The sequence below is a fragment of the Schistocerca nitens genome, chromosome 4 (assembly GCF_023898315.1).
Source record: "Schistocerca nitens isolate TAMUIC-IGC-003100 chromosome 4, iqSchNite1.1, whole genome shotgun sequence".
NCBI lineage: Eukaryota > Metazoa > Arthropoda > Insecta > Orthoptera > Acrididae > Schistocerca > Schistocerca nitens.
In genome coordinates, this window is record NC_064617.1 from 549,540,312 (window position 1) to 549,657,496 (window position 117,185).

Here is a 117,185-nt window from a genome sequence, read left to right on the forward strand (position 1 = left end):
TCTTATTTCAATTTCCAGGAGTGTAGCTGTTGATGTAGGTACAGCTTAAAGGGAGCCCTTTTTTTGTTCTTCCTGAATTGTTTGTATCGAAGACTTCGATATCCCCAGTTCCGCTGCAGCTCTTCTTTGTCCTAATTACTGAGAAATAGGTATGTCTGGGGGAGGTCCAGTGACTTTCATTATGTTAATAATAATAACTATAATAGCATTATTATTATTATTATTATTATTATTATTATTATTATAGCTACAAATAACCTAAATGCAACAGCACGATAAGACTTTCGTTTATACTACTTTGTACGAATGCGTTATTTTTATTTAAACCATGCTTGGGATATGCTGCAAAATACTCACTAGCGTTCCGTGCAACATCAGGTGCGTCGCGGACTGGTCTTTCCATGACGCGTTGTTTCAGGAAAGCTCCGCCTCGGTTCTTAAACGCATCTCTGTACGTCTAAAAACATGTGCAGAAGGTAGACGTCGCTTTACATTGTGGATACAGCCTTCGCGCCTCAGGTGCATTTGCGGTGCGTCTCCCCATAGATCGGTACCAAATCAGTCTAATTGGTTTTCATTTCAAATATGTAAGAGGCGATCAAAAAATTTCCGTTTGAGGGCGTTCCTGCAGCGTATATGCAATGTGGCACTACTCTGATGCAAATATAAGCACCGACGTCTGGGCAAGGGGTCAGTGTGGTAGACGTGTCCTTCCGACATGTGTGCGGTAAATGAGGGAACGTTACCTATGGAGATGTAATTACCAAATGCGACCAAACAGGACCAACGTGTCTTTTCTCGATTCCAGAAGAACGAATACTAGTAGAATGAAGATTGTGTATAGGCAGCATGTCTGCCGAAAACTACCATTGTGGAATGGTGCGCCAAGGGGTGCTACTGCTTTTCGATAATGCTATCGCCAATCGCAAATGTCGCAATGTTGAATTACCCCAACTCAAATGAGAGAACTCGAGCACCTACCCCATAGTCCTGATCTCTCTCTATGTGGTTATCACGCCTTCGGTCCCTTCAAAAAGGCCCCGAGGGTCGGGGATTCCTGTCGGACGAGTGTGTGCAGTAGGCTGTCACGTACTTCATCACGCAGCAGGACACAGTGTTTTGCCAAACGGCTGTGCCTCAACCTGGTGTGTTGGTGGGAAGATTCCTCAGTGTACACGGTGATTTTGCCTCATTGGCACACCGATTTTGGACTGTACGACCTTCGAAAAGATACTTTTTTATCACCCCTTATAGCTTTTACTGCTTCCTCCTTCAGCTTATTTATCAGAAAGTTTATCTTTGGATGTTTCTGATTTATTGAGGAGTTTTAGTTTCCTATGCCAGCCTTTGGCAGCATTCGTAGTCCTGTGGTGCTGGTTAAAACATTTCACATTTCAATTCGTATAATACGATTTTCCGTCCACTGACTGACCGTACAGTCTGTGAATTTCATGCTCCACTGGGCATTTCCTCCATTGTTACCATCCACGTCTCATCGGCACTGTTCGGTGAAAGATGCGCCACTGCACCACACATGGCGCAAAACAGTCGGGCTTCTTTCCTATCCCCGTATTCATCAGTTAATCTCAGTTTCATATTTTCTTCCACAGAAGTTGGTTGAAACGAAAATTTGTACCGGAAATGGATGTCTCAGAGAACACTGCTTTTATAGTTTTAATTATAGTCATTTCAAACTCTAGCACTGCAGTTTTCGGTGACCATCCAGACATCTTATTTTTCAATCCAGAAAATAGTGTTTCATGTGTATTTGGACTTTTATCTGGGAGAAGAACAAATAAAACAGGAAATACCTTTGTCTATGCTTCAGATGTCAAGATGTATAGTGTGCAGCTGCTTAAGTTATCTCGAACAACTGTCAAATGCCCTGTCCGTAAGAACAGTTCCATTTTCACACAGGATTTTCTCGGATACTTCAAAACTGGACCCAAGGATTCTTTTGCCAGGAACAGGGACATCGTCAGTTTTCAGAAGGCTATTAGCTTCTGTTACTTTCAAAATGCCTTCGGGGAGCTGAATCTCTGAACCAGTGCTGGGGTTCTGGGTCGTCCCAGTAGCTTCTCTTCTCTCTTTACACAGTGCAGGTTCGATTCCCGGTCGGGTTGGAGATTTTCTCCGCTCGTGGACTGGGTGTTGCGTTGTCCTCATCATCATTTCATCCTCATCACCAGCACGCAAGTCGCCAAATGTGGTGTCGACTGAAATAAGACTTGCACTCGGCGGCCGAACTTGCCCGCATGGGGCCTCCCGGCCAACAATGCCATACGCTCACTTTCAGTCTTGGAGATCTCAAAATTTGGCATATTTGCTAGTAAATCTAAACCTTTATATTTCAAATCTTGGGTTCCTCTTTAAAAATTTGGAAAATAGGCTCTGTCTGTTCTTCGCACACTGTTTTTCCTACAGTACGTACTCCGTTCGGAATTCAAGCACAACCAGTCCGTATGCTCATCACACTTTTTGTGTACCTAGTAGCGATATCCATTCTTGACAAGACACGGTTTTCCTTTCGTTATTGTAATTATTTCCATTACTCACAGCGTATAGATTTCGTGTAGCTTAGGTCCATTTAACTATACATAAACGGAGGCTTTCGGTGAGGACACTACCTGGCCATACGTCTGCTGCTGGGAAACGACTGGCGTAAATTAGCTGTGGGGGAGGTTCTGTTCGGAAAACTGCTTGCACGGAAGTCCCACGGCACCTGTGGCACCTGCAAAAGGACTGGGGACACCACGGGCGGAAGCCTACATTGCCTGTAAATAAATAGAGAAGCAATCCTCTGTGACAGGGAGAACAGCCACCAGAGTATATTAGTGTCCATCATCTTTAGTACTATTACAGGGCCTGGCAGGGTATACAAGGGGCGTGAACAGCACCAGATGTTGAGTGATCACTGAAGACAGCGTTATGAGTGCCTGACGGAGAGCGAAAGGGATCTCATTGTCGGTCTCCATTTGGCTGGCTGATCGAGTCGTTCAGTAACCAGGTTTGTGGGGGCATGCAGGTGCAACAGTGTACTGATATTGGACTGTACAGGAATCTGAGGTCAGCCGTACTCTTTGTCAAGGTTCCAGTCGACTACGTCTGAACACCACAGGTGAGGATTACCATACTGTGTACCGAGCACATAGTAACACATTCACATCTGTGCCTGCCATCCAAAGACACGAAATTGGAATCCGTGCAACATTCTGTGTAATCCCACGCCACTGGTCGGAGACCAACAGCAGTCAGACTAGGGATTTACCATCCCATGCGTAGGCTACAGTCAACACGAGGACACAGGCTGTTTAAAGTGGTGCTGCGACTGAGAAACATGGAGCACTGTGTTGTGTTCAGCGATGAATCGTGGTTCTGCACTACTGCAGATAAGCATCTTCAGTGAGTATGGCAACGATCTGGGGAGAATCCCATTCTCCCAATTTTTTGGAAAGACATAACAGTGTTACTCATGGAGTCGTGGTGAGGTGAGCCATCGGGTGTGACTTCATGTCACAGCTGGTAGTGATTGAGGGAACTCTTTTTTACCAGGACGATGCTCATCAACATGTGTCTGTGTGATGTTGAGGTACTACTGTGGCCAGTAAGAGCCCCAATTCTATCCCTGTTAGACGCATGGGGTTAGTTCAAACGTGGGCCTTCACTGTGGCTACAGGGAACCGTTCCCAACCAACTTAGCACATGTATCCAGGCCAGAAGGGGTGCAATGTCATACTGATAAGTGGGTTCATACCGCCATGTTATTTGTAAAGTTGACTCGATTTTTTAATCACCAAGAAAACATCACGTATCGTCTCAGCCCATGAAGTTCCATTATGTCTCCCCATCCCCCTCAGGGTCAGGCATTGTATTTAGCGAGGGGTAAAAGGAGAGTCAGTGCACTACCTCAGAACCGAGGTTCCTTCTAATCAGTATAAAAGGCATTACATAGGCAATTTACTACAATATTTACAGTGCAGTAAGCGTCAGGGAAAAAAATAAAATAAAGAAATAAAAAACAGCCTCAGACACACACACACACACACACAGAGAGAGAGAGAGAGAGAGAGAGAGAGAGAGAGAGAGAGAGAAAATTAAGCAATGTCTTTGGCGCCAAGTAAAACCATACTGCTTCACAGCTTATATGTTTGTATCACCCACCGAATTAACCGAGTTTCAAACTTTGATTCTTAATCGACTCCTATTTATTTTACTGCAGTAGCTTCTCTGTACCTAAATTCTATTTATGTCTTATGGAGTGAATTTTCTGGTGATTTGCATCTGCAGGTGTGGATTGAGGATCCATGGACTGGCTCCCAAACAGAAAAGCACTTTGATTTTTACGTATGTCGGTTTACACATTTCTTGCCTATCTTTCGGATAATAAACTAGCATGAAACAGGCATATAAGTAAGTCTGAATTTTGAGGCAGGGATCACTCCTCATCACCAGAAACCAGCAGCGCCACCACAATGCCAGAGCTACGCTGAACAGCGAGATGACTAAGCTCAGTCAGCAGCAGCCATGGGTTCGAGACCAGGCTGCATTTACTGCCAGCACTAAGTACTTCACGGGACTAGCTGCCGTAGCCCTGCTAACCTGCCGAACATGCCTGCTGCCACCTCCAATGCTGAGTTTCTAAGCAGGACTTGGCGCCATCTGATCCTGCCAGAGGGCAGCGAGTCGCAACCCGCACACAACCGTCTTTACATGTAGTCATAGTGATGTGATGGGGGCGAAGGGCTATTGTTCCTCCACAATCCCAGTCCAAGTAGCGCGCCACTGAGGTCAATGGCCGTGGCCTCTAAATGTTGCTAGCCTACCACAGCCTGTAGTCAGGCAGGACAGATGCTACCGCCCAGGCACCAGCACTGGCCAAAGACAACAGGGAGAGGCATGGTTGCCTCACTACATCACATGTTGAAGTTAATAAAATCATTTCCACAAAGGACTTCTGCCCCACCACTTATCCTGCACCCTTCACATCATTAGTGAGGTTAAGAACCATATTTCCAGGTAGTTTTCAGAGAAGGCATTCAGTAATGTTTCCAGAATGTCTTGTCATGCCCACCACTAACAAGACTGTAATATCCTATCTGCTTTTTGGATGATTTAAGTCTCCTCCGACGACTGCCGTGTGATTGGAGGGAGCTTACCTATAAGCAAACTAAATTTTTCGGTTACATTACGAGAGAACTGAGGTGATTGATAGAAGTATAAATAATATAGACTTGGAAATACTGGAAGTCGCACCCTATACGTGTTGTTGATAAATAATTCAGATCTTTCAGATACTTTTGAACATGACACAAAATTCAGATCACGGCTGGTAGCACAAGTGGGTTACTGCTGCCATATTGCATTTTTTTGTATATCCCACTAGCACACCTTGACTAGTTGCCTCATCCTGCATTATTTGAATTATACTCAACTGCCATCTTGCCCCTTTTTGGATTTCTTGCCAACGTTATCTCGCATCATTTAGTTTCCTGCCGAATCCATCTTTGTTTTTGAATTTTGCACCATCACCATCTTGTACTTTTAGACTAATGCAGCACCAACTAGTGGCAGTAACTTGAACTGTTCCTCATATTCACCATAGCGATTCTGCTAGTAACCACAAACGCGAGACTTCTCGCAGTTTTGCAGTTACGTATCTACATCTGCATCTACATTCATACTAGGCAAGCCACCCAACGGTGTGTGGCGGAGGGCACTTTACGTGCCACTGTCATTACTTCCCTTTTCTGTTCCAGTCGCGTATGGTTCGCGGAAAGAACGATTGCCGGAAAGCATCCGTGCGCGCTCGAATCTCTCTAATTTTACATTCGTGATCTCCTCGGAAGGTATAAGTAGGGGGAAGCAATATATTCGATACCTCATCCAGAAACGCACCCTCTCGAAACCTGGACAGCAAGCTACACCGCGATGCAGAGCGCCTCTCTTGCAGAGTCTGCCACTTGAGTTTGCTAAACATCTCCGTAACGCTATCACACTTACCAAATAACCCTGTGACAAAACACGCCGCTCTTCTTTGGATCTTCTCTATCTCCTGTGTCAACCCGACCTGGTACGGATCCCACACTGATGAGCAGTACTCAAGTATAGGTCGAACGAGTGTTCTGTAAGCCACCTCCTTTGTTGATGGACTACATTTTCTAAGGATTCTCCGAATGAATCTCAACCTGGCACCCGCCTTACCAGCAATTAATTTTATATGGTCATTCCACTTCAAATCGTTCCGTACGCATGCTCCCAGATATTTTACAGAAGTACCTGCTACCAGTGTTTCTTCCGCTGTCATATAATCATACAATAAAGGATCCTTCTTTCTATGTATTCGCAATACATTACATTTGTCTATGTTAAGGGTCAGTTGCAGCTCGTGCACCAAGTGCCAATCCGCTGCAGATCTCCCTGCACTTCGCTGCAATTTTCTAAAGCTGCAACTTCTCTGTATACTACAGCATCATTCGTGAAAAGCCGCATGGAACTTCCGACACTATCTACTAGGTCATTTATATATATTGTGAAAAGCAATGGTCCCATAACACTCCCCTAACGTACTGTCTGAAAAAGTTGCACAAATATTCAGTCACGTCTCGATATGTTTCCAAAGAAGTGCAAACGAATCGCTCCATGCATGCTTCAGTCACAAAATTGTGAAAATGAGATTATGATGGAACTCGTATCTTTATGGCTGTTCCCATCATTCTGAGCAAAATCGTATTCCGTCCAGTGCTTGGAAATACGCAATACACGCCATGGAAGGCGCCACTGTATCACGAGAAGAAGAAAGTACACAAGGGAAGAAAAGGAAAAGGAATCCTTCAACATGGAAGAAAAATATTTCAAAAACAGCAAAGCTAAAAGGCCAAGAATATATTAACTACACTCCTGGAAATTTAAATAAGAACACCGTGAATTCATTGTCCCAGGAAGGGGAAACTTTATTGACACATTCCTGGGGTCAGATACATCACATGATCACACTGACAGAACCACAGGCACATAGACACAGGCAACAGAGCATGCACAATGTCGGCACTAGTACAGTGTATATCCACCTTTCGCAGCAATGCAGGCTGCTATTCTCCCATGGAGACGATCGTAGAGATGCTGGATGTAGTCCTGTGGAACGGCTTGCCATGCCATTTCCACCTGGCGCCTCAGTTGGACCAGCGTTCGTGCTGGACGTGCAGACCGCGTGAGACGACGCTTCATCCAGTCCCAAACATTCTCAATGGGGGACAGATCCGGAGATCTTGCTGGCCAGGGTAGTTGACTTACACCTTCTAGAGCACGTTGGGTGGCACGGGATACATGCGGACGTGCATTGTCCTGTTGGAACAGCAAGTTCCCTTGCCGGTCTAGGAATGGTAGAACGATGGGTTCGATGACGGTTTGGATGTACCGTGCACTATTCAGTGTCCCCTCGACGATCACCAGTGGTGTACGGCCAGTGTAGGAGATCCCTCCCCACACCATGATGCCGGGTGTTGGCCCTGTGTGCCTCGGTCGTATGCAGTCCTGATTGTGGCGCTCACCTGCACGGCGCCAAACACGCATACGACCATCATTGGCACCAAGGCAGAAGCGACTCTCATCGCTGAAGACGACACGTCTCCATTCGTCCCTCCATTCACGCCTGTCGCGACACCACTGGAGGCGGGCTGCACGATGTTGGGGCGTGAGCGGAAGACGGCCTAACGGTGTGCGGGACCGTAGCCCAGCTTCATGGAGACGGTTGCGAATGGTCCTCGCCGATACCCCAGGAGCAACAGTGTCCCTAATTTGCTGGGAAGTGGCGGTGCGGTCCCCTACGGCACTGCGTAGGATCCTACGGTCTTGGCGTGCATCCGTGCGTCGCTGCGGTCCGGTCCCAGGTCGACGGGCACGTGCACCTTCCGCCGACCACTGGCGACAACATCGATGTACTGTGGAGACCTCACGCCCCACGTGTTGAGCAATTCGGCGGTACGTCCACCCGGCCTCCCGCATGCCCACTATACGCCCTCGCACAAAGTCCGTCAACTGCACATACGGTTCACGTCCACGCTGTCGCGGCATGCTACCAGTGTTAAAGACTGCGATGGAGCTCCGTATGCCACGGCAAACTGGCTGACACTGACGGCGGCGGTGCACAAATGCTGCGCAGCTAGCGCCATTCGACGGCCAACACCGCGGTTCCTGGTGTGTCCGCTGTGCCGTGCGTGTGATCATTGCTTGTACAGCCCTCTCGCTGTGTCCGGAGCAAGTATGGTGGGTCTGACACACCGGTGTCAATGTGTTCTTTTTTCCATTTCCAGGAGTGTATAAAGGACAACGCACATCAGCTAAAATTACAGGATGTGACTGCAGGTAATTTTTAATTATATTGGATGTTACTGACAGTTTTTTTGAACACTGTAACTAGTGTTTTGGCTAAACTTTACAGGGTGATTCAAAAAGAATACCACAACTTTAGGAATTTAAAACTCTGCAACGACAAAAGGCAGAGCTAAGCACTATCTGTCGGAAAATTAAGGGAGCTATAAAGTTTCATTTAGTTGTACATTTGTTCGCTTGAGGCGCTGTTGACTAGGCTCAAATGGAAACAGATGAATCTTTCGTTTCAAAGATTGTGTTTAGTGATGAAGCAACTTTCCACACTAACGGGAAAGTCAACCGTCACATTGTCTGTATATGGGGCACTGAGAATCCGCGGGAAACAACTCAGTATGAACGTGATTCGCCTAAGGTGAACGTTTTCTCTACCATTTCAGCCAATAAAGTTTTTGGTCCCTTTTTCTTCGAAGGTGCTACTGTAACTGGACTACAGTATCTGGAGATGTTAGAGAATTGGCTGTTCCCTCAGCTCGAACAAGAAGCACAACAATTCATATTTCAGCAGGATGGAGCGCCACCACATTGGCACTTATCTGTCCGTAACTACCTGAACGTCAACTACCCGAGGCGATGGATCGGCCGCCAGGCAGCCCGTGACAGAGCACTTCATCACTGGCCTCCAAGAAGTCCTGATCTTACCCCCTGCGATTTTTTCTTATGGGGGTATGTTAAGGATATGGTGTTTCGGCCACCTCTCCCAGCCACCATTGATGATTTGAAACGAGAAATAACAGCAGCTATCCAAACTGTTACGCCTGATATGCTACAGAGAGTGTGGAACGAGTTGGAGTATCGGGTTGATATTGCTCGAGTGTCTGGAGGGGGCCATATTGAACATCTCTGAACTTGTTTTTGAGTGAAAAATAACCTTTTTAAATACTCTTTGTAATGATGTATAACAGAAGGTTATATTATGTTTCTTTCATTAAATACACATTTTTAAAGTTGTGGTATTCTTTTTGATTCACCCGGTATTATGGATCGTCCATGACGCTGCTCTAGTTGACCACGCACATTTTCGCATCGCCTCTGCTAGTATGGCAGTCAATTGAGAATATGTTTCTAAATAGGATCCTTTTATGTTTTCAGGTGCAAGAGGTTCAAGTGCTTTCAAGACATCAGTGCAGATGAAATGGAATCTATTTTAGTACGGCTTCACAACTTGCATTCAGTCTCTTATAGACAACATAACGTCCAGCGATGTCGACCTAGAAAAGACGATTCAATGCGACAAGTCGACAAAGTATTTACTTACCATCTAATTGTGGGTAACACCAAAAGGAATGTATGTTACAAAGCATTTTTGGCTCTTCTAGCTTTAAGTGACAAGAGAGTGAAACGACCGAGAAAGCTGTCTATATCAGATCAGAGTCCACATGATAAAAGAGGGAGACGTCCCAGGATAAACGCTTTGTCAGCCACAGTCAGATAACTCATGAGAGAGCACATTAATAGCTACCCAGTGAGAGAAAGACGCTACAGTGGGAGAACAACTAAGTATTTAGACGCAAGTCTCAATATTAAGTTGATATATCAAATGTTCAAGGAGAAACATACTGACGTTAAATGTAGCTACCAGACATTTGCTTTGGATTTCAATGAAAACTACTCCTTGTCATTTGGTCGACCTCAGGTAGATGCATGCTGCTTGCGTGAAGAATTAAAAGTTAAGACTCGAAATCCCCATTTAATGATGCGGCAAAATAGTGTACAGTAGCTGAGTTGATGGTGCACAAGAGACGGGCTAAAAAATTCTATAATAAACTTGAAGCGGAAACTGAAATGAAAGATAAACACCATCTGTTATCTCTGGCAATAGATTTTATGCAGAACATTCAGTTACCAGTGATCCCTGTCCAGGAAACCTTTTACATGCGCCAGCAGACTACTAATGTGTTTTGCATTCATGATATCGAGAAAAATAAAGCTAAAATATACATTTATCACGAGGGAATTGCCAGGAAAGGATGTAATGAGGTATGTCCTTTCTTCTATAATTACCTGCAGGACATTCCTGCTGAAATTACAGAGCTACATATGTATTCCGATAACTGTGCAGGGCAGAATAAGAACCATACTTTAGTAAGGCAGCTTCTATTTTTAACAAACACTGGCCAATTTAAACAAATCGAGCAATTCTTTCCAGTCAGAGGTCATTCTTTTCTGCCCTGTGACAGGGATTTTACTACAATAAAATGCACCCTTAGAAGACATGATCGATTATGTTGTGTGCATGAAATAACAAAACTGATCATCTGTGAAATTTGAAGTATGTGAATTTAAAACAGAGGATATCTTGGATTTCAAGAACTGGTTGCCAATTCTTTATAAAAGAAACTGCGTATCAGAAGAAACTATACCGAAGTCAATACCACGAGACCAGAAAGTACATTTTGAAATCAGTACAATGATGCCCTTTTCATACAGTAGCCAAATCTATGGATGTATAATAACATCCCACTGTATTGATGGTATTCTGAAACACACATTCAGTCTATCTCAACCTGGCCATATGTCACATTCTACTTTTCTACCCAAATGTGCATATCCCATGGGGAACATTCCAATAAAAGGAGCAAAAATAAAGGACATTACTAGATTACTACCTTACGTACTGAATGAGCGTGAAGAATTCTACCACAAACTGACACATTGGCCCACAAGTGACGTTGTTGACAGTGAAGAGCAAGTTGACTAAAGAAACTTAAAATGATGTATTGAATTGTTTTCTTCTCAGTCATTTTCTTACTAAATATTGATTGAAAACCAGTTGTTTTGCTTTATCTAATGCTTATGATCCTTTCAAATTCCTAAACTATAAGCATATCCTCAAAGTAATATAGGAATCATTATATTTTCCTCAATAAACTACTAAAAGCTTGAAAATCTATTTTGGTCAATGCAGAAAGGACTTCAGTCCATCACCAAAAACATTTTTTCCTAAATTAAAACCCTTTAAATGCCTGTAAACTCTGTAAGGACCTTGATACTCGGTCGATAAATTTTCTTTTTTTTTTAGTTTTCTCGAAACTAGGTGTAATGGACTGAGGCCCCTTCTGCATGGAGCAATTCAAATATTTGCAACTTGTTTCAAGTGTGCATGAATATAAACTTGTATACTGGGCAAAACGAGAAAACATAGTATTCTATGACTAAAATATCAATGAGTCACATTTGCAACTGGTCAAATCGTACAAATACCTGGGTGTGACAACTTGTAAGTTTATAAAATGAAGTTATCACATAGGCACAGTCTTAGGTAAAGCAAGTGGCAGCAGGGGAGAATTTAGCTTTTTGCTGCCCTTAGATAAAGAAAAATACTTCCACCCCCCACCTGACATAACGTACAACTAACTAACTTACATCTGTAGGTAACTGAATACTATGATGGCTGATGATAATAACAATAATAAAATAACAACAATAATAAAATAACAGTACTAAATACACAAATATTGAACTCACCACACTCAAGTCAGGCAAAGATGTTTATGGCATGCTTTCTTTGTGTCAAATTCATCTACCACATCTCCATAGTCTAGTTGCTGTGTCATGTCAGAATTCGTGGAGAAGGTAATAAGACTGTTAACTTGATCCTGCGACATGCATGATCGCAAGTAATTCTTGCATCTTTTGAAGAATGAGGAAGAGCGCTTGACTAAAGACTAATTGAGTTGCAGCAGTTGACAAAGATACTCATAGTGCAATCTCCAAATCACATAATGCTTTAAAATGAATAATCTCATCACTCAAAAATTCGTCCAACTCATCTTTGTAATGCTGTTGCAGTTTTCTAGCACACTACAATTGTTCGGTGTTGTCTCGTCCAGGAAAATTACTTAGGAATTCCAAATTGCTATAAAGCTCTTCCAACAGTTTTTTTTCTCCTATTCAGATATCAACATGTCTGTAATAACGAGAAATGTGTTCGGTCCAAAATCTTCCTTTCCTCAACAGAAATATTATGTTGGGCTGTTTTGTCACTTTCAATTTTCTTGACTTTTTCCTTTTTGTGTCTATTTATCTTCCTCTTTTCGACGCCAAAGTTCTATATGTGTCACACATAGAACGATTCTCTGGAATGTATTCAACTGAAGAATCATACAACTTTACTACAGTCCCAATACCAGCATCAACACTTTGCAGCAATTTATTTTTAGCATTAAAGCTCTTCAATATCGGTGACGAAGATGTTGACATTATTGCAGTTTCCAGACTGTGCAGACTGCTCACCCTTCCAGTTATCTCGCATCCTAGTGAAGGCTTTTGGTTTCAGGATCCCGAATAGCTTCCAGAGTTGATATTATTCCTACCCATTAACACTGAGGCGATAGCAGGCATCATGACTCCCAGACCATCATGTTCCTCTAAGGTCATTATACAGAAACGGAACTATTAAATTTTGACTGCAAATATTTAAATGGCTCGTCGAAGCGAGAAGGAAGTTATAAATTTGTCGCAGTAAATGAAGAAATAAAGCCTGGCAAGAGGATAGATTTTTTTTTAAATTTCTAGCTTGGAGACCAGAGTAAGTCATCATCATCATCATCTTTCTTTCAGGGATTAGGCTGCTGCATATTCTGAACTCACAAACAAAATCATTCCCATCTTTTTTTAGGTCTTTCAATATCTCTTTTCACACTCGAGTTGTAGTTCAGGATGTTCTGGGGAATTCTATGATCTGGCATCCTCATGAGGTGTTCTCTTCAATATTTCACGATATTTTTGTTGTTTTGAATTTTTTCATTGATGTTGAAAATATTTAATTGTGTTATAATATCTTCATTTATAATCATGTCTCTTCTTGTGCAACCCTTCTTCTTTCTTAGGAAGCTCACCTCCACTGTTTGAATTTTATTTCCTTGTTTTCCTGTGGTAACCCAGATTTTGCTTCCGTAGGATAACGTAGGAACTGATAATACTTTATAGAATTTCATGTTGATCTCTTTTTGTACATTATGGCCCTATGTTTAGCAGAACCAGAGTAAATATCAGCTTTATTGCTTGTGCTTCATATGACTGACCCCTGCTTAAGTGAATGTCCAAATCAAATTTACTTAATAAATTTATTAATGAACAGCTAATTCTTCTGATTTGTGCCTTGAATTTGAGGTAAAACACATAAATCTTTGAACAGGAATCTGTCTTTTGATAAATACCCTGGAATAAAAGGGAGCTCATTCATATGTGTAATATCGAGGGTGGAGTCTAATATTGTGGAAAAATATTTAGTTTCTTTCACTTCGTCTACAGCATACTACTTCACCACACTTCTTGCCATAATTGATATAAAGTCCTCATGCATTTAAAAAGAAAGATATGACGTGCTCCCTTTTCCATCGTTTCCATGAAATTCTATATATTTAGCTAGAAAAGAATAGAATTCTTCTGTCAGCTGTAGTTGAATCTAGTAAGTTCTGCAATGTGTTTATCCAAACCCATAGTTGTGGCCCCTAAAAATAGGCCCTGTGTTGAGAAGTTTTTGAGAACGGCAACAATCCATTTTAACAAGACCCTCCAATATTTTTACTTAGTCATAAGCTGTGACATTAATTCCTTATCTATTCTCCCTGTGATTTGTCCTCCATCTTTAAGAGTTCACTCACATTTCCTGTGTTCAGCAGAAGTTTCGTAGGCAGTCCTTTGGGAATGACTATTTTTCTAGTCATTAAATCATCTATAGGTTTTTCAAACTGCGATGTTCCATTAGATAATAAACATGGGATACAAAATTCACCACCCTTGCTTTGAGAATATTCTAAAAATGCTATTTGTTGTTTCTCGCCATTCCTCAAGGTTCTGAAGAAAAAAACTTTGTTTTAGTACTTGGGGAAGTCAGCTTGAATTACTGAAATCACAACCCCTACTCTGTGCCACATGACTTTGTTTAGCAATATGACTGCGAAGGAATTAATTTATTATCCAGTTCGCAGGATCGTCAGAAACAGAATCACTATCATCAATTGCTTTATATGCGTTATTTGAGTCAACTGAATTGATTGTTTCTGCATCACTATTACTGTTTCTAATATCGGATACGTTTGACTGTGATAAACCACATGCTGCACTATTTTCGTTGTTGTTCAGCACATTGTTGCACTGCACACTCCGATGTTGGTAGACTCGAGCTGTAACTAGCTGGCTGTGTATAATGTTTAAATAATGATTTTTGCGCTCTTTCTCGTAATTTCCTCTTTCTTCACTGGCTTATCTTTCGGGGCTTTTCGGTACCAAGAAACAGTTTCTCTTCTCTATATGTCACCTAAAGTAATTAAATAATTTATACTAAAATATAAATCACAAACTAAACACTAAACAACTGCACTCTTTACAGTTTCGAATTAAACTGAACTGCCAACCAAGCGGCCTGCTCGTGCGGTAGCGTTCTCGCTTCCCGCGCCCGAGTTCCCGGGTTCGATTCCCGGCGGGGTCAGGGATTTTCTCTGCCTCGTGATGACTGGGTGTTGTGTGATGTCCTTAGGTTAGATAGGTTTAAGTAGTTCTAAGTTCTGGGGGACTGATGACCATAGATGTTAAGTCCCATAGTGCTCAGAGCCATTTGAACCAAGCGGCCTGCTGTTAGATTTACTGGCGGTATTTTCTTTGAAATCGTAAGTTAGAATGGGCACGACTGAGTGTCGACACCAGCTATTCCTATGACAGTGTTAGCGGCGTCTCCCATCACAAAGCGTAACTGTGAGCAAAGAGAATACCGTTCCAAACATATACTACATGAGAAAGCACAACACTGAATAAAGTGCATAATGGAATTGTTGCCGATGTTATTCATATCCATTCCATTGTGAGTTAAGCTTCCATTCTTTTTTCAAGAGTTGTGAGTAAAATGTTTTGTAGAAACAGTAACAGCTTATGTGACTCCCATTAAAATAGGCCGCCACTTAAAATCCGTCGCCCTAGGCAGCTGCCTAGTCTGTGTAGGCCTAAATACTCCTATGGGTGGCAGACTGCAGTTCGTTAGTACAATACTGGGGAAATGCAATCACTCTGCAAAAGGAGATTGCATGCAAAACATTCGCATGACCCATCCTAGAATAATTCTCAAATGTTTAGGACTTTTACCATACAGGACTAACCGGGGATATGGAGCTTATACAAAGAAGGCCTGCACTAATAGTCACAGATTTGTTTGACCCATGGGAGAGTGTCACAGAGATGATGAAAGAACTAAACTGGCAGACACTTGAAGATAGACATAAACTATCTTGTGAGAGCCTACCTAGAAAATTTGTAGGAGCAGGGGCGGTGGCAATGGGAGGGGAGGGCTATAGCCCCCCCCCAAATGGAGTTTCATATTACACTTGATGAAATGACTTCAGAAATCAGCGAATATACGTATTACTTCAACAGATTCAATCATTTTTTTAATAATTATGTAGCAATATAGGTTGCAATGTATTTCAAATACATGTTAATAAAAGAATAAGAGCGGCATTGGATGTATATTAACGTACGATTGCCACTTACAAAAATCAAGAAAGCTGAATATGCCGGGTATGTCTATCAACACTTAAATTGCCGACCCCAGACAAAAACTTTGCAATCACTGACATCTGGGTCAAATTGTATTATCTTCCAAAGCACACACATTCTGTAGACACGTTTTTACCCTGAACTCCAAAACAGTTACCGAAAACTACTTAAGCAACACCAAATTTTTCCAATTTGTCTGTGGGGGGACCCCAACTCTCCTTTTGTTAAGCGATATTTCATTCCCCTCAACCCTCCCCCTTTGCCATTAGCCTCCCCCCCCATTTGATCAACTTCTAGAATCGTTCCTGTGTAGGACCAATTATTAGGGATGAATTTAGGCATATACTACAACCTGCTATGTATCAATCACATAGTCATCATGAAGATTAGACTAATTACATCAAGCACAGGCGTTTCAGCAATCAATCTTCCCTTGCTTCATTTGTGAACAGAATGGGAAAGAGCCCTAATAACTGATTGAGTGCGAAGTATCCTCTGCTATGCATTACAGAGTGGTTTTGTAGAGTGTAGATGTAGACATAATAATTACGTAAAGCCTGTGGATCCATCCCACCTCAAACCACTTACACAGGTATGGCGAACATAGGCATCCATGAAGGGGATAGATCTGTGCCGGGCAAGAGGTGGCACTTTCCCCCTCCTGGAATCTCCACTTCTCATTCATTTAATATTTCTGATGTATTTCTAGAAACTATTGTGATTCTACATAACCACAGATTTGTCATTAAGATCACACAGGGAAATCTGTAGATTTAGCAGTCACTAAGCAGTTTAAATTTATTTGGTTGTCACTCTGTTCATAGGAAAGTATGCCGTTCCCTTGAAGCAGTTGCACTTCTAGTGTGCCCTACAACCAATGAGATTGTAAATCTTTTCAGAACATCGTTAGCCAGAGCCCCCAACCTTTCATCCCTCTCCTGGTCATACAGCCCTTATCGAAATGTAGAAAAGTATTAGATAGAAAGTTGGTGCAGAGTCCAGTGGAAATTAGCAGGACACCCTACCCTTTCCTCAATAGTGGTATGGTACATACACAAGGCTGTAATATATCTATCGGATATCCATCCTCAAATCCCACAAGAACACCTCCTCTCCAAGTTAATCACCACAGAAGTTTACCTTTTTGTCCATGGACAAACTAGACTCGTGACAGCTTGTTGAGACTATATTCAGGCATTTTTGTGGACGAGAAATTATAGTAGACTCTGAAAAAATTGTCATGTCGTTCTGTAGTCCTACTAAAACTAAAAAACAAACTAAAATTTCAAGGTAGAAAAGATGTCCTCTCCAGATGTTGAATACTTTTTCATCTCGAAAGGTTGCAACAAAGCTCAACATGCAATGATAGAGTTATGAAGATAGAGTTATGCCTGGAAAGTCAAAGAGAGTCTTGATCCAGTTAGTTCAATCCTATGCAGTGGATAATACAACAGCTGAGATAGGTATGTGAAAAAACATCTTGTGTGTCATATCTCTTTGAAAGTGTAGTGAGCTTGGATTACCTTAGCGTGACATGCTCTGGACTGTTCAGTCACACACATCATATTGTCTGATTGTATGGGGACACTCCCCTCACATCAAAAATATTTTAAAAATAGAGAAAGGAGGCTTACACATAATGTGTAAAACAGTTCTTATGGAGCACTTTCCTCCTCTGTCCGCCCCCGGTAGCTGAGTGGCATGTTCCGTTTCAGCCGCGCTCGTGAGTGGCCGCTGTTAACTGTTGCGCTGCACTTCGATGTTTACATTGCTGTACTTGTGCTTCGCCGAGTGACGTCCGTCCGTTAATCTCCGTGTTCGTTCCTGTTCCTTGTGATCTGATCGCTCTTTCTGGTCTTGCTGATGCTACATGGAGTTTCAGTTGTTTAACCGAAATTGCTTCGCTGGATTAACCATGGCTACAAACCTCAGGAAGAATACTCTGGTATTTACTTTTGACAAGGAATCCCGTCCTGTTCAGCCGACATCCCTGGAAATAGATGACTGGATTACACAGGTAATTGGTCTAAATTCTGAAACCGTTCATACCTGGCAACTGGATCAGGAAAAATACTGTGTTTTTGTGAAGTTAATCAATGCTTCGACTGTTGATGAAGTGTTACGAAAGTGGAGCTATGAAGTAGAGTTTGTGCATAGAAATGGTTATAAAAGAAAGGTTTCCATCTGTAGAGCGGACATTCATTACAAAACCGTTCGTGTCTTGAATCTTCTCATTGAAATTGAAAATGATAAGATTAGGGAAGCTCTTTCAAACTACGGAGACGTTAAATCAATTGCAAATGAAAGATGGTCACCTCACTTTAAACTGCAGTGTTTTAACGGGGTCCGCTGTGTAGAGATGGACGTTAAGACGAATATTCCGTCTCACATAACTAAATGGTTCAAATGGCTCTGAGCACTATGGGACTCAACATCTTAGGTCATAAGTCCCCTAGAACTTAGAACTACTTAAACCTAACTAACCTAAGGACATCACACACACCCATGCCCGAGGCAGGATTCGAACCTGCGACCGCAGCAGTCCCGCGGTTCCGGACTGCAGCGCCAGAACCGCTAGACCACCGCGGCCGGCTCTCACATAACTGTTTGTGGGTATAAGGCGCAAATTGTTTATACAGGTCAGGAAGCTACATGTCATATATGTAACGAAACCGGTCACTTCAGACAGGAATGTCCGCGGCGAACTGTTGTTCTTAAAAGTAATTTGATACAGCGTCAGAAGCTTACCTTAAATGATCTGTTACCAAAGAATAGCCCGGAACAACTGGTTGAGGATGTTAACGCAGCGGGCCAAGCTGATGTCTCCCTTCACGATAACAGTCAATTTCCCCCGTTAACAACAAAAGGAAACCCTGTTGCCACTACTCGTGAAACTGAAACGCAACTGAAAAAACGACCTCTGGAGATAACTGATAGTTGTTCAGAGGACGAGCTGTCTCGTCCCTCACTTCGCAAGCAAAAACAGTGCGATGAGGAGGCAGAAGAACATGAAGGCAAAATGCGAATGGAAAATAATGAACAGAAAGATAATACACATACGGTACCAGAAAATGAAGGGGGTGTAAGCACCATTAATTTGCAAGAAACAACAGGTGCAGTAGCCGATTGCAAAGATCAGAATCTATCTATTAATAAACAAATTCAGGGAGAGGTTGCAAAACTGCAGTCTCCATTTGTTTCCCTCGATCAGAAAGTGAGTGAAATTAATAAAGAACGAGGAAGTGGTGGCCAAACTGAAATCACGGTCAACATCTAGGGGCAGGCACCGGCAACCGAAATTGCGAAAGCCCTTGCTGCTGCTCCAGATAAGCCACGAAGTAAAATACCGACGCAACCAAATGAGAATGTAGCTCGTCACCAAGGGAAGGGAAAATCCGGTAGGGGCGACCCAAGCCCAAAGAATGTTCAGTCCGAAACGGTCGTACACGAATCAGTAACTAATAAACTGATTGAAGTGTTATTCCATGTTCAACCTTCCGAGAAAACTGTTACAGCTTAACTGAACCCTGAACCACAGGAAACTAAATTAGTTCATCACAACAACTACATCGTGACAGCACAATGACGCAATCTTATTCTGTCACCACTATAAACATAAATAAAATCACGACTGGTTTGAAATTGTCGGCCCTTAAGGAATTTTTGTACGACTGATATTGCCCTGTTACAAGAAGTTATAATTTCGGATTTGGTAATTCCTGGTTTTGTCAGTTACATAAATGTGTCTCCCGAAACAAGTGTTGGAACAGCTATTTTGGTGAGGGAAGGGATTACAGTAAGCGAGGTGAAACAACTGGAATCCGGAAGGGGAATAGGACTAAATATCTATGATGTGACTATCATCAACTTGTACGCTCCTTCAGGAAGTTCTCATCGAGCTGACAGGGCACATTTCTTCAAAGATGACCTGATATACTTGTTAAGGAAATCGCCAAGACAATTATTACTTGGAGGTGATTTTAATTGTGTTTTAAATCGAAAAGATCAGTTACCTAATTTTAATTTCTCAAGTGAACTAAAACAACTAGTTACTGGTTTAGAATTAAAGGATATATGGGAAATCAAATACCCCTCCACTGTTGAGTTCACTTATGTCATGGCAACATCACGTAGCAGGATTGGTAGACTATATATTTCTAAAAATCTTGAACCTTCCGTGATCAAAGTAGAAACCATTCCTACGTACTTTTCAGACCATTCAAGTGTCTTAGCTTGCATAAATCTAACAAGATGGTTCGCCGATTCAAGAATCAGTGGAATTCGAACACTTACTTGTTATTAAATCATGATTTAGAAGATCTGATTAAAGAAACATGGGGAATATGCCTGCGAGCCCGTAGTAGACATGCCACTGCTATTGACTGGTGGGTTAAAATGGCAAAGCCAAAGTTGAGGAAAGTTCTTATTCAATACAGTGCCCAGAGCGCGAGGGAAATGAAATGCACTATAGAGTATTACTATTCCGTTTTGAGAGATCTATATGATCAAGTCTCAGCAGGTTCCTCACTTTGGATAGCAGACATCAAAAAAGTCAAAGCCAAGTTACTTAACATCAAGAGAAGTCAAATGGAAGGGTTGAAAATAAAATCGAAGGCAAATTCGGTGTCAGAAGATGAAACTACTTCCCTATATCATTTAGTGAAGCATACGAAAAACGTGAGAAGGACTTTTATTGATGAAATTCGAACAAAACACGGTACGATTCTCAGAACCCAGCAGGATATCATGGACGAGATTTATCGCTATTATTGAGAGCTATATTCTGTACATCAAAGTAGAGATGCTTCCTTGGAAGAATTCCTTGACATCCTAGCCCCACAGCTGACAGAAGATGACAACTAAAATTTGAAGTGAAGAAGACGTGTATGAGACTCTGTGCGCCTCACCACCAAAAAAATCCCCAGGACCGGATGGTCTGCCAGCAGAGTTTTACATCCGTTACTGGCCAATAGTAGGTGCGAAAATCACGGACATTGTAAATGAGGTTATTCAGGGTAAAATCATTCCGGCTGAGTTTAAGGAGAGTAAAATTGTTCTGGTGCCAAAAAATAATGAAACAAAGATTTAAATAATTTTCGTCCAATTTCACTGCTGAATTCTGATTATAAATTAATAGCTAGAATAATAAACAAGAGAATTTCATGCCTTACAGATAAAATTATTAGTCACCATCAGAACTGCACGCAAGGCAGAAACATTTTTCAAAATCTAGCAGAATTCAGGGATATCATTGCAATACTTCTGTAACAAACATAAAGTGTGCTTTATTGTTTTTAGATTTTTATAAAGCGTTCGATGTAGTAAATCATGAATATCTTCTACAGACATTGAAGAAAATAGGTTTCAACGATAGGGTCATAAAGTTGATTAAGAACATAGCAACTGGAATAAATCCTAAAATAGCGGTGAATTGTCAACAATCCAGGCCGATGCAAATACAATGAGGTGTTCCTCAAGGAAGTCCTCTGTCCACGTCGCTCTTCGCCATTTCGCTGGAACCTTTCCTCCGACATGTCCATGCTAGATTAAAAGGCTTAACATTATCAGGATATAAAACAGTTATAAGAGCCTACGCTGACGATATAGGGATCATTATAAGGAATAATGACAAGGTAACCACGCTAGCAACTCTGATTGATTCGTAATGTAGAGCATCTGGAGCCAATGCAAACGAAAAAAAAGTAAGATGTTAAATCTCAGAGGTTTTGATAATATCAACGTCGAGTGGGCAAAATTAGTCCGACAACATAAAACACTTGGGATCACCCTGACAGCATGCCCTATGAGAATGACGGCTTTAAATTGGAAACTTGCACCAGATAAAGTGCAAGGAGCCGTTGTAGAGAATTTTACTCGATATATGAACCAAGTTCAAAGAACACAGTATATCAACTTATGCATCCTTGCTAAGGCTTATTATACTGCCCAGCTGTTTCCAATACCGAGATGACAGCGAGGAGAATAATGTCCAAAATCACCAACTTTTTGTGGAGAGGTGAAGTGTTCAGAGTACCTGCTAAAGTAGCCACTTTAGATCCTAAAAATGGTGGACTAGGATTAACTGATATAACAGATAAAGCCTCTGCTCTTTTTATCAAAAGGCAAGTTAATTTAATAAGAGACTTGCAAGAAAGTGTAACCAGCAAACTTTTCGAGATCATTAAACCTCCAAGACTGCTTCCCCAGATTGACGCGCAGAATATCAACAGTCACTTACAGCACGTGAGGATTTTCTATGTTGAGTTTAGTTATGTCAGTGTTGAACTCAGACAGTCCCGACACTTAACATCGAGAGCCATAATGCGGGAACGAAGAAAAGCGAAGGAAGAAACAAAATAGAACGACAGTTTCCAAACATTGAGTGGACTGAGATTTGGAAAAACATTAGTTCTAATGTGCTCACGTCTAGTATAAAAACGTCATGGTACAAGACAGTTAACAACATAGTTAGCACCAATGAAAGACTGCACGCAATCGGACTCTGTGAAACAAATTTATGTCAACAATGCCATCTAGTTGACACAGTAATTCATAGATATACTTGCAGTGGTCACATGAATAGTTGGAAGTGGATCCGGGAGCAAATAGCTCTGATTACAGGAACATCCCCTGAGTATATATCGCTGTCATTGATACACAGGCCTGAAGCACGCTATTTCCCAGAAGTAAAAAATAACGCTGCGTAGTGGTTGCTGGGAAATTTTGTTAACTAAGTCCTTAACAAATTAGGATCCAATAGCATCATAGAGTTCAAGGTACACATGCTGTGTGAGTTCCACAAAATTAGAAGCTATTCGAATCACAAGAAATAGTTCGGTAATATGTTAAAAATTGTATTTGAAAGAATGGGCATTGGTTAATATAAAAAAGAAGACTGTGTTGACAGTGATGTATTGTAGTTATCTTAAGGATACTATTTAAGATTTTATAGTATATTTATGATGTGTGCTTTTTCTACTTCAGAGAGTAGTTTGAAATTTATAAGCTAATGTACAGAACTTATGTGACATTGAGATTGTGTGTCTAATAGTGTCAAAACACAAAACATTAAAGGTGCATTATTGGCTTATACTAGAAATTTGGAAATAGACAGTTTTTATAGAAATGTCCTTATCGTTTGGTTAAAACCATAAGATTCTATCTGATAAATGTAATATTCAATGGCTGGCACATTGCCCTGTTCATTTTTGCACTGTGATGCGTAAGTCAGTTTCGCAGTGAAAAACTGATTATATAGATCTGATCACTTCAGATACTTAAGATTCAATTAATGTCCAGAAAGTGTAGTTGGAAGGCTAGTCAACTTTATTATATATCTCCTTTCCGCCATTCTCAAGTATTTCAGAAATTGTCTAATATGATTATGAAATTGTTTTATATTTAAAATTATCTCACCAACTTGCTGATATCCATCATAAGGAAATTATACTTCTTTGAAGATTGCAGCTCATGTAATTCAAAGTGCAGATTTTACTTCTTCAGGTTGAAGTTTGAATGTCTTAAATTTTTTTTTCTTGATTTTTGACTTAATTCTTTCTGGTAATTAGTCAGTAACACAATCTTCTGCTGTCTTTCCTTAACGTCAGCGTAATTGAAATGATCAAATCGTTTTGTTTAAATAACTTCATGTATGTATAACTTAGTATGTATTTGGAATGTGTAACATTGTTTTATTTTAATAAATGTTTTTATAAAAAAAAATGTGGTCAGCGTGACGGAATGTCAATCCAAAGGGCCCGGGTTCGATTTCCAGCTGGGTTGGAGATTTTCTCCACTCAGGGACTGGGTGTTGTGTTGTCCTAATCATCATCATTTCATCCCCATGGACGCCCAAGTCTCCGAAGTGGCGTCAAATCGAAAGACTTGCACCAGGCGAACGGTCTACCTGACGGGAGGCCGTCGTCACACGCCATTTCATTTCATTTCACTGTTGTCCTCTTTTTTTCAAGCTCAGAATACTCAAAATTATAAATTTATATAAAATAATTTTCCAAAATTCGGTGCTGGTTGGGGGGGGGGGGATGGGAGAATTTGTGAATACAACACCAGAGCTATGGCTGATTTGGATATACCAAGGCACCAATTAGCAAGAACTGGAAATTCTCGCTAAGTGAACCCACACAAAATTTTCAACAAATTACCAATCTCTGTTAGATCTATGGATCTAAATTTTCTTAAAAATTATGTGGCACAGCTGGCTATCAGATCACTTATTTTACCATATTAAAGATTTCTTTGAGATGCCTGAGGAGGATATTAGCATTTAACAAATTTTCCTATAGTTTCTTGTATTATTATGTGCTATGGTTGTTTATATAGTTATGTTATGTTTTGTATAATTACGTCATGTATATGTACTGTACCCCTTTATTATGCAAAGGGCTTATACCATACTATTTTATAGCATAACTTATTGACGCAAATTCTTAAATATTATCCTGTAGTGTGTTTTATTACTGCTGTGCTTAATATGTATAGGCTACTAAAGTTAACTGGCATTATTTTATTATGTTCTTGTATGCGTTACTAAAGCCTGTATTGTACTGAAACGCCGAAGCCAATTTCATGGTAAAATGATTAATGGTGAATAAAAATTCTTGATTCTGTCCAAAGTATACAGCTTGGCAGTCTGTGTGTTTTAGAAACAGATTGTCTGACCGTCTTCACAATAAACTCTTCCATGATCGTTCTGTTGTGTGACTATTTAAATGGATTGTTGCGTTGTCCCTATTCCTTGATCCGCGACAGTTGGGATCAGACCGATAACTCTTAAATCACTGTTTCCTCTCACAAGCAATGTGAAAATACTAGCACTGTACAATGAATAGAATAGAATATTTATTCTGTGAAAAATATTCACATTATTGGAAACCGAAAGGAGCACTGTTAAGTTGCGGGTTCCTATGTTCTGACGACGATTCGCTGCAAGTCTGTAGAAATGATTGTTTTGACAGGAATCTTGTTTACATAGTCGCGACAGAACATATTTTCTTCGTCTCAAATGCTTTGGTTGGAGGTCGTTGTAAGGTCAGTCAAGCAAGAAGTGTGGGAGGTGTGGTACAGTGGTATATCGGCTGGCAGCAGTAGAATGTCATCCAGATTTTCTGGCGTAAAGCTTGGGCCTCCCATTGAAGTTTTTGCATTAAATAAAGCATATTTAGATGATTCTCATCCTAATAAAGCTAATTTAACTATAGGAGGTAAGTGTCGTTGTGTATTTCCTTGTGGCATGAAAAATGTCAGATACACCAGTCTGTGCGTGTCTATCTTTCTAGACGAACGTGTGTGACAGAAATATTTTTCAGCAGTGAGGCGTAATAAACTTGTGAGCCAGTTATAGAAATGATTGAGATCGTAACCTGCACTTTTGTTAAATATGAAAAAAATTAATTCGTTGAAGTTTCGAAGGTAGCAGTAATGAATTTATGTTAGTTGCTATTACTAGTCTGATACGGGCTTTTCCTACTGAGAACAACCGTATGCACAACATGAGTTTACTGTTGCAGTTGTTATAATTGTGCCTACTCGAGGTAAGGGTGCCTGTATCGTCAGGGAATACCGTGCAAATAAACTGACGGAAAACTACATTTCGTGAGCACTACAGCATAGGGGAAAGATTTCCAATGACATAATGCTTGTTAAAGTACATATCACAGAGATAATAACACTTCTAAAATTTCCAGAGTTCATCATAATAAAGGAAACACATTACTGTGAAGTATTACTGCAATAACTAGAGGCAATGTATGATCTTACAAGAACCATTTTCGGCATAGGTAGCTTTATGATCTTCCTTTCTGCAGTATGTTAACAGAGATGCACGTAATGTTTCTGACTGCGTATGTTATTTCCCCTTCATGGCTCATATGTGAATTCAAAATATTCTGTATGTGATTGGTGCTGGTAAGGTGACCCTTTCACATTACTGTTATCTGAGAACTATTATGAAACTGGCTGACATTGAAACTGTGGTTGCGATTTTTATTGGTCCCATAAATTACCTTTTGTACAGCTATGTACTTGTAACATAGCACCCATCGTTATGCTTACAATCAGACAATTTGTAGGTTCTACACATACTAGCTTACATAGTATATAGGCCTACATAATGCTTAATGATTTACAGTAGGCTTTCATATGTCTTCGACTACCCAGAGTTGGAAAAAATGCTATTTTGTGTTGCATTATCATCATATATTGTACATGAGTGGTTATAATTCTAGTTTACTCTGTAAGACTAGTTTCTGTTTCTGGGGTCGCTTAATGTGATGAATAAAACTTGCCACTTACAGGGTGAACTTCTGCCCACTGTCAACACATGTACTCAGCCTAACTATAGAATTCTTCTTTGATTAGAAATTTTATTTTTTTTAGGGGTCTCAGTTTTGAGATTTTGTAATTCTCTTTATAGAGGGTGTGTTAACTTGATACCAGAGTATTTACATGTTTGTGTGAAATGCACTGCAGTTGTTTGCCGTTTCTTGGGTTAATGGGGAGGAACAGTACCCTGTTCTCTAGTTTTTCGTAGGATTTCATTATGCAGTCACAATGGTCTTATCTATATGCAGTGGTGGAAGTGTCTAAATATTAAGGTCTTGATACAATTTCTTCAAAGTTATTCTTGCTTCTTTTTCAATATAATTTGAATGGCTTTCTTCTGTAATTTGAATATTTTGGGTTTCTAACAGAGGATGGCAGGTAATTTCATTTCCTTTATTTATTCATGCAGTAATCATTTTACAATGTTTTTGGGTTTGTCCTGATAAAAATGAAATAACTGGCTCAATTATACATACAGATAAAATATAGATGTCAGTGTTATGAGGATAGTCAGGTGGTCAGCCATGGCCTTGATGAAGGCCCCATCCCAGCAGTGGCCTGAAATAAAAGGAAAACCATAAAAAAACTGAATCACGGTAGCCAAACAGTTAAAAACCTCCATCCTCGTTAACAACTGCACTCCCTCATTCAGTTGGTCCCATATGTATGATGTTCTTGTATGAAAACAGTTCTACACTGTTCCTTTGCATCTCTCTACACTGACTGCCCACACCACGACACCTTCTGGTGTCTGAAGGACCATGAACATGCTGCTATGCCACTTGGGTTCTCTTTCAGTCTATCCGGAAAACTGACTCTGGGCTCAAAATGTACTGCCGCATGTTATGCACATATCCATATGCTCTCTCCAGTCTACCTGGATGTACAGAACTATTAATGAAATACTTAGTAATGTTTTCCCTGAAATGTACAAAAGATTGGAACATTAAGGATGCAGATTTTTTTTGAACAGTTCTTCACGATGGGCCTGACCACTGCTTGCAGTTTTATTCGTATGGCCCTTTCCTCCTTTTAAAAGTTATTTCTTTGTTTTGTGCCTTCAATCCCCAGAAAAGACTCCGATAGCTAAGAAATAAGTGCAGGTAGGAACAGTACAGCATCATTATAAATGATTGAAATTACTTCACAGATTTACTGTAGCTATATTAGCCCTGACATATTGTCACAGGGGTTTGCACGCACACACGTAGAAAAACCCAATAAACCCCCTGCGTCCCCCTTACCTTGTCTGCATGTCCCCATTTAGCACGGCATGCCCCTTTCAATCTGTTCAAAAGCACTGTTGACGTGAGTGCGCATTTCTGGTAGGTAAACATTGAATCTTTTATATAATCACACACAAGACATTGGATTAGATCAGGAGCATTTCAAGCACAACATACACTTTCTTGGTGCCCCTGCCGCCATCTTGCCTAACTGTTCACTGCTAAGCTCTTGTGGCAGAAATCTGAAGTGTGGCTACAACATTACAAAACTTTCAGAGTTGTTCTATATGATTGGTGAGTTTTATGACAATATGTCAATGTAGCTGCAGTGAATTTATGAAATCACTGCAATCATTTATAATAACATTGTATCTCACAACAAGACATTGGCTGTTACAAACCGATGCCAGAACCTTAAGACCAAAATGTACTGGTGAGATGTTTTACCAGTGACTATGATGTTGCTGTCATCAGCAAAGACAACTTCTTTCCATGTCTTCTACTGTCTGGGAAGTTTAAGAAAGGCATTGTCACATAAGTGGTATCACCGGTCATCAGACCTAATCATGCTGGATGCCTCTGTGTGTGTGTGTGTTATGTGATTAAAGCTTGATCCCATATTAGAGTGCTGATAGTTTTAACCTGTCCTTTTTAGCCTGGTATGTAGGGTATAGGCCACTGCACAATGAAAAACCACGAGGTCTTTGAACTGTTCATCCTCGCTAGTTGCGATTCTAATGACGACAGCACTGTGCCTGTGAAAGGTTTCGTGGCTGTAATGCTCTTTGAGAGTTTATCTTTATTGGAAGATAGTAAAAGTTTCATCTTGTGTTGTAGCTTATTCTTATGTAAAACTAAAAATTGTCTTAACTGTACTGTGTTGCAGTAACTGAGTGTACTGTGTGTGGTACTAGAGGAGCATTGTTCCAAGGAACCTTAGATTTTGTATTACATCCCCAAGCTGCAATATTGCAGTCTGTCTGAAAGGATGAAAAAAGTGGGGCATATAATTAATCAGCAGTCTATCCATCCTGATATTTGGTATAAAGACTGCTTCTGTGTTCAAGGGAATTTTTGTTTAGGGTGTTTTCCTGTTGGAATGGGAAGAAAAAAAATTGATTAGACATCTTATCACTGGTGGGGTCATGAGAGACAGGGTGTAAGCTTATATGGAGGAGAAACGAGGGTAAACAGTTAGGCATAGCGTCACTGAAGAAATCATCTTATCATTAGCATCAGGTTATTTGCCTAAGGTGAGTTTGCAAGAGACACATTTGAATTGTGAGCCTTCTCACATTATTTTAAGTAAATATGACTTTCTAACTCGATATGCATATGTTATTCCTGTAAAAGTTTGTTCTTAGTAATGGCCTAAATTGGTAATATTCAGATGTGCTCAGTTTTCTCGGGAAGTGCACTGTTAATAACTGATTGAATAACATGGCTGAGGGCAACATGTAAATCACTGCAGCCTTCGTAAAATGGTGGTGATAATCATCAGTGTTACATGTTGCCACAAAATAGAAGATTTGAACTCGAAAGTGTACTTCTTGGAAAAAGTAAACAGTGAATACAGCGTCCAAAGCTGTCAATGTTACCAGCCTATTGGAGATAGGAGCCTCAAAAAATGAGCGGTGCATGGTATCACAAAATGAAAACATTGTCAGAATAAAGATCGGCAAATTGCTAGGAGATCCACAGGAATAGGTTTCAGGTGGCAAAACAAAATAAAGTTGCATATACATCCACTGACAATCAAATGAACAATGAGAATAAATAAAAATGAATAAAATTAATTAAAAAAAATAAATAAAATATGATGAATATACGTAGGTAACTGTAAAAGGGAGGCAGATTTCTAAATTGTAAGAGTGGCCAACAGATGGACAACATACATTCCAAAAGTTTGCTAAGAAGTCCCTGTCATCCTCCTCTAGCTTTGAATAATCAGTAGAACAGTAGAAAATCTGATCAATGATCTATATTTTGGTACACAAATTGCTTTCTTGTGATTGTTAGGTTTCTAATATTGTTGCAAAAATTGTGACTAACTCGCGTAAGGGGTGAATGTGTTCCTAAGAAATCCATAGACATAACTGGAAATCATGCATAGTGATTAGTGTGTGACAGTCATTCAGACCTTCAGATTCACATGGGCTTCCTAAACTTATGTAAATTAATTGAAGATGAGTTAAAATACCCTGTTTTTGTTGATGTTGTCTTGGGGGTGGTTGTTGTTTCAATATTGAGCTGTGTATAATTGTTTGGAGAGGATTGTTCTTTTGATGTTTGCTTTATTTGCCATTGTCAAAGAATACAGCTCCATGCATAAGAGAGTGTAGTACATAACACTCCTTCAGAAACATCCGAGAAAAATTAATAAAACTCTAATGTAGCACAAAATACTCAAGCTCAGTTCACATTGTACCATAAACACTTTCCAAGGCTTATCCAGGTTGGTTATTTGTTTTGATGCAAGGAACAATTTGTCGTGAGTGACATGTTGAGTAATTCATTTGGTTTCTTAACTCATACTTGAGTACTAAAAATATATGTACATCAATGTAAACATAGTGATCCTGAATGTATGCTATTTTTATACAGAAAAGTTTTTGTTTCATGGTAGCAATTTGTTTACTCTTTCTAAATCTAGTAATGTTCCCATTTATGTTATGATAATGCACCACTGAATGTCAAATAGGTATCACAAAAACCTTTTAAAAAGTATGTGTTATTACTAGTGTATTTATGGATTATATTTTCTCCACTGATGAATATTTGCTTTTATCAGCATACCGCACAAATGAAGGGAAGCCATGGGTGCTGCCAGTTGTCAGAAAAACAGAGAAACGTATGGCAGAGGATGACACAAGCAACCATGAGTACTTGCCAGTGCTGGGAATGGAATCTTTCACATCTGCGGCAACAAAGATGTTACTTGGGCATGACTCGAGTGCTGTAGTTCAAGGACGGGTAAGTAAAGCTCGTACCAGATGTTGTTCCTGATGATAACTTTCAAATTTTTAACTTATTCAGAGTCCTGTATCTTAGTTTTGTGTGCTCTCAGGCTTTTGGCGTCCAGACATTGAGTGGTACAGGCGCATTGAGAGTCGGTGCTGAGTTCCTAAACAGGCACCTACACTACACCACATTCTATTACTCAAAACCAACATGGGGTAATGTAAATTTAGAAAAATTCTATGCTTTATAGAGAGACTTAGTACTACATTTGAAATATAAATTGTGCTCTTACTGACTGAATCCTGCTGTGGTTTTCCATTTAAAAGAACATTGATTGAAATTAATATAATGTAACTTTCTCTATAATGTGAAGAAATGTTGTTGGTCCTCAATAGAAATAACTCATAATGGTAACTCATGATCACAACAGCCAGCCACAACAATACAGTGTTCTCCCCTCCTGAATTATCTATATTATCCAAGGGTTTCACTTTCACCTCTAGACCTGCATTTAATCATGCTGCTTTGGTGAAGGACCTACTTTCCTTCACGTGTAATGTCAACTGGAAATATCACTTTGCAACCCCAAAACCTTTCAAACAGGAAACCAGATATTGATGTCTGCCTTGAACATTTCCAGTCACGATCCCAACTTGATCCACCACCACTATTACTACTTCAGGATCACCCCTTGCAAGCCTTCTGAGAATTCATAACTTCCAGCATTGCTTCACAACCCTTTCTCAAGTCCTTACAAGATAACCCTAACCAGTCCTCATAAGAACTCCAGTCTCTTCGTTCTGTAAAAAAACTTATGACTCCATCATTATCTTCCAGTGGACGAGGGATCTATCATTTTGGTACTTGACCAAAGGGAGTATGTAAGTGAGGGTCTATGCCAGCTTTCTGCATACAGCATCTGCCATCAAGATACCACCCCTGTGATACAAACTGATCCACAGATCCTCCTTAAAATCTCATTCCCCTCATATGGACTAACACCTCAGTCCATAGAACATCTTATTCCCCTCTCCCCCTTTTTTCCTTCTTTTTACCTTCTTCCAAAGACTGACAAATCCAGTTGCCCTGAGTGTCCCATCCCATAGTTGCTGGCTTCAAAGCACCTACTGAATGTATATCTGCCTTAGTTTGTAACATCTGCAGTCGATAGTACAGAGCCTCTCAGGGGCTCATCATTCATTTTCTGAGTATGGCTTGGTGATCCAGGGGTTCCTGAGTTGGGGACTGGTAAGTGCCATCAGTCTTCTGTCACCATAAGCTCTGGGCATGCTTCATTGACCACTGTGTGGCACAGTGGTGGAATATTGTGTCAGAGGGAACAGGGATCTTGGCTTGCCGCCCAGATCGCGGGGACGGTAAGAACCTCAACTTAAAAACCCTCATTCACAAGGAGTGCCACATGTTGATGAGATGTGTGGCTGTAGAGGTTTAATAGTTGTCAGAAGGCAACCTCTGGGGAACCTGCTGCACCTCAGTTGTATGAGGTTTACCTAGGCAAGCAGGGCTATGTCTAGGTAGACTTCTATTTTCCTAGCTGCTCAGGGGCCAGTGTGAATCCTTCAAAATCTTCTCTTCCTCCTCTCAGTGGAAAGGGTGGTTGCTGGTATGTTACAAAACACAGTCAAACAAGAGGGCTTGTGTAGGCAGGCCTTTAGACCTGCTGATTACACAGACGTTTCCAGTATCGAGTAACAGAACACATGCTGGTGGCCAAAATGTGTTTCTTATAATTAAATGGAAAGAGGGAACTCTGAGACAGTTTCACCTGTCTATGTACAAAGAGGTTTAGAGGAAATCACTGGAAGTTTAAAATCTATCAAGTGCTTGTGAAACAGGATCCTGTTGCTAGAAACATCAGATTCCCAACAAGTGAAAAACATCCAGAAAACTCAGTGGCTCAGGGAGTATGCAGTAGAAAGTGAACTGCACAACACCTTGAACTATAGCAAAGATATTGACTTGCTGGGATCTGTTTGACATTACTGAAAACTGAGTGTTTTCAGGAAGGTGTCATGATGCACAGAACCTAATGAAATGGGTGGATGGTGACCTTGTGAAATTGGACTCTCTTGTACTAACTTTCAGAGCACATTAAGTCCTGTTGCCTCTGCCTCAGCATGTGGCCTTATTTTCCTAACCCAATGTGTGAGTTTTCAGTTTTCTGCAATGTGTGTGTTGATGGCTCTCGATCTTCCACCACAATTGAGTCCATCAACATGAGGTGGCAAATATGAGGTAGCCAAGGAGGTGGAAACGTGGTTTCTACTATGCCAAGACTGCTTGGTAGCTACAACAGGAAAACACAGTTAATTAGCAGTAGTACAAAATAAGAAAGTATTTATTACTTTGCTATAATCCATGATCAGTTGGTTGACAATTATAGAAGATGCGACTAGACTAAGTGTCTGTAGAATGACATAATTTACAAGTCACAAATCTTGCAGTGACGAATTAATCTCTCGTAATCTTGAATGTCGAATCCGGTGAATTTGAAGACTAACTTGGAACGGAGCTACAAAGACTTGATGGCAGCAGTGACTTAGCTGCAGACGATGCCTAACATCGGCGCTGGCTGACCACTGAGCGCGGCTACGAACTGTAGACTGGCACAACTGCACTACTCTCCTGCTGCACGTGAAGTGGCCTAGTGGCGCCTCACAGTGAGTGTAAGTACTGCAACTGGCTGTGTACTCTTTGGCTAACACAGCTGTTCTTCCGTTCCATTTATCGAGAGAATCACATCCGGTGGATCGATCTCTCAGGCGGCGGTGTGGTCGTATGACTTTTTTGACGACATCACGTGTGTGTGTGTGTGTGTGTGTGTGTGTGTGTGTGTGTGTATGTGTGTGTGTGTGTGTGTGTGTGCGCGCACGCTTTCTCCTCATATTTTTAATTTACCTGACTTGAATATGAGGGACATGATCCTATAATTGAGAGGCTCAGTGAAGTTTCTGGGCCTCATTTCTGACTCCAAATTGTCATGGTTGACATGAAAGCCAGAACTCTTTGGTGCATCAGGTGTGTAAGTTCCTTGCAGCTATGACTTCACCTGGATATTGTACTGTTGCTCTTTCACCTCTGGAACACCTTTCTCAAACCGTCCACAAGCCACAATGCCATTTGGGATCCATGTGCAGCTTGTGCTGCATTCATTTGGTGTGGACCATGTACAACCCCAGATGCTTGGTTTTAGCTGTCTGTCGTCCCAGTGACTACAGAGGCCTAGCATAATTTTAGATTTTGTGCAGAATAGGAAAGACTGCACTTCTGCTTCCATTTTTCATGCGACATTCTCTGTCATTTTATATGAGCCACTAATATGTAGCTGTCTTTGTGGATGGGTCTAGTGAGGGGCCGTCAGTTGGTTGCTCTGTTACCCAGAATTGTCCTTAAGGTCTGACTGCCTCAAGACTATACTGTCTTAGACGCAGAATTACACTATATGATCAAAAGTATCCGGGCTCCCGAAAAACATGTTTCTTATATTCGGTGCATTGTGCTGCCACCTTTCAGTAGTCATTAGGAACAGTGGGAGAGCAGAGTGGGGCACTCCGCAGAACTCGTGGACTTTGAACGTGGTTCTGTGATTGGGTGTCACTTGGGTCATATATCTGTAAGCGAGATTTCCATACTCCTAAATATCCCTAGATCCACTGTTTCTGTTGTGATAGTGAAGTGGAAACGTGAAGTGATACATACAGAATGAAAGCGTACAGGCCAACATCATCTGTTGACTGACAGAGATTGCTGACAGTTGAATAGGGTCATAATGTGTAATAGGCAGACATCTATCCAGACCATCACACAGGAATTCCAAATTGCATCAGGATCCACTGCAAGTACTGTGACAGTTAGGCGGGAGGTGAGAAAACTTGGATCACATGGTTGAGTGGCTGCTCATAAGCCACACATCATGCTGGTAAATGCCAAACGACGCTTCACTTGGTGTAAGGAATGTAAACATTGGACGATTGAATAGTAGAAAAACATTGTGTGGAGTGATGAATCACGGTATACAAAGTGGTGATCCAATGGCAGGGTGTGCGTATGGCGAATGTTATCTGCCAGCGTGTGTAGTGCCAGCAGCAAAATTCGGAGGCAGTGGTGTTATAGTGTGATCGTGTTTTTTATGGAGGGGCTTGCACCCCCTTGTTTTGCGTGGCATTATCACAGCACAGACCTACATTGATGTTTTAAGCACATTCTTGATTCCCACTGTTGAAGAGCAGTTCGGGGATGGCGATTCCCAACATGATCGAGTGCCTGTTCATAATGCACGGTCTGTGGCGGAGTGGTTACACGACAATAACATACCTGTAATGGACTGGCCTGCATAGTCTTGACCTGAATCCTATAGAACATCTTTGGAATGTTTTGGAATGGCAACTTTGTGCCAGGCCTCACCGACGGACATAGATACCTCTGCTCAGTGCAGCACTCCGTGAAGAAATAGCTGCCATTCCCCAAATAACTTTCCAGCACCTGATTGAACTTATGCGTGCAAGAGTGGAAGCTGTCATCGAGGCTAAGCCCCCGAGGAGGCTCGCCACTCTTTGGCCGGTTTGTGCATGTTTACCACGGGGTGCCAGCCTTTGCAGCATTTTTTCCCTTCTGTGCTGCATGTCTATCCTCTTGCTATTCTCTTTCCCCTCCCTTGGGGTTGCCTGAGCTGTAACTTTCCCAAATTGCCGATTGTTCCACCTGTCAGGTTGTTCGGGAGGCGTGACCTGACGTGCGAACAATCACCTAAGGTGGGTGCGCCCGTGTGAAGGGGTCCCACAGTTGGAAGGAGCGCGCCATTGGTTGATGCTGGCAATCGTGGGGGATTTCCTCGCGATGAGTCAATCCGCTTCACCCTCAATATCTACAAAACATAAACGTAATGAGGCTAATGATTCAAAGATCCTTCCTGCTGCACCACAATTCCGTGTGGTCTCACGTACTGCAGACGGTCAGCCCTTTGCCACGGTAAATGCGTTTATTATTCAGAAAGGTGTAGATGCAGTTGTGGGCATTGAAAACCTGCTCTCGTTTACAGAATGGCATTTTACTTTTGGAGACCACTTCTGATTCTCAAGCACAACTGCTTGCTGCCTTGATTCTCAGTCGTTACCCTGTTCGTGTTGAGGCGCATATAACTTTGAATTCTTCCCGTGGTGTAATTTACACCATGCTGCTCAAGTCTGACCGAGGCCGAAATCCAATCATATCGCTCTGATCAGGGCATCACTGCTGTCCATCGTCTAATGAAAAAGGTAGATTCCTCCTTAGTGCATACACACACTCTTTTTCACCTGTTATAGAGTAGTGCTTCTGTCCAAGTTCAAAGCAGGCTATGAAATTATCACCGTCCAGCTGAACATTCCAAACCCGATGCGCAGCTACCGGTGTCATTGTCTTGTCGACACCCAGGTATCCTCTGTACTCTTTACACATGGGGCTTCCGTGAGCACCTGCCCTGTTTTCTTCGGGCATTTTTACAAGACCGAGTTTTCAAGGTGCGTGTGGGTTCTGCCTTGTTGTTTATCCAGGAAAATATTGTGCCTCAGGGTTCTGTCCGGAGCATTGTCCTCTTCGCTATTGCCTTTAACCCTATAATGGCCTGTTTCCCATCTGGCATCTCCGGCTGCATTTTTGTAGATGATTTTGCTATCAATTGCAGTTCTCCATGGACATGTCTCACTGAATGGCGTCTACAGTGCTGTCGTGATCGTCTTCGCTCCTGGAGCATCAACAATGGCTTTCGCTTTTCCTCTGACAAAACCGTCTGTGTGAATTTCTGGTGGCGCAAATGGTTTCTCCCACCATCTTTACATTTTGGGCCTGTTACCCTTCCTTTCATTGAAACTACGAAATTTCTGGGGCTCATGCTCGATAGGAAGCACTCCTGGTCCTCGCATGTATCTTACCTGTCAGCCTGCTGTACAGTTCTCCAATGTCCTGTGTGCTCGATGGTACTTCCTTGGGTGCTGATTGAAATACCCTCCTCCATTTGTACCAATCCCTTGTCCGTTCGAAACTCGACTATGGGTGCTTTGTTTATGCATCCGCACACCCATCCCTCTTACGCCGCCTCAACACTATCCACCATTGTGGCATCCGTTTGGCCACGGGTGCCTTTTACACTAGCCTGGTAGAGTGTCTGTATGCTGAAGCTGCTGAGATACCATTGTCCTACTGCCCTGACTTTCTACTCAGCAGCTACGCATGCTGTTTGCCTGCGATGCGTGGCCACTCCTCGTATGCTGCCTTCTTTGATGATTCCTTTGATCGTCAGTATGGGTCTCGTCCCTCTTCTCTGGTACCTCCTGGAGTCCACTTTAGGCACTTGCTAAGGTGGCTTAACTTCACACTACCTGAAACTTCCCAGTGGTTGTGAACCCTTCACCACATTGGCTTCGTGAAGCAGCCCATGTTAACCTTGGCCTTAGTTTGCTTCCTAAGGACGCTACTCTAGCCTTGGTATATCGCCTTCAGTTTCACAACCTTTGCATGGAACTTTGCAATAGTACCTTTGTATACCCTGGTGGCTCTCGAACTGACCGTGGGGTTGGGTGTGCCTTCATCATTGGCACCCGTGTCTTTTGATGTCGGCTTCCAGCACACTCCTCCGTATTTACAACTGAGCTCTTTGCCCTGTATCAGGCTACGGAGTACATCTGGTGACACAGGCTTTTCAATTGTGTCCTCTGCTCAGACTCACTCAGTGCCCTTCAAAGTCTACACATGCTGTACACTGCTCATCCATTAGTGCAGCAGGTGCAGGAAGACTGTCACTTGCTCACTCTTGGTGGAGCTAGTGTGATGTTTCTGTGGGTTTCTGGGCATGTCGGTCTGCCAGGAAACAAGGCTGCTGATGCTGCTGCCAAGGCTGCAGTCCTCGTACCTCAGCCCGCAAGTACCTATATTCCCTCTGACGATTTCGCGTTGCTGCCTGTCAGGAGATGGTGTCCCCTTGGCATCGCCAATGGTCCTACCTTCACGGGAATAGGCTTTGGCTTAATAGGCCTCTCCCAGTGCCTTGGACGACCTCCTTGTTGCATATTGGGCATTGCCTTTTTAGCCATCGTCATTTGCTAAGTGGTGCTACCCCACCACTTTGTACACATTGTGCCTAAATTTTAACTGTCTGGCACCTCCTGATGAAATGCCCTTCTTCGTACCATTTACGTTCCAGCTTGAGTTTGCTGTCTGATTTATCAGCTGTTTTAGCAAATGACGTGCAGACTGTCGACTGCATTTTACTTTTTATCTGACAAAGCAAGATGGCGAAGGCCATTTAATTTTTAGTTTTGGCCCTCTGTTTCCGTATGGTGTCCTTTTTAGTTCTTTTTCCACATGCCTATTTTTAGTTATCTTCTCTTCTGTCAATTGGGACTGACATATAGTAGTTGAACTCCTTTCAGTGTTTGTGTTAAATAGTTTTAACTTGGACATGTATGACCTGATTTATTTTTTGCGCCCTAAAGAAAAACAAAACAATCAAGGCTAAAGGTGGGCCAACACCATATTGAATTCCAACATTACTGATGGAGGGCACCATGAACTTGTAATTTATTTTCAGCCAGGTATCCGGATACTTCTGATGACACAGTGTATATGCGATCTTGCGGGCACTGGAGCATATTAGATATTCATTCGGTGGTGATTTTCTAGTCTGTTCTGTTTCTCAGAGTGTCCTTCACTCTCTCCATCACTTGTACCTAGCAGATGTAGTCCAAAATATCCAGAATGCCCTCTTCCAACTAAAATGACTGGGGAAGGAGTTGTCTTTTTGTTGGGTTCCAAAGCTCACAGGTATTGCAGGGAACAAAATGGTGGATTTAGCAGCCAAGGAGGCATTTCGTGATCCTCAGCTGTTTCAGTAAGCCATCCCCCTACATGCTACAGCCTCGCTGTTGAGCTCAAGAGTCTTGCCTCAGGGGGAGGATGAATGGCTGGAAGTGACAGACAATAATCTCCATCTAGTAAACCCCACAACGCAACCATGGCATACCTCCTTCCAGCTGTGCTGATGGGACGAGGTCCTCCTCACTCATCTTCACATAGGCTACAGCACTATGATGCATGGTTTCTTGTTCAAGAGAGAGGACCCTCCAATGTGTCGTGCTTCTGGCATACAGATAACTGTGTGCCATGTTTTATTGGACTGTGTTTTATTTTGTGACCGGCGGGCTGCGGCAGGTTTGCTGACAGATGTGCCCTGTATTGTAGGTAATGTTCAAATGAATGTGGTTAGTTTTTAGTTTACTCACACTGAGTATGAGGGGCAATCTGTATTTATTTTCTCAATAGAAGACAAACTTCTTAGCCAATATCGCAATATAACACTGTATTTGGGATAGCTGGTTTTGGTAAACTATGTTACCACCATCAGATCTGTAATAACATTACAAAAGGTGCTACAAACTGTTTAACAAATAATGCCAGACTAACCCATAGAGGAATCAGTAACAACATACCTTCATACAGGTTGTTATAAAAATCTTGTGCCAGACACACAATCTTTCCATTAAATCCCCAGATCCACAGCATATGAATGAATGATGTACAAAATTGTTAAGGCTTTCGTGGCCACTTGTTGACAAACTGCCTATTGGCTTCTGTCTCTTTCGCCAGCACGAGTGGCTGGCATTGTCAAAGCTTCACCCTCCATTGCCGGTGGTGAACTGGAGCCGAGCTCGCGGGCGCAGACTATATGTACCTGGCGCGCCAACGTCCGAGGGCTTCTCCGCGGTCATTTCCGGTGCGGTTCTCCTCTTGCTACCTGCGACGGTCGTTCACTGCAGTACGGGAAGCCAGGATCCGTTGACCTTAAGGCTTTCCTCTTTCTTGTTCAAACTGTTCGCGTGTCGTTGTATTTCTGCAGCTTCTCTGAACAAGCGCGTGTGGTAGTGCTTCTCTACAGCCAGAACTTCCGTGTTGGCGAATTTTATTACGTGGTCGGTCTTATTGAGTGCATGCTCTGCCACGGCCGATTTCTCCACCTGCCCCAACCTACAATGTCGCTTATGCTAGTTGATCCTGGTGTTGATGGATCGTCCAGTCATTCCGACATAAACTTTTCCGCATGTGCATGGTATACGGTATATTCCCGACATTGCAAGTGGTTCTCTTTTCTCCTTCGCCGATCTAAGACACTCTTTGAGCTTCCTTGTCTGTTTGAAAATCGTCTTTACGCCATGTTTGCGCAATATACGGCCGATTCCTTCCGTCACTCTGGGAATGTATGGCAGAATGGCCGTACCAGACATTTCTTTTTCTGGTTCCTTACTTCGCCAAGTGTTTGGCTCTGTTACACTTCTAATATAATTTTTGGAATACCCATTGCTCCTCAGGACAGTTTCCAGGTGTTGCATTTCTCGTTTGAGGTGTTGCGGCTCACATATTCGTCCTGCTCTCGTTACGAGCGTACTAATCATGCCTCTTTTCTGGCTCGGGTGGTGGTTTGACAGTTTGTGCAGGTATCGGTCCGTGTGTGTCAGTTTTCGATACACGCTGTGTCCCAGGTTTTCGCCGTCCCTTGTGACCAGCACATCTAGAAATGGCAGTTTCTTGTCCTTTTCTACTTCTATGGTAAATGTTATGTTGGCATGGAGGCTGTTCAAGTGTCTTAGGAAGTCACTGAGCTGTTCTTAACCATGGCTTCACACCACGAAAGTATCATCGACGTACCTGTACCACACCTTAGGTTTGCAAGTCGCCGAGTCCAGTGCCTGTGCTTCGAATTGTTCCATGAAGAAGTTGGCCACCACTGGTATACCATGCACATGCGGAAAAGTTTATGTCGGAATGACTGGACGATCCATCAACACCAGGATCAACGAGCATAAGCGACATTGTAGGTTGGGGCAGGTGGAGAAATCGGCCGTGGCAGAGCACGCTCTCAATGAGACCGACCACGTAATAAAATTCGCCGACACGGAAGTTCTGGCTGTAGAGAAGCACTATCACACGCGCTTGTTCAGAGAAGCTGTAGAAATACAAAAACACGCGAACAGTTCGAACAAGAAAGAGAAAAGCCTTAAGGTCAACGGATCCTGGCTTCCTGTACTGCAGTGAACGACCGTCGCAGGTAGCAAGAGGAGAACCGCACCGGAAATGACCGCGGAGAAGCCCTCGGACATTGGCGTGCCAGGTACATATAGTCTGCGCCCGTGAGCTCGGCTCCAGTTCACCACCGGCAATGGAGGGTGAAGCTTTGACAATGCCAGCCACTCGTGCTGGCGAAACATCAGAAAAATCATTAGATGAACGTCGGCCAAAGAACCCGAGACAGAAGCCAATAGGCAGTTCGTCAACAAGTGGCCACGAAAGCTTTAACAATTTTGTATTATGCCTCTACGGGGAGGAGATTTGCAGATTGTACCGACGCCTTGACCAACGACGGAAGAAGAAAGCGCGACTGATGTCCTCTCTCGCCTTTCTGTCACAGTGCCGAGATGAATGTGCTACACCGAAGTTCTTGAGGTGTAAGCGCCTATTCACTACCGCCCAAGCACATCATATCTACGACAGAATGGAACGAGCTTTTCTTTGTGAGCGAATACATACAACACAGAGAGACTTGGCAAGAACGGATCAGGAACTTCTGGACATTTTCTATCAACTAAGTAGCAGAATGCATCGAGACGACTGGGACGAGATCGACAGCATCACTCACAGAAGCATGCAGAACGAAGTCGAGCGCTGCACCGAGCGACTTGCAGTTGTGGTGCTCACTAACACATGCGATTAACCACTTTTAAATTAGCACAGTTTTTTAATAGCACTTGCAGTCAACATTTAAAAAATGTTACAGGCAAAATAGTAAGCTATTCATTAAATAAAACCACAAGATATAAAAGATGTAATAAATCAAGAAATAAAATAGATACAGGTAAGTAGCTTTCACAGATAACAATACTGCAATATTATCATCTGAGATATTGTATGTTGAAATCACATGAAGCATTTAAAAGTTGTTAATTCGGAGGTTCATTATGAAAATGTTTGTTTGCTGTAAAATATTAACTTCTGTAGTTTTACCGATAGTAAAATATTGTTGTCATGGGATGCACATTGTTTTTCTGGGATCACTGAAGCATTCAGATTTGCATTAATATTAGATTGTAAATTATTGTAGACCCTCAAAGAGCTGTAAGAAGCCGTCTTTCAGCTTGCCAGATACTCCGTTATTTCATGCAGCGTTGTTAGACCTCTTTAAGTGTCAAAATTCCCTGTACCTGAATTTTCCCATTACCGGCCACATGCTGCTTGTCTCTGCATCTGCACCTAGCCAGACCTGCCGAATTGTGCCCTGAGGCCCGCTTGAGCTCTTGGACCTACTAGCATTCAGCTGTACAACAGTTTCATCTTATCTTGTACCACTACTTTGCCACCGATTAACTCGCCTAAATACACATAATGTTACAGTATCTATGAACTTCGATGTGCATGTTGTGAAATCTTAGTTGGTGAAACCGGGAGACCCATTAGCATTAGCATTCACATTTTAGTGTGTGAACATTATGTACTGGGATGAAAAAAGTTAGACATAGCAGAATACCACCAGAAATGTGGCCATCCTATGAGTTTTCAAAAACCTTGTGTACTTGCTTGGTTGCCATGGAATGCAGCAACAGAAAATGAGATAGGCTATTGAAGTAATTAGATGCCCAACAGTATGAACAGGAAGTATGACAACATGTTACCTATGACCTGGACTCCAGCTATTCCAGCCCGGTGGACCGTGTGTGTTTGCCAGCCAGCAGCACCACCTGATCAAGGTTTGACAGTACAAACAAGGCTATGAGTGAACTCCTATGCATCCTTACTGTTTTGCTGTAGGAAAACAATACCCCCTGGATACAAGCTGCTGATTTGCTATTGTCGTCCAGTTCCTGTGAGATTGGCTACTAATCACTCATCAGAATGGCACAGGCAGCAGACAGCTGATACAACACCTCCTACCAAACACCTACCTGAGTTGCCTTTCAATCAGCCACCAGGGTAGCACGGGTAGTAGCATACCGTAGAGCCACCTTCTCCATAACAACCTCTTCAGATTGTCTGACGACATCTCAGATATGTGATGTTGGTAATCAAAGATAACTGAAAATGACAGTACATAAAGGAAGACATTCACCACTGTACAGCAGTGAACTGTCCTGAAGAGGAATGCAGCAATTCGGTTGAAATGTTGGCAGTTTAGTTATTTTAACTGTTTACAATGATGCGACCCAAAACCCAAAATTATTTGATCCAAAATGATGTCATGATGCTCTTTAACAATACATATTTTGCTGCATTACAACTACTGGATGTGAATTCTGAAGCCAACCCAGTTTTTCACCTCATTTTATTTTGTGGTTTAAGTGGAGCTTGTCAAATTTCTATATTGTTAAGCTATGCTTCTTTACAAGCATAACAAACTAGCGGTCTTATCTCTTTAACAAAATTACCATAGTTTTGCACATGAAAAAGTCACTTGTACAGTCTTTTGCCACCTTTTTATTCTCTCATTTCACACTGCCACATTACTTCGTTTTAGTGTTTACGGTGTGTAAAGCCATCAGTGAAACAACCACTTCTTGTTCATATGTAATAGTCAGTGCTTACCTGTGACATGCAAGTGGCCAGTACGTAAAGTTTGCAGTATAGCTGATGTCATATGCACGATTTCTTCTGGTCCGTTAAATGACATTTAAGTCATCTTCCACCAGGTTTTTAATTTGAGGAATCTTTTACCCATTGTTGTGGAGTGAAGGTACTTAGATGTGGTTTTCTTCAAACTTCATGCCGAATAATATAATCTTTTATTTCATATAAGCAGTTGTACACTCAGTGAAAATGGTATCACAATGATGATGATTTTCTTTCAGATTAAATCATGTTTAAAGTATTTGTGTAGTAACTTGAAGTTCATGAGATACGTTGCTGCTTGCTGATAGACCTACATAATGAATTTTTCTGCTTTTATCTCTCGTAAACAGGAGACTTTGAGTCTTCAATAATTTTTGTACTCTTAAGTTACCCTCAGAGCAACATGCGAGCTGTAACTACTGGCATAAAAATAAATGACTAACATAATAATGTCACAATAATTATGATGGAATTATTGGTTCCAATCCTATAACTTACATCAGTAATTTCTCGACTCATCAGTTTCTCAGTGTGCAGCTGCAAAGAATGTCTCTTGAGATAAGTTTTATTTGTAATTCCCTCAACCAAGGACACTTTTTCCAGTGTTAGTAAGCTGATTTACCTTTTGTTACTTGTTATAGTCTTTGAGTTGCAGAATGGATTGTTATTTTTCTTGTTGTTGATTAGTCCATAAACTGTTGACTTCATAATGGATTTTATTCAAACTGTAATATTTTTACAGAAAATCATCGCTTGGTTTTTACAAATGCTGGCTTCACTGATCCAAGGGAATATCGGTACTGGGATCCACATAAGAGGGCAATAGACTTCGATGGATTGATTGCTGACCTGCGGGATGCACCTGAAAATTCTGTTATTATATTACATGCATGTGCCCATAATCCTACAGGGAGTGACCCAACACAAGAGCAATGGATAAAAATTGCAGATGTAATGAAGGTATGCTAACACATATGCCGTAATCTAGCATCAGAATTTATTGTGGTAGACCGATTGATTAAATTACCCTCTTCCGCTGGTCCCATTTGAAGGTATGCTAATATACATACTGGGATTTAAAGGTAACTGAAAATTAGTGTATGATGATTTCATAATTAATGTTTATTGGCAAACATTTTGTTTATCATTGTGTGGCGTAACACTGAATTGATGGTTGGCATACAAGCACTCTTGAAAAGAACTTCCAATGAAACTGTAATTATTTTCTTCCTCTTCAGTGTCTGTAGTTTTCCCTTCCTCCTACTGAATTTTTAAAACTTCTAAAGTTGCAGATGGAACTACACGTATAAAATCATTTGTCTGTGAGTCTTCAGATTTTTATTCCAACAACTGGCCAGTTCCTAGAACTAGATTTTCATTCCACAGCAGTGTGTGCACTGATATTAGGCTTCTTGACAGATAAAACTATGTGCTAGACCGTCACTCGAACTTGCAATCTTTGCCTTCCGTGGACAAGTGCCCTACCAACTGAGTTACCCAAGCACGACTCATGACCTGTTCTCACCACTTTATTTCTGCCAGTACCTCATCTCCTACCTTCCAAACTTCACAGAAGTTCTCCAGTGAACCTTGCAATACTAGCACACTTCTTCCTTCCAGATTTGTATTTGCAGGGTTGAGCTCTTGTGCACCTTCATAATGAGGTGTTGCAAGCACGGTAGTGCACAGAGCACACAAAATCTCAAACTGTAAAAGCCTAGCAGGCGAATTGCAGCTCTTACAGGCCATGTTCCAGACGAACAGTTACAACAAATGCTAGAATGAAATAAATAGTAAGTGCAGGAAAGTTAAAGGTGAAATGGCTACAGGGAAAAAAAGAAAGATTGCCAGAAGGATTGACTCAGCAAAATTAAAAGTAAGGGTGGTAGCATTAAGAGTGTCATGGGAATTCCACTGTTAAGTGCACAGGATAGAGCAGATAGTTGGAAAGAGTACATTGAAGTCCTCTGTTATGGAGAAGACTGGTCTGATGGCGTGATGGAAGATGAAACAGAAGTTGATAGGGAAAAACTAAGGAATACAGTATTGCAATCTGAATTTAAAAGACCTTTGGAAGACTTAGATAAAATAAGGCAGAAGGGATAGGTACAATGCCATCAGAATATCTGAAATAATTGGGGGAAATAGCAACAAAACAGCTATTCACATTGATGTATGGCATGTGTGAGACTGGTGATGCACTATTAGATTTTTAGAGAAACATCATCCACAGTATTCCAAAGAGATCAAGAGCCAACAAGTGCAAAAATTATTGTACAATCAACTTAGCATCTTATGCGTCCAAGTTGTTGACAAGAAAAATATGCAGAAAAATGGAAAAGAAAATTGAGGCTCTGGTGTATGATGATCAGTTTGGCTTTAGGAAAGGTAGAGGCACCAGAGACACTGTTCTGATGTTGCGGTTGATAATGAAAGCAAGACTGTTGGAAAGCAAGACATGTTCATAGGATTTGTCAACCTGAAAAAAGGTGTTTGACAATAAAGTGGTGCAAAATGTTAGAAATTGTATATTTGTGAGAACCAAGAAGGAACAATAAGAGTGGAAATAAGTGCTTGGATTAAAAATGATTGTAAGACAGGGACGTAGTCTTTCACCCCTACTGTTCAATCTGTACATTGAAGAAGCAGTGGCGGAAATAAAAGAAAGATGAAAGGATGTAAATAAGAATCGCTGATGACATTGCTAGCCTCAGTGAAAGTGAAGGCGAATTAGAAGATATGTTAAACTGAATGAACAGTCTACTGAGGAGTACAGAATATGGATTGAGAGTAAATTGAAGAAAAATGAAATTTATGAGAAGAGCAAAAAACATAACATCAGAATTGAAGATCATGAAGTATATGAGGTTAAGGAGTTCTGCTATGAGGGCTATCGACAAAGTACATTACGTTTTGGAATTAAAAATAAATAAAGTATTGGAAATTTTTTTATTATATACAGATGAAAGCCACACTTAAATACTACTTTTCTACATAGTTTCCATTTAAATTAAGGCACTTATCGTAGCGATGGACGAGCTTGGAAATTCCTTAGTCATAAAATTCGGCCGCCTGCGCCTTCAACCACGTGGTTACCTCTTCTTGGAGCTGTGCGTCGTCATCAAAACGCTGCATAACCAACCACTTCTTCATTGCTGGGAATAAGTGGAAGTCGCTCGGTGCCAGGTCGGGACTGTACGGCAGATGAGTAAACAACTCCCACTTAAAAGATTCGAGAACTTCACGAGTGGCATTTGCCATGTGGGCCCGGGCGTTGTCGTGAATCAGCAAGATCTTTGAGCCCAACTTTCCCCTGCGCTTGTTTTGTATTGCTCTTCTGAGGTTGTGCAGAGTTTGGCAATACCTTTGAGAGTTTAATGTAGTTCCTCTTTCCAGGAAATCCACAAAAATCACACCTTTTCTGTCCCAAAAGAAGAGGTAACCACGTGGTTGAAGGCGCAGGCGGCCGAATTTTACGACGAAGGAATTTCGAAGCTTGTCCATCGCTACGAAAACTGCCATTAATTTAAATGGCAACTATGTAGAAAAGTAGTATTTAAGTGTGGCTTTCATCTGTATATAATAAAAAAAATTTCCAATACTTTATTTTTAATTCCAAAACATAATGTACTTTGTGGATAGCCCTCGTATCTAGGCAGCAAAATAACTCGTGATGGACAGACCAAGGAAGACATGAAAAGCAGATGAGCACTGGCAAAAAGGACATTCCTGGCCAAGAGAAGTCTATTAGTATCGAACATAGGCCTTAATTTGAGGAAGAAATGTCTGAGAACGTATGTTTGGATTGCAGCATTGTATGGTAGTGAGACAGACTGTGAGAAAACTGGAACAGGAGAGAATAAAAACATTTTAGATGTGGTGCTACAGATGAATGTTGAAAATTAAGTGGACTTACAAGCAAGCAGTGAGATGGTTCTCTCCAAAATCATTGAGGAAAGGAATATATGAAAAAGCTGACTAGAAGAAAGGACATCTGTTAATACATCAGAGAATAACTTCCTTGGTACTAGTGGGAGCTGTAGAGTGTAAAAACTCTAGATGAAGACAGAGATTAGAATACATTGAGCAAATAATGGAAGATGTTGATTGCAGTAGCTACTCTGAGACGAAGAGGTTGGCACATGAGATGAATTCGTGGCAGCCCACATAAAACAGTCAGAAGACTGATGACTTAAAATCATATCAAGGCTCAAGCTTGCAGCAAACAGAAAATGGTTAATGACCAGAATTTCACAATGAGAAATGAAGCTACTCACAGGAGAGTAAATGAAGTTGACAACAAATTACTCAACTTATGTAGATGGTGTCGTATTCAGCCATTAATAGTGCGAAAGTCACCCTCTGTTAGAGTGGACACTTTCATTCGAGTCTGCCATTTCCTGCATCTTGGGCAGAATTTGCAGGATTTTGAACGGAGCAAAAAAAGTATACAATATAAAGCGTTTACTACAAGCAACTAAAAAATGACTAGATTAGATTTTGCTAATTCACATGGATTGTATTTTACAGCAATGATCTCATTCACAAAATATTTAGAGGTTTAAGAAAATACGAAAAATCAAGGAACCAGGTTATGTATCTACTTTGGGAATAACTCATTTACAAGAACAGATGCCTTATTTAGATTTATAAGTATTTATACAAATTTTAGCCAATTCTTAATTAATGGCCTAATTACTTAGTGAAGCATGTCATTTGGTTGGGGAAATCTAGAGCAACAAAAGTATTTTGGCAAAAGATGGAATCTAACAAGCAGTCTGGCTAAATTTACGATCGAAAATCTAGGGATGTTCGAACTGTAACCTTAACTCTTAAGTTAATTAGTTTCTTCAGAATCGGAATGTTAATCTAAAGACTAGATACCAGCCTTTCAATTGAGTAGTGTCATTGTTGTCAGGTGTGATAGCTAAAAATGTTTTCCCATTATGTACTGTAATAGAATTTTTTTTAATCCCATCAAATATTTATGGGACGTAATTGAGAGGTCAGTTCATGCACAAAATCCTGCATTGCCAACACATAAGCAATTATGGATGGCTTTAAAGGCAGCATGACTCAATATTTCTGCAGGGGACTTCCAATGACATGTTAAATCTTGCCACATCGAGTTGCTGCACTCCACAGGCCAAAAGGATTTTTGACACGATATTAGGAGGTAGCTCATGATAAAGGGCAATGTACTGACAGAGTCAGTCATAGCTGCCCAGCCGAAGCTGCTAAGGATAGAAACTTGAAATTTGAAGAGGGTGTTGACCTTATCCTACCGGCATCAGTGTTTCAAAATTCCACCCCTAAGGGGGTGAAATAAGGGATGAACGGCTTTTTGAAAATATGTCATTATTAAGGCAATTTTGAAGCTAGACCTACAAAAATTGTTTTTAGGTCAGAAATAAAGAAATATGTGACTCAGCAGTTTTGGAAATTTAATCCCTTTAGGGGTGAAATTGTGGATAAAAAAATATTTTGAGAATAATTATTTATTTAAGAACCATCAAAGTATTTTTAAAGTTACACATATGAAAATTGGTATTTGCTTTCTTGGTTGGAAATAAAAAAGTGTGTTTCTTTGTTTTTGGAAATTCTATACCAAAAGTTCTGTGAAGTTATTTAATTATGAAAGCATTTCCAAAGCTAAATATATGAAAATTTTATTTGGCTTCTGTGTTAGAAATAAAAAAAATGTGTTTCGCTGTTTTTGGAATTCATCCAGAAAGGATGTGAAATAGGGGATGAAAATTTTGAAGAAAATATTCCATTATATTCTGTGAAAATTGGTATTCCAGTGCTCAGTTACATATAATGCAATATGTGTCAGTGGATGAAAGTTTGTATAGAAATATCACCACAAGAACACAGAAGGCATGGTGACCAAAAACCTTAGACTCTGTGACAAGAATCACTTTTTTGTCAGAAGTAAATTTGGAAAAGACCATGCTGCAATTGGTGAAAAACATCAAAATTCAATTAAAGGAAAACAAATAATAATAATAATAATAGTAATAATAGTAGTAATAGTAGTAATAATAATAATAATAATAATAATAATAATAATAAGCCCCGTGGAGGCCCGGGAAAAGAATAGGCCTCCGGTATGTTCTGCCAGTCGTAAAAGGCGACGAAAAGAACAAACCACTAATAGGGCTAACCCCCCTTTTAGTGTGATTACTTGGTTCAGGACAGAACTAAAGAAGCCTCGGACAAGTGCCGTCATGGTCAGGGACGACGCTTGAACCCTATGCCCGCCCACAATGGTAACGACACTGCTAGCCAACTGGAAAATGATTTAAATCCAAATAGAGGTGTTTTGCAGGATATGCTTCCTGCAACCACCCTAGAAGGAAAACAAAGACAGAGGATGAGATGGTCAGATGAAGTTAATCGACACCTCATGTTCTGTTATTACCAAGCAACAAACCTAGGAACCAACACAACTGGATACAGATCACAAGTACACACAACATTTATTACCAGATACCCAGAATTAAAATTTTTAACAGAACAACGACTAGCTGATCAGATCCGTGTAATAATAAAAAATAACAGGATACCCCAGTCAGAATTAGAAAACATCAAACAACAAGTACAACAAATACTAGAACAAAATAATGTGCAATCAGAAGAAGAAGAAGAAGAAAATACAGTAATGGACTCAAACATCCCAGAGCAAACAAACAAAGAACAACACACATCAATTAAACAATCAGAGGAAAACGACATCTTAAGACAGCCACCAGAACAAGCACAAATAGAACACGAAGTGACACACATGTTAGATATAGAAGAGAAATTTCAGCTGACATATATAGAATACAAAGACACAAATACAGACATTAGACCATTCTTGCATAGACCACCAAATAACCCACAAGTCGAAACAACAATAACAACTATCAACACAATCATACACAACAAAATAAATGAAAATACAACAATGGAAGAGTTACAACTACTGGTTTATGTAGGAGCACTCACTACACTAAATATACACACTAGGCAGAGATCAGAACCAACCAACACACAGAAGAAACCCACAAAACCAGCATGGCAACACAGGCTACAGATCAGAATAGAAAAACTGAGAAAAGACATCGGACAGCTAACACAATTTATAAGAAATGAAATATCAGACAAAAAACGAAAAAGGTTAGGTAAAATCTCACAACAAGAAGCAATGGAGCAATTAGATGAAAAGAAGCAGAAGTTACAAGCATTGGCCAAACGACTTAGAAGATACAAAAAAAGTGAAAATAGAAGGAAACAAAACCAAACATTCAACACAAACCAAAAGAAATTTTACCAAACAATAGATAACACACACATAAAAATAGACAATCCACCAAACATAAGAGACATAGAACACTTCTGGAGCAACATATGGTCAAACCCGGTACAACATAACAGGCATGCACGGTGGATACAAGCAGAAACAGACTCATACAAGATGATACCACAAATGCCTGAAGTGATAATTTTGCAACATGAAGTCACCCGAGCAATTAATTCTACGCACAATTGGAAAGCCCCTGGAAATGATAAAATAGCAAATTTCTGGCTAAAGAAGTTCACCTCAACACATTCACATCTAACTAAATTATTTAACAGTTACATTGCAGACCCATACACATTCCCTGATACACTTACACATGGAATAACCTATCTGAAACCTAAAGATCAAGCAGACACAGCAAACCCAGCTAAATATCGCCCCATAACATGCCTACCAACAATCTACAAAATATTAACTTCAGTCATTACACAGAAATTAATGACACATACAACACAGAACAAAATTATAAATGAAGAACAAAAAGGCTGTTGCAAAGGAGCACGAGGATGTAAAGGGCAACTGATAATAGATGCAGAGGTGACATATCAAGCTAAAACTAAACAAAGGTCACTACACTACGCATACATTGATTACCAAAAAGCTTTTGATAGTGTACCCCACTCATGGTTACTACAGATATTGGAAATATACAAAGTAGATCCTAAATTGATGCAGTTCCTAAACATAGTTATGAAAAACTGGAAAACCACACTTAATATCCAAACAAACTCTAATAATATCACATCACAGCCAATACAGATTAAGCGTGGAATATACCAAGGAGACTCATTAAGTCCTTTCTGGTTCTGCCTTGCTCTGAACCCACTATCCAACATGCTAAATAATACAAATTATGGATACAATATTACTGGAACATACCCACACAAAATCACACATTTGCTATACATGGATGATCTAAAACTACTGGCAGCAACCAATCAACAACTCAACCAATTACTAAAGATAACAGAAGGATTCAGCAATGATATAAGTATGGCTTTTGGAACAGACAAATGTAAGAAAAATAGCATAGTCAAGGGAAAACACACTAAACAAGAAGATTACATATTGGATAACCACAGCGACTGCATAGAAGCGATGGAAAAAACGGATGCCTATAAATATCTAGGATACAGACAAAAAATAGGAATAGATAATACAAATATTAAAGAAGAACTAAAAGAAAAATATAGACAAAGACTAACAAAAATACTGAAAACAGAATTGACAGCAAGAAACAAGACCAAAGCTATAAATACTTATGCCGTACCAATATTGACTTACTCATTTGGAGTAGTGAAATGGAGTAACACAGACCTAGAAGCACTCAATACACTTACACGATCACAATGCCATAAATATAGAATACATCACATACATTCAGCAACAGAAAGATTCACATTAAGCAGAAAGGAAGGAGGAAGGGGATTTATCGATATAAAAAACCTACATTATGGACAGGTAGACAATTTAAGAAAATTCTTTCTAGAACGAGCAGAAACTAGCAAAATACACAAAGCAATCACTCATATAAATACATCGGCTACACCACTACAATTTCATAACCACCTCTACAACCCTTTAGACCACATAACATCAACAGATACGAAGAAAGTAAATTGGAAAAAGAAAACACTTCATGGCAAGCACCCGTATCATCTAACACAGCCACACATCGATCAAGACGCATCCAACACATGGCTAAGAAAAGGCAATATATACAGTGAGACAGAAGGATTCATGATTGCAATACAGGATCAAACAATAAACACCAGGTATTACAGCAAGCATATTATTAAAGATCCCAATACCACAAAAGATAAATGCAGACTTTGTAAACAACAAATAGAAACAGTAGATCACATCACAAGCGGATGTACAATACTAGCAAATACAGAATACCCCAGAAGACATGACAATGTCGCAAAAATAATACATCAACAGCTTGCCTTACAACATAAACTTTTAAAACAACAAGTTCCTACATACAAGTATGCGCCACAAAATGTACTGGAGAATGATGAATACAAATTATACTGGAACAGAACCATTATAACAGATAAAACAACACCACATAACAAACCTGACATCATACTCACCAATAAAAAGAAGAAATTAACACAACTAATCGAAATATCCATACCCAATACAACAAATATACAAAAGAAAACAGGAGAAAAAATTGAAAAATACATCCAACTGGCTGAGGAAGTCAAGGACATGTGGCATCAGGATAAAGTTGACATCATACCAATTATAGTATCAACTACAGGAGTCATACCACACAATATCCACCAGTACATCAATGCAATACAGCTACATCCAAACACATATATACAACTACAGAAATCCGTAATTATTGATACATGTTCAATTACCCGAAAGTTCCTAAATGCATTATAACACATACCGTACAGTTAATAGGAAGTGACGCTTGATCAAGGTCCGCGTCACTTTCCATTCTCAACCAGACTTAACGTCTGAGAAAGTAAAGAAATAATAATAATAATATGCCTATAAATACCTAGGATACAGACAAAAAATAGGAATAGATAATACAAATATTAAAGAAGAACTAAAAGAAAAATATAGACAAAGACTAACAAAAATACTGAAAACAGAATTGACAGCAAGAAACGAGACAAAAGCTATAAATACTTATGCTATACCAATATTGACCTACTCATTTGGAGTAGTGAAATGGAGTAACACAGACCTAGAAGCACTCAATACACTTACACGATCACAATGCCACAAATATAGAATACATCACATGCATTCAGCAACAGAAAGATTCACATTAAGCAGAAAGGAAGGAGGAAGGGGATTTATCGATATAAAAAACCTACATTGTGGACAGGTAGACAATTTAAGAAAATTCTTTCTAGAACGAGCAGAAACTAGCAAAATACACAAAGCAATCACTCATATAAATACATCGGCTACACCACTGCAATTTCATAACCACTTCTACAACCCTTTAGATCACATAACATCAACAGATACGAAGAAAGTAAATTGGAAAAAGAAAACACTACATGGCAAGCACCCGTATCATCTAACACAGCCACACATCGATCAAGACGCATCCAACACATGGCTAAGGAAAGTCAATATATACAGTGAGACGGAAGGATTCATGATTGCAATACAGGATCAAACAATAAACACCAGATATTACAGCAAGCATATTATTAAAGATCCCAATACCACAACAGATAAATGCAGACTTTGCAAACAACAAATAGAAACAGTAGATCACATCGCAAGCAGATGTACAATACCAGCAAATACAGAATATCCATGAAGACATGACAATGTAGCAAAAATAATACAACAACTACTTGCCATACAACATAAACTAATAAAACAACACGTTCCCACATACAAGTATGCACCACAAAATGTACTGGAGAATGATGAATACAAATTATACTGGAACAGAACCATTACAACAGATAAAACAACACCACATAACAAACCTAACATCATACTCACCAATAAAAAGAAGAAATTAACACAACTAATCAAAATATCCATACCCATTACAACAAATATACAGAAGAAAACAGGAGAAAAAATTGAAAAATACATCCAACTGGCTGAGGAAGTCAAGGACATGTGGCATCAGGATAAAGTTGACATTATACCAATTATACTATCAACTACAGGAGTCATACAACACAATATCCACCAGTACATCAATGCAATACAGCTACATCCAAACTTATCTATACAATTACAGAAATCTGTAATTATTGATACATGTTCAATTACCCGAAAGTTCCTAAATGCAATGTAACATATACCGTACAGTTAAAAGGAACTCGTGCATGATCAAGGTCCGCGTCACTTTTCATTTTTAACCAGACATAACGTCTGAGACAGGAAAGAGAAATGATGATGATGATGATAATGATAATCTGTGGAGACCGTGCAAGCAGGACAGTGGGTGCTAAGCTAGTACTACATATACTTATGGAAAATCAGAATTGAATAGCAAATCAGCAGAGCTAAAAGTGCGTGTTCTATGTATATTAATGCAAAAACAGTAATCGGCCAGTTACAGAATAAAAGGCAGTTGCAGCATATAAATTGGATTTAACATAAACTTAGAATTAGCCAATTGAAGAAGGCTGAAAATCCATAACACAACCAATAAAACACAACTACTATTATTATGAGGACAGAATAAAATTCATCATCACCACCATCATCATAATCATCATCATCATGAACTATGCAGCATCTTAGATGAGCATTTGTGTGATTAACTTACCTTTGAGGAGGATGAAGTACTTGATTTATTCATTTGTAAGTGGGGTATGCACTTTGCTTTGATTAAAATTTCGTTTTAGTTAACACAGCATACTCAGTTCCTCCAATCAGAGCTCTGTCACCCACCACTGTTGCTAACTTGCCTTAACAGAGCACCAGCTGACTTGAAGTATTAAAGCTGTGCGATTTACATGTGTATTCATTGTTGGACAGTGTCAGGTGTCTATTTAACTGTAACTACATGCAGTAAGCAAGAACGAACTCTGCTCACATTGGCAGTCCACTCTCCGTTTTACGAGCTTTAACCAGTATACTATGAGAAATGCATGGTAAACACTGTGCTGTCTTACAGTATATTTACTCATAACCAATTTCGATCATTGATCATCTCCACAGTGCTGGCACAAAAATGGGCACAAAGTGAAAATTGTGAATATCAACAAAAATTACATTTTCATGAGAATTATTAGTCAGAAAAATTACGTGTACTTACGAAATATATTGTGGCAACTTCACATGTCATATGTGCTATTTAACCAGGAAAGATGCCTTAGCTGACTTGCAAACATCAGAAAACATTACTTCATGCCATAATATTGTCTCAAGCAAACAGAAAACATTGAAAAATGAAACCATGTCTCAGCAGTAAGCGCAAAGCACCAGTGCTCAGGCACAACAATATCCAAGAGGTTAACACACAAGTGTCGATCAAAGAAGCTACAAGCCAGAGTCAGAGAAAAAGGTCAAAGAACAAGTACCAAAACATGGGTATGCTATAGTACAGTCACAGAAAAATACACATGCACTACAGTTACAACAAAGGAATACAATAAAAACAGATATAAATGTATTTGTATTCCTATTTTTCTTTTTCACTTCATTTCAGTAAAGTACATTAAGTATTACAATAGCCACATGATGCTAACCATTTGGTGAAAACCATCACAGCAAAAATATACTTAGTCATCTACAATAATATGCAATAAAACACACATGTGGTGCTATTGCAATGTCTCGTGATAAAAGCTAACTCACCATTAAGTAAGACCTACATCATATGAAACTGTACATAGGTATGCAATGCTGAAAAAAATATATTAGGCAATCCAGCTACCATAAATCATTAAAACTGGCAGCAGCCAGAGGTTTGAGGATACAAATAGTATAACAAAATGAGGAGCTGCAGACAGTATTATGTCGTATAATAATCACATGATACTGTTAAAAAATTGAAGCCAAAGATTTGGTGAGAACAACACCATAATAAAAAATGTGCATAGATAAGTAATGTTAAAACACTGAGAAACAATAACCACTAAAATCAGAGAGCATGAAAACCAAACAGTAACCAAAATAATTCCAATGTCAAGTCCATATCAGAAGTTCAGGATTAAAAGTAGTGTAACCAATTGAGATATCAAGACTAAAATCAGTTACAATAGTGTCATACAGAAACTGTAATTATTCATGTATTACATGTGTGCAGTTCAGAAACCATTAAGTAAAAGTGTGAGGTCGCTCAACCAGGTATCTATAGAGCTTTTCAGAGAAAGCTTAAGAAATGTTAATTGGGGAGCTGTATATAATGAGCCAAATGCTAATGATAAATGCAACATATTTCTTGATAAATTTATATCCCTTTTTGAACATTGTTTCCCAAAGAAAATTACTAAATGCAGCACCACACACTTTTCAAAGAAACCTTGGATTACTGCAGGCATTAAAGTGTCTTTAGAAAGGAAAAGAAAACTCTAAGACAGCAAGAACTAGTAAAGAGCCAGTAGTAGTTTTACACTATAAAAATTATTGTAACATACTGAGAAAAGTTGTAAGGAAATCAATAAAGACGTATGTTAGAGAAGAAATAAACAACGCCAGCAATAAAATAAAATCAGTATGAAATGTTGTTAGGAGGGATACAGGAAAAGTAACCATTGGGGTAGGTAGTATTACTATAAAAGAGAACAAGACCATTCTAACGAACAGTACACAAGTAGCTAATGTATTCAACAACCATTTTTTAATTGTAGGAGAAGAAATTGGTGAGAACAGTTCAAAAGAAAAAGCCAGGCAGTACATGGAAGAGTCTGTTTTGAAAAAATTTAGTCAGATTAACTTTCACCTAACAACCTCCTGTGAAATAACTAAAATTATTACATCTTTGAAAAATAAATGTTCTGTTGGAGTAGATGACATCTCTAATAAGTTATTAAAACAATGTGGAGCAATTACAGCTGATGTTCTGAGTCACATATGTAATGCATCACTAACTCAAGGTATTTTCCCAGACAGGTTAAAATATGCCATTGTTGGGCCTCTCTACAAAATGGGGGACACCACAGTTGTCGATAATTATCGGCCAGTATGCTTGCTTACAGCATTTTCAAATATCTTCGAGAGAGTAATGTACTCAAGAATGGTTAACCATCTCAACAGTAATGGGATACTTAGTAAATCACAGTTCGGATTTCAAAAACGCTGTTCCACAGAGAGAGCAATATACAATTTCACTGTCCACATAATACTCTTTAAATAGTAAAATGTTACCAATAGGAATTTTCTGTGACTTGTCCAAAGCATTTGTTTGTGTGAACCATGACATTGTTACAGAAATTACAATAGCATATGAATGGTTTGTCATACCTACAGAACAGGAAGCAAAAAGTTTCCTTATATGGGTCAAGTGATTTAAATAAGTTTGCCACTTCATCTTACTTGGGTGAAATGACATTAGGTGTTCCACAGGTTTCAATCATGTGTCCCCTTCTGTTCTTGATATATGTGAACGGCCTCCCTTCCTATCTGAAACAGGAAGCTGAAATGACACTGTTTGCTGATGATACAAGCATCATTATTAATCCAGTAAAAGAAACTCTAATTGAAAATGATACAAATAAGGTCTTTGGATAAGTCATTAATTGGTTTTGTGCAAATGGGCTTGCTCTAAACTCTGAAAAACCACAGTACATCCAATTTTCTGCTGTAAAAAGTACAGTTCCTTCAATAAATATAACACATAAACAGAAGTCAGTAGACGGGGTAGAGCATATTAAGTTTTTGGGTGTACATATAGATGAGAATCTTAATTGGAAAATTCATATTTTGGATCTTCTAAAGCGACTAGGTTCAGCAACTTTTGCAATCAGAATTATTGCCAATTTTGAGGATATAGAAATTAGTATGCTAACATACTTTGCATACTTGCACTCTCTGGTGTCAAACAGAACAATATATTGGGGTAACTTGACATTTAAACAAAAAGTATTCACTGCCCAAAAGAATGTCGTTAGAATAATGTTTGGGGTTCATAGTTGCACATCTTGTAGGCGCACGCACACGCACACGCACGCACGTGCGCGCACGCGCATGCGTGCGCCTTATGATAGGTCATGGAGACATAGAGCAAATTTTACTCAGATTGCTCTACACTCCCCCCTCCCTGTTATCTCTTTTTAAACTCTTTTACTTCACAGCTGGCTTATTGGTATATGATAAGAGATGGATGTGTTTTGTGATAGTTAGTCATTGTCAGATTCCATGTTCAGATGACTGGTAAGTTAGTTTAATAAAGTTGTTTAGCGATGGACAGTAGTGTCACACATGTTGTAATACATGAATAATTACAGTTTCTGTAGGACACTCCGAGAAGCGATTTTAGCCTTGGTGTTTCAGTTGGTTACACTATGTTTAATCCTCGACTTCTGATATGTACTTGACACTGGAATTGTTTTAGTTGCTGTTTGGTTTTTATGCTCTCTGCTTTTAGTGGTTACTGATTCTCATTGTGTTTTAACATTATATATCTATGCAAATTTTGTGCAGTATGCAGCTTCTCATTTTGTTAACACTATTTGTATCCTCAGACCTCTGGCTGCTGCCAGTTTGAATGATTTGTGGTAGCTGTATTGCCTAATATAATTTTTTGCAACATTGTATACATATGTAGAATTTTACATGATATAGGTCATACTTAATGGTCAGTTAGTTTTTAACCATGTGTGGCATTGCAATAGCATCACGTGTCTGTTTTATTGCATATTATTGTATGCGACAATGTATAATTACCTGCTATTGTTTTGAAATAAAGTGAAAAAAGAAAAATAGGATTAAAAAGTACATTTATATCTGTTTTTATTGTTTTCCTTTTATTATAATTGTAGTGCATGTATATTTTTCTGTGACTATAGTATAGTGTACATGTTTTGGTACTTGCTCTTCGACTCTGGCTTGTAGCTTCTTTGATCAACACTTGTGTGTTGACCTACTGCATATTGTGCCCGAGCACTGGTGCTTTGCACTTACTGCTGCCACATGGTTTCATTTTTCAATGTTTTCTGTTTGCTTGAGCCGGTATTATGGCATGAAGTGTCGTTTTCTGATGTTTTCAAGTCAGCTATGGCACCTTACCTGGATAAATAGCATGTGTGACATGGAAGTTGTCACATTATTTTTTATTAGTGCACATCATGTTCATAAGTAATTTTTCTGACTAATAATTCTCATGAAAATGTAATTTGTGTTGATATTCACAGTTCTCACTTTGTTCCCATTTTCGTGCCAGCACTGTGAAGATCAACGATTGAAACTGGTTGTGAATAAATGTATTGTAAGGCAACACAGTGTTTACCATGCGTTTCTCGGAGTATATCAATGCTGATGACAGTTGCCGGAAAAAAAAAATTTAACCGATACACAGCTAACAACCAGTGGAGCAGCACTGTAGCAGTACATGACAAATGTCAAATAAGTTGTTTTAATGAGCGTGTTGCAGATAAATGGCAGCAGAACTATGTGATTGGCTAACGGCCCTCCCCCCCCCCTAACTCCACCCCCTCCCCCCAAAATAAATTCATTGTCTCTAACATGTAAATAATGTTTTAATTTAGTTTATAATGTGGCATGTAAAAGTAGTTTCTAAAACCTGTTTCTTTGTTTCATGTTCTTTGGTTCATACCTTGAAGGTTTTGTCACACAATAGTGTAGGGAAAGTGATGAGATGCAAGAATGTTGTGGCATATCCAGTTGCACTCTACTATCAAGGTTCTTTGCATGCAACAGGTACATGTAACGTTCAGTGCTAGAAAGATTTGTGCAAGAGGTTAATAGCCAAGGAGCACTTAAATCATACACATCACAAAAAACATGAAAAACTTGACAGCAATGTGCAGTTACGCATCTTACTGTTAATCCACCCCCTACTGGCCACTATCGCCATCCTTTTCTCTCTCCCAGCCACCCAAAGAGCAACCATGCAATGTCCTTGAAGTAGGCTTCTTAGACAATTTTTTATTTAATTCCCAAATTGTTCTCTTTCTTAAAACCATTTGTTATCTTTCCAGATTAAGTAAGTATCCACTAGTTATGAAAACTGGCAATTGTGCCTCCTTACGTTCTGTGTCTGTTGGTTAATGCCCACAAGTATCTGTTCTATCTTCATTTGGTTTTAATTGCATTTAGTGTGCCTATATATCAAATAGCTTCTGTTTTAAATTCTTACCCACTGTTTTGAATTGTATTTTAGAAATCTATGCTCTTCCCTTCACTTACTTTCCTTTACTACTGTACTAGTTCTGCCATAGATAATTTCACATTCTCCATTGCATATCACTAGTAATATAGTTTTCATGGCTTTTTCTGAAATGACAGATAAATCTTAATCCTACTGCCTTTTCTGCCAGTCTTTCATTTATATTTCATTTTTATTTGTTTGTGTAGTTCCGTGTTCACTATTCAGATGTTCAAAATGCAGTCTTTCAAAAAATTAGTTGCATTATTACTTCTGTACAGTTTTTGTCAGCTGTAATTTTGTATCAAACAACTTAAAAACTCTTCCTCTCTAAGTAATTTATAAAGATGATGATCTTTTTTGTTATTGCAGGAAAAGAAACTTTTTCCATTTTTTGACTCTGCGTACCAAGGCTTTGCTTCTGGAGATCCTGATAAAGATGCTTGGGCTGTTCGTTACTTTGCTCAACAAGGCTTTGAACTTGTGTGTGCCCAATCATTTGCCAAAAATTTTGGCCTGTATAGTGAGTATAAAGTATACGTTTGTTTTTAATTCACATTGAATGGTATTGCTTGTATTTAAAATTTTGAACTTTTAAATTAAAAATCAGTTTTTGTCATGTACTACTTCTTGATTATTGAGTTTCTTTTAGTTCATTTGTTTGCCATGCATCTACTTATTTTTTCATTTTGTCTGTTGATCTGTGGTTATTTGTCACATCAGTGTGTGCACACATTATTTGCTAAGTATGGTGGATTTTGTTTTTTGTTTGAAGTGTTGCATGTGTATGTATCTTTGAAGTATGTGTTGCTTATTGATTGAGCTACCATCATTGAGAACAAGAGAAGCATTTAACCTAAATGTCAATAGCAAGACATTTGTTGTTGTTGTTGTTCATCACACATTTTTGGCATTTTCTGTATTTGTCGTCAGTTTTGAACTATGAGTTGCCCTTTGTTTCTCAACACGCAGTTTTCCCTAGTCTATATCTTTTTGCCTAGTTCTCCTTTTGTACATTACTTATCTTAAATATTCCAGTCATGATTTTGTTACTAAGTCCTGCATCTTGTGTTGGTGTGTTGTTTGCGAGATGCATTGCCGTTTGTCCACATGAAACCACTTCATTGTACTGTTGTTTTCCCTTCAAATTGTGTGTTGTCGTGGATTATTTATTGATTCTTCACTGATTTTGTTCACAACCTTTCCAGCAAACCTCAACCTCCTCTCATTGCACACAGACCCAGTCTCTCCCATCTACTCAATCTCCCACTTCCAGCTCCACTCCCCCAAAAACCTCAAAATTCCAATCAACACAATCTGGAACCACAACACCCTAATTCGGTAGTTAACCTTTCCTCCAAACCTCTCTCCCAATCTGAAACCTCTGCCCTATCCAAAGGCCTCACCTTCAGCCCCACTCCCAGATTCAGCCAAACAGCCCTTGTCAAAGATTTACTGTTCTACACCCGTACTCTCTGCTGGAAATATCACTTTGCCACGAAGAAAAAGGATCCTAATCCTACTCCTAATGGTCCAACTCCCCAAGACACTATCCAAATTGAACCCTGCCTGGAACAGTTCCGTCCTCCGTCACGATGGGACCCACCTCCTCTTCCTCAAAATCACCCTCTCCAAACTTTCCAGGAATTTCTGACCCCCAGCCTTGCCTCTCAATCCTTCTCAAAAAATCTTAATCCTACTCCCAACATCACCACTGCTGAAGCCCAGGCTATCCGTGATCTGAAGGCTGACCAATCCATCGTCATTCTTCCGGCGGACAAGGGTTCCACGAGCGTGGTACTTGATCGTCGGGAGTATGTGGCTGAGGGACTGTGTCAGCTATCAGACAACACTACCTACAAAGTTTGCCAAGGTAATCCCATTCCTGATGTCCAGGCGGAGCTTCAAGGAATCCTCAGAACCTTAGGCCCCCTACAAAACCTTTCACCTGACTCCATCAACCTCCTGACCCCACCAACACCCCGCACCCCTACCTTCTACCTTCTTCCTAAAATTCACAAACCCAATCATCCCGGCCGTCCCATTGTAGCTGGCTACCAAGCCCCCACAGAACGTATCTCTGCCTACGTAGATCAACACCTTCAACCCATAACATGCAGTCTCCCATCCTTCATCAAAGACACCAAACACTTTCTCGAACGCCTGGAATCCCTACCCAGCCTGTTACCCCCGGAAACCATCCTTGTAACCATTGATGCCACTTCCTTATACACAAATATTCCACATGTCCAGGGCCTTGCTGCGATGGAGCACTTCCTTTCACGCCGATCACCTGCCACCCTACTGAAAACCTCTTTCCTCATTACCTTAGCCAGCTTCATCCTGACCCACAACTTCTTCACTTTCGAAGGCCAGACATACCATCAATTAAAGGGAACAGCCATGGGTACCAGGATGGCCCCCTCGTACGCCAACCTATTCATGGGTCGCTTAGAGGAAGCCTTCTTGGTTACCCAGGCCTGCCAACCCAAAGTTTGGTACAATTTATTGATGACATCTTCATGATCTGGACTGACAGTGAAGAACTCCAGAATTTCCTCTCCAACCTCAACTCCTTTGGTTCCATCAGATTCACCTGGTCCTACTCCAAATCCCATGCCACTTTCCTTGGCGTTGACCTCCACCTGTCCAATGGCCAGCTTCACACGTCCGTCCACATCAAACCCACCAACAAGCAACAGTACCTCCATTATGACAGCTGCCACCCATTCCACATCAAACGGTCCCTTCCCTACAGCCTAGGTCTTCGTGGCAAACGAATCTGCTCCAGTCCGGAATCCCTGAACAATTACACCAACAACCTGAAAACAGCTTTCGCATCCCGCAACTACCCTCCTGACCTGGTAGAGAAACAAATAACCAGAGCCACTTCCTCATCTCCTCAAACCCAGAACCTCCCACAGAAGAACCCCAAAAGTGCCCCACTTGTGACAGGATACTTTCCGGGACTGGATCAGATTCTGAATGTGGCTCTCCAGCAGGGATACGACTTCCTCAAATCCTGCCCTGAAATGAGATCCACCCTTCATGAAATCCTCCCCACTCCACCAAGAGTGTCTTTCCGCCGTCCACCTAACCTTCGTAACCTCTTAGTTTATCCCTATGAAATCCCCAAACCACCTTCCCTACCCTCTGGCTCTTACCCTTGTAACCGCCCCTGGTGTAAAACCTGTCCCATGCATCCTCCCACCACTCCAGTCCTGTAACCCGGAAGGTGTACACGATCAAAGGCAGAGCCACGTGTGAAAGCACCCACTTGATTTACCAACTGACCTGCCTACACTGTGAAGCTTTCTACGTGGGAATGACCAGCAACAAACTGTCCATTCGCATGAATGGACACAGGCAGACAGTGTTTGTTGGTAATGAGGATCACCCTGTGGCTAAACATGCCTTGGTGCACGGCCAGCACATCTTGGCACAGTGTTACACCGACCGGGTTATCTGGATGCTTCCCACTAACACCAACCTATCCGAACTCCTGAGATGGGAACTTGCTCTTCAATATATCCTCTCTTCCCGTTACCCACCAGGCCTCAATCTCCGCTAATTTCAAGTTGCCGCCACTCACACCACCTGTGATTCAACAACATCTTTGCCTCTGCACTTCTGCCTCGACTGACATCTCTGCCCAAACTCTTTGTCTTTAAACATGTCTGCTTGTATATGTGTGGATGGATATGTGTGTGTGTGCGAGTGTATACCTCTCCTTTTTCCCCCCTAAGGTAAGTCTTTCCGCTCCCGGGATTGGAATGACTCCTTACCCTCTCCCTTAAAACCCACAGCCTTTCGTCTTTCCCTCTCCTTCCCCTCTTTCCTGATGAGGCAACAGTTTGTTGCGAAAGCTTGAATTTTGTGTGTTTGTTTTGTGTTAGTTTGTGTGTCTATCGACCTGCCAGCGCTTCATTTGGTAAGTCACATCATCTTTGTTTTTATATATATATATATATATATATATATATATATATATATATATATATATATATATATATATATATATATATATATATATATATATATATATAAATAGAGGGAAACATTCCACGTAGGAAAAATATATCCAAAAACAAAGATGATGTGACTTACCAAATGAAAGTGCTGGCAGGTCGACAGACACACAAACAAACACAAACATACACACAAAATTCAAGCTTTCTCAACAAACTGTTGCCTCATCAGGAAAGAGGGAAGGAGAGGGAAAGACGAAAGGATGTGGGTTTTAAGAGAGAGGGTAAGGAGTCATTCCAATCCCGGGAGCGGAAAGACTTACCTTAGGGGGAAAAAAGGACGCGTATACACTCGCGCGCGCGCACACACACACATATCCATCCACACATATACAGACACAAGCAAACATATTTAGAGACAAAGAGTTTGGGCAGAGATGTCAGTCGAGGCAGAAGTGCAGAGGCAAAGATGTTGTTGAATGACAGGTGAGGTGTGAGTGGCGGCAACTTGAAATTAGCGGAGGTTGAGGCCTGGTGGGTAATGGGAAGAGAGGATATACTGAAGGGCAAGTTCCCATCTCCGGAGTTCTGACAGGTTGGTGGTAGTGGGAAGTATCCAGATAACCCGGACGGTGTAACACTGTGCCAAGATGTGTTGGCCGTGCACCAAGGCATGTTTAGCCACAGGGTGATCCTCATTACCAACAAACACTGTCTGCCTGTGTCCATTCATGCGAATGGACAGTTTGTTGCTGGTCATTCCCACATAGAATGCGTCACAGTGTAGGCAGGTCAGTTGGTAATTCATGTGGGTGCTTTCACACGTGGTTCTGCCTTTGATCGTGTACACCTTCCGGGTTACAGGACTGGAGTAGGTGGTGGTGGGAGGGTGCATGGGACAGGTTTTACACCAGGGGCGGTTACAAGGGTAAGAGCCAGAGGGTAGGGAAGGTGGTTTGGGGATTTCATAGGGATGAACTAAGAGGTTACGAAGGTTAGGTGGACGGCGGAAAGACACTCTTGGTGGAGTGGGGAGGATTTCATGAAGGATGGATCTCATTTCAGGGCAGGATTTGAGGAAGTCGTATCCCTGCTGGAGAGCCACATTCAGAATCTGATCCAGTCCCGGAAAGTATCCTGTCACAAGTGGGGCACTTTTGGGGTTCTTCTGTGGGAGGTTCTGGGTTTGAGGAGATGAGGAAGTGGCTCTGGTTATTTGTTTCTCTACCAGGTCGGGAGGGTAGTTGCAGGATGCGAAAGCTGTTTTCAGGTTGTTGGTGTAATTGTTCAGGGATTCCGGACTGGAGCAGATTCGTTTGCCACGAAGACCTAGGCTGTAGGGAAGGGACCGTTTGATGTGGAATGGGTGGCAGCTGTCATAATGGAGGTACTGTTGCTTGTTGGTGGGTTTGATGTGGACGGACGTGTGAAGCTGGCCATTGGACAGGTGGAGGTCAACGCCAAGGAAAGTGGCATGGGATTTGGAGTAGGACCAGGTGAATCTGATGGAACCAAAGGAGTTGAGGTTGGAGAGGAAATTCTGGAGTTCTTCACTGTCAGTCCAGATCATGAAGATGTCATCAATAAATTGTACCAAACTTTGGGTTGGCAGGCCTGGGTAACCAAGAAGGCTTCCTCTAAGCAACCCATGAATAGGTTGGCGTACGAAGGGGCCATCCTGGTACCCATGGCTGTTCCCTTTAATTGTTGGTATGTCTGGCCTTCAAAAGTGAAGAAGTTGTGGGTCAGGATGAAGCTGGCTAAGGTAATGAGGAAAGAGGTTTTAGGTAGGGTGGCAGGTGATCGGCGTGAAAGGAAGTGCTCCATCGCAGTGAGGCCCTGGACGTGCGGGATATTTGTGTATAAGGAAGTGGCATCAATGGTTACAAGGATGGTTTCCGGGGGTAACGGATTGGGTAAGGATTCCAGGCGTTCGAGAAAGTGGTTGGTGTCTTTGATGAAGGTTGGGAGACTGCATGTTATGGGTTGAAGGTGTTGATCTACGTAGGCAGAGATACGTTCTGTGGGGGCTTGGTAACCAGCTACAATGGGGCGGCCGGGATGATTGGGTTTGTGAATTTTAGGAAGAAGGTAGAAGGTAGGGGTGCGGGGTGTTGGTGGGGTCAGGAGGTTGATGGAGTCAGGTGAAAGGTTTTGTAGGGGGCCTAAGGTTCTGAGGATTCCTTGAAGCTCCGCCTGGACATCAGGAATGGGATTACCTTGGCAAACTTTGTATGTGGTGTTGTCTGAAAGCTGACGCAGTCCCTCAGCCACACACTCACGATCACGGTCGTGGAACCCTTTTCCGCCGGAAGAATGACGATGGACCGGTCAGCCTTCAGATCACGGATAGCCTGGGCTTCAGCAGTGGTGATGTTGGGAGTAGGATTAAGGTTTTTTAAGAAGGATTGAGAGGCAAGGCTGGAAGTCAGAAATTCCTGGAAGGTTTGGAGAGGGTGATTTTGAGGAAGAGGAGGTGGGTCCCATCGTGACGGAGGACGGAACTGTTCCAGGCAGGGTTCAATTTGGATAGTGTCTTGGGGAGTTGGATCATTAGGGGTAGGATTAGGATCATTTTTCTTCGTGGCAAAGTGATACTTCCAGCAGAGAGTACGAGTGTAGGACAGTAAATCTTTGACGAGGGCTGTTGGTTGAATCTGGGAGTGGGGCTGAAGGTGAGGCATTTCGATAGGACAGACGTTTCGGATTGGGAGAGAGGTTTGGAGGAAAGGTTAACTACTGAATTAGGGTGTTGTGGTGCCAGATTGTGTTGATTGGAATTTTGAGGTTTTGGAGGGAGTGGAGCTGGAAGTGGGAGACTGAGTAGATGGGAGAGACTGGGTTTGTGTGCAATGAGAGGAGGTTGAGGTTTGCTGGAAAGGTTGTGAAGGGTGAGTGAATTGCTTTTCCGGAGGTGGGAAACCAGGAGATTGGATAGTTTTTTGAGGTGAAGGGTGGCATGCTGTTCTAATTTGCGGTTGGCCTGTAGGAGGATGCTCTGAATAGCCGGTGTGGATGTGGGAGAGGAAAGATTGAGGACTCTTATTAAGGATAGGAGTTGACGGGTGTGTTCATTGGCTGAGTTGATGTGTAGGTGAAGGATTAGGTGGGTGAGGGCAATGGATTGTTCAGTTTGGAACTGGTATAGGGACTGGTGGAAAGAAGGATTACAGCCAGAGATGGGAACTTTAAGTGTGAGGCCTTTGGGGGTTATGCCAAATGTCAGACAAGCCTGAGAAAATAGAATATGGGAGTGTAATCTGGCTAGGGTGAAGGCATGTTTGTGGAGGGAATGTAAATAAAACTTAATGGGGTCGTTGTGGGGGTGTTGTGAGGGTGACATGGTATTAGAAGGTGGAAAGTGTAACATGAGGTTGAAATGAAAATGAAAGATAAAAATATATGGGGAGAGATAAGGGTGAACTAGAAAGTAACTGGAGATCTGGCATGAAAAAAGGTGAAAAAGTGTTGGTTAAGTTGATCCTGTGGTGAACTTGGGTTGGTGGACAGTGATGTGCATGAAGGTTAGGTGGTTGTGTTGCCGCTAAAACACGTTAAAGGACGGAGAAATTCGGGAAAATTTCGAAAAAACGTGTAAATGTATTAAAGGAGTGGTGTTGTGGTGAAAGATTACGAAAATGGGGCTAACAATTGTAATAATGACGTTAAAACCTGTGGGGAGCGGCTAAAAATGATCAGTGATGTGCGAAAAACGGAAGTGGAAATAAAATGAAAGTTATTAGAACTAGTCGAAATGGTTGTTTAATACGTGAAAGCAGCTGTTATTGAACTAGAAACGGTGGATTTTATAGCAGCGGTAGTGTTGAAAGCGGAAAATAAAAAATTTTTTGGTTATGGTTTGGAAGTGGGTTACGTATATATAGAGGGAAACATTCCACGTGGGATATATATATATATATATATATATATATATATATATATATATATATATATATATATATATATATATATATATATATATATATATATATAATTTTTTTTTTTTTTTTGCAGTTTGATGACTACTCCGTAGATGACACGCCCTGTCTGTAAATGTTACTACTAAGTGGCAGAAACTCAAAATGAGGGCTCTGTGCATTGATATTTGAGCTTAAATAGACCTTCCACTGGAGCTCCGGATAGAGGATGCTTACAATCTTTGTTAGTAGCTCAGTCGTTTCCGGTAGGTAGTGCCCTCATACCGCCATGGCTGCTGCAGAAATTGCAGCGGCATGACTTGCGGTGTGCATGTTTTAAAGTGTGAACCTCCGAATGGCGGATGATACTGCACCCTCCCTGCCTAACTTTGTGGGTATGGTATGGGGGGAGGCTAGTGCCATGGAAAATTATGAGGCTGGTTGCTTGGCTGGCTGCAGAGAGATCAACCTGCGTCCCAGTATCGTGCCTTGTGAGTGCCAGGGAAACTGCCCCAGAAAACCAGGCACAAGATACATCTGAAGGCATTGGTGAGATGGTTCGGTAAGCTGTCTAGGAAGCTGTGTTGTGACAACCAAACATGGCTGCATTGTGACGGCCAGACATGGCTGTGTCACAGCAGCCGAACATTGTGCAATGAAGAAATCTGAAACAGTTTGACCTATGGCAGGATCACTGAATTCATGGAGCCATAGCTGATTTTAGTGGTGTTGGTGCATGCCTGCACTGTTTTGAATAGTATACTGTGCTCTACCAGCTCATCTAAGAACAGCACCTGATTCCCATAAATGTGGGTTCTTGTCGCATGATATTGAACTCCGACGTTTGGGTGAAACTTCATAGTGAGGCTGGAAGCTGGACGAGAGTGGTAAGGATGAAGCAAATGCAGCAAAACCAATGGCATCTCCCATGCAAACGTACTGCCAGCGAAATGTCAGGAGTAGGCAAAGTTTGATATGAACTCAAAAACATCAGTGAGCCATTTTAAAGTGAATGTGAAGCTTGAAGTTTCAACATTTGTGGCTTGAATGTTCCACAAAAACTTTCCATTAGACTGTGGTGAGAATGGTGTTGTGCAGACATGCTGTATTCCATTTTGTTTGAAAAATTGTGCGAATTCCTTTGAAGAAAATTGAGGTCCATTGTCAGAAACAATTCTTTGTGTCAAGCCTTGGAGAGAAAAATACAGAAGCGATTACCTTCATGGTGCTGGCAGCATTCATCGAATATATTGGAATAACAAAAGGATATTTGCTATAGGCATCAGCAACCAAAGAGGCAGCAAAGTCTATATTCCATGACAGCCACCGAAATCTAAGAACTAGTAATAGGAAAACTATTCATGTTGTTTTGGGCTTCGATCTCTAAATGGAAACACAACAGTTCATCCTGATCAAATACTGGATTGGGGCCATTCGAGAATTGAGAAAGAGCATCCACATTAGTGTATTGTGCTTTGGTTTGGAATGTATCTCACAGTTATAACATCACAAAAACAGAGTCCAGCATTGCAGGCGATGTTTCGCATTATCCACTAAAGATGCTGAAGAACTGAGATGAGAAACCAGAAGTTTGATAAGCAATCAAATAAAACTTGGAACCATATAAAACATGAAATTTTTGAGTGTGTTCCCAATAGCAAAGGCTTCTTTTTCTATCTGCGGGTACCGCTGTTACATTTGATCAGAGTTTTGGAAGCACAAGCAATAGTGTGTTCAGAACCATCTGCACATTTATGCATGAGAACAGTCTGTTTGGAAGGCAACCAAGCAAGGTGCTGAGTATAATTTTGATCTTAAGAGGGGAAAGGCTTACTTGCAGGTGGGCGACCTGTGAAAACAAACATATTTATGTAAGACTGTATGAAGTGGCTGGGCCATTGCGGCTGTACCAGTAAGAAATTTATTGTAGTTCATAGTCTTTCTGAGAAATGGTCACAAATCTTTGATGTTGTTGGACACTACAAAGCTGTAATGGTCTCGACGTGCTGGCATAAAGGCTTGAGCCCAGCACATGATACTTCAAAACCGAAATAGATGATAAAGGGCTAAAAAAATTGTGATTTGTGCAAGTTACATTTCAAACTGGTGACCTGTAGCACTGTGAACAAGGTGCAAAGGTTTTGCAAATGTTCATCTGTTGGAGAACATGAGACAACAGAATCATCCAGGTAGTTGACACACCCTGACATGGACGCCCTCAGTTGCTCCAAAAATCTTTGTAAAATGGTAGGATTGCTAGCCACATCAAATGGCAGCTGCTGGTATTGATATAACATGATGGGGGTATTCACGTTTGAGATCATCACCCAGAGGCAGTTGTAAGCAGGCTTCTGACAAGTCTATTTTGGAAAATATTAGCCCCAGAAAGCTGTGCTAAGAGTTCTTTTATATTGGGTAAAGGATAGGTATCAATAATAGGCTATGACACTTCAAAATCACCACAGAGCCAAAGACTGCCATTAGGTTTTTTGACACTTACCCATGGAGTAGGTGATCCACTACAGGAGACAGTCATGATAATGCCCAAAGATGTAAGTCGATCTAGTTCGAATTTGACTTGGTTCCTGTAAATCTACTGGGACTGGGCGAGGATGAAAGAAACGGGACTTGCTGTCAGTTTCAGTGTGATGTGAGTGTTGAAATTGGCAGCACACTGAAAACTTTTCGAAAACAGGGAGGAATATTCCAAGCAGAGCACGTCCAGTTATTGGTATGAAGCTTGATCTGACACATGATGCACTTTGTCAAAAATACAGAAGCCAAAATTTTTGAAGGTATCTAATCCAAATATGTCTTCAGTGTTGACATCATCCACGAATAGAAAGGTCAAAGGCTGAAGAACTGTTTTTTACACTAAGGAAGTCTAAAACTACCCCAGTATAGATATTTGTAGTTTGTTGTAACTCCCCAACCGATAAGAACAGTGACAATGTGTGTGATCCATATTCACGTAGCTTTGAGAATTTAACAAAGTCACTGCTGCACCCGTGTGCACTTGAATTTTTAACATCTTGTCCATCACATGTACTTTAATGTAGAGTTTGTTAGGGGCTACCTTTACTTGGGAAACATGATTCACAGCCATGTTCATGTCTGGTGAAGGACTTTGAATGTTGCACACAGACTGTGTCTCCCCCCTCCCCACCCCCCACACACTTTTACAATAGCAGTATGTTGCCTAATGTTTTGGGCACATGACCACTGTTGTGATGTTGTCTGCTGCTGCTTAGCATGGTGCTGCCCCATGTGCTGCGGAGGCCACTGTTGCATGACCGCAACGTCTTCTTCCCCCATGAGCTAAATGATGGCGGCTGAGTAAGAGAAGCAGCTACTTCACACCATGCTTCTATCTGATTTCCTGCTGCCCTAGATACTTCAAAATACTGAGCACTGTTCAGAACATCTGCAAGGGAGGGATTTTCACATTGTAAAGCACATTCACCAAAACTTCCCTATCAGGCCAGGTATATTACAGCATCATGAAGCTGTGAGCCTCAGTAATGAACTGGCAACGATGCAGAAGTTCAAGAAATTCTGCTACCTAAGCTCTGTAAGACTGTTGCGGCTGCTTGTGACAACAGTAGAATTCAGTGCAAGCAGCAATGACATAACTACATTTGCAGTGATAATAATAGAGCAACTGACACACTTCATCAAAAAAGAGACTGGCACATTGCTGAAGAAGAGATAGCTGACTCAAAAGGTGATAAACATGAGGAGAAATCTGTGAAAGAAATAAAGCCCTATACGAGTTGGGGTCTGCAGCACAAAGAGCTTGAAAATGTTGCTGAAGGAATTTTTCATGTATGTCCCAATCTTCTGCAGAATCATGATATGGAGGAGACAGTGTGTGTCGCGTCAATGGTGGTGGGACATGGTACGTCAGCAAGGCTGCTAAATTGTTTAGTGCCATAGTGAGAGCCTGCTGCTGGTCGGTGAGGGTTCACTGTTGTTCAACAAGAGAATGAAGAACTACTTCCACTGACATGTTCGCTGTATATCGAACCAAGGAAACGAAACACGCAGAGTGGAATATCGCACTCATTGCCAAGTATGTTGTACAGACACAATACCAGAAGTAACACCAATCAAGTTCTAATCTGCTTTCACATGAAGAGATCCACAATAACACTGAATGAAGTATAGAATAGTTCGAAGTATCCTAGCTGTAGAACACATCAGTATATAGTCTTGTAGGTAGCATATGATAAGCAAGTAAGAGATGCCGAAGACTCGGCGCACTGGGCTTACATTGGTCTGTTGAGCACACGGCACATAGCTTGCTGCGTCGTGTGTCCAGGTAGTGAGGTGACCTCTCTAGGCTGGCCTTGGAGGCATTTGTTTCATGCACTGTTTGATTGTGTGCGCTCACACTATAGCGATACAACAGGAAGAACTTCTAATTTGACTTGATGGGTAAGTTTTAAAGGGATATTTTTATTTTTTCTGCCTGTCTAATGATACTAAATAAACATACTCTTGCTGCCTTAACTATCTTAGGTATTTTGCACTGCGTCTGTAATTCTGATTACTTTCTAATTTAAAATGCACCATGTTATTTCAGAAAATTGGTTGTGCAATGTTATTTCCCATTCCACATGTCGTGCAAAGTTTCCACTTTTTTGAGAAATACACTAAAAAACAGAAAGAGAAAAAACTTGAATTCACATTGTGGAGCTATACAGTAGTTTTTTCAACAATTAGTTGTTACATGCTGGTTCACATTCAACATGGAAGCATTCATTTGAGAATATCAGTCCAATGCTTCACATTATTTCCATTGCAACTTTAAGCACTGCTGTGGATTTTGAAAAATGCAAAAGAATTGTTGTTAAGGCATGAAATCTAAATCTGCAGCTACGTCAATACTCTGCAAACCACTGTGGTGCATAGCAGAGTCCCATTGTACCAGTTTTTGAAGTGTCTTTCTGTTCCATTCACATATAAAGTGTGAGAAGAATGATTGTTAGAATGCCTCTGTGCATGCAGTAATTATTGTAATCCTAATGATCCCTATGTGAGTGATAAAGGGTTGTAGAATATTCCTAGAATCATAGTTTAAAGGAAATTCTTAAAACTTTGTTAATGGACTTTCTTGGGATGGCTTAAGTCTGTCTTAGAATCTTCCTGTTCATTTTCTTGAGTATCTCTGTGACACTTTCCCATGGATCAAACAAACATGTGACCATTTGTGCTGCTGTTCTCTGTATATGTTCAATATCCCCTGTTAGTTCTATTTGATATGAGTTCCACACACTTCAGCAATATTCTAGACCCAGTCCCATGAGTAATTTGTAAGCAATGTTCTTTGCAGACTAACTGCACTTTCCCAGTATTCTATCAATATACTGAAGTCTTCCACCTGCTTCAGCCATAATTGAGTATGTATGATCATACCATTCCCACAGGTATTTGTGAGAGATGGATGATTCCAACAGTAACTCATTCCTATTATAATCATGGGGTACTATGCTTTTTTGTTTTGAGAAATGCACAGTTTTACGTTTTTGGACATTTAAAGCAAGTTGCCAATCTTTGCACCACTTTGAAATCTTATCAAGATCTGACTGAATATTTATGCAGCTTCTTTCAGACAGTCTTTCATCATAGATAACTGCATCACCTGCAGAAACTCTGACGTTACTGCTAATATTGTCTGCAAGGTCATTGATACACAGCATGAACAGCAAGGGTCCCAGCAAATGTCCCTGGGGCACCCCTGAAGTTACTTCTGTTCCATCCAGGATAAAATGCTGTGTCCTCCCTTCCAAAAAGTCCTCAGTTCAGTCACAAATTTCCCTTGATAGCCAATATGATCGTACTTTTGACAATAAGTTTATGGAACGTTAAATATTGCTGCTTCAGTAACACAGAAGATATTGAAAATTCCAGTAATACACTTCTCGCAGTGCTCATTTCCTTTGGATTTCGTATTTGCAGTAATCGAACCTACATAAAAACATTAAGACAACAGAATTGCTTCAGTTCCTCTACGAATGCAGAGGATCTCTTCAAAAAGTTGTTCTTTGTGAAAATATTCCCCCAGTATCCACATATCTAAGTTGACAATAGCTGTAAGTACTCTTTAGCCAGCTGAGATTGAAGCTGAAATGGATAAATTTCTTTAAACATTTCTGGAGAACAGTTGACTTGGAAAGAAATAGCTGACAGTTATTAGACAAACTTGTACAAAGTGTCCAAGAAGAAGTGATGCAGTTGCATAGAAAAACTGTTCAGTCATTTGTGGAGAGACTTTATGGCGAAAACAGTTGTAAGATACATATTTATATGGATGTACACCTTCTCCTACAGTAGTGTGAATGTGGTTCAAGTGTGTGCTTGAGGATTTGAAAGAGAAATTGGTCATTGCATATCACCAAGTTCTTCTAATTTCAAAGTAGTAAGAGTCTGATAGCTTCATATACAATGTCATCCTCATGTTACTATTCGTCATTGAATATTTCATTTAAAAGTGGAAATGGTTCTAAAATAGAGTTGATTTATGCCAAAGCCAGGCTGCTGATACATCTCACTATATCCTTCTTTCTGTATTGCACATACTGATTCTTATGTATAACCCAAAAACTGGTGGTGAGAGCTGGGATGGTAAGCAGAGAGCTGCTAAATATCCCATCAGGAGATTATAACGTATTGTTAGTGTGCATCAAGTACATTTCAACTGGCCTGTCATAATGCCATGTGTCGTACAGACTGCTTTAAAGAATAAAATACAAAATTGTAAAATTGAGTGTGTAGTTCACTTAACCTCATTAAAACCACATGTTTGGGGGCATTTTGTTGACCATAATGTGTGCTTTACATTTATTACTTCGCTACCATTTGTTTTGTATTTTGTGCTGTCCACGGAAGATTTCTAAAAGATAATATTTCTTCCCATTGCTGCATTGTAACATCTTTTGAAAGATGTGAGATAAAGGATGCAATATCCTAGTCAGTAGTTACGTACTATTGGCACTTATGTTACAGATATATATATTTTATTCTTTTTCAGATGAACGAGTAGGAAATCTGACAGTGGTAATCAACAGCAACGATGAGATTATAAATGTTAAATCACAGCTTACTCTTACTGTGAGAGGAATGTACTCTAATCCACCTAATCATGGAGCAAAGATTGTTAGCACTGTTCTCAATAATGAACATTTGTGCCAAGAATGGTAGGTTTGCACTGTTAAAAAATTCTGATTTAAGTTTTCTCTTAAACCAATGAAGATTTATCTAAAACTTTTTTATGCTTGAAAGCCTGAGCACATTGTGGGCGAATGATCATTTGCCATTAATTTATAGTACTAAGCACACCCCCACATACGTTACATTTAAAATAAATGTTGTCAAGTTGTAAATGAAGTTAGATTCAATACTGAAACTTCAAACTCAAAGAAACTTGTTAGCTGTAATTGACATCATTTTATCCTGTGCTTTCCCCATGTATATGTATAAGGGTCATCTAGGAAGTAACGACATTTTGCATATTCACTCTGCGCAGATTAATTAAAGGCTTCTATGCAAGGTTTGAGGTGTTTCATCATCTTGTCTGTGTTCTGAGTACCATTTGAAATTAGCTGCCATTGTTCTCCATTTTGTGATTCATTAAAATGAACTGAATGACAAAGCCCTGTGAAGTGTGAGCCCAGCAAATTTGTTAAATTTTTTGAATGCTTGGAAACTGAAACTTGCAGAACGTGTCAAGTGGTACCAGTGAACAAATGACATGTGGGAGTGTTGTATGAAATGTTCAGCAATGAGGGAATAACTGTGCATGACTAAACTTGACCTGAACAACTGTTACTCATTAGACATTTTGTAGAATGAAATGAGGAATGAAATCATGTAGCACAGACATGGAACACAAGACGAGTTACATATGCCTTTTTCAAATATTTCTCATTCTTTTTGTGGTGAAATTGTGTTCAAACATGTTAGGTATAGCAAAATTTGTCTCTAATGGGTTCCCTGCCAACTGAGTGGCCAACAAAAACACAGTGAATTGCCACAGTACTGCCATTACCGACACAGTACAATGAAGATGTAATTCCTTTCTGGATTAAGATGTTTACTGGCAGTGAGACAAGTATTTTACTTCTCCCACATGCCAGTCACTTAAATGATGTCATCCCTTTTTACCCAAAGATCCATGAAAATTCAGACTAACTCTGTCTGTGTGGAAGTTTAGTGATTTTTATTTTTAATTCTTTTTTTTGTTGTAAAGGTGTTTTTTGTTGCAAAATATTTGATCAGGTGAACATCCGTGACAGCAGATGTTGTCCAGGCACAGACACACTGCGATTGCTGCACCTGCGCTCCAATGCATTTGTTTGACACGGGTGGGATCACCAATGGCTGACTGACCCGACTGCCACACATTCTTGTTTTCATAATTATTTTGTTGCACCTGAAGATGGACTTTAAGCTTCAAAACCAGTTGTAGAATAAATTAAGAAAATTAATAGCAGCTGAAGAGGATTTTTATTTATATCTGTTGGTAGTCCATATTGACAGTGTGACATCACCTGAAAACTATAATAAGCAATCCAAAATGCTTCAACATGGTATTCTGCTCGTTCATGAAAGTGTATGCTCTTACAATGCTGCTGCAACCAGAGGCTTATTTGGATGAGAAAATTTTAAACATCTACATTACATTTCATATCTTTCTCTTAAGTTTTCAGTTTCACAAAGCTCTGACAGTTGATAAGTGGGAAATATTTCAAAAATGATGATGAGGCTAAGAATGCAGTGAATAATTGGCAGTGGCCATGTACTACATGGAAATTATTAAGCTTGTAGACAAGTATGAAAATACTTAAACAACAGGCTTGATTATGAGCAGAACTGAAGTAGGATTAAATTTCAGTAAATAAGCTTTTTGTCAATAAAACATGTTGCTAGGAGTAAAGGAGGCCACTTGCCGAATAATAGAAGTTTGGAATTATCGATAGGAACACAAAAAAAGAGTGAAAACTTCGTAGTTTGTGGAATATCCTAGAGTATCCTTTAATGAGCTTGAGTGTGTGCATGTGTGTGTGCCGCCCCCCCCCCCCCAACACACACACACACACACACACACACACACACACACACACACACACACACACACATTGTGAATTAGTTGGGAATGTGCCTGGTGTTTCTCCCTAAGAACTGAATGGGAAAATGAGTTTACAGAATAGACTAGTAATGCAGTGACGTACTATAGATGACCTAATCAATAATTGATATCATTCTCTCTCTCTCTCTCTCTCTCTCTCTCTCTCAGCTATTGTTATGAGTACAAACGTTTTGTTTTGATTTCACTTCACTCTTCCCACAGAGGTGTTATGTACTTTTGGCATTGTGTTTGAATTCTAGGAAAGATTGCATTGTTACCATGTCATCTCGTATCAAGGAAATGAGGCAAGGTTTAAAGGAGCGACTTCAACGACTGGGTACTCCTGGTACATGGGACCACATAACACAACAGATTGGAATGTTCTCTTACACGGGGCTATCACGTGAGTATCCTCTTGAAACTTTTTTCTTGTCAAAGCATGAAAACACATTTTACAGCCTCTGACAATAAAGTTTGGTGAACGAAGTCAGAACAGTCGATCGGGCAACACTGGTGTCCCACAATGCTGCACCTGTGTACCTGCTGGTGTTGACAATCTGTCCCCACCGTAGTTCAGTTGAGTGTTGTGTGTGTTACACCTGTTGGACAAAGTGCTTATGTAGTGTGTTGGTTCTGAACTGAGAACAGGACAATGAATGAGCAAAGGGTCAATTTAAAGTTTTGTTTTAAGCTTGGCAAGTCACTGAAAGAAACACATGCAAAGCTGGTAAGTGTTTGAGAGGTTCAAGCACTGTCCATGAAGTGTGTGTACAAGTGGTACACCTGTTTCTGAGGGGGCAGGGAAAGTGTTTCTGACAATCTCCGTAGTGGATGACTGGTGACTGCCATCAGTGACGAAAACATTGAGAAAGTGAGGACATTAATCATTAGCAACCGTCGATTAATTGTGTGCATGATAGTGGATGAACTGCAGATTAACCGTGATTCTGTGCGACAAATCCTTATCCAGGAGTTATGGAAGAGGAAAAGTTGTCGTCGTCTTGTGCCATATCGCTTGATTGATGATCAGAAGCAGGCACATTTTGAGGCTCCACAGGATTTTGTGAAAACAGTGGATGTGACACCCAATTTCTTGAACCATATTGTCACAGAGGATGAAAACTGATGTCTGTGGTATGACCCTGAAACGAAATGGCAAAGCATGGAATGGTGATCTGACATCATTGGGAAAAGGTCAGAGCTGAAAAGTTACGCATCAAAATGATGTTTCACCTTTTGCGATAGTCAAGGCATTATCCACAAGGCATTTCTACCTGAGGAAACGACGTTGAAGGCTGCACGGTATGTTGAAATTTTGACCTGTTTGATGTAATGTCTATGCAGGGTATGACCCCAGTACGCACAACGAGGTTTCTGGTTTTTTCTTCGCGACAACTCTCAACCGCACACAGCCAATATCGTCAAACGTTTCCTGACAAATAAAGGGTGGTGAAACTTGAACATCCACCATACTCGCCGGAACTCAAACCTCAAGACTACTACTTATTCCCTTGACTCAAACGCACTTTGACAGAAAAGAGATTTGACGATATTCCTGACATCCAATGAAATGTGATGTGGCTTTTGAACACCATCCCGAAGGAAGACTTCGCGCAAAGTTTCCAGGACATGTATCACGGAGCTCAGTGGTGCTTCGTTATGGGAGGTGACAGTTTCGAAGGACAGCAAGGTAACTGTAGTTCGCAGTTCATCTACATTAATGTTACAGTGTTATTCACAGGAATTTATTGTCAGAGGTTGTATATGGGTATTTGACTTGGTTTTGCTTGCATGTTGCCAGTATGTAGTAGGAAGGAGATCCTAAACATAGTGCAATCACATGCTTGTGTTTAATCTCAGTATTCAACCATTGGAATTAACCACGAGTCCTTTTTCATACATGAGCATGTGAAATCTCTCATTTCTGCATTTTGAGAGAAATAACTGTTTTGTAAGCCATGTACCAGAGACCAACGCTATAAAACAGGTATCTTTCATCTCATGCAAAAGTTATCACTTAGTTGTACTACCAAGAAAAAAGTTGGGATTTCGGTGAAAATTAGAAACTAGCTTCAAGTTGAACTTAATCCACCCTATATGCTTAAAAGGGTACATTCCTTACTATCTATAACAAGTTTTTGTGTGTACTACACTTAAGTGAAATATATATACCTTCTAAAGAATAAAATGAGCTTAAAAATTAGCTTCAAAGTAACATTAATAGTCTAACCAAAATTTCTTGGTAGTTGACACTCCCCACCTTGAAACTTTTCCTACAATCAGTGCTTTGAGTGTCATACATTCTGGTATTGCAATGCACCACAGCAAAACATAAGTTCACAGGCAATTTTCAGGGCATGCACCATATGTCATAACTATTGGGCACTGCTGGTAGTTCATTTAACTGCAACACTTTCTACTGATTTCAGCAGCCTGATTCCTGTTAAGCCTTAACAATATAGTGGACAGCCAGTGTGACAGCTTTGTATTAGGGGCCTAACAATTTTGAATGTAAGCATTCGTGACTACTTGGGCTGTTACATGCAACAGGGTGTATACGACCCAGGACAACTGGGAAATCTGGGAGAAACCTGGGAATTTTTTTGTCTGGTAGAAAACAGGGAAAAACCCAGGAATTTTTCGCAATTCTGGGAATTTTTCATTGTTATAGCATTCAGTTAAATTTTTGTAATTTTGACTGGTAAGAATTGATTTTCTAGCAAAGAATGTTACTGTATCCTGCTACTGGAGAATGACACTGCAGCAATAAAATATAAACGAGACAAAAAAATAAAAATAAAACTTGAGTGGCAAAGGAAATGCGCCATTTACAACAACAAAGCACCATGCATGCATAAGCGCCTGCAAACAGCAAAAATATGTCAAAAGCGTTAGGGTGAAGACTGTGCAATACTTTGTAACAATAAACTGCTTTCTATGAGCGTGACGTCACGAATGTTTACATTAGGTTCGTTTGACCAGTTGCCAGCGGGCTCGTGCACAGTTGATTCGCGTATGAACAGTACCCTCTCCCACTTCCCGCTACTTGAAGTGTGGGTGTTCGCTGTATAGGCAGTAGCAGCAAGCAGCCAGATGCTAACAAGAGAAATTTTTCTTGCATACCCTAGCTGCCAGATTCGCACATGTGCAGAGTTGACTGAGTTGTAGTGGGGAGGGGGTTAGTCTCCATGTGACCTGTGTTTGCGTTAAGTGATTTCACTGTTTCGTTTACAGCTCCCATGTCAAATGAAAACAAAACGGATGTCTGTGCCCGGGACTACTATCAAGTGAATTAAAGTAGTCACATAATTACAGAGGACAGAAATGTATTATTAGTTCCAGTTTTCTGATTTTATTTTATTTCTAAGTTATAAGCAGTCAAGCATTAATCGCCTTGCAGAACAATGAAGTTACTTTTGTCAGTTTGCTAAAGAAATTTGGCTTTATTAATCTTTCCGCTGAGGCAGTCCATTTATTTGAAACGAAGTGTTTCATTCCACAGTATTGGCTAGTTCCAACTGTTGTATGGCATTATGCCATAATAAAGAACCAAATATGAAATAGTGCAGTACTGATATTCCAAGAAAATTTACATCCTAAGAACCACACTGAAAAGCTTAATATCAGATGTGACCTACTTCATTGTGAATCTGGATAAAGCCGATGTGTACTTCAAGCCAAATTATGCATTTTAGTATGGTTTACAAAATTTCGATGCTCTTGGAGTATCCTCTGATGTCCTGTTTCTTTTATGGTGTAATGTAAGCTCTCTATGTGCTTTATACATATGAACATGAGAGCTTCCTACACCACTACAGCTGCACACGCACAATAATGCCTGTTTTCTGGCGCTCTCTGGCAAATGCTAAATGGAACCTATTTATAATAGTCTCGGAATAGTATTGTGAATGGTGGTTCAAAAAGTGTTATTCACAAAGTAAATTTCTTTTCACACAAGATGAACTATGTTACATGTGAGAAAGTGGGATGAATTTCTTAAATCACAGAGCATTTAAAACTGAGCACTGTGAGGACCAGCCATGTACAAGAATTTCAAGCCTAGAAGACCAGACATTTGTCATTATTTTAAATTTACTGTCCCATTCGTGTGGTGTATCTTAAAGTATAACACACGCAAAAAAGGATCAATATTACATGTGAAAACTTAGCTTCTCTTATCTTCTCTATATTATGTATATTAATGTAAACCAATAACTTCTCCTCTTTGTGTGATTGCACTATGTAACAGTGATCTTGCTATTGGCTGACTGTAACATGTGTCCTGTGCTCTGAATATCTGCTGTCCTCGGGTGGCGAGATCATGTGGCATGAGATATGACTGGCTTACAAAAGGACATCACAATCTCGAGTTCAAAGCTCTGGAAACTTACGTGCTGTGCTTGGTGCAATTCGAATTTATACTTTTGTAGTATGAAAATATGCAGCATATATGTTGCTGCACATCAAAGGTCTTTCCAAAACTTCTATCCTTTTTTTATCATCAAAAGTCTTTCCAAAACTTCTCTCCCACATTTTTTTTCCGGGAAGTTTTACGCCAGTGTATAAAAATTAACCATTCAAAAGGATTTATAAGTTTCACAGTTCTGAGGGAAAAATCTACAGAAAACCTACTGTCACTTAGTATGGAAAAGTGTATTTTCGCCCAGGAAAAAGTATATTTTTTAAACGGAATATCCGGGAATATTTTTTCCTTGTCCGCATATACACGCTGTACAAACATAGTGTGGCTGCGGGGTGGGGACACAAGTGTGCACGTGCGCACACAATGGAAGCACCAGCTGTGAAATGGGGGAGGGTCAGTTTTGACAGTGAGCAGTGCCAGATAACAGCAGTAGTTGAGTCAGCATTGTGTAACACTGACAATTTTTTTTGCATTTCAGTCCGCAGTATGAGGAATTGTAGCTTGTCACTTGGAAAGATTGGCTCTCAAAAAATGTTCAGTGTTTCTTAAGAAATTGAATATGTTCAGGAATTAAAGTTACCAAGACTCTCTACTTACCTTATAGTGATAAAGAATACAAAAATGGAAAATGTGGATGACCTGAGCACGTAGCAGAGGTTTTTAAACTTAAAAGGAAGCTCTCTGAAGAGGGAGTGAGCCTGCTGTTTGGGTGAGCTACAAAGTTGTGCTACTTTCAGTAAAGTGCTGTGTCATACTTGGTAGTTGCAACTGTCTACTGTACTCCACAAACCACCCTAAGATGCATGGCAGAGGTTATGTCCCACTGTACCAGTTATTAGGGTTTTTTTCCTGTTCCATTCATGTATGGCGCACAGGGAGAATGATTGTTTGAATGCCTCTGTGCATGAAGTAATTCTAATCTTACCGCCAATATCTCCATGTGAGTGATATGTAGGGGATTTGCAGTATATTCCTAGCGTAATCATTTAAAACCGTTTCTTGAAACTTGGTTATAGACTTTCTTTGGCTAGTTTACCTTCATCTTCAAGAGTATTCCAGTTCAGTTCCTTCAGTATTTCTGTGACACTCTCCCAAGGATCAGTCAAACACGTGAATATTTGTGCTGCCCTTTTCTGTACATGTTCAGTATCCCCTGTTGGTCCTGTTTGGCATGATCCCATTCACTTGAGCAATGTTCTAGAACTGGTCGCACAAGTGATTTATAAGCGATCTCCTTGCACTGGTTGCACTTTCCGAGTATTGTACCAATAAACTGAAGTCTACCTCCTGCTTTACCCATGACTGCCAATGTGATCATTCCACTTCATATCCCTAAAAAGTGTTACAAGCAGGTAATCATTTGAGTTTGCCGATTCCAACAGTGACTCATTGATATTACAGTTGTAGGCTAACAATTTTTTCGTTTTGTGAAGTGCACAATTTTACATTTCTGAACATTTAAAGCACGTTGTGAATCTTTGCACCACTTCGAAATCTTACCAAGACCTGTCTGAATATTTATGCAGCTTTCTTCAAATAATACTTCATTAGAGGTAGCTGCATCATCTGAAAAAGTTTGAGGTTACTATTAGTATTGTCCGCAAGGTTGTAAATATACAACATGAACAGCAAGGGTCACAATACAATTCCCTGGGGCACACCCAAAGTTACTTCATCTGATACTCTGTCCATCCAAGATAACATGTTGCATCATCCCTACCAAAAAGTCCTCAATTCAGTCACAAATTTCACGTAATAACCCATGTGATTGTACTTCTGATAGTAAGCATAGGTGTGGCACAGTCAAATGCTTTTCAGAAATCAAAAAATACTGCATCTACCTGGTTGCCTTGGTCCAAAGCTTTCAGCACATTATGTCCATGTAGAGCAGTTTGGTGTGATGCTGCTACCAAACATTATATTCAGTACGTCCCACATAGGTTATGGCACACAACACAGGCTTACAGCTAGATGTGACATTCTTAGCAGTGCGAAAGAAGTTGTAGATGATGTAGGTTTATTACAGAATTTATTAGTTTATGTGTTTACGGATGAAGCACGAGTCACGTTGGGAAATAATCGGGATTCATAGTGCAACTGAAATGCAAAAGCTTCCAGTATCCAGTTAATGCTTATCTGTAGCTTGAAGTAATTGATTTGAAGTTTGATAGGGAATATAGAGATATTGGGTCATTTCACGTCAAATTACAAAAGTTTCAAACAATTTAATGCTTGAACATTCGCCCATGTCCACATTGAACATTGGTAAAGTTTAACATTTGTTACAACAATACTGGCCGAGATATAGTCACTGTGGTTGCTTTGAACTGTTATATTTCGGGCAATATTTTGTTGGAGGAAATGAAATTTGGCCATCTTGTACAACTTTGTGCATTTTCTGAAGAATAATAAGGAAATGAGTTGTACGAGCTATATTCAGCCAGAAAATTTTAGACAAAGTTGCCTGAAAAAATTAGCACTCAAAAACATTTCATAGTTTGGCTTCTTGCTTCCTGTGGATTAAATGCATTATGAACATGAAAGTTGGGACGTAGTAATCTAATGACTCAAAGTTGTGAGATATAAAGTTTCATTTATGTACCACTTTCTAATACTGAATGAATGAAGTGTAAAATTGCAATAAAAAGGGTATTTTCAACCTGATTTTGCAAAAATTGTGTTCTGTAAAATTATCCAAACTGGGCTGATTAGAAAGATTCTGGTTTTAGCCAGTAAACAAAGTGTATTGGGGCTAGCAATGCTAGACGATTTAAATGCTACATGATTTAAGTCAGTCAGGCGCAAACATTTTGGAACGAAAGAAATGTAGACTTCAGATTCTTATGTCATGTTTATGGTTTTGAAACTAATAGAAAATGGCATTTGTAAAAAGTGTCTAATATACCCTATTTTCACTTTCCCAAAAAATCATATTTTGTAGATTATTGCAAAATAGTAGGTGAACGAAATTTTGTATTCCAGTCCTTGTGCTACCAACATAATGCATATTAAGTTTCATGTTCAGCAAGCATTTATTGTATGACATATAAGAATCTGAAGTTAACGTTTCTTTCATGATGTGATCATTGCGCCTCACTTGATTCAAATTGTCTAGCATTGTCAGCCCGCATTGGATAATGAAGGGGAAAAAAAAATTAACAGTTAAAACCATGGTCTTGCTAATGACCCCAGTTTGGAAAATTTTGTAGAATATAATTCAGGCTGAAAATACCACAGTTTCTTATTTACAAAATCTTCAATTTTATACATCATTCATTCAGTATTGGAAAAAATGGAACTTTGTATCTGAGAACTGTGTCGTTAGGTTACCACATGCCAACTTTCATGTTAGTCATGTGTTCAGTCCCCAAATTATAAGAAGCCAAACTATGAAATTTTTTCGGGCCATTGTGTCTAAAATTTTCTGACTAAATGTGGCTCATAAAATTCTTTTGATTATATTTCTTAAGGGAATGCATGGAATTGTACAAGATAGCCAAATTTCATTTCTTTCAACGAAATATTGCCTGAGACATAACAGCTCAATGTAACTGTAAATTCACATTCACTCTCTGGAATTTCATGCATGGAGTCAAACAAGTAACTGTATCTAAACAAGTATTGCCTTGGCAGACATTAAACTTTACCAGCATTCACTGGGAAGTAGTCAAATGTTCACATAAAATTTCATCGAAATCCGTGATGGTTGAGCAGGAGGCCTGGATGAGTTGATGTGGAATGACCCTATTCTAGATTTTTCAAAGAATTTTCGTCAGGATGGATTTTCTTGTTTCCAAAATCTGTAAACGGTTCCCCACCGTATCCCCTGAAGTGATGAAAGGGATACGGTATTCACTGCTTGCAGGCATGTGCTCACTTTGTACTCATGGAATGTGTTTTATGTAAAGCCCTCCTGTAATACCATCTGACAAATGTCAAAAGATAAATAATTTCAGTGAAGGTATAGCAGTGGTCATTAGTACTTTGCTACACTGAAATAAATACTATGTTGATAGACATCATGCACAACAACATGTATATTGCTACTATGGTTGTCGTCATTATTGTTGTTGTTGTTGTTGTTTGTGGCAGCAGCAGCAGCCATACTTGTAATAAAAGTACTGCCAGTATTAACTTTATTAGTTCATAGTTAGTATTATTTACTCATGTTGCCAATGAAGGCATTTGTATTCTTCTAATATATATTATTAAAATTATTTTGTAGATAAATAACATGTAAAAAAAAGGTACTGTACTTGTGAAACCATGGTCTGATGGTGCTAATCAGATTGGTTGAAGTAAGTAAATGAATAAATGACCGTATCACGAGGACAAAATAAACAATGAAGAAATACTTGAAGAGAAACATAAGAGCTGTGTTCTGAATTGGGCTGTGTATGTTTTAACAGGATAGTGCAAATAACCTTCGATTTGTCACAGTAAATTAAGAAAATATTTACTTCAATTTCATTATAGTGACATAGCTTTATAATACATCACGAGTACAGCATTTAATATTTTACTACCTTATGTTGATGAACACTGCTGATCACAGAAATGACATACAAGTAAACTGGTTTTTCTTTTTCCTTCTGGGTATTCAAAGGACTTACACTTGCAGTTCATTCTTCCTTTGATGGTCCAATCTTCTGTTCTTTCCCTTGCTTCTTTCACATTCTTTCCTTGAAACCACTGGATGGTGCCTGTCTTCTGCTTTCTATCTTCGTATCCAAGCTTGCTTTCTTTCTTTTCCTTTCTCTCCTACACTCCATTGCCCCTAAGGCCTCTAATTAAATTTTCTAGAAATAATATAAACTGGTTCCCACTTCAACCGTTTTGGATCTTATTGGTACTATATGGAATTCAAATTTTGATTCTGCACGTATAAGAACCAGCATATATAGATGCATTTTGGGTAATATGGACAGTGTAAAGGTAAATATATGTAATATGTCAAAGCAAAATGTGTGCTTGTATCACTGTGCTGTGCTGTACTGTGTTTTGATGTGGTATGTTTTGGTGTGATATGAGGGAGATGAAGCTTTTCTGCTACTAACTACAAGTAAAAGAAAAGGTAGTAACAGACAGGAAAAATTCCCTTCACAGGGAAGGAATATGGATATGTATTGAACAAAGAGGTCTTTATTACACCAGACAATGATCTATTCACAAAAATTATGCATTTTGTTCTTTGCTTCTCATTATGTTGCACATCCACAGCTCTTACTGTTCAGAGAACACATTGTTTGACATTATGTTCTTTTTAGTACATGCAAGTCATTTGTGCAAACTATATTGTTTCCTGTAGAATCAAAACTGGTTGAGAGGCTGAGTGGGCTCCAGTGACCTCTGTGTGGCGCAGTTTTATTTTTCCTATTCATCCACCATAACTTACATTATTGTACATTTAGAGCCAACTTCCATTCATATCACATATTAGAAATTTTGTCTGTCAACTTGTCTCCTCCTAGTCACCCAACTTTGACACCTTGCCATACACCACACCATGATCAGCAAAGAACTGCAGACCCTGTCCGACAAATCATTTATGTATATAAAGACTACCGTATTTACTCGAATCTACGCCGCACTCGAATGTAAGCCGCACCTGAAAAATGAGACTCGAAATCAAGGGAAAAAAATTTCCTGAATCTAAGCCGCACCTGAAATTTGAGACTCGAAATTCAAGGGAAGAGAAAAGTTTTAGGCCGCACCTCCAAATCGAAACAAAGCTGATTCATCGTAATATGACACACAATTCAGGTCGAAAGAATGACTATACAGCTACAGTAGTTTGGTTCGAGTCGTAAGCTTAGCAGTTAAGCTTTACCAGGTAGCCATTGCTATGCGTCAGGCACTCCGTCCGTATTTATACGGGTACCCTTCCTTTTTCACATGCTTCGTTTGGTTTGAATCGATTGCTTATTTTTCTTTGATCTGATAAGTGCCGTTCTCTTTGTTATAGGTGTTAACGTCACTCTAGCTGAAAATGCATTATTGTACTGTGTCATGCATTGTTTGTCGCATTCTGATGATGTGTGTTTACGACCTGTCGCCACTCGCGGCATGGCTTGCTTTTGTGCGCCCTACCGCCGCTTACAATTAAAAAAAAAAGAGAGAATTGTCTCATTAGCGAAACAATGGCAAGAGACTGCTATTTGTTGTTACTTACACTGCTGCTTTCTTTGATAATGATCAACAAGAACCAAATAATAGACTGCGTATGGTAGAAGATGTTCTGAACGAGAGTTTAGCTAAAAAATTTTCTCTGTTTGAAAATCTTTGCAGACGCCTCTTTTGTACATTACATTCTGCACAGAAATTAGTCATCTTAGATTTAAAAATCTAGTCAATTGCCGTGCTTCATTTCTAACTGTATCACTATTAGGCATAAGAATAATACGAATATACATGACATTATATGTATATTCTTCCGCGTTTGCTGTTGTCTCACACTAGTTTCGTACTTTATTAGGCAGACAGGATTTAAATGAGATAGCAGCAAACACGAAAGAATACATGGCAAAATGTTTATATTCGTATTATTCTTATGGTGAAGAGAATACTGCATGTGATTCACAATTCATAACAGTTCCTATTAGCAACCATCTCTTCTCACAGGTGGGAAAAAATTCAGAACGCAGAGTTGGCCATATTGACAAACACCCCTAACAGTCTTGCCAGTCGGATTTTCGTAGTATACTGATATGCTGCTACATTCGGAGATGAACAATACGGAATTTGTATTTAGTTTGTTGGATAATGTATGAAAATGCAGTGGTCGAAACTTGGAGCGGAGAAAAAAAGCTCGTCTTCCACCTTTTTTTTTATTTTTTTTTTTTTACTGACGCAGAGGTTTTGCCGCCAGTATTTATCTTTATGCCTGCAAAGTGCAAAGAATGTCCGTGTAGCGCTACATATTTTTGTCGGCAGAAGTTAGTTGTGGCAGCACCTACCAACATTTTTCAGAACTTCCGCTTACTTTGCACTCGATTCTAAGCCGCAGGCGGTTTTTTGGATTACAAAAACCGGAAAAAAAGTGCGGCTTAGATTCGAGTAAATACGGTAATAGCATTCCTATCACACTTCCATGGTGCACTTGTGACAATAACCTTGTCTGTGATAAACGCTCGCCACTGATGACGACGTACTGGGTTCTATAACTTAAGAAGTGTTCAGCTATTCGCATATCTGTGAATCTACTTGATATGCTCATACCTTCCAAGCACCATGTCAAACGCATTCTGGAAATCTAGAAATATGGAGTCTTCCTGTTGCCCTTCATCCGTAATTTGCAATATATCATGTGAGAAAACGGCAAGTTTAGTTTCGCATGAGCAATGCTTTGTAAAACCATGCTGATTCGTGAACATAAGCTTCTCATTTGCAAGAAAATTTGTCATATTCAAACTGAAAATATGTTTAAGGATACTGCACCAAACTGATGTTAGGGATATTGGTCTGTAATTTTGCGAGTCTGGTCTTCTGCCCTTCTTGTAGACAGGAGTCACCTGCACTTTTTTACAGTTGCATGGGATTTAGTGCTGGGCGAAAGATTCATGATAAATGCCACTAAATAAGGGACCAATGCCATGGAGTACTCTTTGAAAATCGAAATTGGGGTTTTGTCTGGACCTGCTGACTTACTTGTTTCCAACTCATTAAGTTGTTTCTCTACACCAGTGATGCTTATTACTATGTCATCCATACAGGAGTCTGTTCAGTGGTCAGATAGTGGTATGCTTATGTGATTCTCCTGTGTGAATGATTTCTTAAATGTGAAGTTTAAAACTTTGGCTTCTGTTTTATCATCTTCAGCTAGTACATAGATTTTACAGAGGACCAGATCAGTGCTTCAAATATCTCTCAAATTCATCCTATCCCTGTGACATGATATTTTGCATTTTTGTTTCCCCAAGCAGTAGCTACATTTACTCTGAAGGTGATACGATATAAAAATGTTAATTACAGAACCTAATTAATAGTACTCTGTTGGAGCAGTCTTTCATTATTTATAAAATTAACAAACATAGTGTTATTCCTACTTTGTGCAGTTGCAGCATTTTGCTCTGTGTTGAACTACTGCCTTTCATGTTAAGTTACACGTGCATGAAGTATAATCCTCATTAGGGATGGTCTCCTCTATATGGTGAGCAGCTGTCTATCCTTATCATAATGTTATTGTTATTCCATCTTGGAATTTCCGCTGAAGAGTTTATCATACAACTGCAGGCTGGTACAGAATTTGTATGAAGGTTGCTCACATAATACAGTAGACTTTCGGTTGTCTGTTATCACTGCTCAGCAAAACAAAATGGTATAGAAGGATTAGAGCCCATAGGTTTACTGATCATAGTGCCTTTATCTTAATAAATTGTGATCATAGTGCCAGTTATTAAAAAATAGTTCAATTATCTAAACAGTTTCAAGGAGTCCAGTTAAATGAATGGTAGTTTGTAAATATACGTGTAATCAAATTCATGGAGACTGACTTCATGCAATATTACTCATTGAAGATTGACCGTCACTGGCATTGGAATATTTTTTTTATAAAATATCAAAATACAGAGCAATTACATACTATATGACACCCCCCATAGCCGAACAGTTAGTGTCGCTGCCTTCAGTGCAAAAGGACACGGGTTCGACTCATTGGATTTTTTCTGAGGTAGGGAGGTCTGGTATGGGGTGCACTCAGCCCTTGTGATGCCAAATTAGGAGCTGATCTACTGGCAATAATGGCTTGTCGCACCATCATAGATCGCTCCCTGTACTGTCTTGTAGGTTCAGTTGACCAGTTGTAAGGCCTAATCTGTGATTGCTGTTCACTTTACTGGTACATATGCAATAAATAACATAGATGGCATGAATAATAAATAACACTTACTCATATCTGCTGATAAAGTTATTTCTTTTAACTGTAAACCATGTATTCTTCCGCATTAATACTAGGTTCTATTTTGATGAGCATATTTTTAGGAGTGCACTTTTTTCTAGCAAAATTTTTTCTGTCCAAGATTTCTATAGAAATCCAAATTTCAGATTCATGAAATTTCTATCAACTAACATGTTTATCTAGCAAAAGTATGGACTTTTGAATACAGAAAAAGTAGGGCTACAGCATAGCTGGATTTTTAATGTGGTTATACAATAGCAGCTTTGAATAATAATATGTCTTACATTTAGAACAAGACAAGATGTTCTTTAAATAATGGGAAATGTGGCTCTCAAACAAATAGTTACTAGCAAGAAGAGATTCTAAGGTGCACCTGAGTTATCCAGATTTTAAATTTCAATTATTCCCTTCAATAAAAAGTTTCTCTATGAAATACTTATGCCAAAAGGCATAGGAATAACATGTAGAAAAGATAGGTTGCTACTCAGCACAACGAAGAGGTATTGAGTCGCAGGCCGGAGCAATGCCGAAGAGTGCTAAAATAATTAAGCTTTGACGCAAGCTCCTTCTTCAGAAACAGGAAGGGGAAGGGAAAAAATAACCAGTGTCTCTCCTATGTGATGAGAAGCAATATAAACCATTGTCATGAAAAAGTACAGACTGAACAATGAAGGTTATAAAACACTGTTTATAACAACATTATGGTATTTTATGTAGACTGCACACAAATAATTTAAATGGAAGAGAGTGAAAAAATGAGTATTGGTGTTACAGGATGTCTTTAAATATGCAGAATATGGACTTATTTCACCTTGCTATGTTTCAAATCCACAAATTCCATTTAATTATGCCCATTTAGGACTGAGAATTCGACAATTTTAAAAGTAATTATTTATTATAAATGGCATTTGATATATTGCATTTCAACTAGGTTGTTGTACCTTTATAAGTTCCTATCTCATTTATCTAATATCACCTTTATCTTTTTTTCTCTTTGCAGCTCGTCAGTGTGAACATCTCATGAGTGAATACCACATCTATCTCCTGAAAAGTGGACGTATTAATATGTGTGGTGTCACTACACATAACATAGATTATATTGCCAAAGCAATCCATGATACAATCCTACTGTTGCCTGAAAGCAAAATATGATAAATTTATTCAGTATTAATATGTGACATACTTTGGTTGTCTGCAGCCAACCAGATTTGTTGAGGATTTGTGGGTTTTGTAGTCTTGGCGAATGCGTGCAGTTGTACTGGATAGTTTTAACTTCTGCAGTGGCAACAGTTTTGAGTAGCCATTGCAGTACGTAGACAGCTGAGTTTCTTAAAAAAAGTATATATAAAGTCTTACGCTGATCTTAGGGCCCAATTTTATACTTCATGTGCGCGCGCGCGTGCTTGTGTGTGTGTGTGTGTGCGTGTGTGTGTGTGTGTGTGTGTGTGTGTTTTGGAAGGAAAAAGGAAATATTGTGTAAGTACACTAAGCATTGTGGAATGTGGTTTTATGAACATTGTTTGCTCTCAGGGAAAATACATTTAATTATTTTACTGTGTCAAATTTATTCTTTAATCGAGTTTATGAAATAGAAACAATGTTTAATTAGAATAATGTGGTAGATGGAATTGCACTCTAAAAAGGGGGAATTTTGGTTGTTGAAAAAGTAAATATTTTTATACTTTGAATGTAGTTCAACATTATATAGATTTATGAAATAATTGAGAAAATTGGTATTATGAGTTTGTGGCTGACAAAAAAATGACATTATGCAGAAACATATTGAGACGGGTATAGAAATCAGTGTTATGTGATTTTTTTGCATTTTATAATATAGAAGCTTGCTGCTATATAGAACATTACCAGTTTATTGCAGTTCTGAAATATTTATTTGTGCTGTATTACATATATTTTCATTTGGAACGTTTTAGTGGTATTCTGCAGCAGTCATTATGATATGTTTGCATTATGCCTTTAAAGTTATTTAGCACATTCAATTTTTGTTAAAGTCACACTGATGAATTTAATTATTAATTTGAGATAAGCTACGTATAAGCCTAATATTGCAATATTTGCAAAATATTGAAAAAATAACCTTGTTCACTGTGAAAATATAAGTGATAACAGCAATTAATTTTAAGATTGTAACTGAGGACTCTGCATTTGATCATAACTGCAATTTTTATGCTTTTTGTTACATGGTCTCAAATTTTATTTTGACTTTGTGCATTTTTTTATCATTACACCATTTTTACTGCCAGCCTGTTACGGTATTTTGTACCATTTTACTATGAAGTAAGTTTTCCCATTTCACAATTAAATGTTTCTTCTGTATAATACTATAGAAAACCTTCAAACCACCTAATAGTGTTGTTCAAATTATTGAATGACAGCAAGACTGTAAATAGTTAACCTCAGTGACAGTTGTTATTTCCAGAACGCCCCTTGCATGTTAAAACATTAATTTCATTAGATAACTTTCATTTTTCCTAGAGAACATCTTTTAGCCATGCCCTTGCAGAAAAACTTGTATTTACAGTAAACAAAAAATAACTCCATAGCCTCTCTTAGAGAACAACGGTCATTAACTAATATTACTTGCACAAGACCTGAGACAGCCACTAATCATTCATTGCATTATCATGTTATATGCATGATGATGATTTGGCTAGGGCCTCCCATCGAATAGACACCACTTCGGCAACTTGCATGTCAAATATTAGGTATACGAAACTGTAAAATCAGATACATAATTATATTTTCCCCAGAGTCATATTCCACTCTTACCCCCAAGGATATTTCAAAGCTTTCACTGATGTTGGAATCAAGAATTTTGCTATGTACCTCACTTCTCCTAACAATGCTTGCAGAGATATTTGGAGATCTATTTTCATATAATTTGGTTTTACCAGAGTTGATAAAAAATGAATTTATTTTGCATTTAGTTCAAGGCTCCCAGACCTGCTACCCATCTTTCGGTATTATTCACATAAAATCATACTCCATGGTGTTAGTTGAATGTGTTGACTTTAAATGGCTGTAAGCTGAACATTGTTAATAAGATAGGAAAACAAAATGTATCAAGTAACATCAATACAACTGTTGTCATATTATTGTCCTTTGGTTGCATATGAAGTTGTTTGGCATGAGATAGTAAGATACACTTACTTTGTAAGATCGTAAGCTATTGCTATAGCCAACAGCTAACGTTTAACAGCCATTTGAAGAGTATTACTTTTGAGATTTAATATGCATCCACTCATGCCTGCTACTAGATTTTAGGGTATGGGAAATGTACATGGGTTCAAAAGAGGTTCAGTACATTTTGGCATATCGTTAAACCACTGTAATTGTATGACAAGGCAGCTATGTCATATAATTTCAAATATTTGTTCCTTTGTTCAAGTTGTGGTACTGTTGCCTTTAACACGACTAGTGAAGTCTTTCAGTAATATTTGAATGAAAACTAATTTATCCAACTGTTTTTCCCTGTATTGGAATCATGTGTTACCTATGAGAGTGATTTATTTATGTAGTTCCTGGTATAACAAATTTAGGGAAGTACAAAGTGTGATATTGCAGTTAGCAAAATATAAACAACAATTAAAATTATAAAAAAAAATATTTATTCAGTGTTGATTTTTGTTGAGTTGTCTTTTGTTCAATAGCATGTTGACAGTAAAAAATAAAGTTGTAAAATTTATCTTGTTTTGTAATATTTTATGACCATATGTGACCTGACTATGTATTATTTACAAGGAAGTCATTTTTGTGATGTATGAGTAAGCACTTATACCTTTACAATTAAATGCCTCAGTTAAAAAGTTTGTCTGGGTAAGTATTGTAAATTTTAGTACTAGTTTCACTCATGTCAGATCCCCTAAACGAAAAGTTTCAGCTTCATATGGCAGTTAGACAGGGTACTGATAAAGAAGTGATTGCTAGAAATAACTGGGAAAGTATGTTATCTGATGATTTAAAAACTGCTTTCAATTCAGATAGAACATATCAAAGGAGCCTTGAGTTTATGTCCAGCTTTGGTTTGGTCCTTAATATAACAATACCAATGTGAGTAGGAAGCGTAGTGCAAGAACATTTGTTAGTTGATATCTAAATAAAACTGTTCTCCTCTAAACAGACGTGGACCCCCATAATAAATTGTCTATGATGGTTAAACAGCAGCAGTTAGTTATCAATTTGGTTTAGCTAAGAGAGGAAAAATACTGGTTCAGCCTCACTATTCAGGAATAATTTACAGGCCAGGCAGCTGGAAACAGTTTATTAACCTATTACTGCCCAAAATTTTATTGGATCATTTTTTGCAAACTTTTATACATAAATACGTTACATTGAGTGATTAACTGAATAAACAGTTGTTTCGAAAATTTTCAGTTTATTAGAGCAAAAATACAGACCGTCCCATTTTTGGGACATGGGCCAAATGTGCTATCCAAATTCACAACCTTATTCTCCATGCATAATATTGTAAGAAACAACACAAACCATAAATAAAGAATGTTTTAATATTATTGAATGTCTATTCAGTATGAAATGAAGCAAAACACTTGTGTACACAAAAATTGCACCTATCACAAATTTTTGTTGTTTTTTTTCTTGCAGTAAGCACATCTCTTCTGTGTTTTACTTGGCACAATGAAATGATTTCCTGGATCTACTCGTACATCTGTGCTCACCCATCCTCCCATCAATTTGCTTCCTTGTGGTCCTCTGTGTAAGGTACTGATCCTGTTTTCTTTGATGTCCGTCGGACGTCCAAAAGTGAGCTTCTCATTAGAGTTAGCAATTTGGTATGTATGCCAGATATCTATCATCTGTATGAATAATGGCCACCACCATTTCTTTGACCTTATCCTCGTCCTACAAAGTGATTTCTGCTTGTCCAGTAGATCTACGCCAGCCATATGGGCATTGTATTCTTCAATGAGGTGAGGCATTGTAACAGATATTTCCTTTTTCTTTGCCTGTGAGTATCTTTTAGTAGAACTCAGAGGAGTAATGGTACTGTAATTTGTCACTACACATACTGGTTTGTTGTCAGTCCATTTCACAACCGAAACTTCGTTTTCTTTGTCAAACATGTGGTCATAGAATACTCGTTCCTTTTCTTTTGCCATTCTTTTCGAGTCAATCAAAGGACATGCATTAGTTCGGATCCCTCTTATTGTTCCTGTAGCTTTCATTTTACTCTTTCCGAGTGTGATCAGTGTGTCAACACTGGTGAAAAAAGTGTCAAAGAAAAGCTTATAATTCGGATACTCTGATTCGAGAATCATGCTGGTTAGTCCATTTATTACCCTTGCACCTAAAGGCTCCTGTTTGTCAGTCTTGCCTTAGTGTGGCAAAAAATTATAAAGAAAGCCATTTTATATCCAAATTTGATAGGCTTTCCCCTCAGAAACATTTTAGCTGAATGTTTGCCATAATAATGTACCATCATTTCGTCAATTGAGAGTTCTGAATGAAAAATGCCAAATTTACCAAATTCGTTTTTTAGCCTTTCAAAGTACAACCTCAGTTTGTACATCTTGTCGTTTCTGTCTGTTTTGGAGTTGTCATTGAGATGCATGAATCTCTTTATTTCCCGAAACCTATTTCTTGACATGGAGTTGAAGACTAAAGGAACACCAACTTCGGGAGCCTGTTCCCAGTACATATTCTCCTGGGGAAGCTATGATAACCAGTCAGAAGTAGTATGCCAATAAATGATTTTAGTTCTTCTTCGGTTAGCAGAAAATTTATTTTCATATGTTGGCAAGCGTAGATTTAGCTTTGTTCAATAATAGTATCCCTGTCTTATTTGCTAGACATTCCACAACTAATGTTCGTTGCTCTTCCCTGGTTCACTAGTGTTTGTGTACATTGGTTGACATTTATACCACTTACATTCATATTCTTTTTTTTTTTTTTTTTTTTGTTTTTTTTTTTTTTTTTTGCAGATAACATACCACTTTCTGCTCCATCTCCTAACGCTTACCTTCTTTTGGTTTCTGGAGGTGCATCTGTAGCATTAGCTTCATATCAGTTGGTTATGAGCTCTAAAGTACTGGCTACATCTTGTACAACAGACACAATCGTAAAATTCGAATAGAATATGATAAAAAGCAGATATGAAGAACGTCAAATGCAATTCTTCTCTGTATAATACGTGTATACAAGAATAGGGCACATCAACAATAAATGATAGTGTAACATGCCATTGTCCCATTATTGGGACGCATAAAATACATCGATATTGCATTTACTTGAAAAAACCTGAAGTATACTTAATCTTACACGGACATCCATATGATCATAACAAACACACCCAGACAACTAAATCACAGCTCATTTTCGTCCAGGAACTACCAGCAGACATACAGTGCTGCCAAGTTGAGAACAAAAAATCGGCTAGTTTATAATTTTCCTGACGTGAAGTACTTAGAAAAAAAGTTATTTATTTTACGTTTACAGGCATTATAGCAGTTAGTTGAACCTACAGGTGCAACAATAAAGGCTAAAAGCTCCACTGCTTATGTAGAAATAAGTAAAATATATGCGTCCCAAAAAGGGGGCAATGGCCAGTAAGGGGTTAAGGGAACAAAGTAGGTGAAAATTCAGTTCTTTCCTAAAAATATTCTTACAACACCAGGAATCCAGCTTTCCTTTAGATGGATGCCAAGACAAAGAGTGATAAACATTTGCAATAAGAGTGTCTTGTACCAGGAGGAGGGCTCTATTTAATGCAAAAGATTAACTTTAATGAAGACAGAAAGCAAAGTAGAAGTAATGTTGCAAATTAACTATCATCAGAAACCAAGACTCTATACACAAAAACAAATTGCAAATCAAAGCAAAGACTGTTTAGCATTATTAAACACGAAAAGAATAAACTGTGTAAGGCAACTGATACTAAACACACTGATTAATATAACTTCAAGACAAATGATGGTTGTTTAATTCATTGCTCACCAAATTCTATGAATTTGGTTTAACAGTAGCAGAAAGGAAAGGAACAAAGTATGGAACATCAAACACAGAACCATTAAATTTGCTGTGATAGGAATTACATACTTTGCCCCCCCCCCCCCCCAATTGTATAATTACTGATTCAAATTATTTAAATTCTATCTCTACTGATTTTCAGGACATATACTTTGTCCTTCGTAATAGCACAGTGAGCAAACAGGGTCGAAAGTTCAGAAATGTTGATCGATCAAAATAATTGTTACTTAACTGGTAAAATTATTCTACATTGTTTCTTGTGGTTCATATCTAGGGGGTCTTCTTTCTCACTTTCCTGTAGAATATTGACAAAATATTTGGACTGGCAGAAGTTCATGGGTTTGATCTTGTTCTATCAATTGAAATCATTTCACAAATTCGAGCAATATTGTTTAGAGATAATGGGCAACACTCACCCAACTTTCATCACATGTGGCCATACACAAATTCTCTAGACAAACAACTTCCCAGCAACTTACTTACGTTACAAAAGCATTGTCCATAGATTGCTAAATACAGAGATAACAACAAACTGGTCAAAAAAGATTATTAAATTTCTCTGGCCTACATACTCCTCGGACATTTACATTCATCAAAATAATCAAGACAATTTTTTTACAAGAAATATGTACAAAATATATGAGAACTGAAAAAGGGTACTGCAAAACACGTGACAAAAGTCTTGTATTGGAAATTACACTTGGTACATGAAACATAGTAATCAGACCAGTTTCATTACACAAGCCCATCAGTCAGAATGTGAGCATGAGATAGATAAGAGGCTGACGAAGTCATAAAGGGAACTGTTCTGTCTACACTTTTACAATTTGTTGTTGTTGTGGTCTTCAGTCCTGAGACGGGTTTGATGCAGGTCTCCACACTACTCTATCCTGTGCAAGCTTCTTCATCTCCCAGTACGTACTGCAGCCTACATCCCTCTGAATCTGCTTAGTGTATTCATCTCTTGGTCTCCCTCTACAATTTTTACCCTCCCCGCTGCCCTCCAATACTAAATTGGTGATCCCTTGATGCCTCAGAACATGTCCTACCAATTGATCCCTTCTTCTAGTCAAGTTGTGCCACAAACTCCTCTTCTCCCCAATCCTATTCAGTACCTCCTCATTAGTTATGTGATCTACCCATCTAATCTTCAGCATTCTTCTGTAGCACCACATTTCGAAAGCTTCTATCCTCTTCTTGTCCAAACTATTTATCGTCCATGTTTCACTTCCATACATGGCTACACTCCATACAAACACTTTCAGAAACAACTTCCTGACACTTAAATCTATACTCGATGTTATCAAATTTCTCTTCTTCAGAAACGCTTTCCTTGCCATTGCCAGTCTACATTTTATATCCTCTCTACTTCGACCCTCATCAGTTATTTTACTCCCCAAATAGTAAAACTCCTTCACTACTTTAAGTGTCTCATTTCCTAATCTAATTCCCTCAGCATCACCCGACTTAATTCGACTACATTCCATTATCCATGTTTTGCTTTTGTTGATGTTCATCTTATACCCTCCTTTCAAGACACTGTCCATTCCGTTCAACTGCTCTTCCAAGTCCTTTGCTGTCTCTGACAGAATTACAATGTCATTGGCGAACCTCAAAGTTTTTATTTCTTCTACATGGATTTTAATACCTACTCCAAATTTTTCTTTTGTTTCCTTTACTGCTTGCTCACTATACAGATTGAACAACATCGAGGAGAGGCTACAACCCTGTCTCACTCCCTTCCCAACCACTGCTTCCCTTTCATACCCCTCGACTCTTATAACTGCCATCTTGTTTCTGTACAAATTGTAAATAGCCTTTCGATCCCTGTATTTTACCCCTGCCACCTTCAGAATTTGAAAGAGAGTATTCCAGTCAACATTGTCAAAAGCTTTCTCTAAGTCTACAAATGCTAGAAACGTAGGTTTGCCTTTTCTTAATCTAGCTTCTAAAACAAGTCGTAGGGTCAGTATTGCCTCACGTTTTCCCATATTTCTACGGAATCCAATCTGATCTTCCCCGAGGTCGGCTTCTACCAGTTTTTCCATTTGTCTGTAAAGAACTCGCATTAGTATTTTGCATCTGTGACTTATTAAACTGATAGTTCGGTAATTTTCACATCTGTCAATGCCTGATTTCTTTGGGATTGGAATTATTATATTTATACAATACAAAATAGTACATTTTATTTTTCTTCATGAAGGGCTCATTTGACCTGTTCTCCATAGCGTTGAGAGTTTCTCCTGCTGTACTTCTTTAGCATGATGGGTTGTATGGCACATTATCATACTGATTCACAATCTTTTTATATTTCTGGAGATAGCTACAACAGATATGACACTTTACCACTAACTGGTGAGGATACAATCACAATAGGATTTGTGGATGAGACACAGTGGATTGTAAAATGTGAAAGACATTGTCACAGAACTAGGATAATACAACAATGACAATAATATGAAAGTACATAGCATAAAAGACACAATAAATAATACAGGAACGAAAAGTGCTAAGAAAAAAGAGAAACTGTATCATACCGTGCTTATTGTAGTTCATTAGCTACTTGGTTAGATATTTTAGTGTAAGTATAGGCATATTGCTTTGTAAGGTTTGCTTTATTAATCAGACGTATTAGTTTCTGCGCACCTTTTAAATTCAGGCACCATGTGAGCTACTCATGATTATTCCAACTGGTATCTGTTGTTCTATACATTCACTTTCTCTTTTTCTTTTTTTTTTTTTAAACACTTGCATTTTTAAGTCTGACCTCCCTTCCTTTGCTATAACTATGTTTTTATACATAATGCAGAGTCAGTTTTTTTGTATTTTGTTTAAGCTTCATTTTCTTCACCATAAAGCTGCTCCCTATTCATCACAAATTATCTCATTCCACAAATGTGTGCAACAAGCACCAAAAACATCCTTCTCAGTAACTCAGTACAACGTTTCTCCTATGATAACCCAATACATCATCTCTATCTCAAATTCAGCTTTATTACTTTTCCTCCATACAGTTAACCCATTTATTAACAGGAAGTTACTCAAGTCAGCTCGGAAGTTTGTCTCACTTTACTCTCCAGTATACACAGGTTTGAAAAATATTACTTTCTTTTTATTTCCATTGTATCTACTTCTGTCAGCTACATTATCATCCTAGTGGACTTCAGTTCACAAAAGAATTATTCAAAAGTGTGGTACATATCAAAATTCAAAGCATAGATTAGAAGTTTGTATCACAGTAGGTACATTATGTAGTGTTAAATCAATAGAGAGAATTTTTATAGCTAAACATTTTCCAGGTAAATTGCTGCTGTTCCTTGATTAGTGATGGTTTCAGAAATAAAAGATAGCATTGACAGTAGAAGAAATATTGATAGGTTCAAAGCTAGCAGAAGAAGCTGTAGTACAGAAAACTAGCAGGTAACATACAACAGCAGCTAAGGCCCTTGTGCTCACCAAGCATTTAATGCACAAGAAGTTTAGGTTACAGTCATGGCATCAAGACACCATATCTGCATATACTTTGGCACAAATAGTCAGACAAATACCTGACTCAAATTTTATCTAAATTCATACAAAGTTACTAATTTAGTAACTTTCATTTTTTTTAATTTTTTTGCTCAAGTTCATTATGAAACACAAGATTTCAAATCTACTTTTTTGTTTGTGCAGTTCTAATGAGGTAATATTCCTCAACCCAGGATTGTTTCCTAGATTTTGGATACATCAAATGTTAGGCATTAGGGCGTGAATTTTCAACAATTTCGAATGTGACAATGTGTATGTTAAGGAATTTCTTTAGTGCTGCTTTAAATATTTGAGGTATTTTGTTTGATATCAGAAGTATATAACCCCTAATCTTAAACTTTGTTACTTTTACATTACTGTCATGTCTTGTTTTTCATGCCTCTCCCTGTTTGTTCATGGTTTCTCTGACCATCTTCTCTCTTTCTTGTAAAGACAAAATTGTACATGGTGAGTATTCAGTCAACTCTTACAGAATGTTTGCAGGTTTCTTATGAAACATAATCTCAAAGAGGTGTAAATCCAGTAGAACTGTGTTGTGAGTTATTCATTATGTCTTCAAAATCACTAAAGTGTTCAATCCAGGTAGGAGCTTGTGAATACCATGTGTACAACAAAGGTGACCAATTTCTCTTGTATCTTTTTGCAGGGTTTGTTGATGAGCTATACTCTGAAATCAAAATGTGTTTAACTATTGTTCTTTGAGCAAATGCTTTCCAATTTTTGTATGTGAACTGTGATCCATTATCTCACTGAATGGCTTTTGGTTTTCCTTCATTTTTAAAGTAATCCTTTTCAGTCTTGGAAATAATCTGTTTATGTGTGGCATTTCTGACAGGGTACAATTTTATAAATTTGGAAAAGATGTTAGCCATAGCAAAAATGTAACTGTGATCACCTCTTCGCTGTGGCGAAGATCCATAGAAGTCGACAGCTACAAAATCCATAGGTTTTTCCAAAATGATGCTCTGCATTTTACCTTGACAAGTCCTATTACTCACCTTTATTCTTTGACATATATGAGAGGATGACAATTCTTTTGAAACCTTTTTAGCCATATTGTAAAAGTAAACATTCTGTGTTAGCTTTTGAATGTCACAATGTACATATGATTCATGAGTGTACCCGATTAATTTTTCAGTTTCCTCCTGTGGCCAACATAACTTTCAGTTATCAGAGTCAGAACCTCTTCTCCTAAACAGCATACCTTTGTGTACTTTGTAAAATTTATCCAGTTTTTCATACCAACCCTTAGCTAAACAGTTTTTGACTAACCTCCGGTTTGAAAGATGATTTTGATTTGTCATAATTCTGTGACACACAGCTCTAATAACTTTCTCATCAGGAACACCCTTCATATATCTCATCTTAAACTCCTTTTCCTCCTCCTGATCATGTAATTCCTTAACTGCACCTAAGAGGAACGTAGATAAAGCATCTGCAGCAACATTGTCAGTATCTTTGATGTAGACCACTTTATAGTCAAATTTATGTAAAACCATACCCCATTTTGTGAGTCTTTCATGGTGTAATCTGCACTCTTGAAAGTAAGTTAATGCTTTGTGATCTGAGTATACTTTGATTTTATGACCTAACAGATAATATTGAAGCTTGTGAAATGCCCAGTGACTAGCCAATAACTCTTTCAGTAATGGTGTAAGATTTTTCATGTTGGAGTAACATTCTACTGCCACAAGCAATTAGACAGTATGTAATTTTACAATTAATTTCTTTTTCCTGAAATATCTGAGCACCTAGTTCATAATTACTGCTGTCAGTGTGTAAGCAAAAAGGCAAACTGAAATTAGGTCTGTGTGTTGGCTGTTTCATTCTTTATTAATACATTCAGAAGCTTTCTGACATTCATCACCCCAAATCCAAACAGTATTCTTCTTAACTCAATTTTTCAAACATGGTGCATTCAAACTTATTACTAACAAACTTTTGATAAGATCCATATAAGCCAAAAAATGACATTAACTGCTTTCTGTAATGTGGTGCTGGAAATGGCTTCCGTTTTCTCAGGGTCAGCAAGAAACCTATCTTTAGTAGTAACATAACATAAAAATTGAAGTTCTAGTACAGTAGATTTGCATTTCTCTAATTTAAGTGTCATTCGCCCTTGTCTAAGTTTATTGCGTACTTGTTTCAAAACTTGGGTGTTCATTCCAATCATGCCCAGTTACCAAAATGTCATCTATGGATTGTCAGTTGTGATACATGTTCTCTACCAAGTGCATGATCCAAAGCTCCAATAAATTAAGCAACAGATGAAATCAAACCAAATGGTACAGCACAGTATTGGTAACCATGACCATTATATAAAAAAGCAGTATACTTTCTTGAATCTTTTGCTAAAGGTAATGTGAAATCCTTAGGTCACATCGATGCTTGACACAAATTGTGTGTTCCTAAATTTTTGTGAAAGCTGATCAATATTTTCAGGATGGTGCATTTCCCTGTTTAAAAATTGAACTTGTCAGCACCAATCTCACTCTTTCATCTTTCTCCAAAGCTACAAGAAGTTGGTTATTGCAAAGACAAGTACTTCTTTCAATAACATTACATACTTCCATTTTGTATAATTCTTTGTCTTTTGCTAGTCTTCTGGCTATTGGTACACTAGGAGGTCTTGTGAGGTTTCAATTGTAAAGTACACTGGTAACCTTTTACACTTCCTGGCATATTACTGAAGACATCACTGTACTTCCGAAGTAAAGACCTTAATTCCTGCTTTTGATGTTCACTGAGCCCACCAGCTTGTCCTACTTAGTGTTAATAAGTTCTTCAAACTCTGCCTCAGTTATGTCTATACCAAGAGGGTCATAGTAGCTTTAACAATATCATTACAATTATTAATTTTCTCAACTATGTCTTTGGATATTTCTAAAATACTATTATGAACATCATTCTCCTCCTTATCACCATATACCTCAACTTCTTTCTTAAAACATACAAAATACTTATATTCGTCACTTTTGCCCCTCAAGATGATGATCATCATCATCATCATCTTCATATTTGTTAACACAAACAACACTACAAGAATCATTACCTTTCAAATCACTCTTAAACACAGCCTCATTTTCATATCCAAATTCACGAGTCATTTTCACATAACACAATGTGTGCTTCCGACTTACCTGGTTTCTCCATAAATTGACATCCCAAAATCATTACAGGCCTGAGTTAACTCTTCTGATAAAGTATTGTTTTCTGCCCATTCATAAAAATCTACTAAATTCATTTCTACGTCATGTTCAATCTTATCGTGTGTTGTCTGTTGCTTCTTTGTGTTTTGGTGTGTGGCATTCATTCTCCTCTACCGTAACGGTGTGTAGTGGATAACACGCTTCCTTAAAATAATTATTATAATTATTCACTACATTACATGACTTTGTTTGCCATGGATAATTAGGTTGATTGGTCCACGTGCTATTACATTTCTCTGCTCCTGACTTGTGGACTGACAATAGAGCGCTACTTAGTTGCCCCACCCCTCCCCCCGCTCCTTCCTTCATGTACAGTTGCACTTTGGTATTCTTTGGAATTGTGATGATCTTGCCAATGTCTGTTTCTGTGTTCGAAATTTTTAATGTCGTTCCTTTGCCAAACTGTGGTGTGATACCTGTTCTGCTGATACTGATTATTTTCACAATTACTACTGTGATTCTGTGGTGGAAAGTTGTTGTGGTGGTGATAGTCTGTGTTCTTTTTTAGTGGTAATTACTATTTCCCCAATTTTGCAAAACTGTGGTAACTATGGTGCTGTTTTTCTATTCTTTCAAAAGTGCTATCCAACTTGTCAGCAAATGTCCGAAACCATTGAAGTGTGTCATCTATCCATAAACTAGATCCCAATGAATTTCAGCTGGTAATCCATATCTTAAGGAATCAGTCATTGTGAGTTTGTCAAAAGGTGTACTGATGTGTGCTAAGTTGCATATCTGTTTTCTGTAAAATTGTTTCATACTGTCTCTCCCCTCCCTGTAACTTGCTCCATTCAAAAATTCACGTCTGACCTGTGCATGCTCCATTTCCAACCACAATTTCTCTAAAAACTTCTTTTTGAAAGCTTCAGATGACATATCAGTACAAAAATTTTGGTTTGCACATGACATTGCTTCAACATCTAAAAAATTTTTAACGAACTTAATTTTCATGCAGTCAGTCATGTTTTTCACAAAATTACCTTTACAAAGTCACATAAAATCTAACCTTCACCAGAAAAGTTTTTCTCTGGTGTATTACCATCATACCAGTATTATTAATTAGGTTTCTATTGACAGTGTCTGTGTTGAGGTTTTTTACTTTTTTCAGCTAGGTCAGAAAAATCGTCATTTTTGCTGATTACAATGTTTAAGTTCAACTTTTCACCCTACAGATTTTACTTTCTGTTCTAGGCTACTAGTAATAGTAGCTAGCTTCACATTTATATTTTCCTCAACAATGTTAATATTTTTCTCTAGATTTTCATTAATGGTAGTGATTTTCAAGTTTACTTCATCAAAGGCACTTTTATTTTCCCCCTATATCTTGCAACTTTGTCTGTTTATTGTTCAATTTTTTTTTAATAAGGCCCTTGTTAACGTCTCCACTCATGTCTCAAGGACACCCACCAATACCTCAACTGTGTCCAGTTTAGCAGATATTTGGTCTAACTTTTGATTTAATTGATCATTTTTATGGTCCATCTTTTAATTGTTTAGTTTTAATGACTTGCCTGTGTCTAGAATTAATTGATTTAATTGGACTATCTTACTACTACTGTCTTTCTCAGCAAAGTCAGGTTCCACAAATGATAAATATTTTTGTCCTTTGCTGTTGCTCTTAGGTCCCTGTAATTAAACATTTCTCTGTTCCCATTGTTATACACATTCTGGATTTTCTTTTGGGCCTAAAATGGTCATTTTCACTTCTGTTCATCACAAAGCAAAAAAGATAAAAAAATTAAAATAAATTCACTTTTATGCTCATCTTGCTGATGTCTTCTCTGACATTGCTGATGCCTGTTAATTCTGGTTCATCCTTCTTGGTTTTTGTCCTTTAAATTAAATCTTCTTTCAAGATTAATCACAGATATGTAATTTGTATTTTATCCTGGACTAATCCCCTTTTTCTAATCCCCCACCCTATAATTATTGATTCAAATTAATTATTTAAATTCTGTCTCTGCTGATTTTCAGGACATATACTTCGTCCTTCATAACAGCACACTGAACAAACAGGGTGGAAAGATAAAAAAAAAAATGTTGATTGATCAAAAAGACTGTTACGTCGCTGTTAAAATTCTTCCTTCTTGTTTCTTGTGGCCGTGCGGGATTAGCCTAGCGGTCTAAGGCACTGCAGTCACGGACTGTGCAGCTGGTCCTGGCGGAGGTTTGAGTCCTCCCTCAGGCATGGGGGTGTGTGTTTGTCCTTAGGATAATTTAGATTAAGTAGTGTGAAGTTAAGTCCCATAAGATTTCACACACATTTGAACATTTTGTTTCTTGTGGTTCATGTCGGGGGGTCTTCTTTACCGTTTCCTTGTAGAATATTGGCAAAATATTTGGATTTTCAGGAGTTAATGGGTTTTATCTTGTTTCACAAATTTAAATAACACTTTTCCTTGTGATTCACAACTAGGGAAATATACTTTTGAGCATTGTTATTTAGACTTAATTGGCAACATTCATCCAACCTTGACCACATGCTACCATACACAAATTCTCTAGACAAATTACTCCCCAGCAACTAACTTACTGTATGCACTCATAGACCATAGATTGTTCAATAGAAAGACGACAACACATAGGGCAAAGATCATTAAATTTCTCCATGCTTACATACCTCTCTGACATTTACATACCATTACTTGCTCTTCTCCCTCTACTATGTCTGACAATTGACAATGAAAGAAAATACTGTATACAGGGACACTATACCAGTTGCACCAAGGATAAATCTGACACTTCAAAGTTTTACTCCTGGGGACAGTTACTGCAATTTAAAGTTCCAGTTCCAGATATCTAATGAATAGAAATCTATTGCCCAGACGTTTGCCAGGTTCTGACAGAGTCTCAGGAAAGTTACAGTGAAGTAAGTTCATGACCACTTAACTTTTCATTATCTGGAAAATCAAACACTTATTTCATGGTTAACATTTACAGTCAATAGTCCTAGGGTATACGAATATGTGTAATTTTCTGAATATGCTCATGTATGTGTTTGATGAGCAGTGAGAAAACATCTTATTTTATCAAAAGTATGTGGATATTTTAGTTTAATTTTTGTTTGCCTTCAGTCTCTAAACTCTAGAGGAGAGTGGTTGGATGTCAGGAGAGATACTGAAGTGAGGTGGAATTTCACAAAGTGTGTGGGGGTCTTTAGATGGTAGACAAATTATTCTGCATCACCTGAACAGCAGTGGAAGCAGCTGTTTCAATTAGAAGCACATTTTCAGTGTTTGTTTACTTTTGTCGATGCAGTTTAGGCATGTCGAAGGTCCCAGAATCATTCAAGACAATAATTTTGTTTCACTATGTCTTTATAACCCATTGAATTAACCAGCTAGAAAAAAGGAAGTGCTTGATAATACTGTTCAAAATCCACGTGTTTCTCATTGGACTACTCGGCCAAAGTGTTAATGCAAATGCAAATTTGAGTCCGTGCAAAAAAGCTGAATCTTTTAATAATGAAGGTAGTAAATCAATCAATAAATGGAGAGACCCACGGACTTGTGCATGACAGTTCTACTTATCTCCCCAAATGGGATGGAGAGATGCCTCTGCATTGTGGCCCATGAATACCATATAGCAGTTCTGCTATAAAAGCTCTGCATGGCATTTTATGTGGCCGTGACCACCAACCAACTGTCCTCCTGAATGGAAGGCCACTACAAAACTGTGCCCAAGAGGAGAGTTCACCACCCAATGGTACAATATGCTGCTGAGCTTACCATTCTTGATTTCTGCAGGTGCTTCACAACCTGTGCCATCTAGATCCTTCCCCCAACACCAGTTTTCCTGAATTATTTACGTGTTAGTTGTCCTTGCAAAACAGCTTTCGATCCTGTAATCCTTCTGCCTCAATCTCTGCAACACTTGCCCTGCCTTAACCTCCACATTTGCCTTATAACCCTAATTTCACTTATCCTGCAGTCACACCCTCTTCTCCACAATCTCCACCTTGCTCTGTTCTGTTTCTCCCTCCCAATCTACACTATGCACCAGTGAGCACTGAGCACTGCACCACTCTCTCTCTCTCTCTCCCCCCCCCCCTCTCACCCCTCTCTCTCTCCCTCCCTCCTTCCCTCTCTCTCTCCCCCCCTCTCTCTCTCCCTCCCTCCCTCCCTCCCTCCTCCCCCTTCCCCCCTCCCCCTTCCCCCCTCCCCCTCCCCCTTCATCCTGCGTCTGCAGCTGTGGAGTGAGCTCATTGTGGTTACATTCCTGTTCACTGCATTTGCTGCCTCCCTCAATCAGCTGTCAGCTGTCCTTTACAAACCCAGCCTCTCACTGCCTTCCTCATTAATCATGATGCCCATGCCGCCTGCTGTGATGTTTCACCCCAGTTGACTGCAGTTTCTGCTTTGAAGTTTTATATTCTGGTCTAAAGAATGATACAAAGTAAATGAATACTTCCTTCATTAACTACTCCTACAACTTACCAAAATATTTGCACTGTAATATTAAATGTTAGTGTTTACTGGAGTTTACATTTCTAAGTAGGTTCAAACTTTTCCAGTTTCAAGATGCTATTTGAAACCAGTAAAATTACACAAGTGCTTAGTACAAAGCAGTGGATAAAAACAACAGCTGAGTAATGTAGGAGGAAAAGCAATGAAGGTTTTGTATAGTTGCTTTTCTCCTGTTGTTGTTGTTGTCGTCGTCGTCGTCGTCGTCGTCGTCGTCGTCGTCGTCCTTAGCCCTGAGACTGGTTTTATGCAGCTCTCTACGCTACTCTATCCTGTGCAAGCTTCTTCACCTCCCAGTACCTACTGTAACCTACATCCTTCTGAATCTGCTTAGTGTATTCACCTCTTGGTCTTCCTCTACGATTTTTACCCTCCACGCTGCCCTCCAATGCTAAATTGGTGATCCCTTGATGCCTCGGAACATGTCCTACCAACCGATCCCTTCTTCTAGTCAAGTTGTGCCACAAACTTCTCCCCAATACTATACAACACCTCCTCATTAGTTATGTGATCTACCCATCTAATCTTCAGCATTCTTCTGTAGCACCACATTTCGAAAGCTTCTATTCTCTTCTTGTCCAAACTAGTTATCGTCCATGTTTCACTTCCATACATGGCTACGCTCCATACAAATACTTTCAGAAACGACTTCCTGACACTTAAATCTATACTCGACGTTAACAAATTTCTCTTCTTCAGAAACACTTTCCTTGCCATTGCTAGTCTACATTTTATATCCTCTCTACTTCGACCATCATCAGTTATTTTGCTCCCCAAATAGCAAGACTCATTTACTACTATAAGCGTTTCATTTCCTAATCTAATTCCCGCAGCACCACCCAATTTAATTCGACTACATTCCATTATCCTCGCTTTGCTTTTGTTGATGTTCATCTTATATGCTCCTTTCAAGACACTGTCCATTCCGTTCAGCTGCTCTTCCAGATCCTTTGCTGTCCGACAGAATTACAATGTCATCGGCGAACCTCAAAGTTTTTACTTCTTCTCCATGGATTTTAATTCCTACTCCAAATTTTTCTTTTGTTTTCTTTACTGCTTGCTCATTATACAGACTGAATAACATTGGGGATAGGCTACAACCCTGTCTCACTCCCTTCCCAACCACTGCTTTCCTTTCATACCCCTCGACTCTTATAACTGCCATCTTGTTTCTGTACAAATTGTAAATAGGCTTTTGCTTCTTGTATTTTACCCCTGCCACCTTCAGAATTTGAAAGAGAGTATTCCAATCAACATTGTCAAAAGCTTTCTCTAAGTCTACAAATGCTAGAAACGTAGGCTTGCCTTTCCTTAATCTATTTTCTAAGATAAGTCGTAGGGTCAATATTGCCTTGTGTGTTCCAATATTTCTGTGGAATCCAAACTGATCTTCCTCGAGGTTGGCTTCTACCAGTTTTTCCATTCATCTGTAAAGAATTTGTGTTAGTATTTTGCAGCCTTGGCTTATGAAACTGATAGTTCGGTAATTTTCACATCTGTCAGCACCTGCTTTCTTTGGGATTGGAATTATTATATTCTTCTTGAAGTATGAGGGTATTTCGCCTGTCTCATACATCTTCCTCACCAGATGGTAGAGTTTTGTCAGGGCTGGCTCTCCCAAGGCTATCAGTAGTTCTAATGGAATGTTGTCTACTCCTGGGGCCTTGTTTCGTCTTAGGTCTTTCAATGGTCTGCCAAACTCTTCACGCAGTATCATCTCTCCCATTTCATATTCTTCTACATCCTCTTCCATTTCCATAATATTGTCCTCAAGAACATCGCCCTTGTATAGACCCTCTATATACTTCTTCTACCTTTCTGCTTTCCCTTTTGCTTAGAACTGGATTTCCATCTTAGCTCTTGATATTCATGCAAGTGGTTCTTATTTCTCCAAAGGTCTCTTTAAATTTCCTGTAGGCAGTATCTATCTTACCCCTAGTGATACATACTTCTACATCCTTACATTTGTCCTCTAGCCAACCCTGCTTAGCCATTTTGCACTTTCTGTCGATTTCATTTTTGAGACGTTTGTATACCTTTTTGCCTGTTTCATTTACTGCATTTTTGTATTTTCTCCTTTCATCAAATAAATTCAATATCTCTTCTGTTACCCAAGGATTTCTATTAGCCCTCATCTTTTTACCTACTTGATCCTATGCTGCTTTTACTATTTCATCTCTCAAAGGTACCTGTTCTTCTTTTACTGTATTTCTTTCCCCCATTCTTGTCAGTCATTCCCTAATGCTCTCCCTGAGGCCCTCTACAGCCTCTGGTTCTTTCAGTTTATCCAGGTCCCATCTCCTTAAATTCCCACCTTTTTGCAGTTTCTTCAGTTTTAATCTACAGTGCATAACCAATAGATTGTGGTCCGTGTCCACACCTGCCCCTGGAAATGTCTTACAATTTAAAACTTGGTTCCAAAATCTCTCTCTTACCATTATTTACTCTGACACCATCCAGTATCTCCAAGCTTCTTCCATGTATGCAACCTTCTTTTATGGTTCTTGAACCAAGTGTTAGCTATGATTAAGTTATGCTCTGTGCAAAATTCTACCAGGTGGCTTCCTCTTTCATTCCTTAACCCCATTCCATATTCACCTACTACGTTTCCTTCTCTTCCTTTTCCTACTATCGAATTCCAGTCACCCATGACTATTAAATTTTCGTCTCCCTTCACTATCTGAATAATTTCTTTTATCTCATCATACATTTCATCAATCTCTTCGTCATCTGTGGAGCTAGTTGGCATATAAACTTGTACTACTGTAGTAGGTGTGGGCTTCGTATCTATCTTGACCACAATAATGCATTCACTATGCTGTTTGTAGTAGCTTACCCGCATTCCTATTTTGCTATTCATTATTAAACCACCTCCTGCATTACCCCTATTTGATTTTTTATTTATAACCCTGTATTCAGCTGGCCAGCCACCGAACTTTATTAGTTCCCACTATATCTAACTTTAACCTATCCATTTCCCTTTTTAAATTTTCTAACCTACCTGCCCGATTAAGTGATTTGACATTCCATGCTCTGACACGTAGAACGGCAGTTTTCTTTCTCCTGATAATAACGTCCTCCTGAGTAGTCCCTTCCCTGAGATCTGAATGGAGGATTATTTTACCTCTGGAATATTTTACCCAAGACGACACCATCATCCTTTAACCATACGGCTGCATACCCTCGGGAAAAATTATGGATGTAGCTTCCCCTTGCTTTCAGCCGTTCGCAGTACCAGCACAGCAAGGCCGTTTCGGTTAGTGTTACAAGGCCAGATCAGTCAATTATCCAGACTGTTGCCCCTGCAACTACTGAAAAGGCTGTTGCCTCTCTTCAGGAACCACACGTTTCTCTGGTCTCTCAACAGATACCCCTCCGTTGTGGTTGCACCTACGGTACAGCTATCTGTATCACTGAGGCACACAAGCCTCCCCACCAACGGCAAGGTCCATGGTTCATGGGGGGGGGGGGGGGGGCTTTTCTTATTAGATGTAATATTATAAAAACAATACAGCAGTAATTCCCATAAAAGTATCCGGACCCCCCCACAAAACATATGTTTTTCATATTAGGTGCATTGTACTGCCACCTACTGCCAGGTACACCTAATCAGCAACTTCAGTAGTCATTAGACATCGTGAGATAGCAGAATGGGGTGCTCCGTGGAACTCACGGACTTCGAACATGGTCAGGTGATTGGGTGTCAACTGTGTCGTACATCTGTACACGAGATTTCCACATTCCTAAACATCCCTAGGTCCACTGTTTCCAATGTGATAGTGAAGATGACTGACAGAGACCACCCCCGACAGTTGAAGAGGTTTGTAATGTGTAATAGGCAGACATTTATCCACATCATCACATGGGAATTACAAACTCCAAGTACTATGACACTTAGGCGGAAGGTGGGAAAACTTGGATTTCATGGTCGAGCAGCTTTTCATACGCCACACATCATACAGGTAAATGTCAAACGACGCTTCGCTTGGCATAGGGAGCGTAAATGTTGGATGATTGAACAGTGGATAAACATTGTGTGGAGTGACGAATCATGGTTCACAGTGTGGCCAGCCGATGGGAGTGTATGGGTATGGCGAATGCCTGGTGAACGTCACCTGTCAATAGTAAAATTTGGAGGTGGTGGTGTTATGGTGTGGTTGTGTTTTTCATGGAGGGGGCCAGCACCGCTTGTTGTTTTGCATGACACTATCACAGCACGGCCCTACATTGATGTTTTAAGCACCTTCTTGCTTCTCACTGTTGAAGAGCAATTTGGGCATGGCGACCGCATCTTTCAACACGATCGGGCACCTGTTCATAATGCACAGCCTGTGCCAGAGTGGTTACATGACAATCACATCCCTGCAATGTACTGGCCTGTACAGAGTCCTGACCTGAATCCTATAGAAAATCCTTGGAATCTTTTTGAATGCCGACTTCCTGCCAGGTCTCACCGACTGACATCGATACCTCTCCTGATTCCTGCACTCTGTGAAGAATGGGCTGCCATTCCCTAAGAAACCTTCCAACATGTGATTGAACATGTGTGTGTGTGTGTGTGTGTGTGTGTGTGTGTGTGTGTGTGTGTGTGTGTGTGTGTGAGAGAGAGAGAGAGAGAGAGAGTGGAAGCTGTCATCAAGGCTAAGGGTGGATCAACACCATGCCGAATTCCAGCATTACCGATGGAGGGCACCACAAACTTGTAAGTCATTTTCAGCCAAGTGTCTGGATACTTTTGATCACATAGTATAGGTAAGTTTTCATCTGTCAGAATTTGAAACCCATTCTGTTTTTGTAAAAATGACAGTCCAGATACCTTACTGTTTGGGAACTACTGTCTTTGACAGTGAATCACAAGTGTTTGGTTTATATAATATAAATTCACCTGCATGCCATATTTTGGATGAGAGCACCAAGTTTGTGCATAAAAAGGCAAATTTGCACTTTATTTCAGGTGGTGTCACAAAATGTGTGAAACAGATAACAAATTTGTTTTTTTTTTTTGTACCAACAATTTCTTGGGGAAAAGAGAGACTTTTTCAAGCTCATAATTTCTAGAGTCAAAAATATTATTGCTTTCCTTTGAATAGAGGTATATTTATTTAACCACTTTTTTATGCTTCCTCAAACCCTTTCTTTCAGTCTACCAATTTTAGTGGTAGTAGAATTACTATTTAATTTAACTGGATTGTTGTGGCACATAACTTTGTAAGAGTGCTTAAGGACTGCACTTCTGTGTACCTCTTACATTAGGAGTTATGCAGTTGAGTGAAATGAACTGTATACTCAGTTGAGATTCATGATAACACACTTATAAAAGGGCTTACTGAACAGTACATGATCTGTGATTGAGAATCCAGTATCATATTACGCCTCCATTTCTTTGCAGTATGAGGCTCTAGGTAAGAGCCTGGACGTGTCAGCATGGTATATTCTTCTGAATGTTCTTGGTGGATGACCTTGATGAAAACGTTGCTCATCACAATATCTCCGAAATCTTCTGTAAGCAGCTTGTCAGGTGAAACTGTAGCATTGGGATCAGTGGTGGAAGAAGGCTTATACATTATTTACAATATTATGAAAAGGATAGTTACTACTCACTGTATAGTGGAGATGCTGAGTCACAGATAGAGACAACAAAAAGCCTGTCAAACAGCTTTTGGGCAAACAGACCTTAATCAGAATAGAAAGCGCATGCGCCTCCCCCCAGTCCTCCACACACAGCATCCCCCCACACAGCCCACCCCCACACAGCCCACCCCCACACAGCCCACCCCCACACAGCCCACCCCCACACAGCCCACCCCCACACAGCCCACCCCCACACAGCCCACCCCCACACAGCCCACCCCCACACAGCCCACCCCGACACAGCCCACCCCCACACAGCCCACCCCCACACAGCCCACCCCCACACAGCCCACCCCCACACAGCCCACCCCCACACAGCCCACCCCCACACAGACCACCCCCACACAGTCCACCCCCACACAGCCCACCCCCACACAGCCCACACCCACTCAGCCCCCCCCACACAGCCCCCGCCACACAGTCCCCCCCCAGCACAGCTCCCCCAACACAGGTCCCCCCCCCAACACGACCCCCCCAACACGGCCCCCCCCAACACGGCCCCCCCCAACACGGCCCCCCCCAACACGGCCCCCCCCAACACGGCCCCCCCCAACACGGCCCCCCCCAACACGGCCCCCCCCAACACGGCCCCCCCCAACGGCCACCCACCCACACGGCCCCCCCAAACGGCCCCCCCCCCCCACGGCCCCCCCAAACGGCCCCCCCCCCCCACGGCCCCCCCCCCCACGGCCCCCCCACACGGCCCCCCCCACACGGCCACCCCCCCACACGGCCACCCCCCCACACGGCCACCCCCCCACACGGCCACCCCCCCACACGGCCACCCCCCCACACGGCCACCCCCCCACACGGCCACCCCCCCACACGGCCACCCCCCCACACGGCCACCCCCCCACACGGCCACCCCCCCACACGGCCACCCCCCCACACGGCCACCCCCCACACGGCCACCCCCCCACACGGCCACCCCCCCACACGGCCACCCCCCCACACGGCCACCCCCCCCACGGCCACCCCCCCACACGGCCACCCCCCCACACGGCCACCCCCCCACACGGCCACCCCCCACACGGCCACCCCACCACACGGCCACCCCACCACACTGCCACCCCACCACACTGCCACCCCACCACACTGCCACCCCACCACACTGCCACCCCACCACACGGCCACCCCACCACACGGCCACCCCCCACACGGCCACCCCCCACACGGCCACCCCCCACACGGCCACCCCCCACACGGACCCCCCCACACGGACCCCCCCACACGGACACCCCCACACGGAACCCCCCCACACACGGCCCCCCCTCCCACGGCCCACCCCCCACACGGCATCCCCCCCACACGGCATCCCCCCCCACACGGCATCCCCCCACACACGGCATCCCCCCACACACGGCATCCCCCCACACACGGCATCCCCCCACACACGGCACCCCCCACACACGGCACCCCCCACACACGGCACCCCCCACACACGGCACCCCCCACACACGGCACCCCCCACACACGGCACCCCCCACACACGGCACCCCCCACACACGGCACCCCCCACACACGGCACCCCCCACACACGGCACCCCCCACACACGGCACCCCCCCTCACACGGAACCCCCCCTCACACGGAACCCCCCCTCACACGGAACCCCCCCTCACACGGCCATCCCCCCACAAGGCCACCCCACCACACGGCCACCCCACCACACGGCCACCCCACCACACGGCCACCCCACCACACGGCCACCCCACCACACGGCCACCCCACCACACGGCCACCCCACCACACGGCCACCCCACCACACGGCCACCCCACCACACGGCCACCCCACCACACGGCCACCCCACCACACGGCCACCCCACCACACGGCCACCCCCACACGGCCACCCACCACACGGACCCCCCCACACGGAACCCCCCCACACACGGCCCCCCCTCCCACGGCCCACCCCCCACACACGGCACCCCCCACACACGGCACCCCCCACACACGGCACCCCCCACACACGGCACCCCCCCTCACACGGAACCCCCCCTCACACGGAACCCCCCCTCACACAGAACCCCCCCCACACACGGCACCCCCCCCACACACGGCACCGCCCCCCACACACGGCACCGCCCCCCACACACGGCACGCCTCCCCCCCCACAGTACGCCTCCCCCCCCCACAGTACGCCCCCCCCACACACACGGCACGCCCTCCCCACATTCGGCACGCTCCGCCACACACGGCACCCCCCCCCCCCCACCCACCACACACACGGCACCCCCCACACACTGCACCCCCCCCCACACGGCCCCCCATCCCTCACACGGCACGGCCCCCCACACGCACGCCCGCCCCCCCACACGGCACGCCCCCCCACACACATGGCACTCCCCCCCCACAACGACACGGCCCGTCACACACGGCACGCCCCCCCCTCCCCCACACACGGCACGCCCATCCCCCCACCTACGGCAACCCCCCCACCTACGGCACACCCCCACACACGGCACCCCCCACACACACGGCACCCCCGGACACGGTATCCCCCACACACGGTACCCCCCACACACGGCACCCACCACACACGGCACCCACCACACACGGCACCCACCACACACGGCACCCCCCACACACGGCACCCCCCACACACGGCACCCCCCCACACACGGCACCCCCCCACACACGGCACCCCCCCACACACGGCACCCACCCACACACGGCACCCCCCCACACACGGCACCCCCCCACACACGGCACCCCCCACACACGGCACCCCCCACACACGGCACCCCCCCACACACGGCACCCCCCACACACGGCACCCCCCCACACACGGCACCCCCCAGACACGGCACCCACCCACACACGGCACCCCCCC

At 40.3% G+C, this 117,185-nt stretch overlaps 1 protein-coding gene across 1 annotated transcript; it reads left to right on the forward strand.

Moving 5' to 3' along the window:
• Positions 1 to 24,921: 24,921 nt before the first annotated feature.
• Positions 24,922 to 94,221, forward strand: LOC126251389 (aspartate aminotransferase, cytoplasmic). The gene is made up of 8 exons (XM_049951783.1): positions 24,922 to 25,100; positions 30,238 to 30,419; positions 30,514 to 30,622; positions 43,795 to 44,012; positions 60,557 to 60,707; positions 75,103 to 75,268; positions 77,460 to 77,602; positions 91,519 to 94,221. Exons 1-8 carry the CDS (start codon positions 24,989 to 24,991, stop codon positions 91,668 to 91,670), a joined length of 1,233 nt encoding a protein of 410 aa, XP_049807740.1. The 5' UTR covers positions 24,922 to 24,988; the 3' UTR covers positions 91,671 to 94,221.
• Positions 94,222 to 117,185: the final 22,964 nt, after the last annotated feature.

Bases quoted from the DNA above. Each gene is read 5' to 3' on its own strand.
- LOC126251389 (XM_049951783.1), top strand. From the start codon at position 24,989: ATGTCATCCAGATTTTCTGGCGTAAAGCTTGGGCCTCCCATTGAAGTT. The intron at 60,708-75,102 runs GTGAGTATAAAG...ATTCTTTTTCAG, and splicing joins CAAAAATTTTGGCCTGTATA to ATGAACGAGTAGGAAATCTG. The intron at 75,269-77,459 runs GTAGGTTTGCAC...TTTGAATTCTAG, and splicing joins GAACATTTGTGCCAAGAATG to GAAAGATTGCATTGTTACCA.